Source organism: Lissotriton helveticus, chromosome 4_1 (genome assembly GCF_964261635.1).
Source record: "Lissotriton helveticus chromosome 4_1, aLisHel1.1, whole genome shotgun sequence".
In the NCBI taxonomy this organism is placed as follows: domain Eukaryota; kingdom Metazoa; phylum Chordata; class Amphibia; order Caudata; family Salamandridae; genus Lissotriton; species Lissotriton helveticus.
Window position 1 is genome coordinate 240667658 of NC_136063.1, and position 144179 is coordinate 240811836.

The window sequence follows — 144179 nt, forward strand, 5'->3', positions numbered from 1 at the left end:
TGCTGCAGAATGCAGCACGCATAGAAAGAGGAAAAAGAAACAATTTCTCCTTGTTGCGCCACCTAACAGCTCCCTTGGGGAGGCGCAGCATTCACACACATTTCCAGATTTACGATTCCTGGAAAAGTGTCAGGTTCCATGGGTGTTGCGTGGGAACACCCACAGCAACACCCATGAAACGCCCCTTTCAAGCAAAGTGCTGCATGCAGAGGAGCCATATTTACAAGGACAGGAAAAGTCACGCCGGTTGGCTTTTCCTGTCCTTGTAAGTATGGATCATTAAAATGCGCCACCTGTACATCACAAACAGAGACGCACCAGTGGCGCAAGGGGCTTCTAAATCTGCCCCTTCCTTTGATTTGTTATAATTTCATCACAATAGTCTTCCATTTGAGGCATTTCCTGGGAGGACAACATAAATAAAATCGGATGAAACAGAGGCAACCATTTAAAGAAGAAAACAAATAAACCTTAATATTGAGTTAAAAATCTCAGAATCAGATGTTTAGATACACAAGAAGTCTATATCATCTTCTCATGGAGGAAATGTTTTAAAGAGGAGCGTTTTGGTGTGAATGGAGAGAGAGGTGACAATTCCTTCTGCTGCCCATTGTTTGATTTAAATGATTTAAAACCTACTCCTCTGGTGCAGATACAGCTAGGCAGCGCCAGACTGGCCATTTAGTCCATCAGCCATTTTCCTGGGGCTGCAGCCACGGGGGGCCGTATTTGCTGGCTGTTCTTTCTCCTGATCCCTGAGATTAACTACAGAGGGACCTTTAAGCAAGAGGAGAGGAGAGAGATTAGAGGGGGAGGGAGAATAGAGTGGGAGAGAGACAGAGAATGGATGAGTGGAAAGAGAGAGAGATAGGGAGACAGGAGGAAGGGAGCGGGTTGGTTTGAACATTTTTGCCAGGGCTGCTCATGGTACCCTGTCCAGTTCTGCCACCAGGGCTGCTACTGTGGTCTGCTGCCTCAAAGCAGCACATTCCAACATGCCCATGTTTATGTGGCTTTCTGGAGCACAGACATGCATTGGCCACCCTGATTTGTCCTTATAACATTACTTTCTTGATGAAGTTGAAATTTAATTTCTTAGCTCTCAGTTCTCATTCTTTCCACGAGAGACCACAAAAGACCAGCATTCTATACATATGAACTGACTTCCAAATGGGTCCTATAATAGTTTTTGTCCGTTTACAAGCGTGGGGCCTCTTGTACAAAAGGAGTTTGTGGTTTCAGGCTCTGCAACTCACAGAATCACGTGGTTTGCAACAGCAAATGCCCTTTTCTTATATGCAAAAGGCTTTCTGACTCATAAGAGGAGTTTTGCAAACAATTACGAAGTGCAAACTGGAGAGGGAATGAAAGGGCATAGGCCATCCATATTGAGAGTCGCAATAGAATGTATCAATGGTTTGGATTATCAAACCATTGATCAGATTGCTGGTCCCTCAGAGGGGGTCCAATTTGATTTTAAAAGGCTAAAGTGTCCAGGGGGAGGGTGGTGTAGCTTCCTCTTTGTGAATCATTTTGGCAGCTTCAGGAGGAGCAAATAGTTTTTGGAAATCGCCAAGTACCTATCAGGATATGAAACACTGATCTGGGTGTCAACATGCTGTATGCCCAATATAGATTGTGAGGATTGTAGTTGGGAATATGATGCACCCCAGTTAAATGGAATTGCTGTGAAAAACAGATGCTTATGAAAACTGTACTCCATCTGTGATAAATTAAAAGTGGAAATGGACCCGCAGTCCCTGTATATTGAAGAATCAAAGAGTGAGTTTAAACTCCTAGGGAAGGAATTGTCCAATTTATCGATTTGGAGTATCTGTTAAAAAAAGAGTCTGTGCAACCCTTGATAAATAGCTGGAGGAAAGAAAATTGGTATCCCTATTTAGACACCATGCCAAATCTGGGGCTTAGAATGGAACTTTTAAGGGTAAGAATTGGGATCAACCCAGCTCGGTCAAACGACAAAATGAAAAAGGAGTTGTTGGGTCTAGATGGCAGTTGTACATGCAGGATTGGTACGAAATGCAATTATCTGCATATAATAATAGATTGCCAAAATTAGTAGTCCAGCGGAAACAGTTTTTACGACTGATATTTGTAAAATATAGTATTGGGTCCCGTCTGCAAGCAATTGAGCTCCTCACAGACATGTATCACCTTGATATTGCCATTGCGGTGGCAAAGTTATCCAGGCTGTTAAAGCGTTGTTCATGTAATAGGAAATGGAGAATCTGATCGAGGAATGAGGAATAGAGAATTAAGTTTTATTCTTTTAATATCTTAAAACAGGTTTCATAGGATGTTTGAATGATTTTTAGTTGTTGTATGAAATTGTTTTTAATATAACTATAATGGAGGTTATGGAACTTCAGAATCCTTAAGGGTACAAGATGCGGTTTTAGTAATTATTTTAAGAATTTTAAAATAAATGTGTATTCCTTGTGGTTTAAAGATCAATGATCTAAATAAACTTTATTTTTGACTTGACTTGACAATCATATATGAACAACAGAGACAACTGTACGAGACATGAGATGTTTTCTTCTTTTTCTAGATGAATATAAACACTGTAGTGAATTGGAGTCGATATGCCCTGAAGAAGTTCATTAAGGAATGTTGAGGCTGTATAGTTTTGGAATTCAATAAAGAAGACATAATACATTTTAATAATGTAAATGGACTTTGGAGGATTATTTTTCCTTTTTTTGGTTCCACCTGTATGTTCAAACGTACATATTTATCTGCTTAGAAGAGGTACCCTTGACAGCAAGTACTATATGGAGTGTGCACCAAGCCTGCAAGTCTGGGACAGCTTGGGGTGAGCGATTAGTAGGGCTTCTATGCTCAGTTGAGTAATTGAGGAGCAAACAGTAGTTCAGGAGACCACTACCACTATCCCTTGATGTCTTCCCAAATGGGCAACACTTGATTTATAAAAAAAGGGTATGCAGTTCCTTTTTGTGTACAGACATTGATTAGGGCTTGTATGCAGGACCTGGATAAAAAAAACACTTGTCCCCCTTTGGTTTACACAACACTTGTTTAAAGCAGCACCTGTCCTTGTGGTGGAAAGATACTCTTTTAAAGATAAATATTTTCAGTTTGGGAAAGCAAATTGGAGAATGCTGATCTGCTGTCCCTTTATACTAACCATCCCTGCCTTTGCAGCCATTCACAAGGAGTAGTTATCCAATTGATATTCATTAGGCAGGTCACGTTATGACCCTCCAAAAAAGCAGGTGAAACTCCAGATCTTTGCTGATGATACCGGGGTAGTGTTTAATATATCTGACCATGAGGGTAATGGTTATATTCTGCTTATTTAATCACATGTATTCCAGTTTTCCTTTCTCCTATCTGCTCAGCCAGTGTGTGTTTTGACAGTGGAATGTTGGTGTGTCTGTGATGCTTTTAATTCTTGGGTGCCCGTGTGGATGAGTGGTGACAGTTGGAAGAGGGGTTGAGCAGCAGGCTGGATGCTCCTGGTGGGGCTGGTGTATTGGGATTACCAGGTTTATGGACTGATGTACATAATTACCATCCTGCTTCTTGAAGTTAATAAATTACTTAAAATACAACTCTGCTCCGAATGGTAAGATACAGCAGTAATGCTAACAATATGGTGTCAAAGGTTTTCTTTATCGCTCAAGACTGGGTGGATCCAATTATTTGGATTTGGAGAATGGCCTGAGTTTCTAGTGATTAGTATGGTACACGCAGACTAAACCTGGCAAGAGAAACATTACCAGTTATAAGATAGGGGAGTCTTGTGTAGCCTTTAAAGTTAAAGTCAAAATGCTTCCTGGATAATGAGATATTGCTGGTAAGCACACTCATGAAGCAGTGTAATCTAAGAGTTTTCGCCTGAAACTAATGAGGTGTATCCTCCCCCTGCTTGAGGAAAAGCACACAGCCACATTAGCTAGAGCAATGGAAGGCGCTAACTTACACAACTGTACTGGCTTTTAAATAGGACCTAGTATATGTAATATTAGCAAACTGCAGGTACTATGAATTTAGCAGTTAGGGCTTGTTTAGAAATGGGATTTTTGGTTGGCTAGGGCTTGCGCCTAAGCCAGGCAGAAACCACCACTATAGTCAGGGCAAGAGAGTTACACACTGATGATAACCCCTGCTCACCCCCTTGGTAGCTTGGCACGAGCAGTCAGGCTTATCCCAGAGGCAATGTGTAAAGCATTTGCGCAACACACACACACAGCAGCAACACACAAGGCATACTACAAAAATGCTCCACACAAGGTTATAAAAAATATAGCCTTTTTATTATCGTAAACACATTAGAAACCTATCACACATTTAAGCTGTGCCAACTGGCACAGGCAATATTCACAGGGGATTATATACAGGAACAGGCCAATCGGGCCACGGTCAGAACCATCAGAACAGGTAAGTGAATGTGAAACACAACCAGTAACTACTGGTACCGTAATGACCTAAACATTATCACATTAGCCTTAGACACCATCCTAAAATATCATAACATGACATTAAGCAATAAATCACATTAGGCCCAAACCTCATTAGCATAAACCCTTTACGCATTCGGCCTCACCAGCTTAGAAATATTATGCACTACCCTCATAAACATAAACACATTATGCATAAAGCACATTACCTGAGCACCACATACATCACATTAGTGCCTGGTGCCCTATCAACCCAACAGTCCCCCTGGCCAACTGACCTTCTCAGAGTGCCCAAATGCCCTATGTCCCGAATGTCAGGGTGGCTGCCAATGCATCAAAATCCACGTGCGCAATTGCTCTGGGGCAGAGGAGTGTATCTGACGCCTATCTCTTACAACAATGCCCCCCAAAGAAATGTTGGCCTAAACGTAGCAGCTGCCGCTAATTGGCGTGCAGCTGTGATGCAAAGAAGGCCTGGCACTCACTGTGCCCTCTGACTAAATATGTAAAAACATTGCAGCTGCTGCGGCGCTGATGCGGCGCAGTGGAGAACAAGGTAAAGGGCCTGGCACAATTGTGCTTTTCTAGCCCGCACTGGGACTCTATCAAAAATGCCCCCATTGTTGCAGCTACCCACCACTGCGGTGCAGCCGTGCAGAAACAATGAGGACAGGGCTGTGGGGCCCTGCTCTGGGGCTCTATGAAGGAAATGGCCCCCAATGTTGGAGCAACCCCCTATCAGGCGGGGGCCGCTCAGGAAATATAGCATGCACACCCGGGTGCCTCGTTGTGGAAAAGTAAATTTTGCCATGTTCTGTGTCCCTACGTGTTCCCCATCTTATGTTATGTGTGCATGATTAATATGCATATGTATTCCCCATGTTTGATTAAAGACGCAATTACAGTTGTGTCCATCTCTAGTATGCTAGTTTCCAGTTCTCGTGAAAGCTACGAATATCAGGCCTATGTAAAGTTACGTTGCCACGTTTCTCAGTGTGCACGTTATTTCATTGTAAAGTCCCCGTTTCTAGGCCTCAAAAGGGCCCGGACACCAGATTCAGCTCCTGTCTCCTGAACCCTCGCTGAGGAGCGATACAGCCCCCACCTGTATCCTCGACCCTTCACTTACTTCCTGCCTCACAGTGCCCGGCTCGGCCTGGCTCTGCCCACGAGTCTGCCAAGAGTATGTTATGATTCTAGTTATCAGTCCAGCCCTCCTTCTCTGCATTCCTAAGCTACTGAATCGCATCAATAGTTTCCGTCATCGTCTAGCCTTTACCTCTCCATGTAAGAGAAATACTGTATTAATGGTCATTTAATATTCCTCAACACGCACTACATGTAGAATAATGCATGCACCAGTCTTAGAGTCTGTTAGCCTCTCCCCTCCTGACTCTTAGTTTATATCAACATGTCCTCTAAACATTAGATACTAGATAGGGTTTAGGTACATGTCGCCCTGACTCTCCAGACTTCAGTCTCTGCTCCTAGCGCAGAAGTCATAGCCCCCAGCTTCTCCTAGTAACACGTCATTGTCAGCTTGCGCGCACCATTAGGTTAGAGGTCCCGGCTCCTTAGGTAGCCCCCTCCATGTTTCCGCCCCATTTATGACATATTCTGTTACATTTACATCACATGTCCATGTATACGCCTCTTGTTACACCTACTTTCACCCTTATCTTTCGCGACTGCTATTGACCACACCCAATGCTCCGCCTATTGTATGTATTGCAATGCAGCAGTTTTAGTATATATGCTTGTGCACTGTTATTAAAAGTTATCCTTTCCCTTGATCCTGCCCCCGGCAGCGCTGCCATCCTATTCTTGTGCAGGTTGTCCTGTTCCTGTCCTTTATGCTGTATTAAACCTGCAAACTCCTACTACCTCGAATCTTGAATCTTATTTATTGAGCTATCTGTTATTGCTATGTCCAGTCAAACCTAGATCCGGTATTATTTATTTATATACCACATAATGGCGCCCGAATAGGGACTTGCCCTTTCCCCACGCGCCGGTGAAGCCACGCCGGCCCCCTGACCCTCTGCAGCCGTGACGGAACCATACCGTGCACGTGCAGATATTTCTGCTTCAAGTATCCCTCAGGCCCACGGAGGAGACGGAGGTGGCGGTCCAGCATCCAGACGAGGTGGTGGAGGAACGCGGCGAGTCCCGACCAGAGCCCAAGCCGAGAGTCCAAGGTCCGAGGTATCCGGAGGCCCACCCGTAACTGAAGTCCGAAGTTCGTCCGTCCGGCGTCGAAACAGTCCAGTCCAGTCCGAGGCCTTCCGTTCTTGCTGCCCGGTGAGTACCGTTGCTGGGGTAGTATCTAGACAGAGTCAATCTAATTGACTCTGGTCCGTGGGTTTTGGTGATACACAGACCCAAAACGAAGTGTCCACTTCGGTGGATGCGGGTCCTGACGTGTCTCTTTATGAGACCGGTAAGTTTCGTACTGTTTTAGCAGTGCATCTAGTTTCTGTTCTAGTCAGTTCTGTTCTCGAGAAAATTCATGTATTCTGTTTCCCGTATTCCAGGTAGTATTCTGTTCGAACTGTTATTTTAAATGTTCTTCATGTATTTTAATGTCGTGGTACGAAAGTGGTGTAATTATCGTGTTCATTGTGTATTGTATTGTGTCTAGATTACAGTTCAGTCATGCCCCTATTTTCCAAACTACGTCAGTTGAAAACTAGAAAAGGTCTGTTAGAAGCAGCAGTTCCTGTCCCGCCTAGGGACAGTCCAGGTCACTTTATGTATCAGAAGCATGGCATAAGTGCCATATTATATCTAGATTTATGGGTAGAGTACACCAAGGAATTAGAAGAAAAGTATAGATGGCCCGTATCAGGTACGTGGGATGCCGAGTGCATCATGCGAGTAGAAGAAGCATTATGGAAAAAGAAAGCCAGACAGTCACAGAAAGATGCCATCGAGTTATGGCGCAAAGAATCTCATAAAAGAACCGAAAAAGAAATCAGAAAGTCAGAATTAAGTAGAGAATCCTTAGAACGAGCCCAAGAAAGGGAATTAATCGAGATAGGTGAACGAGTTAAAACCGAACAGTCAGACAGACAGAGGAATGCCCTCATTAAGGGTATGTATCCTCTTCTTGCCGAGGGCTTGCCAAAAGCAACCCCGGAGGCATCCAGTAATTTTCCGCTACCATTAGTTCCGACCAAGCTACGTCACAAACCGACCGCAGCTGATATTTTTATTTCGTCCTATTTGGACGACACAGTCCCAGAATATGCAAATCCTGTTCCGCCAGCTCCTGTAAATAATGTAAATCCTGCTCCTCCAGTCACCGGAGTACCTGTTACGGTACCCCCGGTCCAGCCCACATTACAATTTCCCGCCGCGCCAGCACGAAGAGTATCAGTCGACGATTCTAGTTTAGGGGCCTCAGGAGGAGGTCCTCCTGGTACCCCGCCACCATACCAACGTGTAACGTTAGTCGAGTTACATGAACGTGCGTTACAGCGTACGCCCAAATATAAGTCCGTTGCAGAAATCCGACGAGCCCTTACTGAATGCCGCTATGATCCAGTCGCAGGTGATGATAGTACAGTTATATATTCCATCCGTGTAAGACGGGTGACCGGGTATTTGGACACCCTACCGAATATGAAAGAAGATCTAGACAGAATATATCGTTTCATCCGTACAGGGGATGATCCAGAAAGTATTGGCGAAGCCATGTCTCAAAGGAAAGCTGAGATCCAGCTCATGTTATTAAAGTTTCTGATTAATTGTTTAATAAGGGAACAAGATTACCCGTCCAAAGATCCGAGCGAAATGAGAATCCTGACAAGGTGGAGTGATAATATAGCCGAGGGTAAGCACAAAACCATCAGTAGTATAGAGAGTATGTACAAGAAAATTCGTAAGGAAATAATAAAGTTACACGAACAACGTAAAGCAGCACAAGTAAGCGAGAAAGAGAATGACTCTTCTACTGAAGAGGTAGACGACGAGAATCCCGCCAGAATAGCGTATGTAGGAAAATCTAGATTTCCAGACCGACATTCACGTCTGGAACACAAGAAAATCTTTCATCATCCAGCACCAGAACAAGGTTCTCTAGAACAAGTATTTCAAGCTACCGATCACATTCTGAAATCACGAATCGGTTATAGTGAGTTAAGTACTATGCATGAACAAGAACTAGCCCGATCAGCAGTCCGATGGATCACTGATTCTACCACTTTTCCAGACGAAATAGTGGCACAAATGTTTCTGAAATTGCCCCCAGCCGAGCAACGACTGGTGGGTATGTATATGATCCAGCACCTCATTACTCTGTATGAGGGTCAACATTCTGATCCAGGTCCGTTACATGATGTCCTGAACGAGTTACTCCAGTATAGATGGAAAGGTCTAGGTACCGATTTAATTAGTGTTATTCTAGAACAGCGTCATAAATATAGTATGTTTTTGAACCCGCATTTTGTTCATGTCTCACCTCCAGAAAGTAAACCCTTTTATATAGATAGACAGAATCCGTTACGAGAAGTACACCCAGTCAGGACAGCAGATGGTGAAATGCAACGAGTGTTTGTTTACACCCCGATTACAAAGATGGAACTCTTAGAAATGAAGAAATTAATTCCCTGTCATGACAAAGATCCAGCAGGGTTCCACCGAGAATTAAAAGACATGCTCCGTATGGGAGAATACACGTATCCAGATATTATTAAAATGTTAAAAGTCCTGTTGCCCGCAGGGGTATATGAAAAACTCAAGGAAAAAGAATGGGAGGTGGGAGAGAAAAAGATTGATTGGGCAGTTCTAGAAGCTGAAGATAAGATACGAGTACCAGGTACTGGTCTTGGAGAGAAATGTAAAGAATTACCAGAACTGTTAATACAAGTTTTGCCGAGGTTATTAGCAACTAAAAAGGAAGACTGGGATGCAATCTCAGCCTGTAAACAGAAACAAGACGAAGATACCAGTGATTTTTATTCTAGATTTGAAAAATGTTTCATTATAAACAGTGGCTTGAAGACAAGTAGCGAGTCATACCCTCATCTTTTTGTTACTAAACTAGTCGAGAATTCAAGTCCACAAGTTAAGAATCGAGTTTTGAAAGTCGAAAGTACATGGCAAGCTAGTACCCCGTCCCAGATGTTACAGATGCTTCAGTATCACCAGAATAGAATCAGAGAAGAGCAAGATCATGAAAGAAAACGTATGAAAGACACAAAAATGAAAGTACTAGTTGCACAATCTGTTCCACAAGACAGTCAGAAGAGGGGTACGAATCAAGCCAGTCATCCTGCAGTTCCCGTTAAAGGGACCTGCAATTATTGTAAACAGCCAGGTCACTATATAAACGAATGTGCAGTTCTGAAACACAACATAGCTACCGGTAAGACTAAAGAAAGACCACGTCCGCCAAGACAAGAACAAGTTTCACAGACCTCTCAGCCACAGAATGCACAACAGACAGTTCCAGCACCGCAGCCTATTGCTGCAACACAGCATGTTACACAGCAGATGTACCAGTATGCACAGTCCGAGTATCCAGAGTATCAACAGTATTCATGAAACAGCCTAGAGAGGGAGGTAGGCTTGCCTCTCATCGAGATACCTGTAGATCAAGAAGGTCCCTATGTTCACAGTCAAGTATTAGGGAAAGACAGAAAGTTTCTGATTGATACAGGGGCAAGTAGGACGACCATCAGTCACGCCAAAGTTCCAGGGGCTCCGCTCTCAGGCTCTAGAAATGTTTCCCTTGGATTTTCAGGAAAGCCTATTGTAAACGAGATATCTAAGCCAGTTACTCTAGAAGTAGGTCCATTGTCCCGCACTACTGATCTGTTACTTACGAAGTCATGTCCAGAAAATCTGTTAGGTATTAAAACACTGAAAGAATTAGGTGCAGTCATATGTTGTTCCCCCGAGGGAATACGCTTGTTTTTACGTGACTTCAAGGGTCACTATGTATTACGAGATTTTGATCCAAGATTGTCTAATGTTCCGCAGCATCTATGGGCGCAAGGTCCAACTGATGTTGGCTTCATGCAAATCACACCCCATCGTGTGACTCTCAAGCCAGGTGTAGTGTTACCACGAATCAGACAGTACAGATTGCCACCTGAGGCTGTAGCAGCCTTATCCAAAATTATTGACGAGCTCATCGCTCAAGGAGTAGTTGTAGAAACTGACTCCAATGTATGTAATTCTCCGATTATTCCAGTCATGAAACGTACTGATCCAAATGCACCCCCAGTATATCGATTAGTGATTGACCTTCGAGAACTCAATAAATGTGTTATTCCCCAGTACCCAGTTGTCCCAGATATCTCTTCCCTATTGACAGCCATTGATTCCGAAGCCTCATTTTTTACAGTCATAGACCTCAAGAACGCGTTTTTCAGTGTCCCCATTCATCCAGACAGCCAGTTTCTTTTCGGATTTTGTTTAAATGGAAGGAGCTATATGTTCACACGAGCTCCTCAAGGTTTCACAGAAAGTCCTAGTATTTACAGTCAAGCACTTAAGAGACAACTAGACAACATTCACATGCCAACTGACACTGCCCTGCTCCAGTATGTCGATGATCTACTGATCACAGCCCGTTCTGAACGTGATTGCGAGCGAGCATCACTTACAGTCCTGTATTTCCTTGCCGAGATGGGGCACAAGGTGTCCCCTTCGAAGCTTCAATTCTGTGTCCAGCAAGTGATCTATTTAGGCCACTTACTGTCCAAGTGGGGTAGGCAGTTGACACCTGACCGTATCCAGTTAATAGCGAGTCTTCCTCAGCCCAAGACCCAGAAGGAGGTACGTGCTTTTATCGGCCTCACTTCTTACTGCAGACAATGGATTCCTCAGTATGCCTTTCTAGCTAAGCCACTGATACAGTTAACGACACAGGAGGCAGCCCTATCGACTGTCCTCCCTTGGGCATCTGAACATACACTTAGTTTCAATGAGTTAAAGAAAGCTTTATGCCAAGCTCCTGTTCTAGCTACACCGAACTACAGTAAGCCTTTTACACTTTTCGTCACTGAACGTGAAGGTACAGCATTATCTGTCCTCACACAAGATCAAGCAGGACAATACAAGCCCTGTGCTTATTTTTCGAGCACACTAGATCCTGTAGCCCAGGCACTGCCTGCGTGCCTCAAGTCAGTTGCAGCCACAGCACTAGCTATCAGACAAAGTGATTCCATAGTATTAGGACATTCCTTGACAGTACAAGTTCCACACTCCGTGGAAGTTCTTTTAAACCGAACACAGACTCAGCACTTGACAATTGCACGTTTAACAGGTTATGAATTGACACTGTTCCAGCCACACATAGAAATCAGACGCTGCAACGTTCTAAATCCTGCTACACTGTTACCGTCAGTTAATTCGAATCCTGCCACACACGACTGTGTGGAAGTAGTTAACACTATGACTAAGCCAAGACAAGATCTGACAGATATTCCATTACCAGATCCTGACCTGACACTTTATGTGGATGGTTCATGTATGAGAACAAGTACAGGAGAACTAGTAGCCGCGTATGCAGTGACTACTGACACTGAAGTTATAGAAACACACCGTATTGACACCCTGTCTGCTCAAGCAGCAGAGCTAGTTGCTCTGACACAAGCCTGCATACACGCCAAGAACCTGAAAGTTAATGTTTACACAGATTCACGTTACGCATTCGGAGTTGTACACGACTTCGGAGTGCTCTGGCAGGAGAGAGGTTTCATGACTTCTCATGGAACCAAGATTCAGCATGGTCTCCTTATTCAAGCTCTGTTAGATGCCATACACTTACCGACATCTATTGCTATCATGAAATGCAAAGCACATACGAAAGTTACTGACATTATTTCTCAAGGTAATGATCTAGCAGATCGCACAGCCAAGCTTACAGCACAGACTCCAGACATTCCAGTTAATCCAACACAGACACATACTCCAGATCCGACTACCTGTATGACAGTTAAGGACCCCACTCAAGATGTCATAGATATCCAGTTACATGCTACTCCCGAAGAAATCAAGAAATGGTTCGAACAAGGAGGGGTCCAGACAGATCAGGGATGGGTGACGAAGGGAAAAGCCACATGGTTTCTCCCCGACTCTATGGTTCAAGTCATTATCAATACCGCACATAGTCCAGCACATTTAGGAGAAAAAGCTATGTTAGACAGTATCCAGAACATTTGGTTCAACAAGCATTTACGAGCTGCAGCCAAGCAGAAAGTCCGTACCTGTATGATATGTTGCCAGTTTAATCCAGGTAAAAGTGTCCCGGTGGAACAAGGTGGATTCCAGCCCCCTGACCACCCTTTTGAAGTCCTCCAGATGGATTATATTCAGATGGAGCGATGTCGAGGTTTCAAGTATGTCCTTGTAGTTGTATGCGCTTTGTCCAGGTGGACAGAAGCATATCCAGTCCCAGATTACACAGCCACGACCACTGCCAAGCAGTTGGTTCGTGAATTCTTCCCCCGCTACAGACTCCCTAGGGTCGTATATTCTGACAACGGCCAGCCATTCTCATCTGAGCTCATGAAACATATCTCCCTTTTGTTAGGGTACCAGTGGAAGTTCCATTGTGTACGCCATCCTGAAGCAGCTGGTCTAGTAGAGAGACACAACCAGACCCTGAAAATCCGCCTTGCCAAAGTCTGTAAAGAGAAAGGTGTGGACTGGCTAGTAGCTCTGCCAGTCGCTCTGTTTTATATGCGCATGGTCGCACACTCCAGATCAGGTCTGTCCCCGTACGAGGTCGTATTCGGCCGCCCCCCTAATATGTGGGGTACACCTAGACCCCGAAGTATTACCGATGTTTCAAGTAATATGCTGACAGATTACCTAGCTTCCTTGATGTCTGCCCTACACTCTTGTCGTTCACAGGTTGCCGCTGCATTTCCAGACAATACCGAGGTGGCACCGCATGAAATCGTTCCCGGATGCATGGTTCTTGTAAGGAACTTTGATCGTTCAAGTCCGCTGGAGCCCCGCTGGAAGGAGCCAAAACAAGTCCTCTTGGCCACCCGTACTGCCGTCAAGCTGGAAGGCAGGAAGGGCTGGGTCCACCTGTCTCATGTGAAAAAGTTTTACGGACTAAAGACTGTTTCCAAGAACATTTCCGAGGATTTTAAGGATTGCCAAAGTACTATTCTTAAGGACTGTCCCGCAAAAGACAATGATACAGATTCCTCCCTGTTAGAGAAAACTCCGCAGCAGGAGTATAAGAAAAAATTAAGGTCTAGTAAAATAAGTCAGCCAGTTTGATTGTCTAAGTCCTCCCCTAGGTGAAACGGTTAGACCGGTTTCTGACATGTATATAATAGACCCCCACAGAGAGAGAGTTAGTGAGAACTCTAAAAGTTGCATTATTATTTTATGTTTTCTGCTATATCTCAGCCTTATGATTACCTGCATAAGTTATGCATTGTATTTATATTTTCCAGTTTCTCATGTAAATAAGTCATCTATTACTACAGTAGAGCACACGTTTAGTGATCTGCCTCCTCATGAACTATCTTATCATCTTGCTATGCGAAATAATTCCTTTATCCGCATGTTACATTATTCACACCAGACCAGCAATGCCACTAATTGTTGGGTGTGTGGTCGACTCCCCCCTTTCCAGACACCGAAGGGAGTTCTGCCACTGTTTCCTTATCCATTTTCACATAATGGTTCGTGTGGAGCATGGTCCACGTTAACGTCATCCTCAAATGATATGTCTTTTCTTAACAGTACATGTTTCCCAGGCAAGCAAGGTCTTCCCCACAGAACAGGGCTAGATCTAGAAAATGAAGTTTATAATTTGGGTAATTATTCTTCGAATTTTATGGTCCTGAATGTTCAGTCTGATACTACTCCAGACTTACCTGCTATGTCAGTATTACCAGTAAAAGGTGAATTATGTGTCCGAAATAATGGTTCCGTACATGTAGGCCATAGTGATTGTACTACTATTGTCAAGTATAGTGACAGTAGGAAATCTATTTTCAAAGCTTCACGTCATTCTTATTTTGTTTGTGGTCAGACCGCATATGTTCGTCTGCCCCTCGATTGGGAGGGAACCTGTTACATTGCCTTTCTACTGCCACCAGTTTTTCTAGCCCCACCTGACTATCATAGGAACTCCCACCTAGTACATACTAGACACAAGAGAGACCTCCCGATTGTCGATTATACTGAAACTGCTCTAGAACAATACATAGATATCAATAAAGGTGTCTTCCCCTACTTAGGTACTGTCGTGAATAGTAAACTGATACGTAGATTAACAAGAACCCTTGAAGCAGTAGTGATTGAGACTACTTCTGCTCTAGGTAACTTAACTGAAGAGCAATCTTTTATGAGAATTGTCGTGCTCCAGAATCGTCTCGTCCTTGACGTCATACTGGCCGATAGGGGCGGGGCATGTAGAGTCATCGGATCTAGTTGCTGCATTTTCATTCCTAATAACGCGCCGTCTGTTTATTTAGCTATAACCAGACTCCATAAAATTGCCCATCTGTTACACCAAAATCCAGGCACCTGGACATGGTCCGGTTGGTTCTGGAATATAATTTCCGCCTGGGGATGGAAAGTGTTGTCCTTTCTAGGTATTGCAGTAGCGATCATATTCAGCTGCTGCCTCTGTTTACAATGTGGCCCTGCGATTTGCGGCATTTGTGCTACCTCTTGTATTCCTAGTCCCAAGTCCCGTTCTAAATCCCGTTCCAAGAAAATTCGAGACGAACAAATGATACTGTATGAAATGATAGATGGTATCATGAATATTGATGTTTCCTGATGGAAACGTAGTGACAAGGAGGGAATGTGGAAAAGTAAATTTTGCCATGTTCTGTGTCCCTACGTGTTCCCCATCTTATGTTATGTGTGCATGATTAATATGCATATGTATTCCCCATGTTTGATTAAAGACGCAATTACAGTTGTGTCCATCTCTAGTATGCTAGTTTCCAGTTCTCGTGAAAGCTACGAATATCAGGCCTATGTAAAGTTACGTTGCCACGTTTCTCAGTGTGCACGTTATTTCATTGTAAAGTCCCCGTTTCTAGGCCTCAAAAGGGCCCGGACACCAGATTCAGCTCCTGTCTCCTGAACCCTCGCTGAGGAGCGATACAGCCCCCACCTGTATCCTCGACCCTTCACTTACTTCCTGCCTCACAGTGCCCGGCTCGGCCTGGCTCTGCCCACGAGTCTGCCAAGAGTATGTTATGATTCTAGTTATCAGTCCAGCCCTCCTTCTCTGCATTCCTAAGCTACTGAATCGCATCAATAGTTTCCGTCATCGTCTAGCCTTTACGTCTCCATGTAAGAGAAATACTGTATTAATGGTCATTTAATATTCCTCAACACGCACTACATGTAGAATAATGCATGCACCAGTCTTAGAGTCTGTTAGCCTCTCCCCTCCTGACTCTTAGTTTATATCAACATGTCCTCTAAACATTAGATACTAGATAGGGTTTAGGTACATGTCGCCCTGACTCTCCAGACTTCAGTCTCTGCTCCTAGCGCAGAAGTCATAGCCCCCAGCTTCTCCTAGTAACACGTCATTGTCAGCTTGCGCGCACCATTAGGTTAGAGGTCCCGGCTCCTTAGGTAGCCCCCTCCATGTTTCCGCCCCATTTATGACATATTCTGTTACGTTTACATCACATGTCCATGTATACGCCTCTTGTTACACCTACTTTCACCCTTATCTTTTGCGACTGCTATTGACCACACCCACTGCTCCGCCTATTGTATGTATTGCAATGCAACAGTTTTAGTATATATGCTTGTGCACTGTTATTAAAAGTTATCCTTTCCCTTGATCCTGCCCCCGGCAGCGCTGCCATCCTATTCTTGTGCAGGTTGTCCTGTTCCTGTCCTTTATGCTGTATTAAACCTGCAAACTCCTACTACCTCGAATCTTGACTCTTATTTATTGAGCTATCTGTTATTGCTATGTCCAGTCAAACCTAGATCCGGTATTATTTATTTATATACCACATCGTGAGCACCAATACCAAAAGGAAGAATGGCCCCCATCATTGGAGCGACCATCTGTCATGCTGGCTGCTCAGAAAATGGGCATCAACACTGGGCCTCGCAACCGGCATCTCTGTGCCTCAGGGGAGCAACTACGGGGGCAGGCACCGATAGCATGCCTTGACACTCACCCCCTCCCCACCAGGCTCCACTCACTGCACTCTCTGCGCTGCTCCCTTGCTGGGGAGGCTTTGTCCGGTCTCTTCTTCTTTGCTGATGACACCGCGGGGCTCTCTCTCTCTCATGGGAGCCTCACCTGACATCCTGCAGCACTCTGCAGCTCCCATGCAGGCAGGGTGCACTTCCGTCTGCCTTTATCCCCTTCTGTGGCGGTGTCTGCAGGGCTTCCCTCAGCCTCACTGGCATTTCCTGACTTCCGCCTTCTCCGGCCATAGCTTTGCCCCGTGTCAGGTAGACACGTCTGACTTCCGATTTTTGCCCCCGTGCCGCGGCGGTGATTTCTTCTCTAGTTCCACACTGCGGGGTGGGCACCTGCCTCAAAAATAAACCCATAAGCGGGGTGGGCACCTCCCAAAAATTCACAACGCGGGGTGGGCACCCGCCGGTATTTAAAAGCTCAAAGCGGGGTGGGCTCCCACTCTCCTTCTGCGATGCGGGGGGATCCCCACGTCAAGATTCCCTCGGTAGAGGACGCAGCTCATCACTGCAAGCTAGCAGCCCCTCACTCTCCTCTTGGGCAAATCAAAATAGAAGCACTCCCAGGCGCTAGAAGCAGCAGACAGTCCTCAGGTCCATGGGGCATAGCTGGGCCCAGGGAGGTAACCCCCTTGGCGGTTCCTCCTGGGCCCCAGCAAGCCCCCAGCACAGAACAGAACACAAAGAAGAACAGAGCAGGAACAATTCCATGGGGTCACAGCCACTATACTTATTCTAGGCATTCCTTTGTCTGTAGTGCAGGGCATGGGGAAATCAGATTCAACTGGTTCAGGGGGAATTTGGAGCACTTTGTTTTCCAAGCTCCTCTTCCCCTTTCTCGGGTGAGGGCTAGGTGATCACACACACCACAGGAGGCAGAGCCAGCATTGTACAGGCTGGGTACAGTCCTATTCAGAGTCAGGGGATTACTCCTCCCACTACTCCAAGCACAGATGTCCCATTCAGCCTAGTGCTGACCCACCCTGCCCCCCCCTGGAGCCACACACACCTCCCAACCCCTGTCACTCACAAGCCAGCCATGCAACTCACATCAGGTAGGCAGACACATAGCACACAGAAATGCCATCTTCTAAAAGTGGCATTTCTCATATAGTCATAATAAATCTGCGCAGCATTTATTCTTACAATTTCCTACATATTAAACTTGACCACGCTGCTCCTTCCATATCAGGAATTACTACTGACACACTGATCAGGGAATCCCCAATGCATTTCTATGGGAGGGCAGGCTAACCTTACCAAATGCACACAGAGAGTGCACGCACTTTACACTGGACCACAGTGATACAGTGCCCAGAGGCCTAAAACCACCAACACCAGGTCACAGAAAAGGCAAAACGTTTAGGTATGAACCTGCCAAAAGGGCCAAGTCCAACAGGGCTTTAAAGGATATTCCACATAGAAGTCATGTTATTCCATGTGGATAAGTATGAATTAGTTTCCAGATAATAATCTGTCCCAGTTCAGGTCGCTAGCATATATGGCTGTATAATGGTTCACTCATACCTACTCTAAAGGCAGACTGCAGGTCCACATCATTTCAGAGAACTTGGATTTGAAGTTAAAGTAATATTACAACAAAACTGAATCAAAAGGACTTGTGCTAGAGTTTTCCTCCTCGACTAGTTTCTCAGTGAAATGCTTTGTCCCAATACTGACGCCTATGTAAAATTTGTTTCCATTCAGCAAAACTTTGACATTTTTTTCGAATCTTGCTTGTAGTAAGGCTATGCAGCATTTGGGTAGTATACTGCCTTGAATCAGGGCTAATTCACAAATCATTGTTAATGGGAAGGTGTATTATTCCAGTTTTAAGTGAAGGCGAACACCTGAATTGCCAGAAGAAGAAATTGGTTACTGATGGGCATGGGAGCAAGCAATTCTTTCGCATGATAATGGCTAGTGAAACACATAAAAAACAACGACACAACTGCTCAGAGAAAACACCTTGAAAATTGTAAAAAGAGGAAAATTCTTGGAAAGAGCACTTTTCCGAATGTTCTTTTTCACACCCTACACGAAAACTCAGAATCAGGATAGAGTATCGCTCCTGCTTAGTAATGTGCCCAGTGGCATCAGTTTTTAGTACTCATACATTGAACAACTCGTAATGAGGGCCTTAGTAAGAGATGGTATCCAATTCTTGTGCAGCATCATTGGCAGCAGCATTTGATTTAATGTAGTGGTGAGTAATATGTGGCTTCGAATTTCTTTCTGTTTTGGACCATCTCCCTTGTGTGCATGCTGCACATGTCAGTCATCTGTGATACAGGGATCATATTTTGCATTGCAATGTTGCATTTGTAACCCAATTTCCGAAGCACAACAAATAACCATGCATTTGCCTGCTGTTTTGACACTTCAACTGTCACTTAGCTCATATTTATGTCTTGGGAATATAGCACATTCAATATTTATATTCATGTTCTGTAACCAAATATAACTTTGTGAATCAAAGTATCTGATATGATCTGAATGGCAATGAATATGATGGTTTTGTGGCATTTACACACACATTGGATATTAGCCCCCATCAGTCTGAACTTCTGTGGCAATGAAAATATCCATTCTTGGTATCCACTGCCTTGGTTCTGCTTGCCTATACAGCAATGACAATACATGAAGGGAGTTCAGCTCATCAAGATTTTCAGAGTTTCAATGTATCACAGAACACGGTCGTGTTGTTAGGGGCAGTCGCGGCCCGTGGAGGGAGTTCCATGGGGCAGGCAGGCGGGGCGGGGGAGGGGCAGGCAGGCGGGGCGGGGGAGAGGCAGGGTGGGGAGTGATAAACACCGGAATATGGATGATTGCAGGTGAGTAAACCATTAAATTAATAAAACGAATTTCGTAGCGCGCCCTCCATCGCATTTTAAATTAATAAAACAAATTTCAGAGTGCGCCCTGCATCCCATTTTGCAATGCAGGGCACGGAACTAAATTCGTTTTATTAATTTAATTGTTTACTTACCTGCAATCATCCATATTCTGGTGTTTATCACCGGCCACCCTGCCGCTCCCCCGCCCGCCTGCCTGCCCCACGGAACTCCCTCCACGGGCCGCGGCTGGTTAGGGGTCACCGGTGGGTTGAGATTGCACTGTGTGTGGGTGCACACTGCAAGGAGAGTTTACAATCTGGCGGACAGGCTTGTGTTTGAAGGGGATACCATTCTGTTTGCTTACTAGGGGTGGGCTTGTCCAGTTAAATATGACCAGCAGCATCAGATCGTGTAACCAAGTGTCACAACATGGTAGCATTTTGTGAACTGATGTTCCTAAACTGTGGGATTATATGCTAATGTTCATTGAGTAGGGGCTTAGATTGCACCCGCTTTGACCAGTTAGTATATTGTTGCACTATATTGTGATCAATTATATTACAAAAATAGCGGTACCTAATGCTAAACATGTGTGCAAAATCGGTTGCTTTTGGAATTCCTGCTGTTTCCAATCTTAAAATTGATAGATGTGTGCTTATTCCCCCTTAGGTCAGACTAAAACTAGCTTTAGCTTTCTGCCAGATTTATGTAGTGACGGTCTAGTCTACACACGTCACGTCGGCGACGTGATGTGCTGGGGGCCACCACAGGCTGCGCGCGCAACGAGCGCCAGGAGCGCGGAACGTGAGAGAGAGCCGGCAGGCAAGAGAGGCTCGGCGCTCTTTAGTACCTATTGCAGTAATAAACGAGGTTACACCACTACTGGCTCGAGTGTCATAATTGGTGGCAATTGCATCTCTACAATGGCGACGAGGATGGGATAACGACCCCCCAGCAAGAAAGAACCACCAAAACGACCACAAGACAACAAAGGGAGCACCAGTGGCACCAGGACCACTAAAGAAAGAACCCAAAGGACGGAAAGTCGAGAATACCTCCCAATACAACAACAGGTACCCCAAAAAGCGTGGCAGAGCTCAGGAACACCCGAGGGGGTGGCACAGGGAAGCGAAAACAGGGGGGACAGACCCCAGGGACGAGCAGAAAGCACGCCGACCCACACCGCGGCCCGCAAGACAGGGGAAACCGCGCTGGATAACTCACCAAAGAGCGAGGGGGCTGACGCAGGTAGTCCCCACGCCCAAGCAAGCAAGGAAGAGCAGGACGACGCACCAGTGAGTCCCAGAAGCCAAGGAAGTGCGCAACTCAAGGTAAAGAGAGAGAAAATGAGCGCGCAAACTGGATATGCGATGGCGCCAGTACAGTTCTTGCCTCGCCCCGGAGAACCCCTCATGAAGTGGGAGGACTGGAGAGAATATATAGACAATTTCATAGGAGTTCTGGAAGATGAGAACGAGGAAGTGTTTAAACCCCAAAGAAAGAAACGCATCTTGCTACTGAACCTTGGCCCGGAAGGCCTCAGGATTTACAAGAGCCTTGTTCCGAAACAGAGAACAGCCACAGACGATGATGTATATGCGCACGCACTCGACGACCTTAACGAACACTTCAGACCGGCAGTGTGTGTGTCGGTGGACAGGCTCAATTTCCAACAGAGGAAGCAGCGCCAAGGAAAAACGGTGGAGGAATACGTGGCGGCACTGAAGCGGTTGGCGTCCACGTGTAAGTACGACAACTGGGAAGAGGAGTTCATTAAAGACCAGGTGGTGATGCACACCACATGCACGACAGTACAGGACAAACTATGGGCCAGCGGAGACACCACACTGAAGGAGGTGTTGGTCATCGTCAAAAGGGCCGAATTAGCACGACGATGTGCTGAAGTAACGAGGAAAGAAACAGCGTCCAATGCTATGGTGAACAAGATAGACGACGAAGGACCTCGCAGAGAGTATCAGAACAAGAAGCCAATGGAGAGGGGACCCAACAAGTGGCAAAGCAACGCAAGTACATCAGGGAACAAAGCAGGGAGCAACAAAAAGCCATGCTACAGGTGCGGGAGTTGGTCGCATGAAGCGCACGACAGGAAGTGCCCCGCATTTCGCGCCAAGTGCATGTACTGCGGAATAATCGGCCACTACGAGAAGGTCTGTCGGAAGAAGGCCTCCAAAGGCACAGTGAGATACGTGGGTCAAGGCAACGAAGATCAAGACGACGATACAGAGGAGGATGTCGTCACGGTGATCTACATCGAAGACCAGGTGCTGAGCGCGGATGGCCAAGTCATGGGCAGAGACGGAAGGAGGACTATGAAACCTGTCCTAGAAATGGCAATAGGAGGAGTCATGATCAGTGTGGTGGCAGACACAGGATCGCCCTTCACAATCATCCAGAGAGCAGTATGGGAGGAGAAATTCGCACCGCGACTAGGCCCAGAGCTAGAAAAACTAGACATCCGCCCTGTCACGTACAACGGAGACCGCATACCAATGGCGGGATTCAGACCTTTGAACTTTGAATTTCGAGGCCGGTCAGCATACTGCAAGCTCTACGTATCGGAGAGAGGCCCGTCGGTCTTAGGATGGCATCAAGCTGGATCCGGGAGGCAAGGAACAAATACTACTAACAGACCAGGAGGCGTTGCCCGATCTTGACAAATGGAGGAGTGAATACCCCAAGGTGTTCGGGGGCACAGTGGGAAGGCTGGAAAAGTTCGCCCACAAGATCATCTTGAAGGAAGACGCCAGACCTGTAGCCCACAAAGCTAGAAATATCCCGTTAACAGTCAAGGAAGCAGTACGGGAGGAACTCCAAGACTTGGAAAGGAAGGGGATCATCGAGCCCATCACATGCGCAGAGTGGCTGGCGCCCTTGGTAGTAGTTAAGAAACCCAGTGGGAAGGTCCGGCTGTGCGTCGACTTGCGGGAACTGAATAAGAACATTGTGGTGGAAAGGTTCCCCTTACCCAGAATAGAGGAGATGCTGGCTAGCACCAGGGGAATTAAGTGGTACTCCACCATAGACTTGACCTCCGCTTACTATCAAATAGCTCTGCACCCGGAGAGTCGGAAACTTACATCTTTCATCACCCCGTTTGGGTGCTATCAGTTCCGCGGGATGCCATTTGGACTAGCCTCAGCGGCGGCGGTGTTCCAGAAGCTGATGCACCAATTGTTTAAGGATATCACCGATGTTCAATACTTCCAGGACGACATCCTGGTGATGGGGAGAGACATACCTGACCATGACGTGAAACTTGGAAAAGTATTGAAGATCCTAGAAAGAAAAGGACTCACGGCAGAATGGTCCAAGTGCCGGATAGGGATGAACTCGGTGACCTACCTAGGGCATGAGATAGGAGTGCAGGGAGTAACTCCTAAAGCAGAAAACGTTAGGGCGATCTGTGAAGCACCATCCCCCACTAACAAAGAAGAGGTCAGGTCATTCCTGGGAATGGCAGAGTACTATGGAAAATTCGTGCAGCACTTTGCCTCAAAGACTCATCACATGAGACAGCTGACAAAAGAAAACACGGAATTCTGCTGGTCAGAGGACACACAGAGGGAATTCGAGGTCATCAAAAAGAAAGTGGCAGGAGCAATACCACTCCAAGGGTACGACCCTCAAGGCAAAACCGTACTGACCACTGATGCCAGCGATAAAGGATTAGGCACTGTTCTCATGCAAGACCGAGGGCAGGGAAAGCTGGAAACTATTAGTTTCGCCTCACGCACACTGAGCGAAACAGAAAAAAAGTACAGCGTGATAGAGAAAGAGATGCTGGCAGTGGTGTGGGCTACCACGAGATTCAGACAATTCCTGTGGGGCACACGGTTCCAGTTGCGGACTGATCACAAACCGTTGCTGAGAGTGCTAATGTCGAGCGGACACGCAGATGCTACGCCCCGAATATCAAAAATGACACTGAAACTACTTGAATTCAGGTATGATTTGGAACATATATCAGGCAGCAAAAACAAAGTTGCAGACTATTTGAGCAGAGCGGCGGCTATGGAACCAAGTGAGGAAGACAAGGCAGGGACAGAAGAGTGGGTAGCACTAATGGAGGATCACGAAAAGGTCATCAGCCTTCAAGAACGGAAACAGGCATATGAGGAAGACCAGACATTAGAAGAGGTGAAGGTATACATCACCCAAGGATGGCCTGATAAGAGACACACCCGTGGGGAACTCAACCCCTACTTTGAAGTCAGGGAAGAACTGTCCATGGACAACCAAGGCATATTCATATACAGAGGTGAGAAGGTTGTTCCCCCAACAAGCATCATCCCCAGACTGCTGGACATGCTACACGAAGGACACCTGGGCATCGGAAAACTCAAGCTGAGGTCCAAGCAAGACTATTGGTGGCCAGGAATGGATATAAGAGCAGAACGGCATGTAAGAGATTGTGCGAGGTGCCAAGGTGCTGACAATACACTCAAACCATTACGCCCAGCACTGGGTACATTCGAAACACCAAAGAATCCGTGGGAAGAGCTGTCAGTCGACATCCTAGGCCCGATCCTAGACACACAGGGAGTCCAAAAGTATGTGTGTGTCCTAGTCGACAAATTTTCGAAGTGGCCAGAAGTGAAGATAGAGGAAACTATGGACACAGACACAATAGTTAAATTTTTGGCAGACACCTTTGTGAGGGAGGGCATCCCGAAGTCCATCCTCAGCGACAATGGGCCCCAGTTCAGATCGGAAAAATGGAACGACTTCATGCAAAGAAATGGCATCCTGGCGAAGCACACATCCATATACCACCCGGCGGGGATTGGCCAAGTTGAACGCTTCAACAGGGTAGTGATGGGGTCAATCCAAGCAGCCATCTCGGATAACAAAGATTGGGAGAAGGACATTTGGCACATGTTGTGGGCATACAGGATCACTCCCACAGGCACTGGCTATAGCCCCTTTCAGGTATTGCGTGGCCGGGAACCATTCACCCAAGACAATCGGGTGTGGAAAGAAAAGACAATAGTAAGCGAATGGTCCCCTGCAGTGGTGCGTGCTAACATAGAGAAAGCACAAGCGGTATACACGAAACATTACAACGTGCGGAAGAATGTGAAAGACACTGAACTGAAAGAAGGGGAATGGGTGAGAGTAAAGTTGCCCACACTACAAAGGAAGGGAGAGAGCAAATACAGCAAGCCCATGCAGGTGAAGGAAATAAAGGGAAGAGCGGCCAGATTGAGTGATGGCAATGTATGGTCACAGGACCGCATGGCAAGATGCAATAAGATCCTAACGTGGGACTATGGAGGAGCAAGCGAAGAGAACGGAGAGAACGGGCTCGGCCAACAAGAACATCAGGAGGCTGAACCTGAAACAAGAGGAGAAGAACAGCGACAGGAGGAGGCGAGAAACATCGAGCAAGATCAGAGGGTTGGAGAGAACCGGAGTGGGGTGAATGGACAAGTAGAGGCACGAGGAAGCAGAAGGAGTGGCGAGGAAGAGAACCACACCACCCCGGTAAGACTGACCCGGAGCGGCAGGGCGGTGATCAAGCCCACAAGATTCAGAGACTATGATCTGAGCGACGGACTGTAAGTTACAAATGTTATGTGTTGGAAAAAGGGGAGATATGTAGTGACGGTCTAGTCTACGCACGTCACGTCAGCGACGTGACGTGCTGGGGGCCACCACAGGCTGCGCGCGCAACGAGCGCCAGGAGCGCGAAACGTGAGAGAGAGCCGGCAGGCAAGAGAGGCTCGGCGCTCTTTAGTACCTATTGCAGTAATAAACGAGGTTACACCACTACTGGCTCCAGTGTCATAATTGGTGGCAATTGCATCTCTACAATTTATGCAATACACACCTAATAAATTCGAGGGGTTACAAAGGATCAAGCCCCCATATACAATGCTCATTGGAAATGTAATTTACATTTCGGATAGGTACACTACAACAGCCATGATGTACAAAGCACTGACAGTCATGGCAGTATTGTCAATCACAGTGCAGAAGACTGATTAATCTGCAAATTTAATTTTGAAGCCCGCATTGAACAGGCTGATATTAAACTGGTTGTAAAATCCCTGAGTGCACTGGAGACTGTGCACAGGTGTGAGTAGGGGGGTGGAGTATCTCAACATAGTAATTAATTGGTAAGGAGAGGCAGCCGCGGCCCGTGGAGGGAGTTCCGTGGGGACGACAGGCGGGGCGGGGGAGTGGCAGGGTGGGGGGTGATAAACACCGGAATATAGATGATTGCAGGTAAGTAAACAATTAAATAAATAAAACAAATTTTGTTCTGTGCCCTGCATTGCAAAATGCGATGCAGGGCGCGCTACGAAATTTGTTTTATTAATTTAATTGTTTACTTACCTGCAATCATCCAAATTCCGGTGTTTATCACCCCCCGCCCCGCATGCCTTCCCCAGGGAACTCCCTCCACGGGCCGCGGCTGAGGAGAGGTTATAAAAGTGCATGGAATTGTGGTGTGGTTTAAGCTAGAGGCTCAGTAACTGGAGTGAGATGATGCGGGTGCATGGGAGCCAACAGGAACCCAGGAGTGTTGCTCAATAGTTCCAGAGGGACTATGAAGATATGTGGGAGGAGTAGTGGCCTCAGCATATTTCAGAAAACTAAAAGTTTGACACAAGAACACAGTCAAATAAAGCACCATGGAAAACAGCGTCTAGCGTTCTGTTGTTTGTGTGCATTTGCAGTAAATCTTTACCACGAAAGGTGCGCAATTATGTGAAATAGCAAAAGTTTGTGAATTTCATAACAAGCATATTTTGAAATTCTTGAAATTAAGAGAATTATACAGGCAGAATTGTAATTTTGTTTTGCCCTACCAAACAGCAAGTGATAAAGTATTCCAGTGGGTGCCAGTGTCCACAAAAAAGCGATGCTTCACTAAATAAATCTTGAGAAATTTTGATAGGTATTGATCCATGGACCTCAAAGTGCATCTTCAATAATGTACCTCAAAATAAGCAAATAAAGTACTTAATCCATCATTGTGATGGTTTTCTGTACAAACACACAATGACACCCAAATGTAAGAGCTCAACCAAAACACCAATACAATACACCACAATAATACTGAACACACTTTTACAACAACAAACTACGGGGCTTATTTATGAGAGAGTTGCATCACATTTGCATCAGACAGTGTGCACATGTGAGATGCAGACCTCTAGGTCAGATTTTTGAAGTCACATAGAGACGCTTTGAGTGGCTTCAAAAATCTGGAGTAACGCAATGCAGCACAAAACCCTGCATTACTTTGTCCTGGTAAGGCGTTTCATGGGCATGACCTGGGTGTTCCCACGTAACTCCCATGGAATTTGGTGCATTCCCCAATTTGCAATGAAGAGAAATATCTCTATTTCTCCTCGTTTCTTCCTCGTTCTATACTCTGCAGCACACATAGAAAGAGGAATATACCTCCCAGGATTGTTGCATGAAAACTCAGTGGAATTCCGCTCTGCCCTAGCAAAAAGCCACCATTCTGCAGTAGTTCGGAAATAGTTTGGAGAAACAATCTCCCAGCCCTGCTGCAGCTCTTTTTTGAGCAACAAAATGCCAACTATCACTGCACTCACCATCCTGCTCCCAGTTCACCAAAGACTCAGACTCAGAGCGGAGTTTGCTGAGTTGCACTACGCAGAATTCCGCGGAGTTGCATGAAAACTCAGTGGAATTCCGCTCTGCCCTAGCAAAAAGCCACCATTCTGCAGTAGTTCGGAAATGGTTTGGAGAAGCAATCTCCCAGCCCTGCTGCAGCTCTTATTTGAGCAACAAAATGCCAACTATCACTGCACTCACCATACTGCTCCCCGTTCACCAAAGACTCAGACTCAGAGCGGAGTTTGCTGAGTTGCACTACGCAGAATTCCGCGGAGTTGCATGAAAACTCAGTGGAATTCCGCTCTGCCCTAGCAAAAAGCCACCATTCTGCAGTAGTTCGGAAATGGTTTGGAGAAGCAATCTCCCAGCCCTGCTGCAGCTCTTTTTTGAGCAACAAAATGCCAACTATCACTGCACTCACCATCCTGCTCCCAGTTCACCAAAGACTCAGAGTCACTTCAGCCGACACGATTCAGGAGTTCGGGAGGCACAGGTTCCATTTCTGCAGTCCCTGGTCGCATCCATCCCCACGGGTCTCAGCTGCATCCTTCCAGTGCTAGCCTCTCATAGCTCCATGAGCAGTGCTACCAACCTCTCTCAGGACCCAGAAGTGGAGGATATTTGGCTCCCCGGCCTCCTCCAGCCAGGATGTGGACCAGCTCCAGAGAGGCCATGGTCCATGGAGAATGGCAGATGACAACAGGGCCTGGGGGGGTCCTAGCCTCATTCGGGCAGCACTCATCCTCATCATGGACCGATGCCAAGGCCTGGGCGGCGCCTGGCCGGGGCCTGGCCTCATCCGGGCAATGCTCATCATCATGTGCCGGCACCCGGCTATAAACTGAACTTCGCTTCGCTACGTGGGAAGTGGAGTTTACTTTTTTCCCAAACTCCACGATCCAAGCAAAACGTGGAGTAAAACTTTGCACGTTTCACCAACGTAGCGGAGCTCACCACCCACATTTAATAAGGACCTGCTTTCAGAGTATGATTCCTAACACTGACATATATAAACCTGCCAACATCAATGACTCTTAACAGCTAATAACAGTACTCTTTCAGGGAAAATATTCTTGAAGGAAGAGCTGAAAACTACTAACCCCATTTATTATTTAAGCTACAGTTGCGATTCTTCAAAGTGGCCTAACTATCACACTGTCAGATGGCACTGGTAGCAGGTACCTCCAGGCCGGCAGATAAGGGTAGATCATGGACACTTTACTGCGTTGGGCCACTTCTTCTCTGGCAGCATAGCACAGTTTTCTGCCAAACCCTAAGCGGCAAAAGTTCAACTCAAATAGGTTTGGATGTCTGTTGTCCTGTACCGTGGAAGGTATAGTTGACGCAATACACATATTTTTGATTGGGTACCTTAATTAACTCACATATTGATTCCAAATCAGGTGTAGGTTAGGTGTCGCATTTGTGGTCTGACGAATTGCCTAAGATCTGGTTGGGGCACGTAAGGCAAGAAACATGTTGAGATCCTGAGTCACATGTTTTGAGCTGCAAAGGTTAATTAGTTTCCAGGAGGATCACTGTTCGTTTTACTCTTGTCAAGGGGACCACCATAATAAAACTCATTAGTTACCCCTTAGACATTTTTAACCACTTACTTCACTGAGGGGCCCATTGGGCATTACAGCGTAGGCCCATAGAGGAGCAGCCTGATGATAAAGCATGACACCCTTCTGGGATGTGTGAGGGCTATTGCTTCTGATCAATCAGATGCCCCATTCCAGTTGATCAGCCCTTTTCCCGACTGACAGCTTTCCTCTTCTTTTTCTTCCTGTCATGATGAACATCACACTTTTGTGGTTCAATGTTAACTAGTAGCAGGGTTCTGATGTCAAAGCTCAGCTATCATAAGTTATAACGGTAGACAAGCTAAGACATTCTGTTATTTCATAACTAGATTACAGGAAGGAGATTGCCCTTGCCTATCGAAGGGAGCATGCATCTTTAAACATGACACCACTGTGGTACTTTGGTCCTTAAGGACCATATCTATGAAGGGGGTTGCATTACTTTTGCACCACACAATGTGGTGCATCTGTGACGCAACACCAAAATGTGATTTATCAAGCCATGCAAGGACACTTTGTGTGGCCCTGAGTGGCTTGATAGATCAGGAGTAATGCAACACAGCGCAAATCGCTGCATTGAATTAGCCTGCCCCAGAGAAGTGATCCATGGGTGTTCCCACACAACTCCCATGGATCTTGGTGCATTCCCAGATTTAGCATTACTGGTAGACCTAGGAATGTGCCAAAATGATAAGAGGAGGTGTACCAGGGAGAAATGCCTTTATTTCTCCTCAATATTTCTCCTCTTTCTAAGTGTGCTGCATTCTGCAGCACACTTAGAAAGAGGAATATGTCTTGGCTTTTTGTGAGGAAGGTGCCCCTTCCTGCAGAAAAACAAACCTGCATGGATTGCATGCACCCTTAGACTATTGAGCAAGGGTGCCTGCATTGGCTCTAGGCAGACCATTGTGGCCAGCACTGAGGAAAAGACAGGCATGTGCTGTATTGTGTTAAATAGAATGCATTCCTGCCCTTTCCCTGTAACGTAGCACAAAATAGCAAGGTGACATGCTGCGCTGCATTACTTTTTAATAAATATACCCCTATATCTTTATATTTATGGAAAAAGAGATGAATGTTCAGAAATCGCGATTAACATTTAAGCAGTGGCTTCTGTTCCTGGAAGCCTGGTCTGGACATTTTTTTTTTCTATAAAACCTTAATTGAGACAAGTCAAGGCAGACACAGTACAGCGTGCAAGATCACAGTGCAATACATAAAATAAAAAGCAGAACATGTGCTCCATGATACATTGGCGTCAATTGTCAACACAGCGAATAGACATGGAAAGACTATCTCAGCTCCATCACAACAAGATCCCTCCCACAGGGGACAAATCTGATCTAGCGTGGTTATAAAAGGGTCAGAGAGTGGGGGGCAGAGGTGCCAACTACAGGGGGGGGTGATGCAGTCACTGGCCAGCACCGGCGGCCGCATGAGTGCTTGAGAGGCAGCGCCACTAGGGTGGGAGCAGGAAAGGAGGTAGGTAATCAGAGGGCTCCAAATATCAACAGGACGGGACCTAGCAGGCATTAAATCCCAGAACTCCGACAAGAGAGTCTGGCATCGAGAGGCATCTTCAAGCCAACTTTCAACCTTGGGAGCCGGCTTACAACCCCAGCACATGGCCACCCTACGCCTAGCGAGGACCAGAAGCATCGCAATCAAGCGGCGGGAGTCATCAGGGCAGAACTTAACAAACCCTAGGAGGCACAGAGGCGGATCAGGCTGCACTGTCGCCCAGTGATGTCAGAAATAGCAGAACAAACTGCCCTCCAGAACTTCGAGACCTTCGGGCAAAGCCAAGCCAGATGGGCGTAGTACCCCGCAGGAGCGGCACAGCGCATGCAGTTGTCTCCAGGAATGAGCCGAGCCTATGAAGTTGCACCGGGGTACGGTAGAACCTATGCAGATACTTAAAATGGATCAAGCGAAGCCGGTAGTTCGGTGACAGTTTCCCCGTTTAATAACAACAACAATAAAGCCAGTCAGCTGGCGAGATCTCGGCTCCAAGATCTGTTCCCCATGCCTCCCGAGCACGATCAGAGGTGATGGGAACGTACACCAGAGTAAGAGCATAAAGTTTGGTGACCAATTTGTGTGGGGATGAGGAGGTATAAATGAGATCCAGAGCGGGCATATTGGCTGGTGGTTGAGGGAAGGTGGAGTGCAGCTTCCGACACGTGGCATGTAGCTGGTAGAACAGGAGCGTGTCCCTTGGCCCCGATGCGCCAGGAAGCGTGAAAAAGGTGTTCTCCGGACAGAGGTCTGCCATCGTCGCAAGACCCAGGCGCGCCGCACTCCTGGACATACTGGAGGCCTGGAGGGAGGTAAAATCCGGGTGGTTTGTTATGGGCACGGATTTAGCAGAGAGCAAAGGGACGTCAGACAGCCGGCGCAGGCCAGACCAGGCCCATCGAAGCGCTGCGACCGTGTCGATCTCAGCTTGAGGGTGCGCTGCTGGCACGAAAAGAGCCATGGACAGAGGCCAGGGGGAAGCCAAATCCCTCTCAACGGCAACATGAGGCTGGTAGGGAGACGGGTGGATCCAGAAATGCAGGAAACTAGCCTGAGCGCGTAGTGCATATAGCTGAAAATCTGGCGCACCCATTCCGACAGCAGACATGGGGAGAGTAAGTATATCGTAAGCTATTCTTGGTTGTTTACCTGCTCAGACCAATGAAATAATTAGAGAGCATAGTTTGCGGAAAAAGTGCGCGGTAAGGGGGATGGGAATATTTAAAAACAAGTAAAGGAATTTTGGAAGTACCACCATTTTGACGATAGCGATGCGACCCGCCAAACACAGCGGGAGCCTACTCCACGATGGGATTTTGGATTCCAGCCCGTCCACCGTGCATCCGAAGTTCGATCTCCACAATTAGTCCAGATCCCTGCTGAGCCAAACTCCCAAATAGCGCATTGGGCTGGAGGACCAGACAAATGGAAAGTCAAGGGGGAAGGTCACCGTGGCCTCAGTCAGGGGAAAAGTACCGACTTGCTCCAGTTTACTTGGACACCCGACAGCCCACCAAACCGAATGATTTCACAGACGAGTGGGCTAAGGTTCTCTTGGGGGTGACGGACATAAAGCATAATATTGTCCGCATACATTGAGAAAGGTAAGGCACGAGACGAAAAACCAAGGCCCCTGTGAGTATGGTGCTGTCACAGCCTGACCACCAGGGGCTCCATTGCTATAGCAAAAAGCATGGGCGATAGTTGGCACCCCTGACGGGTGCCACAGGCGATGGCAATAGGGCCTGAAACCTGGCTGTTAATGAGGGTTGGTATGCAAGAGTCTCACGTTGAGCAGGAAGTGGCCGCTAAAACCCATGCGTGCAAGATGTAGAATAAAAAGGGCCACTCCAGCGTGTCAAACGCCTTGGTGGCATCAAGCAAGGCAGCCACGGCCGGTAGGTCAGGGTTAAGTTGATGCAATACCGAGAAAATCGTAAGGAGGTTGTGGGAGGTCACCTTCCCAGGGATGAAAGCTGATTGATCGGGAAGAGCGATAGTAGGCATAAGTAAGAGAAGACGGGAAGCAATCAACTTAGCAAAGATTTTGCTATCCATGTTTATAAGAGAGAGGGGATGGTAGGAATCGCGACGGTCAGGGGGTTTATCGGGTATAAGAAGGAGGGTTAACATCACCTCACGCAAGGAAGGTGGAAAGGAGCCAGAGTCGAATGAGTTGTTATACATTGCAGCGAGATGTGGCTCCAGAAGACCGGCAAAAGTCTTATAGAAAGAGGCCGTCAGACCATCTAATCCAGGGGCCTTGTCTCCGGGCAGACTGTTCATGGCTGCCAATATTTCTTCTCTGGAGAATGGTTCATCAAGAAATTTGCGATGGTGGTCTTCCAACCATACTAGGGAGATGGGGTCGAAATATTGGTCAAAGTTCACTCGCGGCAGGGGTGTGCCAGCGGAGTAGAGTTGCAAGTAAAAGTCAAGAAAACGGGACTTGATGACTTCCGGGGAGGTAGTCCTGTCCGAACCGCCGTCACTTAATACCATGACATAGGAAGCGGTGGGCGGTGGGCGAAGAAGGTTGGCGAGGGTGCGCCCAGGGTGGACCCCTCACCAAAACGGCACGCCCGGCCCTACCTGCCCAGGAATGACAATTCGCGGTCAGCCTTGTCAGAGAATTTGGTGTGTTTCTGGTGCAGCTGCGCCAGTGTTTCTGGACTACGGCTTACAGTCCCTGATTTCCGTCTTGAGCTTCTCCAAAAGTAGAACGAATAGAACGAAGGACGCCTGCCTGCTTAGATATACACTCACCATGGATGACGTCCTTGAACCCTTCCCATAAGGTGGATGCGGACTCCACCGAGTCCACATTAAGATCGAAATAAGTGGTGATCGCGGTCTGGATGTCCGCACAGCAGACGGGGTCTCGGAGGGCTGTAGGGTGAGGTGCCAAGTAAAAGCCCACCTTGGGAAATGTGAAGGGCGTACACAGAGCTGGGCAGACATGTGGTCGGAAGAAGAGTGAGCCATGTGCCTTACATCAGAAAGTCAGCACTGGACGTCCGGGGAGGTCAGCCAGAAGTCTATACGGGACCAACAGCCCTGCACGCCAGTGAAGCAGGTGCCCTCCCGCACCACAGGAAAAGAATGTCGCCAAACATGGTAGAGGGCATTTTCGGTGCATATAGACGAAAGAGCCACAGTGGCGCGTGGGTGAAAGGATTGGGAGCCCGACCGATCCAAAGCCGCAGAAGGAGAAACATTAAACTCCCCGCCCCAGATAATCGTCGCAGGACCGCAAGAAGAGATGAGGTGCCAGACATGGGTGAAAAAGTCTACATCATCACAGTTGGGGCCATATACTGCGTCAATTGTGACGGGCTGCGCCAGTAGGAAGCCGTGTAGAATCACATATCTACCCTCCGGTCAATGATTGCCCTGTCTGTCTGCCAAGGAAGGCCCCGACGCATCAGAATAGAGACGCCCCTGGAGTATGAAGAATAGGTGGCAGAGTCAGATTCCCCCCAATACCTGGAGCAGAGTTTGGATATAGTCCCCGGCAGCAGGTGTGTCTCTTGAAGGAGACAGAGATCAACTTTATGGCGCTGTAGATGGGAATGGATCAGGCAGGCTTTGCGATGATCATTCAAGCCCCGAATATTCCAGGACCCGCCGGTGGGTAGGGCAAGCGTGACTGTGGGGGAAAGGTACGCAAGCAATTAGCGGATAGAGATTGCCTAGAACGCCGATCTCCGTGAGGGATAATGAAGGCTAAGCCCCAGGCCACACTAAAGGGAGATGGCATAGTGGGAGAGAGTGTGATCCAAAGAGCCACAGGGCGACCTAAAAAACAAGCACAGTGAGCAGGAACAGGAACATGTTTCCTGTTCGACGCGGGCCTTCACTGTGTCCAGACGAGCTGAGAGTTGGGCAGTTATGCCCGTCACCATGGATTTGAGGCCCAGCCTAATGGCCTTGAGGTTGTCTTCGCGATTGGATGGGGCCCCCAAGTTGGCCGTAGATTCAGCATCCTCAGAGCCCATACCGTCCTGGCGAGAAGACTTTCGGAGTTCAAATAAAATCTTGGGCTGTTTGGGATTGTTTTTCCCCAGGACTGAAAGACACAACAGCAGGATCTCCAGCAGGCCGCGGAGCCAGGCACCCCAGACAGCCAGCCCGTGCCCGCCCGTCCAAGGAAGACGAGACAATTGGAGGTGCCGCCGAGACCGGGATCCCAGGAGCTCTGAGGAGGTGTTGAGGCAGTGACACACAACCCTTCAGTCACCCGGCCAGGCCTCCACTATCCACCAGGGCGCGCCCCGCCAGACAGGGCCAGGGGAGCGAGGCGCTACCGGGCACCAAATAGAACAGCAGGCAGTCGGGCTGGGCACAAGCAGCTACAGTGAGTCCACAGGTGCAGGGGCAGCAGATGGCAAGGGTGCCAGAGGTACAATCGCGGTGAAGGTCGGTGGGCCGGCAACGGTGCCGTGAGATGGGAGCAGAGGAGAGAACCGATGAGGCCACAACTAGCTCAAATGACAATCCTGGTGTCTCAGTGCCCAGGCAGATCGAAGAGCCGAGGACAGAGCAGGGCAGGACCCAGGGAACAAAGGGGAGCCCACACGCAGCCCCAGAACCGAACAGTCATCAGGGGGGGCGAAGGAGCACACCTAGCTTTAGCGGAGACAAGCAAGGATTCGCGGGAGGCCCGCCACTCACGGCCCCGGGCCCTGGCACTCGCGGCAGCAACATAAGTCGGCTGGGGAGTTGCCAGGCGACAGACACCCTCTCCGCAGTGCGCCAGGCCAGGTAGAGTGGCCCGCAGGCCCGCAGGCCCTCAGCCCCGCCTGCAAAGCCACAGAGGCAGTCCACACACCCACTCACCAGAAGTCTTGGATGGCGTCCAGCGACAATCAGAAAGGCAAAGTGGCTACTTAAGAAGAAGGCCAGGCCTCGCAGTACAGCGGGCCCGTGCCCATCAGTCCAGGCAAAGATACGGCCCCTCCAAGGATGACAGCAGACCAAAAGAGGGCAGGAGGTGGCTCCACCGAGGGGCAGCCACTGAGGAGACCAGGCAGCAGAGGAGGGAAGGCGGTCCGAAGGCAGTCGGGCCGCAGCGGGACCGAGGCCCGTCCCACTAGGCGCGGCCCGCAGCAATGGAAAGTAGTCCAATACAAAGGGCAGGGGGGCACGGGGAACAGCAGGCAGTGCCCGCACGGCTGGCAGTATCAAGAAGCAGCCGGGGGAGGGGGTGCACAAAACTACGTGGCGGAACGAGCGGGTAGTCGTGGGGGGCCCACCGCCCGCAGTACCGAGCCCGAGCTCCCGGGTGCTCACGGCGACCGCGCAGGGTGGCCCGGAGTGCACCTGAGGTCCCACGGGCCCGGCGTGATGGTCCGGCCCCCTACGCCGCCTGAAGGACCATGGCAGCAACCCCACTCACCCACGGCTGGCCAGCAGCAACACAGCGGCTCCCAGACTCCCGCAGCGGATTATCAGCAGAGAAGGCCCGACCTCACGAGCCAGAGGTCGTAGGCCCGACGTTCGGAGGAAGATGGCACAGCTCCGCCGCAGGACCCAGTCGGAAGGCAGCAACGTGATGGCTCTGCACTGCCCTGAATCAGCAGTCAGGAATCTGCCTCGGAGTGCAGCGATGTTGAGTCTGAAGGCCGGATAATGTCGGATATTAATGCTTGGCCGGCAGAGCCCACTCAATGTGCGGCCATCTTGCAGCCGGCCAAGCCACGCCCCCTAGCCTGGCCTGTACATTGATAAATACCCTACAGCTAGAAAATCTTTTTTTGAACTCCATGATAGTAATGTATTTCTTCATTAACTAGGACCATAAACCTGGCTTTCAATACTTTTCCAAATACATTGGTGACTGATTATAATACACAATCCTGCTATACCAATACAAGTCTCTGATGTTCTTATTGTTACATTTTTAAGTAAACATGATGATCATATGTGGGTCGCCAAGTCCTTTCAAAAGGATCATTTTTATTTTCGATGGTTTAAGTGAACTCAAGCCTAGTCTTTTTTCCTTAGTTTGTATTTTCGGTTTGCTTTAAGATACATTTTTATTTTAGTTCCCTTTATTGTAAATGGTTCTCAGTGATACAATAAAATGTTTAAAATGTTCACTTGATTTTGAAAAGCAGTGAGGCTTGTTACACATGAATTCAATGAAGTTCTCAGCATTTCTGCTTTGTTTATGTTCTCCGTTCATTAAATGAAAGCTAGGTTGGGTTAATTTACATTTTGCAACATCACCTGTTTGTAAGCTTGCTAAATAGAAATGATTGTCACCTCCCTGCCCAAAACAACAGTTTTTGTTCCTGTAGAGCCAAAGCAGTAAAAGTAAAAATACTTTACTCCTTACCAGTGTTTACGTGATTCGCATGGTTTGGATGGCTGCATGGATGTGTGCTTGCTGCAAGCAATATTTGTTTTAATCAGGGAAACCAGCAGTTAAAACCAGTCCAACAGACCATAAAACAAGCACATAAACAGCCACAAACAGGCCCACAGTCTAACCTATCAGCAGGGCCGGCTTTAGCGCTGGTGACACCCGGTGCAACAATGTTTGCTGGTTCCCCTAATGACCACCTCTGCCATGGATTCCCTCACTACCACCCTTTAACAGTGCCCCTCAAGTCTCCATTACCACTCTCTCTCAGATGCATTAAATTAGTTGTATAGCGCCACTCATACCAATGTAGGGTATCAGAGCACTTTACATCACACACACATTACACAGAGACAATCATTCATATGTGTGTAAATCAGTGTATAGGAAATGTTACATAAGAAAGAGGACTACACAGTCACATGTCATCTATACTGGAAGCCAGCACAGTTTAAGAGGTCTGAAGAAGCAAAAACTCAGAATGTATAACGTAACACCATGCTATGGGAATTGATTTCTACCCAAATGAACCCTTGAAGCAACAGTAGATTAATGAAAGACTGGGAGAAAGAAACATAACGCTCAATTCTATACCTTGCAGTTTGCATGCAGCTCTTTGATGACAGTTAATAGCTCACTGCTCTATATTAGGATTTTAACTTATAAACTGCAAGTAACATAATGATCTCTCTTATAAAAGCACCCACTGACCTATTTACATTCTATGCACTTTGTAATCTGCATGGTTCATGTTCTTTGCAGCAGGAAAATTAACCCTCTGCACTACCTTACCATAAGTCAAAATGTCCACTAGACAAAACTCTGATCTTTCTAGTAAGAACATTAATCACCAGAGTTATCTTGATATATTTATTGTTACCTGAAAATTGCTGGAGGCCATGAACGGGGTAGTAGGTGCTTTTAAGACCAAAATATACTTACAAACACAGCAACCCCACCCGAAGTCAGCACCTGGTGTAGTGGCACTGGTCGCACTGCCCTAGAGCCAGTCCTGTCTATCAGACAACCGTTCGGGTGTTGCCCAATTACACTAAAGACTCGTCCAACCCTGTTTCTTACCCTGCACTAGAATAACTTGAGTGTAAGTTAATGTTTTTATCTCACACTAGAGATGTGTATGCTGCTGCAGGAAAACTTCCTGTTTTTCAGGACCATTTTTTCGTTATTATAAAAAAAATCCTGCCTTTGGAGATTGTTTAAAAAAAACAAAAAATGTACACAGCGAGGTTAATAAAATGATGGCACCTTCTTTTAAAACTGATCTGCCTACAATGCATCCATCATACACGTGATGCCTCCTAGGCCTCATGGGTCTCACAGTAGAAGTCTGCCATGAGTATAAGGCAGGGACCCAGCTGACTTGGCAGATGGCAAGCTGCTGGTTGAGGTTCAAATCCCTTCCTAACTGACATTATGTGATTTCGATTAGATCATGGAGAACAGGGAAAGCCACATAGACATGGGCTGTCTAATCACGAGGCTGTTCATTCAGTCTCAGTACACACAGTGAAATGACACCTTGTTATGCAAGGCTCACCCATTATTAGCAGGGTCAGATGATTTTAGAGGTCATACATAACCCAGATGTTGTCACAGCACTACCAGAGCATTGTGCTTCTAGCAGACTTGATTGTTTTGTCAAAGGTGGAGCCAGTATTGCCATAGTGAATCACAATTCACTGGACGTTAGCTGTGAGCCTACAATACTAATAGACTGTGAGTCTCTTCTGATTAATTGTAAAATAACCGAACAACAAATGTTTTATGGTGTATTCATTTATAGACCTCCTGGTATGTATAAGTAACTTTGTTGAGACCAGCATAACCTATCTTAATTTTACAATATAAGGAGATTTTTAATTTTCATTTATACTACCAAGAAAACAAAGATAAATGACTGTTAAATGAAACTCTGAAATTTTTCAACTACTCATAAGGTAAGCCACATTCTGGTTGGCATTTTTTCCAACCATACCAAGCTTAAGGCTGAGGCAATATTACTGATCATCTGGTTGGTCCACAGTTCTGTCCACTTTACTTTAGAATTACCAGTCCTTAAGCCAATAGTTAATAAGATAGGGAAGATAAAAGAGATATTGGCAATGGATAAAATAGACAAAAAAGAGTTGGAAGAAAGTCTTGAAGCTGCATTACCCTCACTAACTGAAGATACAAATGGAGCAGCAGTTAAATATACAGAGTCAACATGAAGCCGTCTCCAACCTGGTGCCCACTGAAAATGAAAAAACATTTAGAACTAGCCCTTCCTCTCCAGGGGTTCCCCGAAGTTAAGGGAAATGAAACAGAAATGGCAGAGGCAAGAAAAGGTTTGGATAGCTAATTATTTTGAAAGAGAAAAAAAGAGTTATAAAAGCCATATTCTGGAGTATAAGAAAATCATAATTGGGGAAAGAACTACGGGGCATATTACCAAGCAATAGCGATAATTATCGCTATTGCTTGGTTAGAGACAAACTTTTACCGCTGAGCTGTGTCGATTTTTATCGCAGATAAACCTTGGTATTACCAAGGTTTATCGCAAATGCGATAAAAAACGGCCGCAATGCATGAATATCGCTGAAAAGTCAGCGATATTCATGCATTACCGAGCTAATGCTCTTAGCCATGTTATCCACCTCCCATTGGATAACATGGCGAAGAACTGCTCAGGGCAGGTGTTAACTTTTGGAGATATTCGCGCTTAGCGCAAATATCTCCAAAAGTTGGTAATAGGAGATAGCGATGTTAGCGACTGTTTTCAGTCGCTAACATCTTGGCACGCCCACTTTGCATGTCATTAGTGATAAATATCACAGACATGCAAAGTGGGGCCCAAGATGGTCGCTATCTCCTACTAGCTGTCGCTAACTGGTGTTAGCGACAGCTAGGTAATAGGGAGATCATTTTATCTCCGCTTTCTTGGCTTTTAAAGCCAAAAAAGCGGAGATAAACCCCCTTGAAAAAATGCCCCTACATTTTATACTGAAAAACAAACTTGCTGCTAACTCATCAAAAGGACTTTTTAAAACAGTACAATCACTCATAACCCTTCACTCTCCACATGGTCCTCCTCCAAGTCAGTTTCTCTGTGACAAACTGGCTACATTTTTTAAAGATATCGTGGAAGCTGTATTTAGTCATTTGATTTTGCCAGACCCTCACAGAATGGTGAGGACGAGCTTATCACTTTGGCTGTCATCAATTTTGAGATCTGTAATTTGCCCCTTTTAACAAGTGATTAAATTAATCGGACGCACTAAATCAGGATTTCCTTCAGATCCCTATCCTCCCAAAGTTATACATGGTGCAGTTCATAAAATAGCTCCAGCTCTTATTACCCTGTGTAACACCATCAATAAGGAGGGATTTTTCCTAGTGTATGGAAAAAAGACTCTTCTTCCACTTATAAACAAGACCTCTTTAGATCCCATGATAGATAATAACTACTGACCCATCTCCCTGTTACCTTTCACTCCAAAGGGAATTAAAAATCATCTCAACAAACATTGGTAGAATATCTTGAAAATAACAATATACTGAATGAAGCACAGTTTGTTTTTTAGGTAGCAGTGTCAGAAGAAATAAGATATAACATGGATGTGGGAGGGGAAGGCTACAATGATCTTCTTGGACCTTTCCTAGGCCTTCGATATAGTGAGCCATGAGGTCCTGATTAAACCGTTTGCAGACATTGGGATTACTGGTTCAGCTTCAGTGGTTAATTTGTAAAATAAAAAGTGTCAGGGCTCTCCTCAGGAGGCGGCACTAACAGGAGAAATGTGCTGGTGCAAATTGCCTCCTGACTAGAGCCCCAGCACTTACTATCCTGAAGAGGACTTAGCCTAATGGCTAGAGCTGCTGATTTCGGAGAAGGGGAACCGGGTTTGAGTCTCGGCTTGGCTCAACATCCTGTGACTCTGTGGAAAATCACGTTCCCTCTAAATAAGTGTTTCCTTAACTGGTTCTATAAGCACTGGTGCCAAGGATTAGGTGCTGGTGCTGAGAACCGGAAATCACTGGCTCAAATTAAGCACTGGTCAGGTTTGAATCTTCTTGCTTCATTTCTGGAAGGTCATCTACAAATGATGGCCTTGGGGAATTTATTTCAAAATCATTCACCTTGCACTGCAGGGTTCCCGAGTGGTCATCAGCCCAACACTTTTTAATATCTATGTGGCTCCTTTAGCCAAACACATCTATTCTTTTGGCTTCACCACAGTAGTGTATGCTGATGACATGGAAATTATGGCATTGATCTCTAGCAATGTAAGGGAGATGGCTGATCCATTCAATAGCTGCATGATAGCAATTAATGGCTGGATAAGCAAAAATTGTCTAACGCCGAATTTCCCAAAAACTGAAGTTCTCATTTTTGGGAAGGAGGTCAATTTTTGGGGGTCATGCATGGTGCCTGAGTCTCTTGGCTCTCTTCCAATGCCAGTTCCTGAAGTTAAGAACTTAAAATTGTTGAAGATAGTGTTAGCTTCTATCCCTCCAACTTTGAAAAAACAGTGGTCATTTCTTTAGTTTTGTCTAGGCTTAATTACTGTAATGTCATTTATATGGGCATTAAACAGAGATCAATCAATCAATCAATCATTGCATTTCTAAAGCGCGCTACATACTGTGATGTATTCCTATAGGTTCTGAATCGATCCCCCTATTCCTGACCCTATTCTGGTTAACAAACCAACAAGTTAACTAGCAGTCGGCCCATGAGGCAGCAAACCCCCATGATGCAGATACCGTTATCTGACGAAGCCACACTACGGCACAGGAACGTGTTATCTGATTAGGTCATAACGCTTGCGATCTAATTAGACAAGCGATATTCCTCCAGCCCCTGATAAGGCATACGGAGTTCTCATAACAAATCAAACCTATGACAACCTGGGAAAAACCCTGCGGCCATTGTTTTGATTTCACCGAGAACTTCAGCAAAAGAATGTGCTAACGACCTGGTCGTATGACATCCTTATTGACGTATCTATGTCCATCCTTACGTCAATCTCGGCACCTTAAAGGTATAAATATTACCGATATTGCCCTATGCAAACACACGCGGTGGTGACGGGACGGAGCAGCCATACTTGCCGAAGCCCAGAGCAGAGCAGACCCCGCTGGCGCAGCCCCGCCTTCCTGACGCGCTGAGAACGAGACGCGCTGCTTTCTCCTGCCGAGAAATCCAGCACCGGCGTTTCCGGGTAGCCCTCGCAGGCAGCCTGGAATATCGAGAGCAGAGAAGAGAGATACCATCCCTCATTCATCCTAACTTCCAGGTACAGAACTGAATAACCCCTCACAGAGAATTCTTTAGTCAGTCACTTGGCAAAAACAAACTTAACTTAAACTGTAACTTTCTATTCCCGCCCACGTATTAGACTTAGGTCAGGTACACGGGGTAGGCTTATTTAGAAACACCAGTTGAGTACGTTTAGTCAAATGTATATGTGTATGTAATATATTTTATTCATTTTAAACCTTCATATGGCTTAGAAACCATATCAATGTTTTTACAGTATTATTTTATACTTCTGCTTCTAATGTATGCACTTTACTTAACCATAAGTATTGCAATAATATCGATCCATTTCTCTTGTACGAGAAAAGAGACTGATCAATAAATAACACCTTTTTATTGAACACGCCCGTCTCTTCCTTTTCTCTACATTCTGATGAGACTAAGAATGCACGTACTGACTGAGTAAAATAAATTGCCTTTTGTTCACACGACTCTCGAGATACACTCTTGATTAGGGGAGAGCAAAGTTGTCATGTTCTATGGTTGTCAGAAACTAAATCCCTTCTTGTCTAATCAGGGAAGTTAATTCCTTCCTGAACATTCGAGAAAGTTTCTAGTGAACTCTGAGCTAGCTGGCAAACCCAAAACTTTAAGTCTAATATCGACAGTAGTAGACCTAGTTAACGTCTGTCTAGGCCTATACTATTGAAGGTATTATTCCAATGCGCAGAGCCTATTGGGATAATAGGAACTACACTACATGGCGCCCAACGCGTTTGGAAAGGGCGATAAAACTAACGTAAGACATTTAGAGTAACTCAGTCGTGCTTTCTCACTCAGACCCCTTTTTTCCCATTATACTCCAAAGACGTCTGGAGTGGGTGAAAGGTCATATCCGCCAGACCTCGCAGGAGGGAACTCCTATGTATGGTTCTTGGTATAGTCAACGTTGAAGGATACACTGTTCCAAAATATTGTGCATCTAATCTTTGTTTCCATAAGAAACCTGATCTGCAAACAAAAGAAATAACCATCCTGTCGGTAAAATGGTAGACAGTGATGAGGAAAGAGAGGCAGTTAGATTAGCAACTGAACTCGCAGAAGCTGATACTGCACTACAAAATGCAGACCCGGAGATAATACTCATCCCGGTCATCAAAAGGAAATCTATAACCTTAAAACTTATAGAAAACGGACTGACACCTAGAGGTGGAACAGTCATATTCGTAATTGAGGCACACGAATATCGGCAGACAGAGGTATACTATTCATGGATAAATTTTCCAGCAGCAAATGCTGTAACAAAGTACTTCCACTATTACAAAATAGAGGAACCTCCTGAAACGTACACTCCTTTCGAGGAGGTGGAAGTACCACTCAAATTTCAAGAGCACCTGCTCTTATTTGATGGCGCCCTAAAACATAATAATCACATCACCAGGCTCGGTCCTTTAGGTAGACCAGGAGCAACGTGGCCGGTCCTAGCCGGATACACACCACATCCAGACATTGATGGGATGTCTGCAGCAAACCTTTTAACACAGCTAAAACAACTAATAAAAATACACAGACAATTAGTCCAGTATGTGATGCGGACTTCAACAATTCAGCCAGCGATTAAAATTCCACAGCTGACCCCTCACCAGGGGAACACAAATAAAATTACACCACAGAACATACAATCCTGCCTAGGTAAAGTACCGGCTAAACGGGAACAAATACCATTCTGGTTGGCACAGAAAATCACCCAAATAGAGGCGGTGTTTCCTGACACCACCCCATTAGAAAAACACAGGATTCTGACTATCTGTCTTCCAATGGGAATCGCACCACACATTGAGGACTGTGACACTTGGGGTACAGTCTTCGCTTCCATCTACACAAAAACGCACGGTGTTCCATCCATTTCGGTAATACCAGATGTGCTAAAACAAATTCAAGACGAATACGGTCCAGAACCCGCTTTAACTCTTGGTATGAAATTACTAAAAGACTTCAAGCAGGTCTCGGCTATATTATTAGCCAACATAAAAGGTGAAGCAGCAAACGTGGCGATCCGCCAGAGGTTAAAGGAGACAGATATAGCAGACCAACCAGCTGAAATTGCCAGAATCATAGAAAAATCCTATGAGGAACTAGGTAGAGATAGTTTAGGTGGAATACCAGTAATACCACAACTGATTGAAAGTCCTGAAAAAATATTTTTTAATAATAACTCAACATCACAGAAAAAGAGCTGGGATGGAAACAAACAATCCAATCCTAAAGAAAAGAAATTCCAGTCCAGAGGAAGGTCTCCTAGGCGAAGAGAAAAATCTCCGAACCAAAGACACAGGTCACCGCAGAGTGACCCCTCTGGGAAAAGATATAACCTTAGAAATAGGGATAATATAAAAAAGCCTGATAGATATCAAGACATTGATACACGTCCCTCTCAATCTTTTCAGACTTCCTCACAGAAATCGGAAAGAAGAGGACGATCAGAACAAAGAGAAGAGCACGCCAAGTCCAAAGACAAGGAACCTGCTCAGCTAAAAAAGAAATTACAATTTCCAAAAAAGAAGGTAGCCAGTATCAAGGTAGTTAACAATGCCGAGAATACTGAGGACACAACTGAAAAACGGAGAATGGGCTCAGACAATGCTAGACAGCGCAGCAGAAGTGAGCATAGCTCGCAAAGTCCTTATGAATCATCTGGAGACAGTGGACACGAATGAATATCTTCAAGTGGAAACTGCAGACACCAGAATTAGCAAACCTCACAAAATATACGAAATAACATTACGTATAGAGGTAGATAAGACTAGAAAAATAAGGGGACTATTTTGGGATAATCTCTCCAAGGGCTATGACATCCTTCTAGCTGAAAAAGACTGGCCACCAGAGTTTGTCAGGGAGTGCCCGCATGGCGAAGAAATAATTATGCCTGCCTTCTCAAATCACATCCCAATTCATAAAAAATATACACTTGCCAGAAAGTGGGCAGTAGCTCAAGCTCCTGCTTTATATAAAAATCACGTAGGATGGGATGAGGACTCTCCTCCTCACAAAATCCAGTTAAAATCACAACCTACTGCACAAAGGCAGTACCCAATTAAGCAAGAAGCTAAAAAACAGGTAAAAGAAATTCTAGATCAGCTAGAACACCAGGGGGTGATTTAAACTTGCACCTCACAAATGAACAACCCTTTGTTTCCGGTCTCCAAACCAGACAATTCATATCGTCTAGTTTTGGATTACCGATACCTTAACTCATGTTGCAAAACTTTTGCAGTGCAAAATTCGCATAGTGCTGCACTAATGAATAACATAGTGCGCAAAAAATACAAAACAACATTAGACATTTCTAATGGATTCTTTTGTCAAAACATAGCACCAGAGAGCAGATATTTGTCTGCGTTCTCAATAAATGGCACTCAAAAACAATTCTGTCGGTTAGCCCAGGGGTACAAAAACAGCCCGGGGGTATTCTCAGCGAGAGTAACAGAATTACTACAAATATATGACGACGAAGCATTATCGTATGTCGACGACATATACTTAACAGATGATGACTTGGAGACTCACTTGAAGAGAGTGAACACCATAATACTTGGGTTCGCAGCAGAGGGTTACAAATTCAACTTTAAAAAATCCAGAATTGCCCATCTGACAGTCCTGTTCTTAGGATATGAATTATCAAGTGAAGGTAAAAGCCTGGCTGACAATTTTCTAGAAAAATGTGCCGTCCTCCAAGCACCTAGAACACTAAAAAACCTACAGTCAATTCTAGGCTTCCTAAATTTCGGAAGAACATATATTGCAAATTACGCAGAAAGGGTCAAACCCCTTTATGATCTGATAAAACCAGATTTTAAAAGATCCAATTGGACTCAAATACACACAGAAATTCTGAGATCCTTACAAACAGACATGCTAGTTAAAACAAAATTAGAAACACGTGATAACACACGCAATCTTGTGATTCGACTCATCCCAGGGAGATGCGGATTCACATACCTGACCTCTAATGAGGGAGAAAAGGTACCAATTGCATTCAAATCACACTTGTACACAGAAGCTGAACAGAAATTCGGCAAGAAAGAAAAAATTGTTCATGCAGTTCAAACCGCAATAGCTAGAGAAAAAGATCAAGCTGACGGTAGACATATCACAGTCAGAACAGCTGAATCAGCCTTTGAGGCACTAACAACACCGTGTAATTTACCAACAACAACATTGAATCCGGAATGGATACAATGGGTGAATTCAATCACAACGGACAAAGTATACTATTACTTTGATCCAGAACTAGAAGAAATGGAAAATTTAGAATATGAAAGAACATTCCCTCTGCCAATCGACATTCTGCCTTTACGACATTACGCCTGTGTAATCTATGCAGACGGACATGCTCAACCCCCCGTTTGGGGAGAACAGGCATACAACCCCACATGTGGGATTACAAAAGAAGTGTGGCGCGGAGGTAAACTAAAACCTCTATTAACAAAAACACACTCAGTAGAAACTAATTCAGAACAACAGACTGAAATATTAGCATTGAAAATGGCGCTAGATAATGCGGATCGCGAATTCCCGACACTTATAGTGTCAGATTCATATTACTGCGTCAAATCATATAACAAGGATTTGCAGACATGGATTCAAAATGGTTACAAAGATGACACAGATGCAACAATAAAGCAGAAACTGCTTTGGGAACAAATAGCTCTTTTACAAAAAGAACTACCAAAGACTCACGTGACACACTCACTGAGTCATCAGCGTGATGGCGTTCACGTTGCAGGGAATTCATTGGCTGAAACAGCCACAGCGGCAGCCACTAAATCGGCTCCCGTAGTTCGAAAAAAAAGCGTACATTAAAATACATTGACGGTGAAACAGTGCTGGCGGTGAAAACGTCATCAAAAGGCGACTGCTCAGCGCTACCGATCAACTATCCACTCAATTATACATACAAAATCGATGCAAACTCCGTCCCTTTTGCTCGAATCCCTGGAGTGGGGGATAGAGTGATTCCAAACATGGACAGGAGAAACTTGTTAATCGCAGACGCACATATGGGTGAGGGTCTCCGACACCTCAAACTAAAAGCTTCTCTGGAAGAATTACAATCACGGTACTGGTGGCCAGGCATGAGCCTGCGTCACACCATGTTTGTAAAAAACTGCCCAAACTGCAAAAGAGATCGCAGTGGGGAGAGAAACAGTTTAATACCTCGTAGTTTTACTCCAGAAAAAATCAAGAGTAAAAAGCAAGGCTTGCGATTAACATTTACAGGCTAGTTTCCACTTATAGTGTAGATCACCAGCACTCGGCTGACGTCTGGACTGTTATACAAAGATTTGCGAGTCTAAATGGCATATACGCTAAGAGCATGCTACGTTTGACCATTGTTTTCACTCTAGCCCTCCAGCCTGAGGGGAAACATGGTCAAATGAGCATAGCACAGCGGGAATCTTCTCACTTCCTTCCTGAGGGATACGGGATGGTGTAAAGAAAAACCCAAGGCATAAAGCAATCTATAACGGCAAAGGTATTAGGTTCGGGAGCTGGGTGGGTCAAACATTTAATAAGTGTCCAACGTAGTCTAAATAACTTGCCAAGAAATTCTCTGAAGGGATTCAGTCCGTACGAATTATTATTTGGAACTAGGATGTTGATCTTTGACCTTGATAGTCAGACTTCAGTGGTGAAAGAAAAAAGCTTTGATATCAAAGACCGTTTGGCTATTTTGCAGGACTTAAACAAAACAAGAAAAGACCTGAGCAACATAAAGTTGAAACAACAGCCAACAACCACTGAAGAACCACCACCTGTCCCAGCAAGACCTGTCTGGATTCCAAAAGTCGGGGATCTAGTCAGAGAAAAGATCGCGGTAAGGAAGGAATTTGGGCCTTCTTACAGAAAAGCAGTTCCTGTCTTGTCTGTCAACGGGACAAGATCAGTTGTACTACCGCCACTTGCTGGTAAAAAGGAGAACCGAGTTGTATCCATCGACCTGGTAAAACCACAATCATGTGGTCGATAACAAATAGTAGGCCAAGTGGACTCCCAATAAGTAGCAGAACACCAAGGTTTGCTACCAGTACAGAGGTCCTAACTAAGAGGCTCATCACATTCGAAACACCTACAAAAGAACAACAAGGACTATGCAACAATGCAATGGAACTTAGACCTCTGAAAACCCAAATAAAAACATTTAGCAGAGACACACCAATCTATAATGAAGTACCAAGTGCAAATGCAAGAAACAGTGATCCTGAACCAATTGGAACAATTGACAGAACTGCATCCGGCTACTTCATAAACTTCGATGATTCCTCCGAAGGCTTCAGTGAATCAAAGACACAGCCATCATCAAAAACCTTTAAAGATAAAGCTAAAGAACTTTTGAAACAACTGAAAGAAACATATCTGGTTTCTCCATGGCTCGAATTTTGGGTGGGTTTTGGTGCATTTATCCTCATACTTTGGCTCATCATGATACTAACTTTGGGACGCTTCATTGAGGGAAAATATGCTAAAATGGACACAGCAAGTCAGAAAATCAACTTGATCCTCAAACCACACACATCTTCACACGTCGAGAAAAGAGAACTTTCTTCAGCCAACTTCACAGCCAATCCTATACCGGGTGGGGTAGCATGGGACAACACTGACTACGAAATCTATGGTCCGGTTGAAATCCTGAAATATCCACACCAAATTAAGATCTCATTGAGTGACTTTGTAAAACCAAGCTCATTTGCTGATGATTGGGACTTTGAAAGCATTAATAATATGATGTCTGACTTAGTAATGTCTGCTAAATTTACCAAACATGATTATTTGCAGGGTTCTACAAATTATGATAGTATGTACTGTTATAACCATTATGGTAACCATTTTCTACATAGATCTGCACAACCTAGAAATGTTTTAAATTATAATCAATGGGAACATTGTGTAACGGAATTAGTTTGCACGGAGCCTGTGAAGGGAACTCAAATAACCTTTCATGTCACCAGCAAGGTGCACCTGCAACAGAGATAGAACCATTCTTTCAAAGACTCTATAATGGGAGTTACATTCTAATTGTAGACCGCAGATGCTGTAGTCTTATGCCCGGGACTCCTTATCTCGTAACTACGACTGCGAAGGTCAAGTGCTGTGGACACTCATTGTTCCCCAGCTCCTTTCCAGACAGGGAGGCAAGGGCATGGCCCAACTTGAAAATTACTTCTATTCGAATAGATACTTTAAGCAGAATGAAAACAGTGCTTCTTCAGACGCCTACTAGGCTCACGTCATCAAAAGAAACGTATGATCTCCAAGTCGCAAGGACGACTGCAGAGATACATTCATTGTTATCAACTAATTCCCCCATACATTTCGCAGAAATCCTGAATGAAATCTTAAATATTTCTGATACCAGTGGGGTCTCACAAGTATTTAAGACAGTATTTTCGATGGCATTAACACCATTCAAAGCCATACTGGGTATTTTTCCAGATTTCGTCCATTCGATTTTTGGCGGACTTCCCCTAATTCTAGGACTGATTGCAGGAATCCTATTCCTAGTCCTTATTTTTCGTTATGGCAAACCATGTCACAGACAAAACACCTGCGACAAGGGAAGAAACAATCCTAGCCATTGGATACCGGGACCGGATATCAAGAATCCTGGGACTATCCCGGCTTAGAGACCTGAACATGACTTGGTTTCTATCTTTTCGACCTATGTGGCAACGATGTGTTTTACCTGTATTAAGGTGCCTGCTATGCGGAGAAGAATGCGTGTTAGACACATGTCTGACGCTACAATCGGATGCGCCAATGGATGCAGAAACATTGTTGAGCCCAATCAAGGTTCATGCTTTGTGCTGCCCTCAACGGCTACCAATCCTGATGACGGCATTCGTGGAAGCTTCACCACTACGATTAAGGGGTAGTGAAGTTCAAGATGAAAGCAGCATCGATCAGGTACGACCTTCAAATCAGAATGTCAATGGAGACAATCATGCGCATGAATGCATGGTTACACCTATTTCCGAGTTAGTGGAACTCTCCCAGGAAGCTGTTGACAACTTTTTCGAAAGCCTAAATGATATGATGTTCTCACCAGAACAGAAATAGAGACTTTTGAACAAACTCGTACACGGCGTTCCCTGAATTTGGCCTTCAACTTTAATACTAAAAGCACATGAACACTTTTCCCTCCAGTTCACGGACAGCATTTTTTCAGCAGCCCCAAAATATTTTTGCATATTTTTCGGGACACTATCTTCTGCTTAAAGTAAGAACTATTCTTGGAGAACTAAGATTTCTAAACTTAGATAGCTTATAGACTTATAGCTTATAGACATTAGCTGCCCGCTGGTATGTTCATTGTATTTTATTCTGTGAAGAAGTGGTCTCGAACCTTTTTTCTGTATTAAGAGCCATTTCATGTGTAAATCTCATATACCAAATAGCATTAATGTATACAAATGCGTTATTACTTTAGCATTATTCTACAGCTTGAGTGCATACTATACATATGACTGCATTTCTTCCGTATATTTGAAAATTTCAAAATGCATTTATGTATTTTGGGGTGGTAAGGTATACACAATACTTTATAAATATATTGTACTATGTTTTACTATGCATAGATTAGTAAATATGTCCATAGTTAGCGTGGAGTGGGTGTGATGTATTCCTATAGGTTCTGAATCGATCCCCCTATTCCTGACCCTATTCTGGTTAACAGACCAACAAGTTAACTAGCAGTCGGCCCATGAGGCAGCAAACCCCCATGATGCAGATACCGTTATCTGACGAAGCCACACTACGGCACAGGAACGTGTTATCTGATTAGGTCATAACGCTTGCGATCTAATTAGACAAGCGATATTCCTCCAGCCCCTGATAAGGCATAAGGAGTTCTCATAACAAATCAAACCTATGACAACCTGGGAAAAACCCTGCGGCCATTGTTTTGATTTCACCGAGAACTTCAGCAAAAGAATGTGCTAACGACCTGGTCGTATGACATCCTTATTGACGTATCTATGTCCATCCTTACGTCAATCTCGGCACCTTAAAGGTATAAATATTACCGATATTGCCCTATGCAAACACACGCGGTGGTGACGAGACGGAGCAGCCATACTTGCAGAAGCCCAGAGCAGAGCAGACCCCGCTGGCGCAGCCCCGCCTTCCTGACGCGCTGAGAACGAGACGCGCTGCTTTCTCCTGCCGAGAAATCCAGCACCGGCGTTTCCGGGTAGCCCTCGCAGGCAGCCTGGAATATCGAGAGCAGAGAAGAGAGATACCATCCCTCATTCATCCTAACTTCCAGGTACAGAACTGAATAACCCCTCACAGAGAATTCTTTAGTCAGTCACTTGGCAAAAACAAACTTAACTTAAACTGTAACTTTCTATTCCCGCCCACGTATTAGACTTAGGTCAGGTACACGGGGTAGGCTTATTTAGAAACACCAGTTGAGTACGTTTAGTCAAATGTATATGTGTATGTAATATATTTTATTCATTTTAAACCTTCATATGGCTTAGAAACCATATCAATGTTTTTACAGTATTATTTTATACTTCTGCTTCTAATGTATGCACTTTACTTAACCATAAGTATTGCAATAATATCGATCCATTTCTCTTGTACGAGAAAAGAGACTGATCAATAAATAACACCTTTTTATTGAACACGCCCGTCTCTTCCTTTTCTCTACATTCTGATGAGACTAAGAATGCACGTACTGACTGAGTAAAATAAATTGCCTTTTGTTCACACGACTCTCGAGATACACTCTTGATTAGGGTAGAGCAAAGTTGTCATGTTCTATGGTTGTCAGAAACTAAATCCCTTCTTGTCTAATCAGGGAAGTTAATTCCTTCCTGAACATTCGAGAAAGTTTCTAGTGAACTCTGAGCTAGCTGGCAAACCCAAAACTTTAAGTCTAATATCGACAGTAGTAGACCTAGTTAACGTCTGTCTAGGCCTATACTATTGAAGGTATTATTCCAATGCGCAGAGCCTATTGGGATAATAGGAACTACACTACAATACCCGTGAGGGTTTCAAGGCGCTGGGGGGGGGGAGGGCTGCTACTGATCGAAGAGCCAGGTCTTGAGAAGTCTTCTGAAGGCCAGCAGGTCCTGAGTATGTCGTAGGCTGGTAGGGAGAGTGTTCCAGGTCTTGGCGGCGATGTAGGAGAAGGATCTGCCTCCGCCGGTGGCTTTCCGGATACGATGAACTGAGGCGAGGGCGAGGTTGGCTGAGTGGAGGCTTCGGGTGGGGGTGTGGAAGCTGAATCAGTTGTTGAGGTATGTAAGTCCGGTGTTGTGTAGTGCTTTGTGTGCGTGGATGAGGAGTTTGAAGGTGATCCTCTTGTTGACGGGGAGCCAGTGCATGCCTCTCAGGTGGGGTGTGATGTTGCTGCGTCGGAGGACTTCGAGGATCAGTCATGCCGAGGCGTTCTGGGATCGCTGTAGTCGTCTCAGGAGCTTGGTTGTTGTTCCTGAGTAGAGGGCCTTCCCGTAGTCGAGTCTGCTGGTGATGAGGGCCTGGGTGACGTTTTTTGTCGTGTCGGGGGGATCCATTTGAAGATCCTGCGGAGCATTCGGAGGGTGTTGAAGCAGGACGCGGAGACGGCATTGACTGACCTGGTCATGGAGAGGGTGGAGTTGAGGATGACCCCCAGGTTGCGTGCGTGGTATGTGGGTTCCGAGGCTGTGCCTAACGATGTGGGCCACCAAGAGTTGTCCCAGGCTGATGGGGTGGGTCCGAGAATGAGGACCTCCGTCTTGTCTGAGTTCATCTTCAGTCTGCTGTCCTTCATCCAGTCGGCTAAGGCCTTCATTCCTCTGTGGAGGTTGGCTTTGGCGGTGTGGGGGTCTTCGGTGAGGGATATGATCAGCTGGGTGTAGTCAGCGTAGGAGATGATGTTGAGGTTATGTTGTTGGGCGACGTGGGCGAGCAGTGCCATGTAGATATTGAACAGCGTCGTGCTGAGGGAGGATCCCTGTGGGACGCTGCAGATGATCTCGGTGGTTTTTTGAGCGGAAGGGTGGGAGGCGGACGCTCTGGGTTCTGCCGGAGAGGAAGGATGTTGTCCAGGCCAGGGCCTTCTCTTGAATTCCGGCGTGCAGATAGGGTTCGGTGGCAGACTTTGTCAAAGGCTGCTGATAGGTCCAGGAGGATGAGGGCGGCTGTTTCTCCTTTGTCCATCAGGATCCTGATGTCGTCAGTGGCGGCGATGAGGGCGGTCTCGGTGCTGTGGTTGCTGCAAAAACCGGATTGGGAAGGGTCCAGGATGTTGTTGTCTTCGAGGTAGCGGGTTGACAATCTTCTCTGTAATTTTTTGCCGGGAACAGGAGCAGGGAGATGGGCCGGAAGTTCTTGAGGTCTTTGGGGTCCGCCTTGGGCTTCTTCAGAAGGGCTTTGATCTCGGCGTGCTTCCAGCTTTCCGGGAAGGTTGCTGTCTCGAAGGAACTGTTGATTGTTTTCCGGAGGTGGGTTGCGATGGTTGTGCTGGCTTTGTTGAAGACGTGGTGAGGGCAGGGGTCGGATGGGTATCCGGAGTGGATGGAGTTCATGGTTTTGATGGTGTCTTCTCCGCTGACGTGGGACTAGGCGGTCAGGCGGCTGGTGCCCACAGGGGTGGTGGACTCGGTGGTGGGTGCCGGGTGTCGGAGTTGAAGCTGTCGTGGATGGCGGTGATCTTGCGGTGAAAGAAGGTGGCAAGGGAGTTGCACTGGTCTTGTGATGGTGGGATGTCGTTGGTGTTGGAGCTGGGGTTGGAGAGTTCTTTCACGATGCTGAAGAGCTCTTTGGTGTTGTGTGCGTTGTTATCTAAGCGGTCCTCTTGGCGGTCCTCTTGGCGGTCCTGATGAGTTGGTGGTGTCTGCGGGTGGCGCTTTTGTGGGCTGTGTGGCTGTCTGTTGTTTGGTCGTGGAGCCATTTCTTCTCCAGCTTCCGACAGGTGCGCTTGGAGATCCGGAGGCCATCGGTAAACCAGATGGCTTTCTTGTTGGTTGTGGAGGTTTTGAGAGGGGCGAGGGTGTTGGCGCAGTCGTTGATCCACTGTTTGAGGTTGGTCGCGGCGGTGTCTGGGTCGGTGGGTTCGGCGGGTGGTCTCAGGGCGAGGGTGGTAGTCAGTTGGTCCTTGGTGACCTTGCCCCAGCAGCGGCGTGGTAGCTGTTGGGTGCAGTGGTGTGTGGTGGGTTTCCTGAAGGTGAAGTGGACGCATCTGTGGTCGGTCCAGTGGGGTTCAGTGGTGTGGTTGAAGAAGACATGGGGGCTTGTGGAGAAGATGGGGTCAAGCGTGTGTCCAGCGGCGTGGGTGTGTGTCGTCACGAGCTGTTTGAGTCCGACGTTGGCGAGGTTGGTGATCAGGGCGGTGGAGTTGGCGTTGTTGTTGATCTCGTGGTGGAAGTTCAGGTCCCCGAGGAGGATGTAGTCCGTGGAGGCGAGGGCGTGGGTGTTGACGAGGTCAGCGATGGTCTCGCAGAACTGTGGTCGTGGTCCGGGTGGTCTGTAGACGAGTGTTCCTCTGAGGGTGGTGTTGGGGTCGGTGTGGATCTGGAAGTGCATGTGCTCAGCGGTGGTGAGGGTGTCGTCGGTGTTGGTCGAGACTCTGAGGGTGTCCTTGTGGATGATGACGATTCCCCCTCCAACTCCGTTGGTGCGGTCCCTGTGGGAGATCTTGTAGCCCCGTGGGATGGCTATGGCGATGTCTGGTGCTGAGGTGGCGTTAAGCCAGGTCTCCATCAGGAAGGCGACGTCGGGAGCGGTGGAGTCTAGGAGGTCCCAGAGCTCGATGGCGTGTTTGCGAGCAGAGCGGGTGTTGAGGAGGATGCAGCAGAGGTGGTTGGGTTCTCTGGCTGGTGGTTTGTAGGGCTGGATGCTGGTGTATCTGCAGTTCCGGCAGGTGAAGGGCCCTTGGGTGCTCTTCGGGGTGGCCCGGTAGCAGGGGTGGTCTCTCCCGGTGTTGAGTGCGTGGAGGGTGCTGGAGTCGTAGTGCAGTCTGGCGTTGTGGGGGGCGCGGGGCTAGTGGTCCTGGCGCTGGGCACGGTCCAGGCGCAGACGGGCACAGACGAGCTTGCCTTTGGCGCGCCAGCAGCGCGCCCGTTGCGCGCGGCCGCTGCGCGCGTTCGCACCGCGGCCGCCATAAGAAGGGGAGGTGGGAGGGAGGAGCAGCTGGGAGGAGGGAGGGAGCCAATGGGGGTGGGGGGCGGGGCCGCAGGGACGCAGCGGCTGGAACGAGCAAGGGGAAGCAAGCCTAGGGCAAGGCAACTGGCGAGCGGAGCAAAGAGGACACAGGCAACAAAATGGTCACAAATAATGCCGCGAACTGGGGCACAAAAACAGGGGCACAACAGCACAGAAAAGAGAACAGGTGACAGCAAAAACGGTCACAAATAATGCAGCGAACTGGGGCACAAAAACAGGGGCAAAAGGACACAGAAAAGAGAACAGGTGGCAGCAACAAACCTCAGGCCCACTGGCCACCAGGGATGAGGTGCAGGTGGAAGCCTGTGGGTGGAGGTGGGCCTCGAACACCCACAGATCAGAATCAGCAACACAGGAACACACAAGGCGTAGTCAGGTGGAGCTGCGCGGGCGGCGTGGGGAGCGACCTGCCTGAAGGCAGGGTCAAGGGTCGCTCTCATGTCCGCGCCGCAGCCACCATAAGAAGGGGAGGTGGGAGGGAGTCAATGGGGGCGGGGGTGCGGGGCCGCAGGGACGCAACGGCGGGAATGGGCAAGGGGAAGCAAGCCTAGGGCAAGGCAACAGGCGAGCGGAGCAAAGTGGACACAGGCAACAAAAACAGTCACAAATAATGCAGCAAACTGGGGCACAAAAACAGGGGCACAAGGGCACAGAAAGAGAACAGGTGGCAGCAACAAACCTCAGGCCCACTGGCCACCGGGATGAAGCGTAGGTGTATGCCTCGAACACCCACAGATCCGAATCAGCAGCACAGGAACACACAAGGCGCAGTCAGGTGGAGCTGCGCGGGCGGCGTGGGGAGCGACCTGCCTGAAGGCAGGCTCAAGGGTCGCTCCTTAATATTAAAACTAAATAAGTTACAGATGCTACAAAGTGCTCTTTGCTGCCTTCTGAAAAACATTCCAAAGTTTAAGTCTCTAGCATGTGCTTTGGTGGAGCTTCATCGGCTCCCGGTAAGGACGAGGATTGCTTCGAAGGCCTTGAGTTTGGTACCTGAAGCACTACATGAGTCAGGCCCAGAATATTCTAGAAGCAGGTTCAGTTTGTACTCCCCCAAGAGACCACAACCATCTGCCACGTGCAGGTCAGTAATAGTTTATAGGATTAAGAAAGTGGCCTGGGGTGGCTGTAGCTTTGTTCATTCCTCATTTGTTCTTTGTAACAGCTTGCCCCAGCACATAAATAGGCGGACTAATCTGCTTTGTTTATGCAAGCATTTAAAAACGTGGCTATTCTCTTTTCCTTCATAGCACAGTTGGTCTATGTGCTTGTTATCGGTGGTTCTGTGACTGGATGTATAACTATGTTAGCACCAAGACACATGGGCAATCACACGCTATAGAAGCTTGTAAATCAATTCAAGGTTTAAGGTCCTCAAACTTCTTTTGACAGGTATCAGTGCACATCTAGCTTATGAAAATTTCTAATGAAAACAGTCCAACTAGTAAAATTAGCCAGGTTGACTTTCAATTCAAAGGGTTTCAAAATGTCCCTGACTATATCTGTATGATTATGTAAGTTATCACTAAAAATCAACACATCAGCCTGAAAGAAATTTCAATCCCATGATACTTTTCAATCTTTCAGACATATTTCAGACATAAAACTTTGAAATACTGATGCTGCCCAAGAGAGGCCAAAAGGCATCATGTTGATGTGTAACACTCCAAAGGGCGCTAGAAAAGCAGTAACATCTTTTGAATGGTCACTCAATCAAGCCTGATGATCGGCAGATGTCAAGTCAAGAGTAGTAAAAAATGTGGCATTTCCCCTCAGCGATACAATCTCCATGATGTTAGGTAGTGGAAACCTACCTTCTACCACCTCCTTGTTGAGATTCCTAAGATCTACACATAATGGTGTATCACCTGAACATTTGGCAGCCACAACCACCTGTGCCAGCCACTGCAAGGCTACTACTGATTCGATATAGCCCTCTTCTCAAAGCCTATTCAGCTCCATCTCCACAGCACCCTTTAGACTTAAGGGAATATTCCTGACTTTGACAACACAATGCAATTTGATATGATGAACATATTTTTTGACAGATCCCACACATTTGGAAAACATCTGTGGGAACTCCTGGTACATCATCAACATTTCTGACTTGAACTTGTGGGTTTAAATTAGGATCCTGAAAAGTAAAGTTCCTAAAAGTATCTGGTGCTGCCAACTCAAAACAGTGTCCCTTTTTGAATGGAACATACATTTTTCAAGAGGCATTAGATCCCTAAAACTCTAATTCTGCTTCAAATTAACCAAATAGATTAATAGGTTTACCTCCAAAGCTGTATGGAGTGACATCTGGATCATGAAGATAAAACTTACCATCAAAGTAACAAGCATTGTCATCATCTGAAACCAATGATAATCTTGCCCCTGAATCCATTATCAATGAGACTTTATTTCTGTTAAGTCTTACAAAATCATAGGGATGTTCACGCCACACATTTGACACACAATTAACATTATTAACAATCTGAAGGATAATTTCAGCATTCTCAGCAGTCACCTCATTAACGTTTTCTTTTACTGTAGTAGATTTACAAAACTTGACATAGTGCCTCTTCCTCCTATACAACCTACATAGAGCACACACAGCAGGAACATTTCTGTATGTGGCTAAATGAAGAAGTATTTTTTTTATTTTAGGTGGAACATTCTGTTTCTTGTGATAAGAGGTAATAGCATGAACTGATGATGTTCCATTTTTGAATTTTTGCAACTCATGTAAACATTGCATAGATTGCTCTACTTGATTGACATTAGTTAATACATCTGTAAGGCTGGGATCATTTTTGTACCATAACTTTTCCCTTAGTTAAGTTTATCACTTTTACATTCAAGCATGCATTGATTTCTAATTCTTTCTTCTGTACTCTCAATGAAATTGCACAAATAAGCTAGTTTAAGGAGAGCAGTCACAAAATCTTCTATGGATTCATCAACATTTTGTTTCCTCCTCCCAAGATAAAATTGTTGTAAAATTATAGAGACCTTTGCAAGAAAATGAATATACAGTTTGCCCACAGCTGCTTCAAACTCCTTCAAAGCAGCATCCTCAATGGTCCAATCAGGTAAGTTTTTAAATATCTCCTGGTCTTTTGCACCTAAATAATGTACTAGCATAAATGTTTTCTTCTAAGGTGATAAGCGAAGACCGCATAATTGTAGATAATTAATAGATACTTTTCTCGATTTAGACCTGGGTAGAATGGGATCACCTGCAAATGTCAGATAAAAAGAAGGAGGAGTGATATTTTGCATAATGTAAATAATAGTTAAAAGAAAGTAAAGGAGCAAAAAGAGAAATAGGAAGAAAGGAAGGACCGCTAATAGGACAAGAAACATGAAAGGAAACAAAAGAAAACATATATATATATATATTCACTGAAAAAACCATAGGTTATAGACCATATATAGTTAGGAATTAGCATTTACAAAACCTTATTTTACTCACACAAAACCATTGAAATTCGCATATATAGTTAGTTGTACTAACTATATATCGCGCACCCGCAATCCACTGCTGATCATGTCACATATTACATCATTCATGACATGGTCAGTGACATCAATGATGACATCACTGATGACATCTCAAATGACATCACTGATGACATCACTGATGACAACATCCAGTGACTGTATGTTTCTGTAAAGTTAAAATATGTCTTACATATTGAAGAATGAGTGGATGTATAAGTGTCTGGATGAAGGATTTAGTAGGTGCATGACTGACTGTATGAGTGAGTGATTAAATGTGTCTCACTGAGTGCATGGGTTAGTGACTAAACTGTCTTAATTTGTGCATCATTATGGCTGTTGTTCTGTAAACTGCTGCATGTGTTGATCAGTAGCTATATGAGTAACTATATGGGTTATTGATTGGTTGCCCAAGTATTTGTATGGGAGACTGAGTGTGTGTGCGGGTGGCTGGGAGGTGTCTGACTTTGTGCATAGATGTGTGAGCAGTTGATTCACTAGATGTATGGGTTCAAAAGTGCATGTGGAAACAGCTGTATGGGCGGTTGACTGTGTGCATGAGTGTATTGGTGAGTGAATGGATATCTCAGTGCTACATGTCAAAGTAAGTACATATGTAAAACACAGTACATGTGAGAGTTGACATATATAAATAACTGTGCATAAGAGCCAGTGAATGTGTGAGTGGCTGTATGGATCATTCTGAAATTGTATCAGGGATTGTATAAGAGAGTAAATATGTGTTAGTATCTGTTTGAATAAGTAAGGTGTGTATAACTGTATAGTTGAGGAAATGGAGGTGTGATTGATTCTTTGCATGACTGACTAGGTGTGTGAGTAACTCCATGGATGAGTGACAGTCTGTGAGTGTCTGTTTACACTGAGTGAGTGTATCTAAGGTTATATTAGAGTCTGAAGAGGTTCATCGTATTATCACATGAATGATGTCATCAGTGATGTGCTCAGTAATGTCATCAGTGATGTCATCAGTGATGTCATTTTAGATGTCATCAGTGATGTCATCAGTGATGTCATTTGAGATGTCATCAGTGATGTCATCAGTGATGTCACTGACCATGTCATGAATGATGTAATATGTGACATGATCAACAGTGGATTGCGGGTGCGCGATATATAGTTAGTACAACTAACTATGTATGCGAATTTCAATGGTTTTGTGTGAGTAAAATAAGGTTTTGTAAATGCTAATTCCTAACTATATATGGTCTATAACCTATGGTTTTTTCAGTGAATTTTCAAGGTTTTGTAAATGCTAATTCCTAACTATATATGGTCTATAACCTATGGTTTTTTCAGTGAATTTCAATGTTTTTTTAATAGCAAATATGAAAAGCTTTAAAATGTATTCTTCTTTAATTCGAAAAATATATTTTATATGTTTTTAATACAATGTTTTTATGTTTCGCTCCCGGTCCGCGAACCGGGTAGCTTCCCGTTAGCTCAATTTGGTGCCGCGACCCGGTCCGCGAACCGGTAAACGTTCCGTTTGCGCAACTGCCGCGTTAGAAAACAACATTGTGACGCGTTGCGTAATCGCGACGTATGGCGTTCTCGTGTAATGCGTCTTATGACGCGCCGCGTTAGCGCACCCGGAAGTGCTCCGGAGCGCGAACCGAGGCGCGAAGCGCAGCGCCCCGGAAGCGATCCGGGGCGCGGCGCGCAGCGCGTAACGTAAGCGTAACAGGTCATGTAACTTGTTATCAAAACTTTTCATTGTTTCATTTCACTTTTGGTTTCCTAATGATGTAAGGCTAGGTCATGTGACCTAAAAATAACACTTTTCATTGGTTTAGAACTATTTTTTTTCCCAAATGATGAAAACCCCTCCTTGTTTCCTCACTCTGACTTTCAACTTTGTGAGAGGAAGACCTTTTTTGATTACTAGAAATGGCAAGTCTTGTAGCTGCAGCTGGTGCACCCCCACCACCACCACCACCTCCTAGGAAGAGAGGACCACCTCCTCAGATTATCATTCAGCAAGAGGAGGAAGAAGAGAAAGAAGAGGAAGAGACGCAAGGGGAGAGGCAGTTTTTGCCTGAGGAGCCAAGAATTTCCCATATAAAGGAAGATTTCATATGGCAATTTTATTCATTTCCTCGGGGCCAAAAGAAAGTGAATGCCCGCTATGTAACTTGCCTTATCTGCAAGAAAGATCTGTCCAGAGGGACAGATAAAAAATATAGCTATGGCAATTACACCATGCATCGCCATATGCAGAGGTGGCACCCTAATAATTATAGTGCTGCACAAGTACGTGACCTGCAGGATAACCCCCCTCCTGTGGCCAGAACATCAAATGTAGAGGCAGTGACGGGACCAGAGGCGAGGGAGACGGTCCCAAATATACAGATGAAGTTTGGGAGTATCAAACAAGTCTGCGTTTATTGCGGCCAATTGATTTGCTACAGAGAAAGTAGCATCACTCTAATCAACAGAGCTATCGACAATCATGATTGTCCAAAACGCCCCAGAAAATAAATTATCTTTTTTTTGGTGCTCCTGTTGAGCCCTTTATAATGAATCATTTTCGTTTCTCCCCCCCCAAAAAAACTAAAAAAATATAAAATAGTTCAAAAAATACAAAAAAAGTAAAAAAATGTTCAGAAAAAAAATAAAACAAATATAAAACAACAAAAATAATTAAAAACAAGTTCTTTTCAGAACTACCTCCCCTTTATAAAAAATTGCTAGAATGTTTAGCACTCTGGCAACCTGTATTTCTTTTGATTCGCTTCCCGGTTCGCGCGCCGGTACGCGAACCGGAAGCGAACGAAAAAAAATGTTTTGAAAAAAAAGAAGAGTAAGTATAAGGAAAGGAAACAGAGAGTAATGTTAAAAGAAAGACAGCTAGAGGGAGTAACACAGAGATACTGTTTAATAGATCTATTTACCGAAGAAAAGATGGAAGAGGGTATAATTGTGAAAAACAAAATAGATAAGGAAGTGAAAGAAAAAAAGGAGAGTAGAATAATAATAAACAAGAGTTTCTTAGAGAATGTGAGTGAATGTTCAAATTAAGAAGAAAAACAGTAAAGGATGTGGAATGAGAGGTAGGGATAGAACCGGACTAAAAGAACAATCCTAAGGGAAAGTGTTAAGAAAACAGTGAGCAAAAGTAAATAGGAATAAAACAAGATGTATGATAGTGACTAAGGTTAAAACATGTGGAATAACAGAGAGAAAAAACAGAAGGCAGAAAAGAAGAAGTGACAGAAAAGGAATGATTGAAACAGCAAAGAAATGTAAATAACATAGGGGCATATTATCAACACAGGCGATAAAATTATCGCTGCTTTTATCGGCAGAAATCTGCCGCTAAAGCCGCTTTTGCAGCAGAAAACTGCCGCTAAAACCGCTTTTACAGCAGTTTTCTGCCGATAAAAGCAGCGATAATTTTATCGCCTGTGTTGATAATATGCCCCTTAGTGTGCTTGAACTACAGGGAGAAAGCATAATGAACAAGTAGTGAAAGAGTGATCAGTCAGAGACAGTGAGAGTAATAGAGACGGAGTGAGTGAACAGGAGTGAGGAAATATGAGAACAGAGGGACTGAGAAAAAGAGTGGAAGGAGTAGAGTAAGTAAGTAATAGAGAAAGGAATGAGGGAATTAGCAAAGGCAGAAAACTGAGGGTTAAAAAAATTAAGCAGTGGAACTAATAGAAATTAAATGTGATAGAAATGTAACGAAAAGAGTACAAAACATTTACCTTATAATTGTCGTTAACTTAGTCACTTGTTATTTTTATACTTTCAATCTGTGAAAGAAACAACAAAAATTTGAAAAATAATAAAACATGTATTTAAAAATTAGAAAAGACAAGGGAAAAGATTGACAATCATCCAATTTTACAAAGAAATAAAGTTAGAGATAAACATGCAGAAAAAAAGAGAAAGAAACGGCGATAGACAGTCAGAGACAAAAAGAAATTGAAATAGAGTAAATTACTAGGAGAAAAAAAAGAAGATACTTTCAGTGACACAAAAGAAGGATAGAAGAGAAAACTAAATTGAAGTTGTGAAAGCTACTAAAAGAAACTGAGTAAGGTAAACTATATAAGGAAAGGGTGAATAAGGAAAAGAGAGTGGGGGAGAGAGGAGACAGAGGAAGTGAAGGAAAGAGTGTAAGATACAGACTGAGTGAGGCATCTACACAATGTGATTCATAATGTTAAGAAACACAGGTAATGTAATTGAAAAACGTTCAATTTTTTTTGTTTATTCCACAATCACATCACTTGTGTTTCCTTTGCTTAGGTATCTCATTGTGCAGATGTAGTCTAGTATATGAAAGACTACGCAGAAGGTGACCACTGTATGCAACAACTTTGACACTTACAGAAGCCTCTGCTTCTCCATGCCCCCTACACAGTCCTAAATATATACATTTTAAACTAACAGTATCTTGTTGCAGATGAAGTGAGGCCTATCTTGCAACATGGTGCATCTTTTGCACTGCTGCTGTGCACAAGGGCAGCGCAAAAGAGGTGCACGGCCATCATAAAACTGCCCCTAACATTTTAAATGATTGTTTCAGGATGCCGATAAGGTGGGGCCTATCCAGAGATTTGTTTGAGGTGAGGTCTACTCAGAGTTACAGATTAAATTTAGGCTTGTTGAAGAGTACAGAGGAGATAATACATGTGCAGGCCTACCAACGAAGTGAGTCATGTCCACTGTACTCTTGAACAAAGGCCAGACCTCCTCTGTCTCCCTGGACAGGCCTAAACCTCATCTGCACAATGTGATTCGTAATGTTAGGAAACACAGGTGATATAATTGAAAAACGTGCAAATATTTTTGCTCATTTAACAATCACATCACCTGTATTTCCTCAGCTTAGGTATCTCATTGTACAGATGTAGTCTAGCATATCCAAGAGTACGCAGAAGGTGAGGACTGTATGCAACAGAGCAATGTACATTACTCACCTCCCTTGACACTTACAGAAGCCTCAGTTTCTCCATGCCTCCTACACAGTTCTAAATGTATATCGTAAATACAAAAAATACAGAATTAATTATACATGTTAAATGGTTTATTTTTGCTGTTCTCAGAATATATCAAATTTCACTAAAAACAGTGTCTTGAAGGTATTCATCATATAACAGCGGGGAAATAAGAACACAATCAAAATGATTGTGTTTAAAAAACCCATATAACATAACCAATCAGAAATCAGAACTCCTCAAAAGTAACTTACTTTCCATGACGTCGAAGGATGTCCTATGAACAGCTTATACTCTGTTGTGCTGTTATTATTTTCAATCCGCCACTTTCTGAAAGAAAAGCTCAATCGTTTTGACAAATATGTTACATACAATAAATGACTTCTCGCGCTCTACCGCACTTCTCCTCAAAGCCAAATCGTGTAAGAGCCATTTATAACTCTTAGAATTCTTCTAAGCAAATCCCGTCATTTTCTTTTTCCGCAACTTTCAAAAAGGAAACGTTCAAGATCACTTTCACAATCCTGTACTAGTAATATCTCACCCTTCTTGCTCACTCATGTTCCACATTTCCTATGACACTGATACTGCTTACTATGAAGCAGACTTACACTACCTCTATGACTACTACAATTATTTAATTCTCTGCATCACTTTTAATCACAAAGCAATTTAAAACAGTACATAAAATTATATCAACTCCTAGAATCATTATAGGCCAGTTACCTACCCTAAATTCTTTCTTCTGAAAACAGAAAGTAAGAATATTTTTAAATAAAACGCAACATTGTTTCATAGTGAAATGTGAAATATTTCCGGAACATCAGCTTTTTTTACATTTTGAATAAGATGTGTAATAAGTGGATGTTGTCAAAGGACCATCATGTCATATAATACCTGCAGTTAGAAATGTTCTTCCTAAAATCAACGACTGTGTAGCCACAACATTTGTAATTAAAGTTGAAAACTTATTTTCATCAGGTTTATATAGTTGGAATTTTTAAATGACATTATAACCAAAAGTTTGTTCAAAATATGTCGACAGCATTGCAGACTTACATTACCTCTACTCCATGTTTTGATTGGCTGCTTGAATTAGCTTATTAAAAGAAACAGTTTTTCTGAACTCATTCAAAGTGCAGATATTTTTCCATGACGTCAAGTGTTATGGTAAGAACACCGTTTGCTTTGGGAAATACTCTGTTGTCCTTTAACTAATCCGTGCCCACCACTTTCTGTAAGAAAACCTTCTTTTTTTTCAGTAACTACTTAAAACTCAAAAATAAATTTTGACTCTGTACTACACTTATCCTCAAGGCCAAATAGTGTAGGAGCCATTAGAACCTCTTGAAATTCCTCAGAGCAAATCCCGAGATTCTTTCCCTAAAATTTTGGTTGTAAAAACACCAGGTAAGAATTTTTAAGGTCAAAAGGCAATTTTTAAAAAAAAGTTAAAACAGAATCATTGCAGAATGACCAGCCGTTTCTAGACTTCAAATAAGCTGTGTAATGTCCTGATGTTGTTGAAGGACCGTCATGATATATAATTGCTGCAGTTACAAAAGTCCTTCCTGATATTGACAACTGCGAAGCCACAACATTTTTAATTAAAGTTGTCAATTTTGTTCCATCAGGCCTACATCGTTGGAACATTAAAATGACATACTGGCCATATGTTCGTATAAATAATGTGGACAACATTTCAGACTTACATTGGCTACACTCCATGTTGTGATCGGCTGCTTTTACTAGCTTATTAAAGGACACTGATTTACTGTCTGGCAAAGTTAAATATATAAATTTTTCTGAGTCTACACTAGTAGTACTTGATACCCTACAGTTCTCGCAGTCATGCTGCCATTGCTAAGAAAGGCCAAACAGGTGATCTACATCTACACCTTCATCTTGCAATACATCAAGCATATACATTAAAAACTCCTGACAATCTTGCTGAATATTTTGAGAGAAATGCGTTTGACCTGAACATTTGTCTAACAGATTTCGAATTTCAGACACACTTTCTATTTTTGTTCTATCAGTGCTACATTTATCTAACACAGAATTCAACAAACTGCAAAATCTTTGATCCGAATTGACCACAATCTCTTCTTTTACAGTTTCTAGAGAAAAGACAACATTAACCACAACATTAGCATAGCAGTTGACACCAGAACTATTTTCAAATTGAAAACCAACAACATCTTCAACAGAATCCATTTTTTTTTCTGCTTATAATTTCGGGTTCATCGACTTTTCGTCTTTTTGCTACAACCTCTCTACTATTGGTCACATTTCTTCGTTTCCGGCCTACCACACGTTTCTCAAACAAAGGATATTGAGGCAAATGTGGCGCATACTCTCTTCTTAACCTATTGTATTCCTTAACACAATCTAGATCCGCACAAATGTTTGTGACATCACAATCAATCAAGTACAATCCCGATAAAGTTCTAACTCGTGACAGTGCCACATATGCCATACCCTCCTTGAACACAGAACTGCCAATATTCACCAATGCACTGTCTACACTTAAACCTTGCGATTTATGGATTGTCACCGCATATGCCAAGCAAACAGGAAACTGCTTACGGCGAACATATAAGTCTTTTACAAGCAAAAACCTAGCAGAGCAACGACCAATTAGCTGTACTTCCTCAATGCCATCAAATTTAATTTTTAAAAATTCAATTCCATCTCTATTTCTGTATTTCTCAAAATCAACAACATTACCCATTGATCCATTTACCAGACCTCTTTCAACATGTAAATTCCTTCTTAAAAGTATACGGCAATTTAAGCACACATTCAGAGTCTTTTCAAAACCAGCAGTTTTAGATATAGTCTTCTCTAATGAATCCAATTTTGATTTCAAATTCTCAGACAAAATAATTGTTGCTTCCATATGCTCTATTCTGTCAATAGCTTCCAGTTTCACAATCTCTTGGTTTTCTAAATTCAACATTTTGTTGTTGAAGATGGCACATTCTGAAGAGTTGGCATCAAACATATTCCAGATTTCTTCTCAGTAATTTTCCGAAAAATATTCTCAGGCACAACGTCTTCTTCTGGATACAAATTTGACAGTAATCGTGCATGTAAAGCTTCTTTCCCATGCTCGGTCACTTTTCCGATTCTAACATCTTGTAGAATATTCTTATAATCTTCATCCTTCGCTTGGCGCATATTTTCACGCAGTTCAGCATAATTGAAGTTTAACCATATATTTACGTTGCCAATGCTCCCTAGGCACTTCCTGGTATCTTCATGCGTGAGCATTTTGAACACAGGTTGTCCTTTCACTGGTGTCAGCTGCAGAAGATCACCGAAAACAATGATGTGTTTGCCACCAAATAACACATCATACTCTGTTTTAAGAACTTCTTGCATTCTCAAATGCACAAAGGCAAGCATGACATTGGAAACCGTGCTTACTTCGTCAATGATAAGAAGTTTCATTTTCCTCAAGACTCTTGAAACTTCACAACAAGCATCTCCAGATAACTTGTGGTATTGTAATTTGTTATCATGCTCCACTGGCAGCATCAGTAGACGATGCAAAGTAATACCTTTAATGTTATGTACTGCCAGTCCAGTTGGAGCGGTGACAACACAAGACAGCCATGACTCAGTCCTTTTCTGCAAATAACATGAAATTGCTTTAATGAGGAAACTTTTTCCAGTTCCCGCTTCTCCACTCATGTACAGTCGGACAGGCTTCAACGACGTACATGAGCACTCTTTCTTCTCATGACTTAATCCATGATCTATTTGGTTGGTAACTTCGTCATATATTTTCCTCTGCTCAACGTTGAGTTGTCTTTCCAAGTCTTCTAAGTTAATCGCATCCTCCTGAGCATGTGCCATGGCTCTTTCCACTTCAATCATGGCAGTGGCAGCTTCATTTTCGATAACTGGTCCTCCTAGTGGATCCTGACTCAATGAAACAGAACTCTGACTGTCCTGAGAACTGTCTCTAGCAATCTCGGCTGCAATCGTTGCTTCCTGCTCGATTTCCGCATTCAACATTTCTAGATATTTGGGAAAAACAGGACATTCTATGGTCTCCTTGGCGGCATTGAAAGAGTCAACGTAACAGAGGAAATCTCCAAGCAGTTCCTCTTCTGCACGCCAAGGCTTGAAAAGTTGCAAAAGTGCTAAATAGAAAAACTCTTTTCTTTCAGGAGATTCGCCACTCAATTTTCGATGGTTTACCAAGTGGCATTTTCTTTGCTTGACCAGACATCCCTCACTTCCAATTACAGCATACACTTCTTTATCAATATCTTCTTTGATGTTCCTCTTGAATATGTAATTTTGTAGAACCTCATACAGACAAACATTCTCGAGGTGACTGCTTCTATTTGGATAATATGTATCCAACATGTTGGTCTTCAAAATATCTGTACTGTTTGGCTCCTTTTCCGCCAAATACTCAATTTCCCGTACAAGTTTCAGAACTCGATTACGCGTTGCAGCAAGACCAAGACTCGCCCAAATGATACTCCTGGATTTGGCATAGAGACTTGCTGAAGACAACCGGTCAGAACATTCGTGAGCTCCGATTTCTCGATGCGACAACATCTTCAGACTGAAACTGTACAACTTCTTACTGAGGCTCTTTTCATGGGAAATGTCCTCCCACATATCCTTCAATTCTGTCTTTTCTTTTTTGGTGATGTAAGATGTCACATACCGAGCCACAGCCATACAGTTATCAGCCACAAACTGTATATCCATGTTAGCATTCCACATGGACAAAATCACTGGGTTGTAGTCGTTGATGTACTTGGACTCTTCGTTCCTTTTCAAATTGTAGGTATTTTTGGGTGATTTCTTCATCACATTATGTCGCAGCGAAGACATCAAACTGTTCACTCTTCCTTTAGAAATCACCGGTCGTGGAAAGGCGAAACGACATTTTGTGTAGAATTTGTCCTTGTTTCTGAATTTACGACGATAGTACTTTCCACAATGATGGCTTTGGAAGCGTAAAACTTGTTCTCTTAGGCTTTTGTCTTCCTTTGCCTTTGGAACAGCACATGTAGAATACTGTTCTATGAAACTCATCACTAAGTCATCCGGATCTGTTCCAAATTTGGGTGCATCTTTGATCCACAGCAGCATATGTATATGAGGAGCACCTCTTGCTTGGTACTCCTTTTTCCAGAAGAAATCCAACACCTCTCCAAGAGGTGGATTTTTCTTGTTCATAATGAAAGACATCATAGCTTCAAATCTATGATTGAAGTACCTGCATACATTCACTGGATCCAAAGAGCACAGTTCTCCGGGTGTCTTGAATTCGATATTTTCAATGTTTCCATTTGCCTCTCGTAGAAATTCAAGTAAGTCTTCCCAGCCATACTCGGCACAGCTGAGAGTGAGAAACCATGTGGGTGTTCCTAAGTTCCTCAGCATACATTTTAAATAACCATGACGACGGTACCAGTACTCATTAGTACCACGCTGACACGCCATGAGATTAATCAGGTGAGAATCCAAAATACTGTCTTGCACATTGACTTTATCCATAAAGTCCCTTGCCGAGATATTTTGCATGTGTACACCACTTTTCAAGATGTGGTTCACTGCATATAACAGTCCAGACAGATCGCTTTCAAACAGTAGATGAAACAAATAGGAATGCATTGACGAAACCTAGGATCTTCTGCATACAATCGTAAAGTCCGGTATTCAGAAGCAGGAATTTGATCAGGTCGCTCATCATATCTTCCTCCTTGACCTGTTGGAAATAGCTGTGGGAAACACCGAGCTTCCAAACTTTCCTCCCAAACACTAATGGGACTTCCTTTGGCTTGTTTCATTTGAAACAACTCAATAGCATTCCCCATGACTTCCTTGGAATGCAAAGGATGAACACTATAATGTTCATATATTTCTTCATTTTTAGAGGCTTCTACTTTCTCAATTTGACCAGCACACAAATCGCTATCCTCTTCTTCACTTACTTCCTCTTCTGCAACATATACATTCTTGTAGTACTTATTGTTTTTCTTCAAATACAATGTTGCCTTTTTGACTTTCCTAACATCCACTAAATCTTGCCAGATTTTCTTACTCTTTGTCGGAACCCCATTAACTAAGATAACCAGAGGTTCCTCTTCCACTTTTTCTACTCCAATTGTATTAATGTTTTTCTTCAAATCTAGAGGCAAATAAACAACTCTTCCCTTTAATCCTCTCTGTAAATCTGATGGAGGCAATTTCCCTGTCTTTGGCTCCATTCGTACAATAGCCTGAAAGGGATGGATAGTTTGAATCAAAATAGATTCATAAGTATTTAAATCCTTCAATTCAGAAGGAATCTCAACCAATTCCAGATTATTATGAACCGCTCTAGCAGGCATCCGGTTTTGATTTAATTTGTTACAATAATAAGTACACACACGTTGATCCGATCCCAAATCAAAACAATTTTCTACCATCAAGTATGTTGCAAAATCCTTCCATTCACTATAATTTTCCCTTTCACTTTTCGCATATAAATCCACTAACTTAGTCTGATTCTTATAATAAGTGCGTCGACAACACACACAAGTGAAATTAGGCCTCTCACTTGATTTCACCTGAAATGTGGCAATTTCTTTCTGAAAATTATCTGTACTGGAAACCTGTACACTATCTTCCACATTACCTTCTTCTTCTGGGTCAATTTCAACATTCTCCTCTTTACTTGCAAAGTAACAAAACTCAATTTCTTCACAAATATTGTTCACATCTACTTCAGAACCATGCAAAAGAGCAGTGCATAATTATTTAAGCATAATTGCTGGACTCTTAGCATAATACAGCATTCTAACTAATTTCCTCACTTTATTATGATGCACTGCTAGCATCCTGAAATGATGAAAAACACTCTGGCATACTCTCCTGGAAAGACAAGCCAGTGAATGACCATGCAAACCTGACACTTCTCTCACTCTGCAAGGATCTAATTCTTGCAACAACTTCATTTTCTGTTTTAAACTTTTCTTATTAAATATCCGTACAAAATCACAAAGCAAATTGATGGAATCCTGTCGCACACTGCAAATTCTACTACACTTCCAGGTATACACTAGTCCCTTAGGACGTCTTCCTAAAACCTCATTACCTAACACCTTTTCTGCCTCTGTTGTCACAAGTTTTTCTTTTTCAACTGGACAACCATCTTTCACCTCATAAGCTCGACCACTGGTGTCAACTGCATGCACCAAATCATTATCTTGGAAATAACTTTCCTCATTAAAAAATGCCTCACAACTTGAACTCTGCATCCATTCTCCTGAAAAAACTTCACAAAAATTACTACGATTAACTGTTCTCTTCCATCTACTATTTGTTTTGAAATCATAAATTGCCTTGTTTAGTTTCCTAATTCTATTGATTATCAAAATAAATAACTTTCGCTTAATTTCGAATGCCTGATCAATAATTTTCTCAGCTTTTTTTTTTCTCTTATAAAAAACCACTTTCTGTTGACCTTTCTTAATATTTTTTTAACAAATTGCCAATTATCCTGTTGCGGAACATTCGTCTACGAATGTCCCTAAACTGATTTTTCCTTCTACTACCATGCACAGAGTTATCTCCTGCTCTAGCAGTAACATTTTTGATTGGCCTTTCCTTTCCGTTTAAATTGGCTCTCTTTTTCTGGACTAAAACATGTTCTGTAGTAATACTTTTTTTTCTACAAATGTTTCTTAGGAATGATTTCGTTGTCTTACCCGGAGCTTTCTTGGTGACTTGACGAGTTTTTATTGTAGAGGACTGCTGCAAGCATTTAGTAATCTGCTGTCTTTGACGTTTTGTAGCCTTTCGGCTTCTTTCTTTAGATGGCATATTGTAGTTTTGAAATGATCTGCAGTTGAATCTGTGGTAAAATATAATAAAAAATTGTATTAACCACTATTACCAAACAGTAAATCAATAACAGTCGTCAAAAAATTAACACACTAGTTGTCAATTCTACATACAATAATTTTTAGTGCATTTACAAATTTAAAACTCACAAATAGTAGCAAAGAAATGGAATGCTTCTACATTTGACCTGTGCTCTTTTATATGTGAATCTGAACTAATTTTATGAGCATATTTGACTATTTTATTAAAGACACTACACACAAGCTGTTTTTGAAGTTGTATTTAATTTTAAATGAAACGGTTTACATGGTTACTTTTCATTTCCAGGAACTTAAATTTATTTTTAAAAGTCTTTATAATTCAATAGGCTCGAGCAGGTCAGCTTCCCACCCTATGTCATACAATTCTGACAAATCGGCATCCTCATCATGTTCTTCATCATCCTCAGGATTTAAATCATCCAAGGGATCTACTTCCACTGATGTTTCAATCACAATTTCAATGATAATATCGAGATCAACAGATTGCTCATTATCACTCATGCTTGATGTTGTCGTTATCTTTAAAGAAAGAGAACAACAATGAGATGTTGCAGAGTAAGAGACAAATCTCAGAGACTATAATTGTAAAATTGTTTAACAAGAGTAACATTTTGCAGATATTATTTAACCATGTCCAGCGATGCTGAGGAGGTGAGGCCTATGTCCAATTTTTCAGTGAACAGGACTCATCTCTTCTTAACCTTGGATAAGCCTCACCAACACTGTGTCCCCTGCTAATACTTAAATTTAAAGGAGCAGATTTATGTTAACTGGCGCATCCCCAGGGATGCACCAGTTAACGTGCGCCACTGCTCTGCCACCCATGATGTGCCGCATTTACAATGCAGAGCACCATTGAGCAAAAACAGCACAGATGCGTCACGCATCTGTTCCACAAAAACGGCGCATTGCAGGAATCACGTCGTAAGCGCGACATATCTACTGCAATGCACAGGGGCAAGCCACACATTGCATGGTGCATCACTCCTTATGCCTGTTTCAAACAGGCGTAAGGATTTGATTCAGCAATGCCATAAATGTGACTCAGTGAAATCTTCTTAATTTTACTGTGTTAGTTTTACAGGGCTTTCATGCAAATGACTGCCCACCCTACAACAAAACGCTCACATGAAATCTGACGCAGGTTTCATGTGGCACAGGACTTTACAGCATGACACATCTGCCTAGATGCATCAAGTTGTAAATATGTCGCAAGATAGCAAATCTTTGGCACCACCGCTGCGTCACAAAAGTGACGCACAGCGGCGCAAAAGAGGCACACGGCTATCATAAATCTGTCCCTAACATTTTAAATGATTGATTCAGGATGACGATAAGGTGTGGCCTATCCAGAGGTTTGTTTGAGGTGAGGCCTACTCAGGGTTGCAGATGAAATTTAGGCTTGTTGAAGAGTACAGAGGAGATAATACATGTGCAGGCCTACCAATGAAGTGAATCATGTCCACTGCACTCTTGAACAAAGGTCAGACCTCTTCTGTGTCCGTGGACAGGCCTAAACCTCATCTGCACAATGTGATTCGTAAAGTTAGGAAACACAGGTGATGTAATTGAAAAATGTGGAATTTCTTTTCCTCATTTCACAATCACATCACCTGTGTTTCCTTTGCTTAGGTATCTCATTGTGCAGATGGAGTCTAGCATATCAAAGAGTACGCAGAAGTTGAGCACTGTATGCAACAATTTTGACATTTACAGAAGATTCAGCTTCTCCATGCCCCCTACACAGTCCTAAATGTTTACAGTTTAAACTGACGGTATCTTGTTGGAGATGAAGTGAGGCCTATCTTGCAACATGGTGCATCTTTTGCATCACTGCTGCATCACAAAAGTGACGCAACAGCGGCGCAAAAGAGGCGCACGGCCATCATAAATCTGCCCCTAACATTTTAAATGATTGATTCAGGATGACGATAAGGTGTGGACAATCCAGAGGTTTGTTTGAGGTGAGGCCTACTCAGGGTTGCAGATGAAATTTAGGCTTGTTGAAGAGTACAGAGGAGATAATACATGTGCAGGCCTACCTATGAAGTGAGTCATGTCCACTTCACTCTTGAACAAAGGCCAGACCTCTTCTGTGTCCCTGAACAGGCCTAAACCTCAACTGCACAATGTGATTCATAATGTAAGGAAACACAGGTGATGTAATTGAAAAATGTGGAATTTCTTTTCCTCATTTCAAAATCACATAACCTGTGTTTCCTTTGCTTAGGTATCTCATTGTGCAGATGGAGTCTAGCATATCAAAGAGTACGCAGAAGTTGAGCACTGTATGCAACAATTTTGACATTTACAGAAGATTCAGCTTCTCCATGCCCCCTACACAGTCCTAAATGTTTACAGTTTAAACTGACGGTATCTTGTTGGAGATGAAGTGAGGCCTGTCTTGCAACACGGTACATCTTTTGCATCACTGCTGCATCACAAAAGTCACGCAACAGCGGCACAAAAATCTGCCCCTAACATTTTAAATGATTGATTCAGGATGACGATAAGGTGACTCAGGATGACTCAGTGTTGCAGATGAAATTTAGGCTTGTTGAAGAGTACAGAGGAGATAATACATGTGAAGGCCTACCAATGAAGTGAGTCATGTCCACTGCACTCTTGAACAATGGCCAGACCTCCTCTATCTCCCTGGACAGGCCTAAACTTCATCTGCACAATGTGATTCGTAATGTTAGGAAACACAGGTGATGTAATTGAAAAACGTGCAAATATTTATGCTCAATTCACAATCACATCACCTGTGTTTCCTCAGCTTAGTTATCTCATTGAGCAGATTTAGTCTAGCATATCCAAGAGTACGCAGAGGATGAGGACTGTATGCAACAGAGCAATGTACATTACTCACCTCCTTTGACACTTACAGAAGCCTCAGTTTAATATTTCTCAGTTCAATATTTATTTAAAGAAGCAGACACCAATATGACCTTCTCATAAATGAGAAAAGCGTTTAAAAAAAAAAAAACGATTTTCTGGTCATAATTTGAAAACACAACACAGGTCCTATATAGAAGCACACCCTATCAGTACTTAAATTAGCCAAGCACACATGGGGGCGTATTTACAAGGACCTTGCACCACGGGGAAATAACTTAATTTAAAATGGGGAAAATAACATCAAAGGGACTCAAAGGCCTTTTAAATATGCCCCAAGCAGCCTATGAAACTCTAGCAGTACATATCAAGAAACTTAAATGACTTCAATAAACGTTTTTAAACACATCAAGTAAAGCAGTTATTCAACTACATTCAAGGGGAAGTGACTTAAAATGCCCTAACACATGAAAGCATATTTTGAAGGCCCTTGCACCATTTTTGCATCACTTTTAACATGGCTATGTAACTCAAAGAAACAAAATCTAAATTTGCCAAGCACACATGGGGGCGTATTTACAGATCCTTGCACCACGGGGAAATGTCTTAAATTAAAATGGGAAAAATAACATCAAAGGGACTCAAAGGCCTTGTAAATATGCCCCAAGCAACCTATGAAACAAAGCAACATTTTAAATATACAACTTTCTTCATAATTTTCTCCCTAAAGCATACTATTCTCTATCTAAATTAAATGAATCTTTTCTCACCTTAGCAAATACTTTTTGAGTTTCAAAACAGTCTCAGACACACACCAATTTGTCTTCAGCAGAGCAAAGGGTATGCACTCCAGAGGCTGCAACCAACAATGGCACAGAAATGCTGTAATTCATCACACATATCTCTCATGTCACCCAATCAAAACTCTTCCCTCACTTTTTTCAAATCAACACCCTTCCCCCTTTTGCCCTTTATGCCTTTTTTCCATAGCAACCACCTCCTGAAAGACCTCTCATGTTTGCAAGTTCACACTTTCAATTGAACTCTGAACTCTCAGTACACCTGCATATCCAGTGCAATCTTTCATAAAATGATTTTTTCTTCACCATTCAAATTACATCTTTCAAAGAACTCATCCATGCACCCTAACTTTCTGTTTTCAGCAATCAAAATCCACCAATCACTGCTACTGATTAATTACCACAGAAACTCCACAGTTTTTTTGATTACATACTCCTACTGTTCCAACTGCCATTTCATTCCCACACTTCATCTGACTGCAGCAGAACCTCCTCTCACCATGTTTTCTGTCTGGATTATTGGACATAGTTACATCCACTGGGCTCAAAGGTATGCTGATAACAGAAATTTACACAACCTCAATTTACAAAATGTGGAAATCAACTGGATTGGCCACAGAGGATGAAGGTGTCACCAATTGATACCATTGGTGAAAACCTTTTTGCATTTGCCAAAACCTGACCTGTTAATTGTGCACTGTGGAGGAAATGACTTGGGCACTTTGACTGGGGTAGGTCTGGAAATGCTTTTAAAAGACACCTTTGACCAATTGATGGCACTTTTCCCTCAAACTGCCTTGGTATATTCAAATATATGCCAAAGACAGAAATGGAGGTGGTCCAACCAATTTTGTCCACAAATTGAGAAATCGAGGAAGCATGTAAATAAGTCTGTTTCAGCTTACATGAGAGACCATGGAATGGGCTCCATCTACAACAATAACTTGCATTACTACATGCAAGATATCTACAGAGCAGATGGAGTTCACTTCTCAGATGAAGGGAACAGAATTTTCATCCTGAATTTAAGACTGTGCATTGGTACCTACTTGTAGGTACCTAAATCAGCCACAGGACCCAAAAGCTCTTTTCAGAGCTACCCTACATCTGATCACTCACAATTATTATTTTACTCTAACTTTTTTCACTAATTTTCACCAAAGTACGCTCCCCGGAGCGCTACCCGGTACGCGCACCGGACGCTAACCGTGCGAAAATTTGAAAAAAAATGTATTTTTTCGCACATATGGGCCTCCTCAGCCACCCTCAGAAAACCTAGGGGGTCAGGATACGTCTACCGTGCCCCCTTCTACCCATTCTCAACATTATTTGCCCTCCATCTTGTATCTCAATTCTACCGAAACACAAAATGGAGTACTCCCGTAACGCTGCCGGTTCGCGTACCGGGGCGCGCACCGGGAAGCGCTCGCTCAAAAAAGGTGGGAAAGTAATATACAGAAAAACCACTGGAGACACTTTCACCAAATATAGATTAGCTCATACTACATACCAATCCCTACCATTTTCACAAATTTTGTTGGAATTCCATTTAGCCATTTAGCCTGTAGACCTCTCTAAATACCCTGAGGTAAATTACTTCACAAAACACATCTGAATTGTTGGAATTGACAACCAATTAAAATGTTACTTTCATTTTCTACTTTTTTTACCTGACATTTGATTGGTTATGTACCTGAATATATATAAAGAAAGAGAGAGAAACACAGCCATTTTGACTACTACTTCCTGAAGTACATTGCAAGAGCATTTTCACTGACAACTTAAACTTGTTTTTAAAATGTAAGATGTTATTTTGTAAATTTGAAAGGAGAACTATGTCATGCACTTTAAATTAATTTGGGAAAACATTTTTAGATAGTTATATACTGTCCCTCTGTAAGAGTTAGACATTGAGAAAGGCTTGTTTATTATAATTATGGATTGATTTAGGTTTCTGTGGTATAATTATGAATTTACTTAGGCTTCTTCACAGGCACTTTTTAATAGTACTACTTCACGCCTGAAACCATACAGTGCCCATAGATTACTTTTCTGTTATAAACTCACAAGTACCTGTCTGAACTTAAACCCAACAGTGCCCTATCTCTACTGATATATTTTTTTTATGCAAATTACAGCAAGAAAATGGAAGGAGAGCAGAATATTTCCTTCAAAATTGTTCTGGAGAACAACACAGAAAAAGATATTGAGGACAATGATGACTCAGATTTCATGGATGAATCACGGGACCATGAATTAGTTCAATGTGTAGATGCAGTAGATTCGCTGATTGAAAATGAGGACATTTTCGACAATGTATTGTTAAATGTTCTGTTAAATTTGGAAAAAGAATCACAAAAATAAATTTATATTTAATAAAAAAAAGCACAAAAAAAACCAACAAAATGAACAATCAATAAACATACAATATTTAAAAAGTCTATCATTCTTTTTTCCTTACAGTACGCTCCCCAGACCGCTTCCCGGTGCGCGAACCGGGCGCTCCCCACGCAAAAATGATGATTTTATTTTTTCCCCCGGGGCCCTTTTAAAGCCTCCATATCAAACCTAGGGGGTCAGGGAGGATCTGCTATGCCCCCTTATGGTCATTTACCCCTTTGTTTTGGCCTCCTCTTGTCTCTCGATCCTACCGAGAGACAAGATGGCGGCCGCTCCGGACTGTTTAGAATGTTGACAGACACCGGAGAGCCAATCAGCTTCGCTTCGCGAAGTTCCGTTACGCGTCAGGTACGCGAACCGGGGCGCTGCCCGGAGCGCGCTTACAGATATATATTTTTTTGAACGTTAATTTCTCAAAATCCACTGGAGCACATATATTGAGACCTAGCAAAGGCACATCGGGCTACCAGTCCCTCCAATTTTGCCAAGTTTCGTGGAAATCCATTCAGCCGTTCGAGCTAAAAGTGAGTCCAACCGCCCTATGGAAAATTGCATGGGAAAAACGTGTTTTGGGACCCCCCTTTTTTCTCGGCCCCCCCTTGACGAAACCCCCCCAAATTTTCAGGGGCTGCTCAAAAACAAAATGTTTCATTTTCCTGAACATTTCAGCCAATTCCATCCTCAAACGCCAAAGTTATTCGACATAGAATTTTCAAAAATCCCATAGAGAAAAAATCCTAACTATATATACCTACTGGTAGGTAATATATATATATATATATATATATATATATATATATATATATATATATATATATATATATATATATATATTCCACTCCTCCTGCTCCTCCACGCTGCTCGCACGGCACGCAGAACACAAGGACCACCACACAGCTCGTCCAGTACAAAAGGTTAGTTTATTATCCCCCTTGTTTCTCACTGGCCTGACGCATTTCGGGTATGGACTTCCCTTCTTCACATAACAGATCAGTGGTACCGGAGACCTTTTATCAAGCACACCACGTGATTCATAGAAAGTGAGAACATACTCATACAAAACAGGATTAATGGCTTTTACATTATTAGCAAAGCACATTTGTAGCGTTTGACCATCTGAATTTATCATTTATAGTTTTAACCTCTTATAGCAGCATAAATGCGTTAATGGTAAACAAAGACTGGATTTGTGCAAATTTACAAAAATAAGTTAATGTGGCATATGACATTGTAATGTAAACAATTTAAAAAAACACTTTTAAAAAAAAACTATTTACTATATACACAGTGCATTAAATACATTTTCATAAAATGCACTTCAAAAGTTCTTACAGCTTGAATGCTAAAAATGTATGTGCAAAATGTGCCAATTTGTAAACTTGACTACTCCGTTCCTACTTTATACCATTATCTAGTTTGCTTGGGTGTTACCCTTTGTGCAACTTTCCTGCCTTAATGCAGTCGCATATGTGCAATAAGCTATCCGTGCAAACTATACCAGATTCTCATATATACATGTGCAAAAAATGCTAAATTAATTCGTATTGACTATAAACAACTGATCCCAGTTGTCATAAAAAAGCTCTCTTTAAATCCTGTATCAATTTTTTTTAAAAATGTTAGTGCTCATGAAAGTGAATGCTACACAATATTGTGTTAAAAGATATATATGTATATATATACAGTGAGGCTTTCTGCAGATTAGTTAACTTTTTCTTTATACATTGTATTGCAATAGCTCTCATAGGCGGTCAACGGAACACATTAACAAATAGATTTCATCGCTCAACCCATATAATGAATGTCCATATAATTAGATTCACTTTTTATACAGATTATTTTCATCAGTTTTATCCAGATCAATCAAAGTTCTGCAATCCTGTAGAATGCTTCATCACATTAGCAAAAAAGACCCGTAAGAAGTTATTTTCTTCTTTCTTCTTTCTAGTTCATCTATATTTGGGATCCTCTTTTCAACATACTAGAGAGTTTGGAGGCAAGTTTGAAGAAGGAAAGGCAGTGAATATGAGGCTGTAAATCATGCAAATACATAAGACAATATATGACTACTCAACCTATGGATCTAAAGAAATGTATGTAGATCCTCCGTGTTATTGAGGCCCCACACACAAGAAGGAATAGTACAGTACAAACCAGTCTCTGAAACATCCGAGATCCACTTATAGGGTAGTAAAAAACATAAGCTCAGCAGAGACTGCACATGAAGGTGAATTTAGTCCTGTCTTAATGTCCATGGAGCCAGGGAGTAGAAAAGAAAAAGGGGAAGCTACGAAGAGTGCAGCGGTCCAGACGCGTATTAGGGCATGTGAGAGCCATGTTGGCAGCAGATTAGGAGATGTCCAGAAATGGAAAAATGACAAAGCATGTCAGAGGCACAGGGATGTGTATGATATATAGTTCCAATGGTGCTCCGAGGGTAAGCAGGAAGAGCCCAGTGGTTAAGAGCCCAAGGTCATCTGGTGGTCCAGAAGTAGCAGTAGTGGGGTAACCAGGAGGGCACTATCAGATGAGTCTTTGTAGAAGCCTGTAAATATTTAAAATCAGAGCTGCTTGTTAAATCTTAAGTGTTTGCGTTGTGCTATTGGAATACAGAGTGCAGTATCTTGGAGGACTGGGGGACCACAATAAAAGCTAACGGTCAACCATACGAAATCCCCAAATCTGTAATTAACAGTACCTTTTGAGGAAAACAATTCTGGGCGTTCCAAACCAATGATGAGTGTTCATAAAAAGTGTCGCAGTTTCTCCATATTATTGCTGGATGATGACCCAGTCATCACCAATGTGAAGTCCACATCATAAGATGTAAAAGAATAAAATAAATTATTGAGATGAATTTTCACCAGCCACAGTAATCCAGGTAAGGTTGCCAGTCAACTGTCTTCACGGCTTCTTATTTGACCATAAATATTCCACATAGAACAGACCATTAAGGAGAGACGCAGGTGAAAATTAGGACCAGACTATGATATAAATAAAGTACAAAACCTTTTTTTTATACTTATTTTTATTATATTACAGCAGCGTTAATCACAAAAATTAATTTTTACTCGTGATCTGCCCCGGGTCAACAACAAGGATTACTTTGCACGGTGCATGATGCATCAGGGTTACATCATTTATACTTGCAGTCCTTTTGCAGTAATCACAATAACATGACTCATACAGTATGATTAAGAAAAAAGAAAACAATATAACATCGCGCAGCAGTGACTTGTGACGGAATTCGTTCTAAGCATTGAGGTTACCCAAACCATTCATTATCCATTTCACTGGACCTGCAACCGCCCTTCATTCAGGGGTTATGTGACCAGTGTGGGTGGGGCCTTCACTACTTAGCGATATCTGACACTCCTGCACTTGGGTGTCTAGGCTATCCCACATCTCTGTATGTGGCAAAGAGGTGTTAGGTTGTTTCCCCTGAGTGGTATCCAGCTCCAACTCCAGTTGTGAGCCCGGCATTCGCAACCCTTCCAACATGTGTCCCCCAGTACTCCAAATCCTGTTCAGCATGTTCACCCATACGTACAGTTTTTAGAAGACTTTCTTCCGCCACTCCCCTATTCCCGAATATCTGACAGCAATGTAGCAAATTTTGGAGGGAGCGTCTGAGTCCAGTGTATTGCAAAGCGCCGTTTTGCCAATACTAGTCCTAGGAGTGCATATTTGTGTCTGGCTCATGTTCCCTTTTTTTGGGGTCGGGAGTACACCCAGTAGGCAATATTTAGCTGTCTGTTCTATCCTGATTGCTGTGGTTTTCCGGAGTATTTGAATAACGTGATTCCAGTACCTTTGTTACCTGATGCATGTCCAAGTCATGTGATACGAAAAACATTTTACAATAAAGTCATAATACAATATAAAAGTACTTTTGTCTGCCCCTTCTTCTCTTGTACTGATAAGTTGTATGATCTATTTGAAAACAGCGAACAGATATGGCCCACCGTGGCCTGCCAGGGCATTGTTTGATCCAGCTCCTAGCAGCACAAACCAGGCCACGACAAAGGTTTATCCCCATCGAATCACAAAGTATTATGTTGTCGATCCCCAACATAATGGCTTGCACAGATATGTTGTATAGAGTATTAGTAAGGTCTTGGAATATGCCTAATTATTAACCTAGTATGCAATCAGTGGAGCACCTACAGTAAATATTTAGAAAATAAAGTGCTTTGTCGGTGGTTGGTTGACCGTAAACCCCATCACAAACATGGTAGATAACCATTCCACCATATTATAACTGTATTACGTGTATTATATCCTAAGGCACTTGCAATCCAATATATCCTTCACTTTTGGTCATCTCATCTGACATCATTAGTTCCACATAGTGGGGGAATGGAGTTTTTGCAGCACTACAAATGGAATGTTAGCAGAGGCAAACAATATGATGGTTTGTGGTACAAAAGTGCTGCATTTTAAGATTGGTAACTTTAAGTAATATATTCCCACTGTAAATACTTCTCAAAGCATGCTTTTTCTGATATATATTTTCTGATATTTCATAATTCAAACCATCAGACCAGCATGCTGATTGGTGTGCTAAAGGAACCCCCAGCACTCCTTTACTCATTGTACATAATTTATATTGAAATGCATCTCTGCTCGCCTTCTAGATTTACTAATTCAGACATGAGAAGTGAGTAGCTAGATTGGATCTGAGTGAATAAACAAGTGACACTTCCCATATCCCAAACTCTGAATCTTGAAATCTGCTTGACAATGAAGTTCTTCCTCATATTGGGGTGTAGGCAGAGCATCTAGGCTTTTATAAAGGCTTTGTGCCATGCCAAACCTGAAAGAATGAATCTAACTCACTTATAGTAGTTGGGCTTAGTGAACATAGAAGACATCCTTCAGCCACGGCTCAAAGTGAAAAACTCCTAAAATTATTGACTGTTGTGAGGCTTATCTCTCTCATTGACTAACATCGGGTTAACCTTATTTCAATTCAATTCAAATCAATATATCTTTATTCGAACATAGAATATCCATAAAAGCACAATAAAAGGAAGAAAAACAATCCATCCATAAAAACATATTAAAACAAAGAGGTACAGTTCATTTGTAACAATGACTAAAATGGACCACAATTTACAGGAAGTATCATATATTCAAAATCGATAGGGTGCGTTTAACAATATTACAATGATATGTAGTTCTAACGACCTTCATTGAGTACACATAGGTCTGCGTGACCGTAAAGTTGACTTCAGGAATGAATCAACACGGAAAATTAATTCATCTTCCTCTAGTTTAAACACTTCCGTGTAGGCTGCACTGAAGTCGAAAATGGCGCGTTTTTTAAAGAAAGGTATCAAAAAGCTTTTTGTAAATTTAGAATAAAAACTACAAAAGAATAAAAAATGCAACATTGTTTGATTACTATGTGCGTTGCATGGGCAGGGCAGTGCAACAAGATCAGCAGTGTAGCCCAGAGGGAAACATAATAAATATTTCATAGTACCTGCCCGTAAGAGAAATAGCAGCCCTCTTTCCCAGTGTCCTATAGGTTTTAAAAGGTATATGGGAAGCAAGTGAGAACAATCCTATATGGGCATGTACCTTGCAACTGAGGTTTTCTTGATCGCTCTCGTATGCCTTTTGTCACTATACTTTTTATACAGTGCCTCTTGTATCTACTTTTTACTAATTAACTCGGATTGGATTGGGTTTGAAAAAATGTGCTGGTGGTTTCCGCTCTTAAGGCTCTTTTTTACAGCAGTGAGCCATGGTATGTCCCCACCTCTCTCACATCTCAGGCAGTCAGTTATTATGTCTCTGGTGAGGGTTGCCACACTGTTCTTCCAAATTGCAACCCAGAACAGTGCTGGACAAGCCCTATTATAATCTTCAATGTAGAGGAGTTTCAGTTCTTTGTGGCACACATATACAGAGGAAGAAATGGGGGCTCCCAAAAGTTTCCTGCATAGTCTGTTTTCTTCACTTTGAATGCTACTACACTTGGTAAAGCCCCAAATTTCTGTTCCATAGGTTGCAGTGGGGGCACAATGTAGTTAAAAAATGTTCTTAAGGGCTAAAAAAACGTCAGACCTTTTGGGTTGGGGTAAACCCAAAATTGTGTTAATACTTCATGACAACTTACTTCTGCTGTGTGCCACGTGGTCAGACCAAGAGCGATTTGTAGTGTAAATTAGCCCAAGATAAGAAAAAGTACAAGTGCTTTGTAAACTATCTGAGTTGACAGTGATTTTATTAATAAGGCGCTTTTTTGGGCCACAAGCCATTAAAAATGAGTTTTTAAAATTAGTCTTTAAGTCCAAAAAAGCCATAAAATCTACAAAACCTCATACTAAAATGCGTAGGGCATTTGGAGTGTGTTACCGTTTATTCTCGGGACATCGTGGGTGAGTTTTACTAGTGAGTCATGTAGGTCCTGGCTCATCCTCACCCGAGCCTGCAAATCTCTGTGCAAATATGCCAAAAAGTGAACTTGGGCATCTTCCAGGCCTTGTTTCAAAAGAATGGACCATAATTGTGACCTGTTGACGTGGTCGAACGCAGAGGTAAGGTCCATAAATGCGAGATATATATGGGATTTCTTTGCAATAGTGTACCTGCCAATAATTAAATTTAGGTTTAGGCACTGTTCCACTATGCCTACTTTACTTCTAAACCCAAGTTGACATGGCCTTATGATCTTATCTCCCTTGGCCATTGACCCTATCTTGTTATAGAGAATCTTACCCACGATTTTCAGGGTGTTATCGATGAGAGAGATAGGTCTGTAACAACTGGGGTTAGAACAATCACCCTTTGTAAAAATGGGTACGATGACACTCATGGACCACGTACTCGGAGTTGTAGCATAAGTTAAATTATTAAAAACATTCAATAACAGTGGAGCCCAAAAAATCTGGTTCATTTTTAATTAGATCGATGGGCAACCCATCAGGGCCCAGGGCTTTGTTGCCCAAACTTTATTGGATTTCATCCGCTACTTCTAGCAAAGTTATATCAATTGGGGTACGCGCATGATATTCATATGAATCCTCATTTCAAATTTGGACCGAGTAGATTTTGGAAAAATTAGCCACACATAAGTCACTAGATATATTGCAACTAATAGCGGTCAGGGGATGTCCCAATGTCCTAACCTTTTTAACTGCTGTTCAAAAATAATTTCAGTTTTTTAAAGATCCACTACACGCTAAGCTATCCTAATGATTCTTCAGGATTTCATCTTTCCTTCGTGTGATTACTGTCTTGTAATGGTGTCTCAGAGATTTAACAAGAGCCCGTCTCTAGGGGTTGTTGACAGTGCCTTGCGGAGCTTTCTGTTAGCTAATGAGCAGTCTCTATCAAACCATCTCAGTACGATTTGAGATTTCGTAATAGGCCTTGACAACAACCGTTTAGTACTCTCACACAGTTGGGTTAAAGCACCAATTACATCCGGGTTAAGATCTTTAAATGATAAACAAGTGGCGACAAGTGGCGAGTAAGCAGTTAACATATTGTCGAATAGCTTATTATTGTCAATACCCGGCCAAACAAATCTCAGGTTGTCTGTGGAGGGTAACAAGTTCATAGTGCCACACTCTTTATTGTTTGCAGGCTTAGGAGCAATTTTCAATAATATTCTAATGGGATTGTGGTCGCCATGATGGGTCGGCATGAACTCAGCACTTAACAAACAGTCTTCTAAAATGGAGGAAATTAAAAAATAATCAATAGTAGAGGCACAACCCCTGCTTCTATATGTCGGTTCAATATGATTATCTTTATCGGGGATGGCAGCAATATCCATTGTGTTAACTAGGTTATGATTATATAAATAATCTAATAGTTCTGTCCCCCTAGTACACCGAGACAAACTGGTAGTCGGGAATATTGTTGAGTTGTTGCCCATTCGAATCCTGGTGTTAAAACCTTCCCCCACACAAATACAAACAACATTAAAAAATACCTTGAGGTTTCGTAGGATTAAGAGAAAATTAAACAAATTATTAAAATTGATATTTGGCACAGAATAAAAATCATTGTTGTAAAAATTGATTAAACATATGGAGATTCCCCTTGTGTAGATCAGTGCTTGTATATTAGAATTTCGTGTACCTAAAACATTAAAATGTTCACCCATATCGGAAGTCCACCAGATGGTCGCCCTACCTTGGGAACTGGCACAACAATATTAAAACATTGGAACCCTTCTAAGTGGAGATAATGGTGGCCCAGGTTTCCTGCATCATTATAATATCCTGGTTTTCAACTATTTCAATCCAGTCTGGTAAATTCAATTGAGACGCCAGGCCGGCAACTTTCCAACTGAGTATTCTCAATTTACAATCGGTACCAGTCCTATTTGGATTTGAGCGTCCTCCTGGTTGACATGCATCAGGTACACTATTGACTTCATTTTGTAACCTTATTGGTGCAAGTCAGTCTTGGGTATCTAGAGTTGACAGAGGCAAGAACCTATTATGCCTCAATAGGGGGGCTCCATCATTCATCTGTAGGCTAACACTTGGTCTATAAAAATATCCCAGCAGCAGCAAGCAGATATTACTAGGGCACATGCATGTATCTTCCTGTACCTTTAGTAAGGATTTGGCCATTGCGGGGTTTCGAAAGTTAACAACAATACAGTCCACCTCGATGTTTTTGACAGAGAAGCCAACCCAGCTTACCCTACAAACCATGGTGATATTATTTGTGTCAGCCACCCTGTATCCCTTGTGTTTGGCTAACCAGGCACCACATTTATTGCGAAGTTGGTACCGTGTCTCAGTTTGGTTTTTCTTAAGTGTGGGTACACCTGCAAGTACGCAGACAAATGGGCAGGATGCATGTGGAATGTTCAGTATGTCTTTACTAGGTTGGGTATTTACAATATTTGCTTGGGTTGGGGCCCCCACACATATGTTACCGTCCCTCAGGTTAGGACTTTCTGTATCAGCGCGTAGTGTGTAGCTAGGATCTAGCCGTGTGTATGAAGTTGTATCAGGCAGAATGGTTGACCCTACAGTATTAGGTAAATTCCCTGGAGTAGCAATATCCTTTGTTCTAAGAACATTCTTTTGCCTTCTCACTGTTAGGACATTACCCAAATGGTAAAGACAATGGAGCTGTTGGGGACAGAGACATGTGGTTGAGGGGCAATGTCGACTAATGTTTGATTTGATTCCAACCCCTCTGATGTTGCAGGTCTAACATTTTTGAGTAGGGAGCATAGTTTAATAGACAAAGTGTCCAACCTATCAAGCCGTTTCCACAGAGCACAAAAATGTGAGTCAATCAGTTCTTTGATACACCCAAGGATTCTATTCACGACAGGGTCAAAAAAATAGTCTCGCCCAAGCAGTTATACGGAAGAGAAGACAGTGTGGTGCCAGTCTGGATACTAACAGTGTTCCTTGGTAATCCATGGGGCGTAGAATCAACAGGAGCAGGCTTCTGAATCTGAGTCTGTAAGGGTGTATGCAACCAAGTACTCATAACAGAGCGGTTAGAACCATTGCGAGTGGTTGTTTTCTTTTCAAAGAGACAGGCTTTGCTGTTTTCTGTTTCCGCTTTGCACCTGCACACGCGGTGGCACAAGCCATGGGAGAGTCCTAATCAATTGCAATAATAGTGTCCTGCGAGTTCTTAGGACCTGACCCGGGGCCAGAAATATTGGCTGAGTCAGTGTTCTGAACAATATAAACCAAGAAAGGGCCAGCTATGTCAACTGATTCAGACCCTACCATAGGACCATCATACAAAGCCTCAATACCAAGGGACAGTCTCCTCTCTGTAAGGTCAATTTCATTTGACACTATGTTCATCGCCCTTTCCAGCATGCTTTCAATACTTGTGATGACTGGGCGGGACGGTATTGTATCTGTTCTCTTCCCTATGGTTGAGGTTTCTTAAGGCAGCTGGTATACCAATATTCAAAGGGCAATGCTCACCTGGTCAAGTGTCACAGGTGGAAGAGGGATGGCTCAGCCCGCGCGCGTCCTGTGCTGTAGGAGGCTTGCGGCGAATATATCGCACCTCCAGGGAAAATATACTGCGTCAGAGCGAGCAATAGGGCAAGGGTTGCTGGGGGATGAAGTCCGGGTGAGCCGTTCCCCTCACGGCAGGAAGAAGCAACATTGGCCATTATCCTCACAGCGGCAATGAAGTTAGTGTTGCCCCTCACACTGCTGCTCAGCAACAATTCGCTGCTATAATCGTGACCAGTCGCATAAGGGCCTGCATATTTTGACCGGGGAGGGCCTTCTGCAGTCCTCCTTGTGCCTTGTCTACTTCCTCTGGCTCCCTCCCCGCCAACCAACCGCTGTTCAAACCCAGCTCTCCGTTACCTTATTTAATTTGGGCAGTGTGTTATGTAGCACACAAAAATCCACATGCAAAATAAGGAATCCCAAATTGTGATTCCTTAAATGCAATGTAGTTAGCACCCAAGTTCTGCCATTTTGTCTTAAGGAATCGTAAATTACCACCAACTTCAGGTTGGTGATAATTTGCGATTTCTTTGAAAAAAGCACTTTTTTGCATTTTTCAAAGTGCCATGTGGCGCACATACATGCCCTTAGCGCATGTATGTGCGCCACATGTGCACACATGTTTTTTTCAGGGGTGCGAAAGGGTGTCCTAATGACACCCTTGCAACCTTAAAATTACATTCTCAATGTGCGATTCTCTAATTGAGAATCGCAAATTGAGAATGTCTTCCCATTCATTCTTATGGGCCTTCTAGCCCATAGGAATGAATGGGAAGGTATTCCTTATATTGCAAATCTCAATTTGCAATTCGCAAATAAGAAATAGGTGGGATTCGCTAAATATTTTGCTAATCCTACCTACATTACGTTTTGCGATTCCCATAAAATTGCAATTTGAGAATCGCAAAACACATATTACCTACATATGGCCCATGGTGTTTACTCTCAAATTATTCATAATTTTAAAACCTCTATAATTTTAAAGTCGATTTCCATGACACAATTCTGAAAAGCCATTCTCTTATTCTAACTGTTTGTGCCTTCTGCCAGTATCCTGGGTGACATGACTGAATGCCTCTACTGTTGGAGTCTGTCTGTTACTCTCAGGCAGTGATACAAAACGAGACAAGATGTGGGCAGGATGGGCCAACCTTCCAGGATGGATGGGGTAGAGTTGTCTTGTCCCACTTACAATACAATGGGCTTGCTGTCAGCACACACATATGAATTTGACACTAGTCTTTTGTCACCCCAGACTTTTTAGTCTATAGAATCCCTCCACTTTGAAAGCTGACACCTTGTGTAAATATTGCACCGTCTGAGCCACGCTTCCGTACACTCCTGGACCTAGATCATTGCAGACTAAAGACAGCCTTGCTCCCCAGAAGACTGCCCTGCTCCTTGAAGTCTGCATTGCTTTGCAGATGACTACCTTAACCCCTTGACTGCTTCCCTTCTGCTTGCGTACTGTCCTGCTCTGTGCGAAGGAAGACTGGACCTGCTCCCTTCATCCCAGGCGAACCTGAATAATTCCAAAGGTCAGTTAGCTGACCTCCTGTCTGGGTGACAGGGACACATCAAGGTCAAGAGGCCTCCTTGCAACTGCCCAGTTGACCAACTGTACTGGACTTGCCTGGATCTCCAACTGGATTGGCCTAAGCCATGCTGGCCTGTGCTGGAGTGAGTCCCTAATCCCCAAGATGTGCCTTGCCACATCATTGGCTGTTATCAGCTAAACTCCTGAGGTTTTGGGCTCTTCGTGACCAAGAAAGGGCCAGTTTGTGCTGAGACTCTTTAGCCCACAAGAAGCACCAGTGAAGCCGACTCTTTGTGCTACAGTGACCACCAGGGTCAACACTTATTTGCCTATGCCTGGGTCCATACTGGGGTGACATGGATAGCAAACAATTATGGATTTAACCCAGATCTGTGATTGGGGGTGAATGTTTGACAATGTTCAGCATTCCTTCCATCATCTTTTTGTGTTTCTGTAGACGTAAGCCCACTATCATATTTTGTTCTTGATCCAAAATATTGTTTTGTACTGCTTGAATCAGTCAAGCATTTATTTAGTCTAAGAAATTGGGTTACCGGTAGGGGAGGAGGGTTAAGCAGCAACCACAATTCTTTTCAGGGTGAAGTCACAAGCAAACCCTAAATTAACCTGTGCTCAACCCGCGGATAGATATGGGAAAGAGCAGTAAGGCTTCAATCGGAGGCAATATGTACAGTATTTGTGCAACACTTCAAACAGTAACACAGTGAAAATACACCACAAAAGATGCCCCACAATAGTTTAGAACAATTGGGTAACTTTTACTAAATAAAACAAACCCAAAACATCAAAAATCCAATTGATAGAAATGGAGCTATTACATTTTTAAGACTTTGGTAAAAATCAATGCTAAAACGCTTGTTCAGTGCAAAAACAAAGTCGCAAGTTCAGGTTGACCAAGATGGAGCATGGGCTGGTACAGGCACCCAGTTGGGCCTACTGAACAGAGTACCTTAAATTCAGGTTTGGTGAGCGTTGTGAGGATCCACGTTGAAAGTGCATTGCTCTGCCAAAGCGAACAGTGCACACTGGAGCAGATTTTTCTGTTCTGGTTTCTTGTTGAATACACATGGGTAGCCAACACATGTTATAAGTGTAGCACCCTTGTTTAAAATAGTTTAAAAAGAGTATAATACTTGAGTGCGCCTCTTCACCCCGGGTGGGCAGATTTATAGTTATTTACTTTTGGCACCAGAGGTAGCACCTTCTAAAAATCATTGTTAAAATGGCCACGTTTGATTCTATAACCAACATCACAGATAATAGAGCAGAAACGCATGCATACACAGACGCTGAAGCAACTGATATTTATGCTTTGATAGATGAAGTGAAATTAATTGACACACATGGAGGATCTACAATGCAACAACTAAAACAATTAGAATATCTCACAAGACGACAAGTGAATCAAAGGCTACATGCCTCTACCTTGATACAATATCATAGAGCACAGCGTATACCGAGAGGTTTGAGACTAGCAATTCGTCCAATGCTGTTTAGCTTTCACTTAAATGCAAAATTTATGAACAAATGGTTTGCAATCTTAAACAAATGTTCTTTAGATTTGATTCTATTGATAGTTAAAGAATTGTCCAAAACTATACGGGAACTTGAAGAGGAGATCTTTAATGTAAAGAAGGACTTAGAACGCCAATTGGAGAGTGCAATATGGAGTACCACTCTAGAAGAAATGAAAATTAGACTTGATAAATACAGTAAGGAGCTCCAAGAAGGAAAAATCAGAAAGTATCGTAGAGATACAGTGGACTATAAGCTCAACGAAGTCTATACATGGGCGGAGATCTATGCCAGGAAAAAGATTCACTCAAAACAAAAAAACTACATCGTCATCAGAGGAGAGTGTAGCTACGGAATAGGATACATCTATGACAAGGCCACCAGCCACTAAAACTATGGGACTGCCGACTCAATCGGCATCGAACCAACCCGCAATAAATAACACGGGCATGAAAGCAACAACATCATCATCTACATCGTCTTTTTTGTCACAGGCGACGGATCTACAACAAACACCTATGAGTCTCCCACAAATCCACAGAAGTCCACCAAGAGCGACAGGTCCAGAAACTATAAGACAAGGAGAGGACAAGGGAGGAAAACAACTAAGAAGCGGGAAGAATCTAGTTTAATCATCAACATTTCATCATATCCACTAACTACACAAGAACTAAAGATCTTGAATAAAGGAAGAACATTTGTGCCAACTGCCACAACAACAAAACTAGATACAGACACGGCAATATTCAAATTCATGAGAAAACTAAGACTTAAACATTACTTCACGAATATAGTTGAAGATCCTGGAAAAGAGCGTTCAGAAGTACATGAGAGACTAAAACCAACAAGTAAGTTTTTACCACCTAGTTCGCACAAAACGCTAGATATGTTCGAGAATCTGGTAAAACACGATAGTGCAAGACTCAACTATAAAGAAAAACCTGCATCTAATGTAACGAAGCGAGAAATGCAATTGATATACAACGTTTCCAACAACAAAGAGTTGACCTTGAAGCCTGCAGACAAGGGTGGAGCATGGGTAGCTATGGACACTGAGTACTACGAGAGAAAAGTTAACGAACATGTATTTGACAGTAACACATATATAGTACTTGATGGAGATCCAACCCAGAAGTTGCAAAGCATGCTACAAGACATCTTAACACAAGCAGAAGAGCAAGGTATAATCGACCTCAACCTAAGAATGTTGTTAACATCGCATAATCCAAGGAGACCAAGGATATACATGACCCCTAAAATTCATAAGGATCCCGTTGATCCGCCGTTTAGACCAATAGTATCGGCCTGCAGCTCCATTTTTGAACCATTGGGGAAGTATCTAGATTATTTTTTACAACAATTTGTGCAAAATTGGTGCACATATGTTAAAGACACCACTGACTTTCTTAAAAAGCTGCGTACAGTTGAATACTTGGTCAAAGAAGAATGGCTATTATGCACTATTGATGTGACAGCTCTCTATACTTCAATAGGACACACACAAGGAAAGGATGCTGTAGAATGGGCATTATTGAAGATGGAAACAACACAAGAACACAATATCTTTCTGTTACAGCTTTTGTTTTTTTGTCTACACAACAGTTACTTCCAGTGGAAGGAAGATTACTTTGGACAGCTGACAGGGACCTCCATGGGTTTTTCGGGGGCACCTGCCTATGCGAACATTTATATGGCGAAATTTGAGAGTGACTATATTCTTACACAAAAGGAATGGACACAAGGTTTAGTACAATACTGTCGATACATCGACGATATTTTTCTTATTTGGACCCGGCCTAAGGAGATGTTAATCCAACTCATTTATCAACTCAACAACAGAGATCCCAGAATAAAATTCACTTTTTCCATTAGCCAAGATGAAATTCATTATCTGGATGTTCTGATTAAGAAAAAGCAAAACAAATTAAGTACGGAAATTTTTACTAAACCCACTGACCACAATAGTACACTAATGCATTCAAGCTTTCATCCGCGTAGCCTGGTGGAAAATCTCCCTTATTCGCAATTTATCAGGATCAAAAGAATATGTTCTGACCCAGGTGTTGCAGAACAAAAAATTGAAGAATTCAAGGAGAAATTTGTCAACAGGGGGTACCCTGAAACTATATTGCGGAGAAATATGGCGAGAATACAAATGAAGGAAAGGGATGAACTATTTGAGAAGAGACCTGCGAAAGTTTCAAAGACCCCCACTTTCGTTTCTAAATTTTCTAACAAGTCTATGCAGATCAAGAAAATTATAAAGAAAAGATGGGAACTGTTGGTTAATGAACCTGAGTTTAATGGCATCTTTCAAGAACTACCCACCTTTGCTTACACTAGGGCCAGAAATTTGCAGGAATTGATACAGAGTGGGTCCACTAAAGTTAAAAACGTTCAATACAAAGGCACTCAAAAATGTCACAATTGCATACATTGCAATAATATAATCACTGGTATAATTCTCACACATCCCAGTACAGGAGCCAAGATTAAACTACGACACACATTGGATTGTAATACCTCCAATATAATCTACAGTTTGAAATGCCCATGTGGCAAGGCTTACGTCGGCAAAACAGAGAGAAAATTCAAATTAAGACTAACAGAGCATAAGAGCACCATAAGGCTGAAGAATTTAACATCAAGTGTCGCTACTCACTGGGCAAAAGAGAACCACACCATAGCCCAACTACGTGCACAAATAGTGGAAGTGGTTACAAAAGTAGATGGAGTGGATAACACTCAAAAACTTCTGCAGCGGGAAGTATTTTGGATCGAGTTTTTAGAAACCATGCAGCCGAAGGGACTTAATGATAAAATTGACATGAGCTGTTTTCTGTGACTCATTACAGTATAGCGATATATGAGGAGGAATCACATGGTAATAACCACAACAGTATAAGCATGTAGTAATGGGTTTGCTAGGTGCATACATAGAGTTCATTAAAGTTTATTATTTTGTGATCCATAGATAAATCCACATGTAAGTACGAGACAGCACAACATGAGGTACAACAGCACTTTATCTAGGTATTAGGCTGATGCACATTTCTGTTAGTAAAGCGTAAAAGATTTCCTGTTAATATAAAATTACGTGTTGAAATATATGTGTAATGTAATTCAGGACAATGGATACACTGTTTGATGTATATTTCATTTAGGAAAGCGTAAAAGATTTACTGTTAATGCAATATTGGACAATGGACATACTGTGTATTATGCTATATGTACAGGATTATACGATAACATAAATTTGAGTACATGTGTTATATATGCCAAACTTATGTTATGATAACTGATATAAAAACGTTTAGATGGTAGGAAATATTATACACCTCCTCCGATAAACTCCCCTTTACTGGTGATTTAAAATGTTCCATCGTGTATTGAATCAGGTACAACTCATTAGACATGGCTCATGTAATCCGTTAGTGCAACACTATAAATCCCAGGATTCTCTAGTTTACTAAAATTAATAAGGTGAACACGATACGTATCCGCACTTTAGTTTGAACACAGCATCATATGCGATATATTCCACTGTATCGTGGATTCAATAATGCTTACTATCGGGCAAAAAAAACACAGTGACCGGGTTTTTAGTTATCCGAAACAAGTACACTACATTTCCCAGCATTCCTGAGCCTAACAACCACTATCTAGGATATAGGGATTGACACCGTTTGGCGCCAAAACTTAGTAGGACGGCAGGCAGTCGGCGATCTACAGGTTGGACGGACTAGTTCCGCCGCGTATGAAATTGATAAAGTAAGTGTCAACATTCTGTTCATTATACCATCGGTTTTTTTAGAACTTGTAACGACAGTTAGTTACAGAAATACTTTTCCGGTTTTATTTTTAAGAACTCGGATTATTTGAATGCTCCAGAATTTGAAACGTATCTGCCGAAGGGGAGCGAAATACACGTTTGAGATTCGCTTCGTGCGACATTTCATGTAAGTGTTACGAGTTTACACTTAGAAACACATTATTACAAACTAACCCATATACATGCCAATTTACATTTGGATTTATTTATTATATTCAGAACAGCGACCTGACTTAACGTCGTCCGGCACGATTCTTGAAGCGGAGGGATTTTTCACTCTTCGTTCTAGTTACACAGTAGCACTCAAGTAAGTGCACAGTTTATGAGATACACCACTGTTTCTTAAAAAAGTGGAATAAACCATACAGTGATATCCTCATGTTTACTTTAATAGGACGCTAACAGTGAGAAGCCAGAAACCGGGTTTCTGCAGTAAATTTTTTTTTGCGAGGTTGGAATAAAAGACGTATCCCCTCCATTAGAGTAAGTGATCGATTTACAGTCTGTTAACCCTTTAACCCACAACGTGGTAGCATAAACTTTACATAGCCGTAGTATTTTGCTAGAGGGTGCAATGTTACATTAGAGTATTTACCCCGTGCGATAAAGACACTAGGAAGGTCTTTACCAAGTATGGCAGAGGTCCTCATGATTTTTGTATGCAGGCAGTCCATGTACATACGATTTAATGCAATATTGTGAATCACTTGTTCTTCTTTTGTATATATGGTCGATAACCTAGCACCAATTGTTTAAATGAGAGTGAGATCGACACCGGATGTATCTACTGGATTTCTGGGCAGTTAGTTTGCCACGAGACAATTTATAATGTAGGAAAATTCATGTGATAATGCATACCAGTGTGGTATTAATTTATACAGTGTCAACAAGAGAATCTGAGGCATAGCCGCATTACTAGTGAAGGGTTCAAATATGCATTGTTAGATCCTAAGAAGTTATAGAGCTTAAGAATATATATGGTTGTGATATGCGTTAGTAATTGGAATTTTTTAATTTTCAGAACACAGCCCCTGAGGAAGGAACCACGGTTCCGAAATGCATTGGGCCAGCAACAAACTGTGGTTTATAAGATAAATTATGAAGTTAAATCAATACATGATGAAATGTATAATGAGTGTATATAAGATGTCAACTTAATGTAATTGTATGTTGATTAACTGTAAACGTTTATGAATACAAGTTACATGATTACAAGTTCAAAATAGAGACTTAAGTAAACAACAGTACAAACTTAAGTTAAGTGTGTGGTATATTTAATTTAAATATGATTTGAATTTGGAATTTATTGTGGTACAAACATTGTGGACTCAGTCCACCAGGAACAGTGCACACTGGAGCAGATTTTTCTGTTCTGGTTTCTTGTTGAATACACATGTGTAGCCAACACATGTTATAAGTGTAGCACCCTTGTTTAAAATAGTTTAAAAAGAGTATAATACTTGAGTGCGCCTCTTCACCCCCGGGTGGGCAGATTTATAGTAGAGTTGTCTTGTCCCACTTACAATACAATGGGCTTGCTGTCAGCACACACATATGAATTTGACACTAGTCTTTTGTCACCCCAGACTTTTTAGTCTATAGAATCCCTCCACTTTGAAAGCTGACACCTTGTGTAAATATTGCACCGTCTGAGCCACGCTTCCGTACACTCCTGGACCTAGATCATTGCAGACTAAAGACAGCCTTGCTCCCCAGAAGACTGCCCTGCTCCTTGAAGTCTGCATTGCTTTGCAGATGACTACCTTAACCCCTTGACTGCTTCCCTTCTGCTTGCGTACTGTCCTGCTCTGTGCGAAGGAAGACTGGACCTGCTCCCTTCATCCCAGGCGAACCTGAATAATTCCAAAGGTCAGTTAGCTGACCTCCTGTCTGGGCGACAGGGACACATCAAGGTCAAGAGGCCTCCTTGCAACTGCCCAGTTGACCAACTGTACTGGACTTGCCTGGATCTCCAACTGGATTGGCCTAAGCCATGCTGGCCTGTGCTGGAGTGAGTTATCAGCTAAACTCCTGAGGTTTTGGGCTCTTCGTGACCAAGAAAGGGCCAGTTTGTGCTGAGACTCTTTAGCCCACAAGAAGCACCAGTGAAGCCGACTCTTTGTGCTACAGTGACCACCAGGGTCAACACTTATTTGCCTATGCCTGGGTCCATACTGGGGTGACATGGATAGCAAACAATTATGGATTTAACCCAGATCTGTGATTGGGGGTGAATGTTTGACAATGTTCAGCATTCCTTCCATCATCTTTTTGTGTTTCTGTAGACGTAAGCCCACTATCATATTTTGTTCTTGATCCCAAATATTGTTTTGTACTGCTTGAATCAGTCAAGCATTTATTTAGTCTAAGAAATTGGGTTACCGGTAGGGGAGGAGGGTTAAGCAGCAACCACAATTCTTTTCAGGGTGAAGTCACAAGCAAACCCTAAATTAACCTGTGCTCAACCCGCGGATAGATATGGGAAAGAGCAGTAAGGCTTCAATCGGAGGCAATATGTACAGTATTTGTGCAACACTTCAAACAGTAACACAGTGAAAATACACCACAAAAGATGCCCCACAATAGTTTAGAACAATTGGGTAACTTTTACTAAATAAAACAAACCCAAAACATCAAAAATCCAATTGATAGAAATGGAGCTATTACATTTTTAAGACTTTGGTAAAAATCAATGCTAAAACGCTTGTTCAGTGCAAAAACAAAGTCGCAAGTTCAGGTTGACCAAGATGGAGCATGGGCTGGTACAGGCACCCAGTTGGGCCTACTGAACAGAGTACCTTAAATTCAGGTTTGGTGAGCGTTGTGAGGATCCACGTTGAAAGTGCATTGCTCTGCCAAAGCGAACAGTGCACACTGGAGCAGATTTTTCTGTTCTGGTTTCTTGTTGAATACACATGTGTAGCCAACACATGTTATAAGTGTAGCACCCTTGTTTAAAATAGTTTAAAAAGAGTATAATACTTGAGTGCGCCTCTTCACCCCGGGTGGGCAGATTTATAGTTATTTACTTTTGGCACCAGAGGTAGCACCTTCTAAAAATCATTGTTAAAATGGCCACGTTTGATTCTATAACCAACATCACAGATAATAGAGCAGAAACGCATGCATACACAGACGCTGAAGCAACTGATATTTATGCTTTGATAGATGAAGTGAAATTAATTGACACACATGGAGGATCTACAATGCAACAACTAAAACAATTAGAATATCTCACAAGACGACAAGTGAATCAAAGGCTACATGCCTCTACCTTGATACAATATCATAGAGCACAGCGTATACCGAGAGGTTTGAGACTAGCAATTCGTCCAATGCTGTTTAGATTTCACTTAAATGCAAAATTTATGAACAAATGGTTTGCAATCTTAAACAAATGTTCTTTAGATTTGATTCTATTGATAGTTGAAGAATTGTCCAAAACTATACGGGAACTTGAAGAGGAGATCTTTAATGTAAAGAAGGACTTAGAACGCCAATTGGAGAGTGCAATATGGAGTACCACTCTAGAAGAAATGAAAATTTGACTTGATAAATACAGTAAGGAGCTCCAAGAAGGAAAAATCAGAAAGTATCGTAGAGATACAGTGGACTATAAGCTCAACGAAGTCTATACATGGGCGGAGATCTATGCCAGGAAAAAGATTCACTCAAAACAAAAAAACTACATCGTCATCAGAGGAGAGTGTAGCTACGGAATAGGATACATCTATGACAAGGCCACCAGCCACTAAAACTATGGGACTGCCGACTCAATCGGCATCGAACCAACCCGCAATAAATAACACGGGCATGACAGCAACAACATCATCATCTACATCGTCTTTTTTGTCACAGGCGACGGATCTACAACAAACACCTATGAGTCTCCCACAAATCCACAGAAGTCCACCAAGAGCGACAGGTCCAGAAACTATAAGACAAGGAGAGGACAAGGGAGGAAAACAACTAAGAAGCGGGAAGAATCTAGTTTAATCATCAACATTTCATCATATCCACTAACTACACAAGAACTAAAGATCTTGAATAAAGGAAGAACATTTGTGCCAACTGCCACAACAACAAAACTAGATACAGACACGGCAATATTCAAATTCATGAGAAAACTAAGACTTAAACATTACTTCACGAATATAGTTGAAGATCCTGGAAAAGAGCGTTCAGAAGTACATGAGAGACTAAAACCAACAAGTAAGTTTTTACCACCTAGTTCGCACAAAACGCTAGATATGTTCGAGAATCTGGTAAAACACGATAGTGCAAGACTCAACTATAAAGAAAAACCTGCATCTAATGTAACGAAGCGTGAAATGCAATTGATATACAACGTTTCCAACAACAAAGAGTTGACCTTGAAGCCTGCAGACAAGGGTGGAGCATGGGTAGCTATGGACACCGAGTACTACGAGAGAAAAGTTAACGAACATGTATTTGACAGTAACACATATATAGTACTTGATGGAGATCCAACCCAGAAGTTGCAAAGCATGCTACAAGACATCTTAACACAAGCAGAAGAGCAAGGTATAATCGACCTCAACCTAAGAATGTTGTTAACATCGCATAATCCAAGGAGACCAAGGATATACATGACCCCTAAAATTCATAAGGATCCCGTTGATCCGCCGTTTAGACCAATAGTATCGGCCTGCAGCTCCATTTTTGAACCATTGGGGAAGTATCTAGATTATTTTTTACAACAATTTGTGCAAAATTGGTGCACATATGTTAAAGACACCACTGACTTTCTTAAAAAGCTGCGTACAGTTGAATACTTGGTCAAAGAAGAATGGCTATTATGCACTATTGATGTGACAGCTCTCTATACTTCAATAGGACACACACAAGGAATGGATGCTGTAGAATGGGCATTATTGAAGATGGAAACAACACAAGAACACAATATCTTTCTGTTACAGCTTTTGTTTTTTTGTCTACACAACAGTTACTTCCAGTGGAAGGAAGATTACTTTGGACAGCTGACAGGGACCTCCATGGGTTTTTCGGGGGCACCTGCCTATGCGAACATTTATATGGCGAAATTTGAGAGTGACTATATTCTTACACAAAAGGAATGGACACAAGGTTTAGTACAATACTGTCGATACATCGACGATATTTTTCTTATTTGGACCCGGCCTAAGGAGATGTTAATCCAACTCATTTATCAACTCAACAACAGAGATCCCAGAATAAAATTCACTTTTTCCATTAGCCAAGATGAAATTCATTATCTGGATGTTCTGATTAAGAAAAAGCAAAACAAATTAAGTACGGAAATTTTTACTAAACCCACTGACCGCAATAGTACACTAATGCATTCAAGCTTTCATCCGCGTAGCCTGGTGGAAAATCTCCCTTATTCGCAATTTATCAGGATCAAAAGAATATGTTCTGACCCAGGTGTTGCAGAACAAAAAATTGAAGAATTCAAGGAGAAATTTGTCAACAGGGGGTACCCTGAAACTATATTGCAGAGAAATATGGCGAGAATACAAATGAAGGAAAGGGATGAACTATTTGAGAAGAGACCTGCGAAAGTTTCAAAGACCCCCACTTTCGTTTCTAAATTTTCTAACAAGTCTATGCAGATCAAGAAAATTATAAAGAAAAGATGGGAACTGTTGGTTAATGAACCTGAGTTTAATGGCATCTTTCAAGAACTACCCACCTTTGCTTACACTAGGGCCAGAAATTTGCAGGAATTGATACAGAGTGGGTCCACTAAAGTTAAAAACGTTCAATACAAAGGCACTCAAAAATGTCACAATTGCATACATTGCAATAATATAATCACTGGTATAATTCTCACACATCCCAGTACAGGAGCCAAGATTAAACTACGACACACATCGGATTGTAATACCTCCAATATAATCTACAGTTTGAAATGCCCATGTGGCAAGGCTTACGTCGGCAAAACAGAGAGAAAATTCAAATTAAGACTAACAGAGCATAAGAGCACCATAAGGCTGAAGAATTTAACATCAAGTGTCGCTACTCACTGGGCAAAAGAGAACCACACCATAGCCCAACTACGTGCACAAATAGTGGAAGTGGTTACAAAAGTAGATGGAGTGGATAACACTCAAAAACTTCTGCAGCGGGAAGTATTTTGGATCGAGTTTTTAGAAACCATGCAGCCGAAGGGACTTAATGATAAAATTGACATGAGCTGTTTTCTGTGACTCATTACAGTATAGCGATATATGAGGAGGAATCACATGGTAATAACCACAACAGTATAAGCATGTAGTAATGGGTTTGCTAGGTGCATACATAGAGTTCATTAAAGTTTATTATTTTGTGATCCATAGATAAATCCACATGTAAGTACGAGACAGCACAACATGAGGTACAACAGCACTTTATCTAGGTATTAGGCTGATGCACATTTCTGTTAGTAAAGCGTAAAAGATTTCCTGTTAATATAAAATTACGTGTTGAAATATATGTGTAATGTAATTCAGGACAATGGATACACTGTTTGATGTATATTTCATTTAGGAAAGCGTAAAAGATTTACTGTTAATGCAATATTGGACAATGGACATACTGTGTATTATGCTATATGTACAGGATTATACGATAACATAAATTTGAGTACATGTGTTATATATGCCAAACTTATGTTATGATAACTGATATAAAAACGTTTAGATGGTAGGAAATATTATACACCTCCTCCGATAAACTCCCCTTTACTGGTGATTTAAAATGTTCCATCGTGTATTGAATCAGGTACAACTCATTAGACATGGCTCATGTAATCCGTTAGTGCAACACTATAAATCCCAGGATTCTCTAGTTTACTAAAATTAATAAGGTGAACACGATACGTATCCGCACTTTAGTTAGAACACAGCATCATATGCGATATATTCCACTGTATCGTGGATTCAATAATGCTTTACGGCGCGTTACTATCGGGCAAAAAAAACACAGTGACCGGGTTTTTAGTTATGCGAAACAAGTACACTACATTTCCCAGCATTCCTGAGCCTAACAACCACTATCTAGGATATAGGGATTGACACCGTTTGGCGCCAAAACTTAGTAGGACGGCAGGCAGTCGGCGATCTACAGGTTGGACGGACTAGTTCCGCCGCGTATGAAATTGATAAAGTAAGTGTCAACATTCTGTTCATTATACCATCGTTTTTTTTAGAACTTGTAACGACAGTTAGTTACAGAAATACTTTTCCGGTTTTATTTTTAAGAACTCGGATTATTTGAATGCTCCAGAATTTGAAACGTATCTGCCGAAGGGGAGCGAAATACACGTTTGAGATTCGCTTCGTGCGACATTTCATGTAAGTGTTACGAGTTTACACTTAGAAACACATTATTACAAACTAACCCATATACATGCCAATTTACATTTGGATTTATTTATTATATTCAGAACAGCGACCTGACTTAACGTCGTCCGGCACGATTCTTGAAGCGGAGGGATTTTTCACTCTTCGTTCTAGTTACACAGTAGCACTCAAGTAAGTGCACAGTTTATGAGATACACCACTGTTTCTTAAAAAAGTGGAATAAACCATACAGTGATATCCTCATGTTTACTTTAATAGGACGCTAACAGTGAGAAGCCAGAAACCGGGTTTCTGCAGTAATTTTTTTTTTGCGAGGTTGGAATAAAAGACGTATCCCCTCCATTAGAGTAAGTGATCGATTTACAGTCTGTTAACCCTTTAACCCACAACGTGGTAGCATAAACTTTACATAGCCGTAGTATTTTGCTAGAGGGTGCAATGTTACATTAGAGTATTTACCCCGTGCGATAAAGACACTAGGAAGGTCTTTACCAAGTATGGCAGAGGTCCTCATGATTTTTGTATGCAGGCAGTCCATGTACATACGATTTAATGCAATATTGTGAATCACTTGTTCTTCTTTTGTATATATGGTCGATAACCTAGCACCAATTGTTTAAATGAGAGTGAGATCGACACCGGATGTATCTACTGGATTTCTGGGCAGTTAGTTTGCCACGAGACAATTTATAATGTAGGAAAATTCATGTGAGAATGCATACCAGTGTGGTATTAATTTATACAGTGTCAACAAGAGAATCTGAGGCATAGCCGACTTACTAGTGAAGGGTTCAAATATGCATTGTTAGATCCTAAGAAGTTATAGAGCTTAAGAATATATATGGTTGTGATATGCGTTAGTAATTGGAATTTTTTAATTTTCAGAACACAGCCCCTGAGGAAGGAACCACGGTTCCGAAATGCATTGGGCCAGCAACAAACTGTGGTTTATAAGATAAATTATGAAGTTAAATCAATACATGATGAAATGTATAATGAGTGTATATAAGATGTCAACTTAATGTAATTGTATGTTGATTAACTGTAAACGTTTATGAATACAAGTTACATGATTACAAGTTCAAAATAGAGAATTAAGTAAACAACAGTACAAACTTAAGTTAAGTGTGTGGTATATTTAATTTAAATATGATTTGAATTTGGAATTTATTGTGGTACAAACATTGTGGACTCAGTCCACCAGGAACAGTGCACACTGGAGCAGATTTTTCTGTTCTGGTTTCTTGTTGAATACACATGTGTAGCCAACACATGTTATAAGTGTAGCACCCTTGTTTAAAATAGTTTAAAAAGAGTATAATACTTGAGTGCGCCTCTTCACCCCGGGTGGGCAGATTTATAGTAGAGTTGTCTTGTCCCACTTACAATACAATGGGCTTGCTGTCAGCACACACATATGAATTTGACACTAGTCTTTTGTCACCCCAGACTTTTTAGTCTATAGAATCCCTCCACTTTGAAAGCTGACACCTTGTGTAAATATTGCACCGTCTGAGCCACGCTTCCGTACACTCCTGGACCTAGATCATTGCAGACTAAAGACAGCCTTGCTCCCCAGAAGACTGCCCTGCTCCTTGAAGTCTGCATTGCTTTGCAGATGACTACCTTAACCCCTTGACTGCTTCCCTTCTGCTTGCGTACTGTCCTGCTCTGTGCGAAGGAAGACTGGACCTGCTCCCTTCATCCCAGGCGAACCTGAATAATTCCAAAGGTCAGTTAGCTGACCTCCTGTCTGGGCGACAGGGACACATCAAGGTCAAGAGGCCTCCTTGCAACTGCCCAGTTGACCAACTGTACTGGACTTGCCTGGATCTCCAACTGGATTGGCCTAAGCCATGCTGGCCTGTGCTGGAGTGAGTCCCTAATCCCCAAGATGTGCCTTGCCACATCATTGGCTGTTATCAGCTAAACTCCTGAGGTTTTGGGCTCTTCGTGACCAAGAAAGGGCCAGTTTGTGCTGAGACTCTTTAGCCCACAAGAAGCACCAGTGAAGCCGACTCTTTGTGCTACAGTGACCACCAGGGTCAACACTTATTTGCCTATGCCTGGGTCCATACTGGGGTGACATGGATAGCAAACAATTATGGATTTAACCCAGATCTGTGATTGGGGGTGAATGTTTGACAATGTTCAGCATTCCTTCCATCATCTTTTTGTGTTTCTGTAGACGTAAGCCCACTATCATATTTTGTTCTTGATCCCAAATATTGTTTTGTACTGCTTGAATCAGTCAAGCATTTATTTAGTCTAAGAAATTGGGTTACCGGTAGGGGAGGAGGGTTAAGCAGCAACCACAATTCTTTTCAGGGTGAAGTCACAAGCAAACCCTAAATTAACCTGTGCTCAACCCGCGGATAGATATGGGAAAGAGCAGTAAGGCTTCAATCGGAGGCAATATGTACAGTATTTGTGCAACACTTCAAACAGTAACACAGTGAAAATACACCACAAAAGATGCCCCACAATAGTTTAGAACAATTGGGTAACTTTTACTAAATAAAACAAACCCAAAACATCAAAAATCCAATTGATAGAAATGGAGCTATTACATTTTTAAGACTTTGGTAAAAATCAATGCTAAAACGCTTGTTCAGTGCAAAAACAAAGTTGCAAGTTCAGGTTGACCAAGATGGAGCATGGGCTGGTACAGGCACCCAGTTGGGCCTACTGAACAGAGTACCTTAAATTCAGGTTTGGTGAGCGTTGTGAGGATCCACGTTGAAAGTGCATTGCTCTGCCAAAGCGATGCATCAGTTCTGAGATGTGGCAAAGCTGCAGTGTGAGATCCTGCTGTGCTGGGTTGATGATCCCATTCACAAGGGCTTACGTGACAAAGTCTGGAGTTGAGGATGCATCAGGCAGTCGGGGAGCGGTGTCGGTTCCAAAGACTGTGAGGCTGCAGTGTGACGTCCGGCGTCATTGTCGAGGCTGCTGTTGATGAGAGATACAAGTCCCTACACCAGGGTTTGTTCAAACTCAGTCCGGGAGGACTTGCTCCATGCCAGGTTTTTAAGATCACTACATCTTTCTAGAGGGGGATATGCTAAAAGTCTGACATGGATCGGGCCTCCATGACCAACTTTGGAGAACCCTGCTCTATGCCAAGCATGCATCACAACATGGCAGGTTTAATATGGTGACCGGCTGTGCTTGAGGAGATGCATTGGTTCCGCTGGATCCACAAAGGCTAACAGAACACCGTAGGCCAACTTTTAAGTTTAAAGGACTGGGGTGGCACCACTTGGCAGAGTAGCCTCACAGATGGCACAGTCCAGGTGCAGAAGCAAGGTTTTGGGAGTGTTCTGTCCCTGAAGCGCAAGTCAGGAGGCCAGCCAACTAGCCCTTGGAATCACTACATAGCTCTGGGTTCCAGGACTGCAGGTCTACTGATTGTCACCCATACAGAAGGCCAAAAGGCAGCAGATCAACACAGTAAGGCAGAAGTCAAACAGGACAGCAGTCTGGCAGAGTGACATTCCTTTAGCAGCTATGCAGTCCTTCCTGGCAGAGTATCCACAGGCCCAGAAGTGTACTACAGAGTTGGTGTCTGAGGCCCAGAATGTATCTCCAATTGTGCCTTTGCAGTGGGGCAGATGCCTCTAAGGTTTTCCTTTGAAGTCCCCTGGCATCTTGACTTCTCTGGCTCCAGATAGACTACAGGGGGTATGCAGCCCTTTGTGTGGAGGCAGGACGTTCAGGTGTAAGGAAGGCTGTGCCCACCTCCTCTCTCCCATCCTGCCAGTGATGGCCCATCCAGGCACACCTATGTTTCCTATTGTATGTGGCTGTCTCAGAGGAATACACACAGCCCAACTGTCAGCTAAACCCAGTCACTTGACCAAAGACTGGCTACAAGCACTAAGGAGTAGATCTATTATCAATAGGATTACTGATTTCCTAATTGCGATTCTCTCCAAATCACAGTTAGAAAATTGGTATTCCTAATATATGAAATGCTTTTGAGTTCTATTAGGGAATTCTAGTAGGATCCAAATAGACTTACCTCATGCATATTAATGAGATAGGTTACAATTTGTAATCCATTAGGAATTGCAGCCATCACAGGGATGGTGGCCTGCTGAGGTCACAAGACCACTGTGTCTCTGATTGCTTATTGATAAAGCACTATCTTTTTTTTTAATGCAGCCCATTTTCCTTAAAGGAAAATGAGATGCATTTAAAAAGAAAAATGTGAGTTTGCAATTTCCTTTATTAAAAGTTGCCATTGGACCACTGGCTGCTCTTATTTTTTTTCTTATTTACATTCTCAAAAGAGAACAGGTGCTCTCTGACCCCTTCCATTTTGCGAATGGGTTACTATCAGTATTAAACTGGTGGTAAAGTATTACTATTTTGCAATTTGAATACAGTCTCAAAACAGTAATACATACCATACTGTTTCGGTATTTGGAAGAGATGCCCTAAACACTTCCCTTCCAAATACTGAATCGCTAATGCAAAATGTGATTCGGTATCAAGTTACCGAAACACATTTTGCATTTTGTGCATTTAGAAAAGCATTTTTCCATCCGGTCACAAAAGGCCTGATTCTGAGATTTGGGTTTTTGCAACCGGAAAAATGCTTTCAAATTTTGGCCCTAAATTGCTAATGCAGGAAAATGCCAACTTTTTTAAAGTAGAGAGGGGAAATCCCAGAACTCTATCTGGGAGTGCCCAGTGTACTACCAGGGTGTCACTTAAAACAAGTGTACAGAAATATAAACATGTCAAAGTAAAGCAATTTAATTACTATTTAGCAAATTCTTCAATAGTTCACAATGGAGTTTATGAAAATGAAGCAAAAAGAGAAGATGGTTTTCCAGTCTTCAAGTCATTGATAGCAGAAATCATTTTATTCTTGAGAAAACTGATGAAGCAGTTCCCAAAATCAAAGTGGTGTGCTTAACGTCAGCATCAAATGAATGATTGATTAAAAATACCAATGCATTTCGAGCTACCATAGCAGAGCCCTTCGTCAGGGGAATCTGCAGACATTAATACATTTTGTAAGAAGCCAGCAAATATAATACACTTTGGAAAATTCAAAGAGGAAAGTAGAGGAAGTGCAACAAAAGCAGTAGTCATAGCGTAGCTATAAAAGAAGTGAAGCTAGGGGAACTAACGTGCTGAATCGAAAAATAAGATTGCATGTGCAGAAGATCACCAGACAATCAACACCCATCTAAGTACACACAACACAATGAGCGTGTGTAAAAAACTCAAACCCATACCACAACTCCTGGAGGAGTATCATCAAAACGTGAGGAAAAACAACCAGATGTAGGAAAGACATGAACTGTAAATAAATAGCATACAGTGGTAAGCTTGTTTAGTAGAAACCTATAAAAAATGAACCGAGTGCAGTGCAACAAACGCTTACCCGTGTCTGGGACAGTCTCATAAATGTCTCGCGTATATCTTGAAAAGTCGAGAGTTTTACAAGAACGCCGAGGCACCGAAGTGCGATGGCTCAAGGTCCGATTAGTGTTCTGAAAAATTTCAAAAATCAGTACAATGCTACAAAAGCAGAAAACTGCTAAAAATAAATAGAATGAGACTGCGATGGTGGAAAACTCACCGTGTTAAACGAAGATACTGAAGGAGCAGCGCCGGTTACAGCTAAACGCTCAGTAGCGCGTGGCCTCAATAATACGTGTGCCGAATGGGCGTGATAATAATAAAGAAAGGACTGTGCTCAAAGCAAAAAGGGAAGCAGCCATGTTAGTGTGTGCAAAGAAAGCGTGATAGCGATAAAGTTAAATACGAAAAAATGGATGTACATGCAAGATTAGAATTGAACCAATACAAAGGTACATCTGAAGATTAGAGATGAGAATCAATGCGACAATGTCAATTCATTTAATCATCACAATTATAAAAATGATAATAATCATCACAATTATGAAAATAATAATAATATAATAATACTTATGAATTAAACAAAAGTATAAGAGACGGATGTCCAGCAAAATACTATGACACAGTGAGGTAAAATACATAAATGTCGTGACCTCAGTCAGCATAATACAAAACATTATATATCAATTGAATAGTTTAGCACAGAAGCATATTGAGTAAACTCGTTATAGAAAGCAAGACAGTTCAAATTTGTCATTTAATCCATTAGGGGACAGTGGCTGCATATACCAAATCCAGTAAGTTTTACGTTGTGAGAGAAATTTAGACATGTCTTTGTCAGGGCGATTCTCGACCACTTCGAGAACCCCAAATTTCAATTGAGCAATAGTGTGTGTAAGTGCATACCAGTGTTGGGCTAACGGTGAACTAGCTGTATTCGTCCTGATGCGACTCTTGTGTTCAGTTATACATGTACGGAGAGTTCTCTCTGTTTTCCCAACATAATATTAGACACGCATTTACAATGCAATGGTCTCGGCATCATTAAAGGTAGAGCTATTGGCATTGCTCATGACATTTCTTTTTTTTTCTTTAAATCATAAATAAATGGCATTGTCATTTACATTGCCAATACACAGCACTCTGCACTCAACAGCACACACCACTCTGCACTCAACAGCACACACCACTCTGCACCTGCACTCACTGCTCTGCACACTCACTCTGCACTCACTACTCTGCACTCACTACTCTGCACTCACTACTCTGCACTCACTACTCTGCACTCACTACTCTGCACTCTGCACTCACACTCTGCACTCACTACTCTGCACTCACTACTCTGCACTCACTACTCTGCACTCTGCACTCACTACTCTGCACTCTACACTCACTACTCTGCACTCACTACTCTGCACTCACTATTCTGCACTCACTACTCTGCACTCGCTACTCTGCACTCACTACTCTGCACTCTGCACTCTGCACTCACTACTCTGCACTCTGCACTCACTTCTCTGCACTCACTACTGTTTCTCAGGCGGTGACCGGCCCTCTTTCAAGGCACAGGTGGAGCGTCGAGACAATGCCTTCAGGAAAAATCCGGCCTGCAGTGTTGTTCCCCATTTCATAGTCTAACTGAACTGCAGGAATCTCCTAAGAAAATTCCTGCAGATAGCCGTAATTCTGTGGAAACTCCAAATGGGCTTGTAGTTTACGGCCAAATCTACTTCAGTTGTAGAAACATAATATAGTTGGCCATTAGAGGGCGCTAAATACACAAAAAGATATCTTTCCGTTTCATGAATGTGCTCTTCATACATACAGTAATTCAATCATTTAAGCATAGATGCTTGCATCCGCAGGGTGGGGGCTGTAAGGGAAAGGGGATGTATGCTTCCTTTCTTTTCTTTCAGACTATGTTGGCATTCCGTCTGCGGGGAGCCGGTCGGTGTGCTTCTTCTGTACACTGCCTCCAAATGCTAAATGAACAGCATTGGTCCCTTTAAAGGCGGGCGAGGATTGCTTTGAGTTTCTAGTTATAACCCAAGAGTAATATATGTGATTATACTCTACGAGGCACGCCGACTCCACAAACATCGTGGGGATACTGTTTGCTTACACTACAGTAGATAAGTTTAATTTGTTTTATGTTCCCCATTTTACCTCTGAGTGGTGACCATCCTCACCAATTATGTCGTGCGCCCGTCCCCTTCTCTGCCTCTCCTCATTTTACCATATTCATTCATTCATCCACAACCTTCTTCTCAACCATGTGTCAACAACTGCCATTGTCAGCATTTATCCGCAACAACCTACTATTAACCACTGACAGATATTCAACAAGTCCACCCCGAGTCTGTTTCACCCCTTTTAGCAAAGAATCTACGGGACGGAGGAGAGCTGCGGGCGGAGGGAGGAGGGGGAGTGGGACAGAGGAGAGCTGCGGGCGGAGGGAGGGGGGGAGCGGGACAGAGGAGAGCTGCGGGCGGAGGGGGGAGCGGGACGGAGGAGAGCTGCGGGCGGAGGGAGGGGGGGAGCGGGACGGAGGAGAGCTGCGGGCGGAGGGAGGGGGGAGCGGGACAGAGGAGAGCTGCGGGCGGAGGGAGGGGGGTGGAGCAGGACTAAGGAGAGCTGCGGGCGGAGGGAGGGGGGAGCGGGATGAAGGAGAGCTGCGGGTGGAGGGAGGGGGGATGAGCAGAGCAGCTCTGGAAACCACCACCATCTTTCTCCGAGGCAAAGCAGAAATGCCTCGGAGAAAGCATGGTAATTTTCGCATTCGGGGGCGTGTGTTTTGTTGTTCTGGGTGACGTCACTGGCGAAAGAACAGCAAAATGTACGCCCCCAAATCCGAAAAAGACGGAGCCTATTCGGAGGGACAGCTCTCTCCTCCAATGGCTGGCCTCCGTTTAGGAAGCCAGCCAATGGGAGAGAGGCAAAAACAGAGGCGGGACAAATAGTCCACACTAAGAAACATTAAATCTCGGTACTTCCGGTTCTGCCTGCGGCAGGCCGGCTATTACCTCGACCTAATAAATGACATGATGACTATTGCAATTAGCATTGACATTGAGAGTGATTTTTTTGCCTGATCTGGGGTGTGATAGCGTTTTACCTGCAATAACATTATTGCAGTGTGAGCAACTCATGCATTTAGTCATCCCTTTCAAAGGGCTTTCAGATTTACGCGGAGGTCTGTTCAAAATCTCTGTGCGGTTACTGGACCTTTTATATGGGAATAAGGGGGGGAATCAGAGAACATGCCTTTGAAATCTGGTTCATATTGAAGTAAAACCCATCTGTCTAATATACTTGATTTGAGCAATTTGGAGTGTGTCGAGTATGTCGAAACAAATTCTTCCCTATTGGACTTGGACAGTTTAGGTTTCTTTTTCAAGAGCTCTTCACGGTTTAAAGTTAAAGACCTATTGGCTGCCTGGTCAACTACCGATGTAGGGTAGCCTCTACTCAAGAATGTGTCTTTTGATCCGAGAATAGTCTGCATGCCAACCTCAGTATTGGAAGTGATGCGTTTATTTCTCAAAAAATGAGAAAAAAAGGCAAGTGGCGCTTTAGTGACCAAGGAGGGAAACTGTGATAAGAAAGACAGGCTGAAGTGGCAGTTTAAAACTGCACACACCAAGGCTGCCATGGCAGGCATGAGACATGTTTAAAGGACTAATTATTGCCACAATCAGTGGTGCAGGCCCACTAGTAGCATTTAATTTACAAGTCCTGGGTACATGAAATACCACTTTCATTGGGACTTATACATAAATTAAATATGCCAATTAGGAATGAGCCAATGTTGCCATGTTGTAAGAAGGGAGACTGGGTACTTTAGCACTGGTTAGCAGTGGTAAAATGCACAGAGGCATAAGGCCAGCAAAAACGAGGCCAGCAAAAATGGAAGAGGAAGGCAAAACATGTGGGGTAAGACCACCCTAAGGCTCCCAGGTCTCACATGTGCCCACTGCCATCTGAATGTGGAAAAAACTACCCAACCCCTTGGGAGTTCTCAGCACAACAGCATAAAAACCAGGACATCCCAAAAGCATTGCCGTATTCTGCTCTAGGATGGTGTTCCACAGTAAAGTCCATTCCTAGTGAAATTAAATCACATGATGGGACATTTGTAGAGCGTGTGGCTACCCGGAGGCCTCCCAGCGCTAGGCAAAACTACTAAGCTAGTGGACAGAGCAGGATGATATATTATGGGAATAGGAAGGTTTTAAGCTGTTTCTTGAAGGAGCAGTGACTAGGTTTGTTTCGGAGATGGAGAGGAAGAGCGTTCCAAAGTCTGCCTGTGTTCAGGAAAAAAAGTCTGCCGCTGCTTCTAGATCTTTTGATTCTAGGGGTAGCGATCTTATCTTATCTTAAGTGCAATTTATAGAGCGCACTGACACCTAGGCTTCATGGCGCTATAAAACAGAGTGAGAGATTGAGGGGGAAACGAGGGTGAAGGTGTTCTAACCAGGGGATGGGAAGAGATAGGTTTTGAGTGTTTTTCTGAAGCTTAGGAGGGAAGGACTGAATTTGATGGACAGAGGGAGAAGATTCCAGAATGCGGGAGCTAGATGGGAAAAGCGACAACCGCCGAATTTCTTAGTTTTAGCTGTGGGGGTGACTAGCAGGTGAAGGTGGGCTGAACGAAGGTTGCGCGTTGGTCGATGAGGAGTGATGAGGGATTTGAGAAATGCCGGGCCGGTGCAGTGGAGGGCCTTGAATGTAAGGCAGGCCACCTTGAAGGCCGCCCTTTGGCCGATTGGTAGCCAATGCAGGCTGTGAAGTAGGGGTTTTGCCGATTGCCATCTGGGGGTTTTATGAATGAGGCGGGCCGCTTGGTTCTGGACAACCTGAAGGCGGTGCAGCAGAGATTGTGGGAGACCGTGATAAAGGGAGTTGGAGAAGTCCAGACGGGAGAGTACTAGCGAGATGATGACCTGAGAGAGAGCTGTGGGCGGAAGTAAGTGGCGAACTCTGCGGATCTTTCGGAGCTGGTACATACAGGATGAGATGACCGCACCCACTTGGGCTTTGAGAGACAGTTCGGTGTCGATAATCACACCCAGGCTCTTCACTGATTTGACCGGGACTGGGGGGGGCCTAGCTCAGAGGGCCAGAACTGCGGACCCCAGTGAGCGTGACTGAGTCCGGGGAGGAAGAGCTCGGTTTTCCTGGGGTTTAGTTTTAGTTGATTCAAATTCATCCAGTGTTGGATATGAATCATGACAGTGTGGAACGTATTAATGGCATGAGGTGAGTTGAGAGGTAGGATGATCTGTAAATCGTCGGCAACAGTGATGTCTCATTTCTGGAGTGAGTGGATCAAGGGCCGGAGGTATAGGTTAAACAGAAGTGGTGAGAGGGAGGAGCCTTGAGGGACTCCACAGGTTGTGGGGATTTTAGTTGCAGCATAGGGGCCTAGGCGGACCCACTTAAGGGCAGTACCCTGGATGCCTGCCTGTCCGACACGGTGGAGAAGGATGTTGTGGTCCACCGTGTCGAACGCGGCCGACAGATCCAGGAGTACAAGGGCTTGGGGAATCCCTGCGTCCGCATTACTTCTGAGCGTGTCCAGGACTGCCAAGATGACGGCCTCAGTAGAGTGGGCAGGTCTGAAGCCAGCTTGGTTGGGCTCGAGATAACAAGAAGATTCAATAAAATTAGACAGGCAGCGGGTGATATGGGCCTTCATTAATTTAGAAAAGAAGGGAAGAAGGGAGATGGGACGATAATTGGATGGTTCTGCGGGGTCGGCGCCAGTTTTTTTTGAGGAGAGGCACTAAGATGGCCTCCTTGAGAGAGTTTGGGACGATGCCACTGCTGAGTGAGCCATTCAGCAGGGTAAGGATGCAATCAGGTAGATTGAGGCAAATATTCTGTAGGACGGAAGGCGGACAGCAGTCATTAGGAGAGCCAAATTTGACACGGGTAGTGAGTTCCTCTAGTGAGGTAGGGTTCAGAACCGGGAAAGTGGTAAGAGTCAGGGGATTGCTAGAGGAGGTGTCCAGAGAATGTGGCTGGGGTGAAGGGGGGATAGAATTTTTGATTTTTATGATTTTTTCCACAAAGAAGAGGTTGAGAGTATCGCAGGTTTCTTGAGTGGGGGTCTGGGCTGGGAGGGTTCTGTCGTCTGTGGTGAGTTCATGCATTACCTTGAACACCTCCTTTGATTTATTAGCCGCAGACGAGATCCTGTTGGAGAAGTGTTCCGATTTTGCTAGGGTAATGGCGGTTTTTATTCTTTACGTGCTGCCATGTAAGACAACCTGGCTGAATTAGAATAGTCGCGTCTCCAGATACGTTCTAGCTGGCGCGTTTTCAATTTGTGTTGCTTGAGGTCGTCAGAGAACCACCTATGGGAGTTATGATGCCTAGTGCGGGGGAATTTGGTCAGAGGGGCAAACTGGTCGTTGGCTGACCTCAACCAGGATCTGATGTCATTTTCTGTGATGTCGAGGTTGTCAGTGGGGTTGAAGACTGGGCGGGTGTCGGCCAGGGTACTGAGGAAGCCCTGGGAATCATATGTGCTCCATTTCCGAGAGGAGCCGCCAGCCATCAGAGGAGCAGGAATCTGGCCAGCGATAGTGATGGAAGTTTCAACTAAATGATGATCTGACCAGACGCACGGGGATATTACTGGCATGGACAGAGCCAGGTTGTAAGTCCAGATCTGGTCCAGTATATGACCTTTGATGTGAGTGGGTCTGGTGACCTGTTGAGTGAGGTTTAAGCTGTTAAGTGATTCAAAAAGCTCAGTGGCATGAGGGCCGGCGTTGGTATCATTGAACCAATAGTTCAGGTCGCCGAAGAGGGCGAAACTAGAGTGTTGTATAAGTAGATTAGACAGCTGTTCACTCAGGATGGTAGAGAAGGATGACATAGAATGTGGTGGCCGGTATAGGAGGAGGAAGGTGAAGGCACCGGCGTCAGTTTCCAAGCTAATAAGCAGATTTTCCACCTCAGGGAGGGGGAGGGAATAGGAGAGAGTGGGGTTCAGGCGCTTAGATATAATGGCTGCCACTCCACCCCCAGGCCGGTCACCAGGGCGATCAGCGTGAAGGATGTAGTAGTCAGGGGGGAGGGCAACCAGAATAGCAGGGAGGGATTCTGATGTTAGCCAAGTTTCCGTTAGCAGGAGTATATCAGGGTTGTTATTAGTCAACAGGATGTAAATATCCTTGCGATGTTTACTAAAGAGCGGGTGTTCAAATATGACACCCTGATGGTAGTGGTGTTCCTGGTCGGTTTATTTATAGGGGTGCATCCACATGGGGGGGTAAAGCAGTAGAGAGAAGGCCAACTGAGTGTATACGGCTATGAGAAGAAGGTGATACCGGGCGGGCAAGGTGCTGTAAATTTTTGAGAGCTTTTGCAGAGTATGAAATGGATCGGTCAGCATGGTTTGCCCTAAGGCCCGGCCTGGCGCGGACGGGCGCAGACGGGCTTTCCTTTGGCGCGCAGACGGCGCGTCCGCTGCGCGTCCGAAAGGTACACATGATTTATAGGTCTGAAGGGCGGCGGCGGGGGGGCGTGGCCTCTGAAGGGGGCGTGGCCAGCAGGCTCGCCGCGATGGCGAGAGAGAGATTGATTAGCTCTGGGGGCCTCGACAGCGCTAAATCCACTGCACAGAGTGCCACCTGAGCAAAGTAAGTGAGCGTCCAGCAAGTTTAAAATGACAGTCAAATTTTGTGACAATTTTTAAAAACAAGTGAAACGCTCTCGGCTTCCGCCTCAAGAGCTCTAATCCGTTTTAGTAATCGGCGCTAGTGATCAGCGTCTTATGTAGGGCGGCGGCGGGGGGGGCGTGGCCTCTGAAGGGGGCGTGGCCAGCGGGCTCGCCGCGATGGCGAGAGAGAGATTGATTAGCTCTGGGGGCCTCGACAGCGCTAAATCCACTGCACAGAGTGCCACCTGAGCAAAGTAAGTGAGCGTGCAGCAAGTTTAAAATGACAGTCAAATTTCGTGACAATTTTTTAAAAAAAGTGAAACGCTCTCGGCTTCCGCCTCAAGAGCTCTAATCCGTTTTAGTAATCTGCGCTAGTGATCAGCGTCTTATGTAGGGCGGCAGCGGGGGCGTGGCCTCTGAAGGGGGCGTGGCCAGAGGGCTCGCCCGCGATGGCGAGAGAGAGATTGATTAGTTCTGGGGGCCTCGACAGCGCTAAATCCACTGCACAGAGTGCCACCTGAGCAAAGTAAGTGAGCGTGCAGGAAGTTTAAAATGACAGTCAAATTTCGTGACAATTTTTAAAAACAAGTGAAACGCTCTGGGCTTCCGCCTCAAGAGCTCTAATCCATCTTAGTAATCGGCGCTAGTGATCAGCGTCTTATGTAGGGCGGCGGCGGGGGCGTGGCCTCTGAAGGGGGCGTGGCCAGCGGGCTCGCCGCGATGGCGAGAGAGAGATTGATTAGCTCTGGGGGCCTCGACAGCGCTAAATCCACTGCAGAGTGCCACCTGAGCAAAGTAAGTGAGCGTGCAGCAAGTTTAAAATGACAGTCAAATTTCGTGACAATTTTTAAAAACAAGTGAAACGCTCTCGGCGATGAGGTGAAGGTCATCCAAGCGCAGTTTTCTCCTGGCTTTGTATGGTTGATCTATGGCTGAGAGCAGGGGTGGACCTTTCCCCTGAAGAGATTTATGATCAGCGTCTTATGTAGGGCGGCGGCGGGGGGCGTGGCCTCTGAAGGGGGCTTGGCCAGAGGGCTCGCCGCGATGGCGAGAGAGAGATTGATTAGTTCTGGGGGCCTCCACAGCGCTAAATCCACTGCACAGAGTGCCACCTGAGCAAAGTAAGTGAGCGTGCAGGAAGTTTAAAATGACACTCAAATTTCGTGACAATTTTTAAAAACAAGTGAAACACTCTCGGCTTCCGCCTCAAGAGCTCTAATCCGTCTTAGTAATTGGCGCTAGTGATCAGCGTCTTATGTAGGGCGGCGGTGGGGGCGTGGCCTCTGAAGGGGGCGTGGCCATCTGGCTCGCCGCGATGGCGAGAGAGAGATTGATTAGCTCTGGGGGCCTCGACAGCGCTAAATCCACTGCACAGAGTGCCACCTGAGCAAAGTAAGTGAGCGTGCAGCAAGTTTAAAATGACAGTCAAATTTCGTGACAATTTTTAAAAACAAGTGAAACGCTCTCGGCGATGAGGTGAAGGTCATCCAAGCGCAGTTTTCTCCTGGCTTTGTATGGTTGAATTATGGCTGAGAGCAGGGGTGGACCTTTCCCCTGAAGAGATTTATGGACGATGCAGAGTGATTTGAAACTGATTCTCTCGTTCACAGGCAGCCAGTGAAGGAGGCGAAGGGCCGGTTTTACAGAAGATAGTTTGGGGGTTGCCATCAACAGTCTGGCTGCGTAGTTTTGGATGACCTGCAATTGGTTGGTGACCAAAGTGGGGGCTCCCAGATAGAGCGCGTTACCATAGTCCAGTCTGGAGAGCAGGATAGAATATACCATGGTTTTTTCGGCTTGGGGAGGGAGCAAGGGGAGGACTTTCCTTGCCGTTTTGATCAGGTCGAAGCAGGTTGCCACTGTTTTGCTGGCTTGCACTTGGAAAGTCAGTTTATTATCTAGCCAGATGCCTAGGCTCTTTATTTCTGGATTAGAATTGGGACTGGGCCTATACATACTGGCCAGATGGTTCTGAGTGCCGTATTATCAAATTGCCCAAGGCCATGACCTCGGACTTTCCTCCATTTAATTTCAGGTGGGCGGACCGCCTCCAGTTTACCACTTCCGTTAGACAGGCTTTCAAGGTCGTGGAGTGAGGTGAAGATTGGTTTAAGGCTACGCCCAGTTGGGAGTCATCGGCGTAGGTAACCATATGGATCCCAAAAGGGGCCACAATGGATGCCAGTGGGACCATATACGCGTTAAAGAGCGTCGGGCTAAGCAACGAATCCTGTGGGACACCACACTGGAGAGGCCGGGGTTTGGGGCTCATGCAATCTTCAAAGACCTGGAACGTACGACCTTCCAAGAAGAAGCGCAGCCAACTCAAGGCGGTACCACCTACTTCCAGCTCACCCAGGCGGTGAATCAGAACCTGGTGATTCACCGTATCAAAGGCTGCACACAGGTCTAAAAGAATGATGGCCGCCGTGCCTCCTGCATCTAAAAGTCTCCTGCTTTCCTCCACAACTGCCAGAAGAGCAGTCTTCGTGCTCTGCCCGGGTCGAAAGCCTGTTTAGGAAGGAGGTAACAGGTTGGAGGTTTCCAGGAACTCGGAGAGGATGTGGTTTACTTATTTCTCAGTGATTTTTGAGATTCCTGGAAGGAGGGAGATAGGGCGGTAGTTGCCCAATTGCTCCCTTCCACAAAGGGGGACTACTCCTGAATCAAGGGAGGCATTGATAGTATTGGTGATTGTGGGGCCGATAATAGGAGCGACTTTGGTTAAGATATTCATAGGCGCCGGGTCACTATGTGAGCCGCTTTTTACTGTAGGCAGGAGTGATAGGAGCGTCTCCAGGGATAGAGGGGGAAAACGTTCCAGGTGGTGAGTAGTGGAAGGAGGGTCTGCTGTAGGAAATGTGGCTAAAGGATCGATTGGGGGAAGGGTTTTAGAATGTTCTGGATTTTATTGACAAAGAACTCGGCCTGGTTTTCGCAGCGGGTTCCATGGGGGTCCGCTGGGGCAGGGGTGACTGGACATTTAAGGAGTCTTTTTATAATGGCAAAGGTCTCTCTAGGCGAGTTGGCAGCTTGCTGGATTTTTGCCTCGTAATAGGTTACCTGAGCTTTCCTCATTTGATCTCTGTAGTTGCATATAGCTTCCCTGTGAGTGAACTTGCTTTCTGCGGAGAAGTCTTTCCTCCATCTTCTTTCTAAGACTTTACAGCTCTTTCTCAGAGTGCACAGTTCAGCTGTGTACCAAGGCGACCTGGTGGAGCCAGGCTTTTTGGTGATCCAGACTTTAGGGAGGATGGTGTTCAATGAGTCATTTATCCAGTTGCAGAGGTTATTGTACATAGTCAACGGGCATGGAGTGGACTGGGGTGTATCATTCCCAGTTCATGGATCCACTTCTCCTGAGGGAGGTTGGACCAGGGGCGGATGAAGGTCAGAGGGGGAGGGACTGGGGGAGGAAGATTGGGAGTGATAGGAGAGAGGAACCAAATGGTGGTCGGACCAGGGGATAGGGTTCGGGTCATTACCCTTTAGGGTCTCCAAATTAGAGAACACTGGGTTGAGGCAGTGTCCCTGTGAGTGTGTGGGAAGAAAAACTTTTTGCACCAACTGGATGGAAAAAGGGTCCTTAGTGAAGATTAAAATCACAGAGAAGCATAACATTTGGGGACGTGCTGGCTAGGTTGATGGCAGTTTCTACCAGGGAATTGCAAAAGGCCCCTGTTGCCCCCGGGGGGCGGTAGATCAAAAGGCCTGAGAGTGAGAGAAGGGGGAGAATTGAACAGAGAAGTGAACATTCTCGCAGTCCAGCATGGGGCTACCGTGTAGGCGGCAGGTGAGATGGTCCTTGTACACAATCGCAATCCCCCACCTTTTCCTAGGGTTCTGTCTACTCTCTGGATCCCATACCCCTGGGCAGTGCTTGTACTAGATCTGGGTCAGAGCTAGCGTTGAGCCAGGTTTCCGTTAGAAAAAGCACCTCAGGGGAGAAGTCTTGTAAAAAGAGCGAAATTTGCGTTGAATGCCTGTTGAGGGATCTACAGTTTAACAAGAAAATATTGAAAACCAGGCTTGGGGGTGGGGATAGCGGGATGTGAGGGAGAAATGTGAAGGGGCAGTGAGGGCATTTTAGATTATGGTTATATGCTTGCAAAGAATGGAGTCAGTTGACCCTAGGGTGTTTGAGGAGCGGCAGCAGTTGCACGCTAGAGTATCTAAGGTGCCCTGAAGGAAATGGAACAGGGGTTCTAGCCCCAGGCCCCAGTCGGGCGCGGACGGGCACAGATGGGCTTGCCTTTGGCGCGCCCGCTGCGCGAGTCCGCTGCACGGTCGCGTCATGGGCGTGATTTATTCGCCTCTTCCAACGCAGGGTGCAGCAACTATACTGCTGCCCCGAGCATCTGAAGCGCTACAGCTGGAAGTGGTGCATGAGACCTTCCTGCCCGCCCAGCATTAAACACAGCTCGTACCGGGGGTTGGTTCCTACGTGCCACCACAGCAGTGAGTGCAGGTAAGGAGACAGACCACTTCAACAGTTTGCATGACCAATCTGATGGTCTTGTGGCCTGTGTGAACCTGGAAGTGAGCCCCACACTGATATTGCTCCAGCAGAACTAACCTTCTGCTATTGAAGGCTACTGGTTTGGTTCAGGGAAGCGGTCATTATTCTCCTGCCGAAACCCGGTAAGGATCCGAAATTGTGTAGTTCCTATAGGCCGCTGTGCTTACTGAACCTTGATTACAAAATTCTTGCCAAGGTCCTTGCAATACGCCTGTCTTTATTGATGGAGTCCATTATTTCCCTGGCACAATCGGGTTTTGTGCCACATCGGTCCACTTCCACCAACTTGAGGACTCTATTTACTGTTTTGCATAGGATTGACCCTGCTACACCCGCCGCCGCTGCCCTTCTAGATGCGGAGAAGGCATTTGACTCCCTTGAGTGGCCCTTTTTCTTGTCCATTATGAGGTGCATGGGGATGCCCGAATGTTTTGTCTCCACGGTGGCCTTACTCTACACCCAACCAACTGCCAGATTACGGCTAAACGGTACGATCTCCGACCCTTTTTCACTGACCCGGGGCACCCGCCAGGGATGCCCATTGTCCCCATTGCTTTTTATTCTGGCAATGGACCCATTGGTGTGCCATTTCCGGGAAAAGCATTTGCATCGCGGCATCCAATTTCGCACTGGCCCTCTGTTGATTTCACTCTACGCCGATGACACTATTTATATGTCAGACAGCCTCGGCTTAACTTAGCACCCCTTGTAGTGGAGATAATCTGGTTTGGTAAAGTTTCCGGGCCTCACATGAATTGGCATAAATCGGTTATTTTTCCACTTACCGCCAGCATCACGGCCTGGAGCTGCGAGTTCCCACTTGAGTGGTGCCTGGACTCGGTCAGATATCTTGGCGTTCAGATCCACCTTGATTCCAATACCATGATCCGACTTAACTATGGCAGAGCAATTAGTTCTCTGGAATCGCAAATTGTAAAATTGCTATGTCTGCAGTTATCCATGGTTGGAAGAGTCGCCATTATTAAAATGTTGGTCCTTCCAAGATTTGTATATCTTTTCAATAACATTCCCATCCCCCTCACCAAAACTTTCTTTTCCCAATTGCACTCATTGTTGTTACACCTAGTCTGGGGGGACAAGGCGCCTAGGGTTGGCTGGCGAACTCTGACCCTGCCATATGCCTTCGCTGTCCCAGACTTCTCTTCATATTATCCGATTGCACAATGATGTTATGCTCATGCCTGGTTTCATCCAGACGCACGCATCCCGTATTTAAAACCTGAAGCAGACGTGGTGCTGCCTCGTCTTCTTTCTGAATTGCTACCTACTGGATTCCCTCGGGACCCCCGAGACATTCAAACAGTCTCGACCACTTGTTGGGCATGGGACAGATTGCGCAGACTGTTGGGCCTTCAGCGACTGTATTCTCCGGCGTTACCCCTTCCCAATCCTTCCTGGTTCCCCATAACAGCTGAGACTTTGATTCTTCGCACTCTGACGAAATTTCACATTTGCACGGTAGGCGACCTATTCCCCGAAGGCCATGTTTTTTCGGTGTCGGAGGACACCCGTTTTTCTGAACGCACCTTCATGGACACGTTTGTTTTGACTCGATTGCACTCCATGCTTTGGACTTCTTTTCCTTCCTATCCGAATGCCCCAGAATCCACTCCACCACTAACACTGCTTATTCAAAACACGAACGTTGCACATTTGGTTTCCAAATTATATAAGCTATGTAATTCCCTTTTCAGATGTCAAGGTTCAGGCGGCATGTGAGGCAGACTTGGGTAAACCCATAACAGACAACCAATGGGGATACTGTTGTAGGGTGACTAAAGAGGTCTCTTTAAATAGTAGACACAAACTATTACATTTTAAGTGTCTTCGAAGAATGTATCACACTAATGCGCATTCGCATAGAGTTGACCCCAACAGACCACACCACTGCCAGAAATGTGGAGCTCCTTCTTCTGACTTTGCCCACCTCTCGTGGACTTGCCCTAAGATACACCTTTATTGGTCCTCAGTTCACGCCACGATTAGTGACATGCTCTCCATGCAACTGGAACCCGTCCCTGAGATCGCATTGCTTGGGTATGTGGCTAACTTTCCTCGTGTGGTCAGAAAGTTTGCTGCGCTGGGTTTCATGTTGGCCAAAAGAGAGGTTGCCATATTGTGGGGCAGTAAGAGTTCCCCAACACGAGCAGGTTAACTTCATAGTTTGCATGCTGCAATATAAATTACGAGGAATATTCCACTCTGATACCTGGCCCGTCACACCCAGTGAATGTTTGGGGCACATATAGGAACTATATTGCCAGGACCTGACCCGTTCAGTCATCACAGACATCACAGGGGATCATCCCGAGGCAGTGGTCTAGACAGACAGTTTTTTCAGGCATTGTTCATTGTTTTTGTTATCCTTTTTTACATGATCATCTTTGGTGCTGCCGTGATTCAAGCGAAGTATTGGTGTATTTGTGAAATATGGCATTTATTTATTGCGGATTTGTGCTTTACGTATGTTGCCTTCATTCTGGAATATTGTCTGCACCCTATCTTCCATGTACATCTCTACCTGATTTCCTGACTGTATTTTAAGATGTGTATGCTGCTTTTCGCAATGACTGATAATCTATACTGCATATATCGACCCTTTTTTTGTATTCCGGTATGTAAAATTGGAAAAATAAAGTTTTTTTTAAAAAAAGGCTACTGGTTGGTCTAAGCTCTTCTGTGCTAAGACATCTCCCATGCCATGCTTTGAAGTGTCTGCCTGCACTATGCACTCCTTTGATAAGTCAGGGGCCTTGAGTATTGGTGATGTACACATGGTTACCTTAAGAATGTCAAAAACTTTCTGGCAGGCCTCTGTCCAGATCACCTTTCTGGGCTGTTTCTTCAAATTCAGATCTCTTAAGGGGACAGCTGTAGTACCATATCCCTTTAAAAACCTCCTATAATATTCTGTAAGGTCCAGGAAGGACCTCATATCAGTCTATGTTTTAGGGGGTTGCCAGGCCAGGATAGTTTCAGTCTTGGCCTGGAATGGCAGCACCTTGCCTCTACCCACCATGTGGTCCAGATACACCAAGGAACCATGCCCTATCCTGCTCTTACTGGCCTTCATTGTCAGGTGTTTCAGGTGTTCTTCCCAGCTTAATCTGAAAACAACTGTGTCATCCAGATATGCAGCACAGAATGCCTCCTTTCCAGTCAGGACCCAGTTGACCAGCCTCTAACAGGTGGCAGGGGGCTTCTTTAAGCCACAGAACATAATTCTATTTTGGAATTGGCCCTCAGGATCAAGAATGCAGACCTCTATTTTGCCCACTCAGTCAGAGCAATCTGTTTGTACCCTGATTTGAGATAAAAGGTACTGAGGAACGTAACAGCACCCAGTCTGTCTATGAGCTCATTAGCTTAGGGAATGGGGTGTTCATCAGTTTTGTGATGGAATGGAGTCCGCTGTAGTTACCACAAGCATACGTTTTATAGTCATGCCAAGTGTGGCAGCCTTGCGTACCAGCACTACATGGCTAGACCATGGACTGTTGGAAGGCCTATTCATCTATAACACCAGCATCTTGCAGACTTTTTCATTGATACTGGTCATCACCTTGTCTCACAACCTGTGAATCTTATTTTTGTTGTTCAAAAGTTTTTATTGGTTGTTTACAAAAAAATTAATACAAATACGAAAATCCGACCCAAACAAATTACCAACATGAAAAGCAATAAAAAGGACATATTATGTTAATATGTGAACTTAAGGTGATATCAAAACATTCTATGCATTGTATTCCAAAAACTTTGACAACCTTGGGCAGAGAGAAGGCATGACAAGAGGATGTCCTTCTTATGCCACGTGGGCTCAAGTAAGCCTGTTATCATGCCTTTTAGGACCATGTAGAATATCTCCACAAGACCATTTGTTCTGTGGGTTAGAGGGTGTGGAGAACTTATGAGTTACCCCACACTCATCCCACATGGACTGCATGTATGCTGACATGAAGTTAGTAACGAAAAAACCACCACTGGGTCTGGGCTCCCAACGGCACAGCTTGCCACAAGCTTATAATGAACAAAATAGTTGCATGTGCCGCTACCAAGTTAACTTGACATCTCTTTGGGTCAAAACATACGATGGAAACAATATGTTTATTGGTTTTAATCCCGATTATTTTATTTGCTTCTTCTTTTATTAATTTCTTTTTTTATTTGAACATATGTTTTATCAATTTTTACGAAAATTCTAAAACCTTATATACACAACAAAATTCACAATCTTATTGTCAAAAAACCACTTTCCTATTTACAATAATACATTCAACATTTCTTCATTCAAACATCAGTCATCCATCAATCATACCAGTGCAGACAAAAACAAAGAAACATCAATGATTGAATACATGCTGGAATCTGAATATTCACAACATAAGCCAATATGTGTTTTAAACCAAGAAATCTATACAGTTCACCGATTCCTATCACTTTTAAATTTTTAGTTTTTGGCTTGCGATCGCCTCTGTCTGTTTCCCAAAGCTAACTTGGACCATCTCGTCCCCGAGCACCACACTTGGCACCCCAGATGTCAGCCCACAAGTGAGGGGCTCTGCCCTCTTGGGACAGTTGAACTACCCAAATTTGTAACAATCAATACATTGGTGGTGAAACGCTCACATCTGCTTGTCAAAGAATCACTTTTTCTTGGGCTCAGAATAGGACTGGCTATCACTGGTACCTTGGGAATTGTTGGTTGTTTTTTTTTAACTCTGAGAACATTTAGTGAATAGCCTGATCCCTATCCCTTAGATATTAGTGATTTCAGCACAGTTTTCTCAGTTGACTTTATTAACAAGATGGTGTTTTATTGAGTTTAACATAAAAAACACCATTGTGTTAGGTTAAAATATAGTTTAACACCCAAGTACAGCAATAAGCAACCGAAAGATGACAAGTCAACCTTTGCAAGAGCCTTCTGATGCGTGGCTGCACTTGTCCCTGTATTTTTAGTTACTTTTGATCTGTTTGAAGTAGAAACAATTGTTTATGTTAAAATCTGTAAATTATACACTATGTGCTAAATATGGAAAATCCATAACTATGTGCAAAAGACTGCAGAAGCGCATAATTTCAGGGTCATGGTTAAGATTTGGACCCTCCCAAATTACCAAACATTTTTTGACCTGGAGTCTGCTAAATATGATTTACCAGATGAGTTTCCAGTGTCATTCTGTTTTTATCAATATATTTTTTCTCAGTCTTTGCTCCTGCTCAACAGCATGTTTGGTAGGGTGAAGTTCGCAAACTTCAAAACGCATATTCAAACTTTAAAACAAGTAACTATGGACAACGGGAGCAATAAAATGCGTTAAACAATTTTATCTCTCTTTTGGTGTTGCACATTCTACAACGTATATTTCCTTACAAGCAGGGCACATATGGACATGCATATTGATGTTGAGCGGCTAATAAGCTTATCCATTCTCAAACCTACTGTCATGTACTTCCTATTATAAATTCAATATTTTCGTCGCAGTTCAATAATGGTCTCAGCTTGACATGTTTAAGAATAATGAGACATTTATTTTCATTCAAGGGGCTAATTAAAAAATGCCCACATTTCTTTAGGTGACTTATCTTGACGGCTTAACATCATTTTAATTTATTTACAGCACGTCACTTAGAAGTTTCTCTACAAAGGATTGTGACAATCATGCTATAAAAAGTACATGTGCTAAAAAAACGAATTATAATGATATCTCGTTCATTTCGTATGTTTATGTCTTTCTACGATAGAGGTAATAACAGCGCCTGTGGGCTCCGTGGGATTATCCAATCTGCCTAGTGTTCTTCACCTGCTTCCGTGTGTTTTTTATTTGTATTTTTTCATGTTTTATATCTTACAAACGCACCGATTTTCTACCACTCAACAGAGATGTGCAGGCTTTTGAATAAAACTGGTATGTGTATAAGTAGTTACATATTGTGCTAGACGTGTTTTCACTGTAGGGTACTTTCCCAAATCGGCGATTGTTAGTAAGTTTGACACCTTTGCAGAAATGTTTGCTAGAAGAGATGTGAGGTTAAAATTCACTTCACATCTCATGTCTGGGCACAGTTCGTTTTAACTGTCTACAACACTGATTTGTTGAGACAGCTCAGTGAACTAATGCAAGCAACTTTTGTAGAGAGGAGTATGTAGGCTGAAGGTAACTGGTGTGTATCTCAGCAGGTCCACTCCTACTTTGATTATACCATGAGAACAACTGAATTTGGAAATAATTTATATCTGGTATCAGCGCTTAGCTAGCAGGCAAACAACAGAGGCGTACATTCACAAGAACATGTGATAACTACAGCAAGAGTACCGTAACGCAATATCGCAGCCCATCGCGGGAAAATAACTCAGTGCCAACGTGAAATTCACAACACGCGGAAGCATGAGATAGTCTGCCGAAACTGCGGCCAATGTTCTCGATACAACCACCTCGATGGAGCCAAAAACACAAACCACAACACCAAAAAACCTGCGATGGGCAAAAGCAGGATGAGGAAATCAGCAATAAGCAGCGCCAGGCCTGAAACACACACCTGGCAGGTGGGAAAAATCACCACAAAAGTAGAAAAAGCACCCAAACACAAACTGACCAACACCCAAGCACCATGGAGGCAGCCGTAGCAGGCGCAGAGGACTAGCCCAACCCCACAATCACCCTGGACGGCCAACCAGGGACCTCGGGGACAGGGAGGGCAAGGACAAGAAGAAGAGGAAGACAAAGTTCAGTCCGCAGGCGAACAGGATCATAGTCATGGAGTTGATGGAACACCACAAAATCAAAAGGGGGGAGGAAGAGTACTGATCCATTCAGTCTCCTTGTGGTTACTCAAAAAATCATGGGGGAAGGATCACTTGTCCTGCATAACCAAGGTTTGCAGGTCGATGTGTGGTGTCTCTCAAATAAAAGTCCCTCATGCACGTGTAGATAAAGTTCTCGTAGCGGTATATGCTGTCTCCCCGCTCTTATATAATGGAATTCGAGCGCACTGTAAAGGTGATTTAAAAGCTTAGGCAGCGACAGCACTTGCTACGTGTGAAGAGAGAAAGCCGAAGTGAGGCTCCTTTTCATTTGCCATCTGCCCGAAGAAGTGAAACTTAACACTTCGTGAGGTACAATGCAACCTCACGTCAACTGAAGAAACAGGTCACAACTTTACCTAATTCTTTTCACCACTTCACTTTTCTGCACTGGTCCTGAAGAAAGCCCACTGACCTATAGAGGCGAACAGAGCTGAAACATGTCAACCGTATTTTAAAATCACCTTTACAGTGCGCTCGAATTCCATAATAATTCCATAGCTGCACATCAGCATTTTTCTCCCATTTGGGCTACCCGAATCCAGACCCATTAAAATTTCAGTATCTGGCTTTCCGGGTATTTTAACCCCCTCTCCTAATCACACATTACCCTTCATTCACGATCACTACTGTTTTTAACCAAAGGTTAACACCTCCTGGTGGAGGTTGCATAAACACTGACCCAAGGATTATGCACACACGTGTATATAAGAGCGGGGAGACAATATATACCGCTAGGAGAACTTTACCTACACATGCATGAGGGTCTTTTATTTGAGAGACACCACACATCGACCTGCAAACCTTGGTTATGCAGGACAAGTGATCCTTCCCCCATGATTTTTTGTTGATGGAACACCATCAACAACTGTTTGTCACCTCCATCGTGTCATTGGGCACCAAAAACGGAATATGGCGGGCCATCGTGGACAAGGTTAATGCCATCGGGGAGTACAAGAGGACAATGGACAAGGTCAAGAGGTGATAGAATGACATCAAGCGGTGGACCAAGGAGAAGCTCTCCGCCAACCGGAAGGCAGCAACACAGACTGGAGGTTGGGGCCCAGCGCCACAGCTCGAGCTGGATGACATGGAGGAGCTGGTGTCGACAGTCATCAATGTGGAGACTGTGACCGGAGTCAGGGGATCGGACACTGCTCGACAGGACACAACACAACCGCAAGAGGTTGAGTGACCACCAGATACAGGGGGGATGGGTGGAGATGGACACATGGCACACATGCACACTCAAGCAGATCTCAGTGCACACCCACAATGACTCTGGGTCCTCAACCGGATCTACAGACTGTCACAATGCACAATGCCATGCTGTCTGAATGTCAACATGTACCATGCGGCTACATACATGTGGACACATCGTAATACACCATCTCCCCTTCACATCGCTGGGGCACCATCAACACCTCCTGCAGAGCAGTCCCAGCCACTCTTCCCTGATGACGAGGACAACACCAACATCGACACCCAAGCCATCCAAGACATCATGGACCTCATCCGCAACTCACCTCTAGGATCAGAGCAGCCCACATGCATTGAGGAGACCCCGCCCACTACCCAAAGCACCCAGCAGGAGGCACCCACAGCCCCAGCACCCACTCAAGAGCCCCAGGAATAACACATGGCCTTCGAACTCTGTGTGATGCAGTGTCAGAGGGAGACCGCAGAGCAGGTGCGGTTGGGCTTCAGCAACATTGCAACCAAACTTGACGCCATCCTTGTGTGTGTAGCCCCGTTCCCTGGTCTCCAACAAGCCCTGACTGATATCGCTGGAGTCATGACGTGGAGAGAATAACACCTGTCCACTCCGAGTGGCTCCATCGATACCAGCCATGAGCTGCCACAGATGCCGAGGCTAATGGAGGACAAAGTGTGGATGGAGGCGGAAAGGATGGCAGCCACCGCTGAACATCAGTGGAATGTAGCTGGGATCTAACAGGCCCTGCAGTTCCTCATCATGGCATTGCTGCGACAAGGCGTGGCGATGTTGAATGCTGCTGCCCTCACATCATCCACATCTCCGCCCCCTGGTGTGGCCATGCCTCCCTGTTTGGCAGGCCTAACCACTGCGGCACCTGATGTGTCAGTGCCACACAGTGCGGTAGACAGACATTCTCCAGCACCAGAGGTGTCAGTGCCACACAGAGCGGCAGACAGACCACTTCTGGCACCTGAGGTGTCAATTTCTCCCTGTGCCACAGCAGGTACACATGTGGGGTAGGACATATATCCAGGGATGAGGATGTGGATGGGCCTGTGATCAGAAGGGCTCAGTAGCATTCATTTCCACCACCTGGTCTGTTCCTGGTTGGTCCCGCACGTGGCCTCATGACCCTCCACTGACCCCCCCGATTCACTCAGATGCACTCACCTTGGACAGCGACATGGACTGCCATATCCTGTTTGATGACCAATGACACGGTGACCAGACTTCACCCCTCCTCTTCTGCAGTACTTGTCTTCCATGGATGGACTCTGGCTGGCCCTCCACAGCCCCGTATAGTGTAGTGTATTCAGCAATGCCCTGTACCGCTCAAGCTACGGAAAAGCACTGGATGTGCAATAAACATTCAGTGACGCACTGCTGTGTCATGTCTTTCCTCATTCATGTATGTATGTGTGGATGAATGTAGGGACAGTGATTTCTCTTACATCACTGATGCAAATCCTGTGGGATGACAGTCAGAGGGTGCAACATGGCAATTTGTGTCATGGGTCCCATGGACACCACAACCGGGACACACTCATCAACCACTTTCTTGTCCGAACATGGACTGAACCACACCTAGTGCCCAGGAGTCACTTTCTGCAAGCCCTCCCCTGTTTCGGCATATGGCAGGCCAGACTACTCCACACACACCCCCGGGTGGGGGCCTCATTGCTACCCATCTCAGGCGTACTCGCTGGTGGTGTGTAGGTCACTGGTCTAGTTGTCAGCATGTCACAGCCACTCCCTGAGGGCAGGTCTGCACACACACCACACCCACCCAGCACAGGCCTCACAGGTCATGTGACCCTGCAAATATAAGCGGCCCTGGTTCATACCATGCCATGGTGTAATATAGTCTCAGCACCAGGCATGTTACCTGACGGCCAGCGCAGAGTGGATGCATAGTGCGGATGGTGCCATGTCTGTGGGCCCCAGCCTTGTGGATTGCAGTGGCACGTGGTGGGACCAGCAGTCTACACGTCGGTAGCCGAAGGTGAGCAGTGTGGCCCAAGTGTGTATGTTGTCTTGCGCAAGTATGTGTACTGTGCCAGTCAAGTCTCTGGACTCTGTTTCAGATGATGGTTCTGTCGCAGATGTGGGACCTCGTGTACTTGCATACGTACTGGCAAGTGGGTGGAGACACACCGGTGGCAGCAGGTGGGCTCTGTGGCCCGGGTGCGCAGGGTTGGCTCTCTCTCTCTCTCCCCCTCTCTTCTACTCTCTCTCTTCCCCTCTCTTCTTGTCTCGCTCTCTCCCCCTCTCTTCTCTCTCTCTCTCTTGATCTCTCTCCCCCTCTTTTCTCTCTATATCTCTCTCTCTCTCTCTCCCCCTTTTTTCTCTCTCGCTCTCTCTCTCTCCCTCTCCCCCTCTCATCTCTTTCTCTCTCTCCATCTCTTCCCCCTCTCGTCTATCTCTCTCTCTCTCCCTTCTCTTCTCTCTCTCCCCCCTTTCTTCTTCTCTCTTTGTCCTTCGCTCTCTCTCTGTCATTTGATGTGCCCAGGACACTCCTTCGCATCATGAATTTTGTCTTGCAGGCTGTGACCTATGGAATGTGTTGAGGCGAGCCGCCATGTGTCTTACATTGATTTCTGTGTTGTTTCAATAACATTTAATTGTTTGCTTCGATAGTGAATGTGTGATGGTCATTTCTGTGCCGACACATGCATGTCACCAGTTGTGATTGTGTGACATCAGGTGGATTATTTGGTACATGTTTGGGTGTAGCTGATGTGGCATGTCTTTGCCCAGGGGGATTCCAGGGGGGGGCCTAGGCGGTGGTGTCTGTGGGTGTTGTGGCCCTCTTTGGTGTCCGTGCTGCATGTTCAGTTGCTCCATGGCATCTGTTGCCCTTCCCATGACCCCCTGGGCTGGGATCCCTAATTTGGTGCAGGCTGCCATCCGACTTTACACCAGGTCAGAGCAGGTGTAAAATTCCTGCTGCTAACGTGTTTTGTGTTCTTATCGTCGATCTGTCTGGTCGTTGTGAATGTTTAGGTGTGGTGTTGTCGCATGTTTTGTCACAAGAATGCCTACTCTGCATCTTATTAGTGATAGTTGCGGGGGTCCTCTGTGGCGATGTTTTTTGTGGCTTTGGCTGCGTAAAAAGTGCTGTAAATTCAGCGATAGCGCCTTGTGAATATGCCCCAGAGTGTGCCGTATAAATAGAATAATTTTATATTTCTTTTAACTCCCCTCACCACCCCGCCACTCTTCCTTTGCTTTTTCATCTCTGAAAATGCTTACCAGGCAGCAGGTGTTGGCGGGTCCTCATCAGCTTTCCTCTGGTGGATGGTTTTCGTTTGGTTGCCTGGCGGGATGTGGAGCAGTTTGGCCAGGCAGATAGAGACCGATGGTAGCTGTGCTCATGAACGGGCCTAGGAACTGCTATTTTTTTGGTTGCAGTTTTATATAGTGCGAACTCGACCCGAAAGTATTGAAGCGCTTTACATGAGCATCAGTTACCTTACACAAGGACACATTCATTTTTGGCAGGCATGGGAGATTAAGTGATTTGCCCAGAATCACAGGATGTTAAGCTGATGCTGAAACTCAAACCTGGCGCAATGGTGTCAGCTCGACTCCCAATCAGCTGGAGCTGTATTCTGGGTGATAGACTGCAGCGCAGACCACTGACCACTGTGTAAAAATGGCCGATTTATTGAAACTGGTGCGCACCTCAAATGAACTAGGCATACCTCCTTACAATGCTAAATCCTCACTATAAAAGTTTGTCACCTACTATTTCTACCCCTCACCTGTAAGGTCTTACTCCCCATATAACATAACCCAGCAAGTATCGACGTCATGACATACTGCAGTTCTGCAATTGTACATGTTTAACTTCCCCCCACCGTTTAACAGTAAATATATTTCTTGTATATAGCGCGAACTTGACCCATGCGAGTATCAGAGCGATTTACCATTTGGATAGGTATTACAAGTGTATACATAATACAACAAGATAGTCGTGCAACATAGTTTAGGTATGTGAGATGCAGGCCATGGAGAAGAATATGCAATAATCTTCGCAACCTAAATGAGGATGGCAGGCAAATGCTGGGATTCAAACAACCCATTGTCAATCAGGTGGCAATCACCATATTTTTTGGATGCAATCAATTATTACAGTTGTAATGTTTACGAAATGTATTCTGCTACTTGTTCAAACAGAAAATAAAAATAAATTGTGTGCTTTAGTACTGCAAGCACAACGCCTTTAAACGCACTTGGAGAGACACCTTTCCGAGGAGAAGAGCTGTGCTTGTCCTGAGATGTAAACATTGCATCTAGGCCTTGAGGTATGGTGGTCTGCTGACAAAGCCCAGAGGTCTTGTTTTTCATAATAAACTATCTGTTAACACGAGGAGGGTGGTTAGGTCATTTAGTCCTTTTGCACTGGTTTTTATAAAATTAGGGGCATATTACCAACGATTAGCGATATTCATCACTAACGATGCTTAGCAACAAATTTTTTAACGCTAAGCATCGCCGGAAATTATCGCAGAGATAACTTGCTATTAGCAAGGTTTATCTCAGAAGTGATAAAAATCCTCGCGCTAACTGCCAAATGAGAGATTATCGCTGGAAAACCAACGATAATCTCTTGAAGTTTGGCGTTAGCTTGATGATAGGGGCTCACAAACTTAGCCATCATATCCACCTTCCATGGGATATCATGGTTAAGTCAGGAAAATACCAGGTGTAAAAAAAGCAGTGCTAACCGCGGTTAGCGCTGCTTTTTTTAATCACTAACAGGGTTAGGGAAATCCTTGATAATAGGAGAAATGTCGCTTAACAACATTTCTCCTATTATTTTTCTCTGGAACGCCCCCTTTGCATCTCATTAGAGATGCAAGGGGAAGCGTAGAGAAAAAGGGTGCTAACATGCGAATTTGCGTGTTAGCACCCTGTTGATGATAGGGAGATAATTTTATCTCTGCTTTTTTGGCTTTTAAAGCCAAAAAAGCGGAGATAAATCCCTTAATAATATGCCCCTATATCTCCGGAGCAACTCTTGACCCCACCAGGTAGGTCGTTCCCCCTCCGCACAGCACCACCTGTGCGTCCATGCCCCAGCTGCCGCTGCTGAGGAAGTTCGAGGCCCTCCACGACTCGCAGGCTACCACCTGCTCCTCATCCCTGGTGATCAGTGGTAGACCGTAGGTAGGTTTGTTCATCCTCCGCTTCATTGCTTTTATTGTATTTCCTGTATTTTCATTGTTGTGTCTGTGACTTCTGTTGTCTGTCCTCCCCCGCAGCCTGTACAGGGTCCGTGCCCCTTTTTCTTCCCTCTGTTCCCCTCGCTGTCCCCGTGCTCTCTCTGCCCGGTCTGTCCTTCTGTACACCTCGCTGCCCCCGTGTCTCTGCCCGGTTTTCCCTTCTGTTTCCCTTGCTGCCCCCGTGTCTCTGCCCATTTTCCCCTTCTGTTCCACTTGCTGCCCCCATGCCTCTCTGCCCATTCTGCCTTCTGTTCTTAGCTGCCCCTGTATTTCTGTGTTCTGTATTTTGCCTCTGTGCCACTCGTTTTTCCGGTATTACTGTGTCCTTTTGCCTTCTGTGCCACTCGTTTTTCCCTCGTTTTTGTGCCCCTTTTGCCTTCTCTTCCACTCATTTTTTGTGCCCATCTGCCTTCTGACCCCCTGCTAACCTGGGCCAGCGTGAGCATCAATGACACCATCAAGACCATGCGGACAATCCTCTCTGGCTATCCATTAGACCCATTCCTGCACCACATGTTCAACAGAGCAAGCAGCTCGATCGCTCTCCACCTGCCCAACTTCATCAATCACTCCCTCGAGACTGTGACCTTCCCAGAGATCTGGAAACACGCCGAGATCAACGCCCTACTCAAATAACCTAAGGCAGACCCAAGAGACCTCAAGAACTTCCGGCCCATCTATCTGCTCCCCTTCCCGGCCAAGGTCATCGAGAAAACAGTCAACAGACAGGTAACCCGACACCTTGAAGAAAACAGAAAACTGGACCCTTCCCAGTCAGGGTTCCGCAGCAACCACAGCACCAAGACTGCCCTCATCGCCACCACCGATGACATCAGGACCCTGCTGGACAACGGCGAGACCACAGCAATCATCCTCCTAGACCTCTCTGCCGCCTTCGACACCGTCTGCCACCACACACTACGTGCACACCTCCACGCCGCAGGGATCCGAGACAAGGTTCTGGATTGGACCACCTCCTTCCTCCCTGGCAGAACCCAGAGCATCCGTCTCCCCCATTCCATTCCAAAGCCCTCAAGATCAACAGCGCCGTACCCCAGGGATCCTCCCTCAGTCCGACACTGTTCAACATTTACATGGCACCGCTCACACACGTAGCCCGACAGCACGACCTCAACATAATCTCCTACGCCGCCAACACTCAGCTGATCCTCTCCCTCACCAAGGACCTCATCACCGCCAAAGCAAACCTCCACAAAGGAATGAAGGCTGTCGCCGACTGGATAAAAACCAGCCGTCTGAACTCGGACAAGACGGAGGTCCTCATCCTCGGCTAGAACCTTTCAGCCTGGGACAACTCCTGGTGGCTGACGGCACTGGTGGCAACCCCGACACCCATCGACCACGCACGCAACCTGGGAATCATCCTTGACTCAATGCTCTCAATAACCAAGCAAGTCAACGCCGTCACCTCCTCCTGCTTCAACACCCACCGCATGCATCCCGACAGATACAAGAAAGACAGTCACACAGGCCCTCTTCAGCAGGAGACTCGACTACGGAAACGCCCTCTATGTGGGAGCCCCGACCAAGCTCATCAAACGACTACAACACATCCAAAATGCCTCGGCATGACTGATCCTCGACATACCACGCCATGGCCACATCACCCCCCACCTGAGAAACCTGCACTAGCTCCCCATCAACAAGAGGATATTCTTCAAGCTCCTCACCACCGCACACAAGGCACTCCACAAGACCGGCCCAGCCTACCTCGACAGACGGCTCTACTTCTACATCCCCAACCGGCTGCTACGCTCCACCGACCTCTCACTCGCCACTGTCCCGCGCATCCAAAGAACAACCACCGGTGGGAGATCCTTCTCCCACCTCGCCACCAAGACATGGAACACACTCCCACTGAGCCTACAACAGACCCAAGACCTGCTGACCTTAAGGAGGATACTCAAGACCTGGCTGCTCGATCAGTAGCGCCCCCCACCACCTTGAGACCCTCGCCGGTATGTAGTGCGCTTTACAAATGATTAATTAATTGATTGATGGTATTGTAACGATGCTGACTATATATGCATTTTGCTGCTAGTATTGGCACATGTACTGCACCATAGAGAGCGTTAGTTGAAATAAACATTTTAAACTATACTGCGTCTCAGATTACTCGCATTGTGGACAAGTATGAGTGAGTGAGCGAAAGAGTCTCCAGTGATTCCCAAGATAGAGTGACGTGTTCTGGGTTGTCTAATCATTGGTAGCTTTGCTGTAGACGGAGAATGAATGAGACACTATTGCTAGTCGGTTTGGAACTTTGGGGACTAATGTGGTAGGTTGGAACGCCCCTTTTCACTGAGGTCCTGTTTTCCTGTGCATAGTTCTGTATATGTGCAGAATCCCCGCAACAATACAAACTTGTGGGCGAACTGTCAACATACCTGCATCTGACTCAAAGCGAAAACCATACAGCTGCTTCATCCACTGTGCACCTTTACCGAGCAACTCAGCCAACCCTAACACGAAAACTCTGTTCCTCACTTCCCCAAAACTTTAATCTAAGTGATGGGCGGGTGGGGAAACACCTCCTCAACTATTTTACTGGGCTACCACCTTGTACCCCTAACACAAAAATGGAGGGTGGCAGCCCAGAATTGACCCCTATACCCACATCCTATACCAGATGTAGCCAAAACAGTGCACAGTCCTTTAAACTGCACTGTATCCCGCAATACCCCCGGGGGATGGACCTCCCTCCAGTTGGATGCCCCCAAACCCTTATTGGTTGATAAGGGCACAGCACAGACCACTGATACTGAGTATGTGTGAGAATGTATGCTTTCTTGAAACAGGTGTTCATCACAAAATTACCCAAGCATACTGCTTTACAAAACTAAAACCTCACCTTAAAAGATTGCCACCTACTATTTCTACCCCCCACCCCTTTGGTCCCGCCACCTACATAACATAACCCAGCAAGAATCTATGTCATGAGATACTGCACTTCGGCATATGTAAAAAGTTTAACTTCCCCCTATTATTTAACTGGGAATTTATTAACATCTACTAAACTTAACGTCCTTTAACATAACCTTTTACTTCCTGTCTTGTCCCAGTGTGGGCTTGTTCACGCCCTCCCTTTCAGCCTGATTTGCCTATGGCAACATCAATAACCATATCTAAACCCATGCAAACATGTGGGCCGGCTTGACATTTTCTGCCCCCTGCCTCTGCACCAGATTGCCCCATTATACTCAAAGTCCGAGCTAAGAAATCATTCACTTGCAACAAATATAACTCCATCCCATACTGAGAAAGATGCACTCCGTCACTTTGGAAAACTCTACTATGTCACAATGCAAATCAGAATGCTGCACGTAACCTAGCCCTACATCCCTGCGAAACCTTTGCATTTCCCTTTTGGTTTTCCTCCTCACCTAATCAATTGCTATTGGCTCGCTGGTGCCTCTCCGAATCCTTCTGGGAATGAATTCCGTCCAGGCTAAAAAACATCCTGACCACTGCACTTTTGTATCCTTCAATTCCCTCTTCATTGCCCCTTAGCAATGATACTCCCTTTTCAATGACCAGATCATTTTCACCAAAATACACAACAAAATGCCTTGGCTATTCCTCCCCTGTAACAACCTGTTTAGACAACGCATACCACGTTCCCCATGCCAAGCCACAGAATGAGCTCTCACAACAAACCCCAGATTTAGTTCTTGCTGACTCTTGCTGGATTTCCAGTCAGCCTATTTCACAAATGAATGGCCAATGATCCAAATAGCCTAGCCGGGAGCCTCCCGCCAGGAACCAAACTTCCAATGCAAAACAGCAGTAAGGGAAAAGGGGTAAATACAGCAAAGTTATTTCAACAATGCCCCCGCCATACCTGACATATCACTTAAAACAATTGGAAAACAATCTATCCAGAGCCATGAATCGTTCTCTGGACCAAACCTCTCTTGCCCGCCTCTGTCACCCCCTGATGCAAAATAAATGTGTGCTGTACTCCGTGGCTACTAATTCCAGCGTATCGAGCGATTTTCTCAGTATCGCCAATGGTTGGAAAGCTGTCATGGGCTTCCCTCGACCATGTTGGAAAACGTTCCCAGAGGGTGCCGCTTCTCACCCCCATAGCTTCCTACCCCATGGCACCTGGCAGAAATATTCCACTGAGTATGCTGGCAATGATTCTGTCATTTCTGTCAACCTCTGATCCATTTTAAAACGGTGCTGCCGAATTTCTGCCCCTCTCTCCTGAAACCCTATTTTCTCCCACAGGAGCCCCCTACCACCCTTAAGCCCAACAGCTCGAACACTCTAAATGCACAAAAAAACATCGAGGATATCAAGGTGGTGAACAAGATTGCTTCTTGTTCTGAACTGCAAATCGCGGGCAGAGCACTAATCACCTGAGTAAAACCCTGCCAAGTAAGAGGTTTCTGTTTCGTCCTTGAATGTCCCCATTCCCTGGCCCAGCCTTCAAGCATCATCTTAACCAATGCCCCTGCTGATGGAGCATAGCCCCAAAACAACTTTCCCCTGAAAGTGATCCCTGCTAACTTTCCTGCAATCGTGTACAGCAAAATACCTTTCTCCGTCATCCGCAGAACAAACTGTACCACGTCGTCCACTCTTTCCCATTCCCCTGGTTTCCTACAAGCCCCTGTTCTCAGGAATTCTTCCCCTGCCTGTGTGTACACTTTCTGTGTGGATACAGCCAAACATCCTTCCACCAATTGGAACAGCCTCTGTCTTCTACAGTCCATAGCTCGGTCGGCATGTGCTTCTTGTCTCTGTCCTCCTTCTTTGTGGCCACACAATGAAAACTCTCACTGTGAATGAAAAAAAGCATCCACAATGTCATTGTCCATGCCTGGCACATGTTTTGCCCTGAACAAAATACTATTCTACAAGCAGGCAAGTACAAAAACCTTCAACATGTTGTCAAGGTGGAGCAAAACATTTTTGTGCTCCAACAAGTTTTCCCACAGAGTGACCGCTACCACTAATGAGAAAAACTCAAGAAAGGCAATGTTGCAGCCCCAAGTGTCAGCCTTCGGGCCTTCCTCTGTGCACCAATACCCTTACCAATACAGGTCAGACTCCACACTCCCTGCCACATCCAGATATATTTGTACATCCTACTCAAACTCTCGCAACGTGCACAAGTGGATACCATTGAATGAGGCCAAAAATAATTTCCACATGGGCAGATTCTCCCTCCTCCCCATGGAAAGTCACACATGATGCTGAGTAAGGACAATCATGAGAGCGCCAATTTGAGCCTCCTACCGAATGCCCTACTCACTCGTCTGTGGGCCTACTGTTTTCTCTAATCACAACAGAACCTCATAGCCCTCCATGAGCTCCTGAAAACTTAGCAGTAAGCGCTGGTAGCCTGCAAAGCTAGTCTTGTGTACAAAAAAGAATTCATCCAGGTACTGGGTCACCCACTCGTGCTTCATGCACCATGTAAACATCCATTGCAGAAATGAGCTAAACTGCACGAAAAGAGCGCATAAAATATAACATCCCATGGGTAGGGCTTTACCCACATACCATTTGCATCCAAATTGAATACCCTGCAACTGAAAATACTCGAAGGGCTTCATCCTCGTACCATTTGCTTCCAAATTGAATACCCTGCAACCAAAAATACTCCAGGTGCACCAGCAACAACAGAAATGCTAATTTTATGTCACACTTTGCCATTTCCACTCCGGCCCCTGCTCGCTCCGCCAGTGACATTTCCACATTAATCAACGAGTACAACATTGAAGCCAATTCTTCAGCTACAAAGTCATTTACCGGTCCTTCCTCTGATGTTGTATCAGCTTGTATTGTCCCTGCTCTTTCTTGGGAACCGTCCCTATTAGGGACACACTCAGGTTCTCCAATGACCAATTGTCAAAAGGACCAGTCATCCTGCACTACTGCACTTCTTTCTGCAATTTCTCCCATGTTACTTGTGGATGGTCTCTGACTGACTTGAGATTTTGTGCCCAACTCCAAATCCTAGGACCCTCATACCCCAAATGAAAACTCCACTGAAATCCTTCCTGCAAGATTGCTGCGTCCTCTTTCTTAGGATAGGATCACAGCCAAAATGTCTATTTATGTGCTTTAACAAGTGTAAGAGCTATTTCCACCAGTTTTTTTGTTCTCGCCTTCCACACCTTTAAGACCCTGACATGGTTTGGGGGAACCTGAGCCCCCTTGACTCTGTGGCTATTAGCCTGTGTAACCTCCTGCTTGGCCCCCTTGCTTTCTACCGGCTTAGCCAAAGCAATGGATGAGGGCATGCCTCTCTGAGCAATTCAAACACTTGCGCCTTAACTTGCAGTATTCTCGAGAATACAGACCCTTGTTGAAATCCCAACAGGCCACCATTGTTCCTCCCTGACTCTTTGTTATGGAACCCATCCCTCCACTGGAACCACCGTGTACGTCCATACATCCAAGTCTTTTTCCCTCCATTTTGCCAATGCATCACGTGCCATGTGCACCCTGAATTCTGTCATACATAACCCTCAAATGTGATATGGGCTTTGCATATATTTAAACAGGGTCACACTCTGCTGAGGGTACTTTTCGCAGAAACTCTGCTGTCCATTTTTGTATTGTCATAGGCACCCATGGGCATTTTGCCAGTTCATATTCTTCTTCTTTAGACCTTACCTTGATCCTCAGCTCTCTGTGTAAAAACTGTGGGGAATATGTATCAAGCCCATTTCCCGTTCGCAAATGGGCCGATTCTCAGAATCGGCCCATTTGCGAACAGGAAAAGGCCTTTTGGGATGTATCATCCCAAAAGGGCATCACAAATTAGCGATTCTCTATTTTGCAATAGCATTTAAGGAATCGAGAATTACGATTCCTTAAATGCGATGTAGAAAGCACCTAAGTTGTGCAAATTTGGCATAAGAAATCGCAAATTACCACCAACTGAAGGTTGGTGGTAATTTGCAAATTCTTTGAAAAAAACACTTTTTTGCTTTTTTCAAAGTGCCATGTGGCACACATACATGCAAAAACAGGTAGTTAGGACCAGGGGTAATTTTAAAGACCAAACTCCAATATGTTCCCTACCAACTTATAACAACATATATACCGGAGGGTCTAGCAAGTGCGCACAATGTGCCCAGAAGGGGTAACCTAAGACAACCTAAACATTTATGTATCTAACTAGGGTCATCCCTGCAGTGGTCAGGAAAGGATGCCCATCAGTCACCACACGGAACCGCCCTTCATCATGTGGGATTCCATCAAGACCACCACTGGAATAGCCAGTCAACTTACACGGTCGGGGGTCCAGAAGGAACTCCACCGCCGATTGGTTAGGTCTACCTGTGGTCTTGCTACTCAACTTGTAAGGATCTTAACATACATATCATAAAGGGGGACTGATATTGCAGTGCTCAAACAATGTGAAAAAAAAAATAGGTGATTATAAAATAGGATGGGGGGGTACTAATAAGTTTTATTCAGGTGTTACCCACTCTTCCAAAGTTAAAAAGTAGTCAGTGACAGTCGCTAATATATGGACTGCCCGAATGTTTTATGTGGTCGACATGTTTCAGCAATTAGTGACAAGTTCGTCATTGCTTTCTTCAGGACCATGTGGACTGAGAGCTACTGCAAAACTAGTGATAATGAAAACGGAAAAGTGCTCAAAATCAAAAACAGATACAGAGATCACCTGAAATCACTAGGTGTTCATCTCATTCTTCTTTCCTCTTTCCAAGTTGTACTGAAAAAGAGGAAAGGAATATGTAAAAGGTCAAACCCAGAGTACCCTTCAGGACAACATGGCGTATCATATTATAAACATAGTTATGATTAATAACAGGTATCAACATGGTATACCGATGGCACTGATCACTGAGTGCACATGTATTACCATTGGGTCTTGTCTAGTAAATACCAATGTAGGAAAGCATAAACCATCTTACCATACTTGTAAGAGGTATGGACCTCACCCCACCTGGCCACGGCTCAGGAAAAAGGGGAAGCACCGCTCTATAGTAGAAAGAGATAAGTACACAGCGATCTGTTAACTAGACTCAGTCTATCAAATGCTTGAGAAAATCAGGTCAGCACACGTAAAACCAAAAAATCACCCACTCTCAACTTGTATACATAAGGTTAAACGCCAATTGCTAGCGGTAAAAGTCACATGTTCTCATGCATGGTGGAATGAAAAAGCGGCTTAATAGAATGAAGGCTGATCGTACCGCATATGTTACAAATGACCAGCGCATCGTCCGAACTTTACAGACTAGTCGTTCACGCACAGATGGTTACAAGCATACTTGAAAGATCAGTGACCGAATTGCCCTTTGCTTACCTATCCATCGGTACTCCTAGAATCGGCGTCCGAGCCGATCGGGGAGGTGCCGAGGGATGGAAAAGCCTAGGATAATATCGTATCGCGTGATTGGTCAGAAAATTATCACGTGGTGCGTTGAGGATATTGAAATATAATCGGGCTTCTGATTGGCTCAGAAAAACTAGTTACCAGCCAATCAAGATGCTGTGTTTGCTCAATGTCAGTTTTAGCTTTTCGTGATTTTTTGTAAAACTTGATCTTTATTTAAAACTTTGTCAACAATGCTGCACAAATTACGTGTGCATTACTTTATTGACAAAGTTAACCCCTTTAAAGCTAGTAAACAAACCTCCCCAGTGCTGCGCTGTCCATTATCCAGTGCTGAACTGGACGTCCAACGGTCGTGCGCAGCACTGGGGAGGTAGTGCCCGTGACGACCGTTGGCCGACGGCAGCACTTAAGGGGTTAAGAGAACATGTCTATTTTGTTGTTTACAAACATGTCTCAATTTATAAACAAAGAACCTTGATATTGGACAATGATACGATCGATGTTTAAACCATTGTACATGATATCAGGCTACTGATCGGACGGGAAAGAACTTGTTACCCACCGACCCAATGTCATATTTATTTGATGCCTGTTCCAGCTATCAGGGATTTTTCGGGGATGTTTTTTAGTATATATATATATATATATATACACAAAAAAGGGGTGACCTTCGACCCTCGCTAGATGAATACCGCTGTATTCAAGATGTGTGAAACTTTTTCAATGTACTGGAGCTCCCTTGTCAGTGTTAAGGACATAAGCTGTCACTTGCACAGTAAATAGAAAGGGCTATCAATGATGTTTTAACCAATGGTGTAGAAGATGTTTATGGAAAAAGGTAAAGGGGTTAAGTCGTATTATATCAGTCCTATAGGGAATTGTTCCCAGACCATTACCCCTATGCTTTTATGTGGACTGGCCATTAACAACAATTACAATGATTATTCGGAAGTAACCGAACACTGTTACAAGAAATCAGAGGGTCGACCAGGGTATGTCATCATTCAAACCCACCCGATTAGTGCCCATCTTAAAGACCCATTTCTGTTCTTTTAATAAAAGGTATTTGGACACATCTGTAACATGCGCAGGGATGTGAGGCTGTTCAATCACAGTCCACTGGAACTCAGTCGAAGGATGGCGTGCTTCAAGGAAGTGATTGGTGAGTTTTGTTGCTTGTCTCTTGCACCTGATCGTGCTCTTATGTTCAGAGATCCTAACTTTGATTTTTCGGGTAGTCATCCCTATGTATTTCAAACCACAGGGACAGGTGATGAGATAAACGAGATTCTCGCTGTTACAGTTCGTGAATCTAGACTGAATCCACGGTCTAGACGTCCCAATGTCAATTTCAGTCGTCTTTCTTGTTTGTGGGCAAGCTTGGCACATACCACAGGGATGATGACCTGTGACTGGGGGAAGATCCCAGAGATAACCTAGAGCCCTAGGTCTGTTTTCACGTGGTCGTGTATGGATTAACCGATCCCTGAGGTTGGGTCCCCTTTTGAAAGAGAACAAGGGACTCTGAATAGAGACATTGTCCGAGTTGAGGATACACCAATGCCTTTTTACCATTTTCTGTATGTTGTTGGACATGGTCCCAAAAGTGGTCACAAAAGTGAGTCTCTCTAGTGGAGGTTTTTGTACAGAAGGATCAAGAAGAGCCAGACGATTGTTGTTACGGGCACGTTTAAGTGAACGTTGTACTAGTCTTGGAGGGTACTTTCTTGAGACTAGTTGTTCTTTTAGGGCCAAAGAGTGTGTTTTGAAAGCCTCTGCGTTTGAACAATTCCTCTGTGGAAAAGTAAATTTTGCCATGTTCTGTGTCCCTACGAGTCCTCCATCTTATGTTATGTGTGCATGATTAAATATGCATATGTATCCCCCATGTTTGATTAAAGACGCAATTACAGTTGTGTCCATCTCTAGTATGTCTATTTCCAGTTCTCGTGAAAGCTACGAGTATCAGGCCTATGTAAAGTTACGTTGCCACGTTTCTCAGTGTGCACGTTATCCCATTGTAAAGTCCCCGTTTCTAGGCCTCAAAAGGGCCCGGACACTAGATTCAGCTTCTGTCTCCTGAGCTTCGCTGAGGAGTGATACAGCCCCCACCTGTATCCCTGACCCTTCACTCACTTCCTGCCTCGCAGTGCCTGGCCCAGCCTGGCTCTGCCTCTGAGTCTGCCAAGAGTATGTTATGATTCTAGTTATCAGTCCAGCCCTCCTTCTCTGCATTCCTAAGCTACTGAATCGCATCAATAGTTTCCGTCATTGTCTAGCCTTTACGTCTCCATGTAAGAGAAATACTGTATTAATGGTCATTTAGTATTCTTCATCACGCACTACATGTAGAATAATGCATGCTCCAGTCTTAGAGTCTGTTAGCCTTTACCCCGATAACTTTTGGATTCTATCAACATGTTCTCTAAACATCAGATACTAGATACTGTCTAGGTACATGTCGCCCTGACTCTCCAGACTTCAGTCTCTGCTCCTAGCACAGAGTTCATAGCCCCCAGCTTCTCCTAGTAATACGTCATTGCCAGTTTGCGCGCACCACTAGGTTAGAGGTCCCGGCTCCTTAGGTAGCCCCCTCCATGTTTCCGCCCCATTCATGACATATTCTGTTACGTTTGCATCACATGTCTATGTATACGCCCTGTTACACCCACTTTCACCCTTATCTTTCGCGACTACTACGCGTCACACCCTTTGCTCCACCCACTGCTCCGCCTATCATATGTACTGTAATGCAACTGTTTTACTATATATGCATGTGTATTGTTATTAAATGCTAGCGCGCTCATCCCAGATCCAGCCCCGGCAGCTGCCGGGCCCTGCCATCCTATTCCTATGCAGGTTGTCCTGTTCCTGTCCTTTATGCTGTATTAAACCTGCAAACTCCTACTACCTCGAATCTTGACTCTTATTTATTGAGCTATCTGTTATTGCTATGCCTAGTCAAACCTAGATCCGGTATTATTTATTTATATACCACATAATGGCGCCCGAATAGGGACTTGCCCTTTCCCCACGCGTCGGTGAAGCCACGCCGGCCCCCTGACCCTCTGCAGTCGTGACGGAACTCTTCTGCGCACCGGCAGATATTTCTGCTTTAAGTATCCCTCAGGCCCACGGAGGAGACGGAGGAGGCGGTCCAGCATCCAGACGAGACGGTGGAGGAACGCGGCGAGTCCCGACCAGAGCCCAAGCCGAGAGTCCAAGGTCCGAGGTATCCGGAGGCCCACCCGTAACAGAAGTCCGAAGTTCGTCCGTCCGGCGTCGAAGCAGTCCAGTCCAGTCCGAGGCCTTCCGTTCTTGCTGCCCGGTGAGTACCGTTG